We start from the raw sequence: 103,333 nt of genomic DNA on the forward strand, positions 1-103,333 counted from the left end.
CAGCTCCATACTGACACTTCTCTCTTCACAACCGTCAAACTCAACATTATAGGACGCGATTCGATTTAATAGGAATCTTCAGAGAAAAGCTGAGATGTTTTCTTATGGCTGAGCTTCTGTAATCAGCTGGTGATCATAATTAGGCTCAATGCTCATTTAGAAACGGTATTATTAAATTCAAGAAGGATAACAGGGATCTAGGGATCACCTCTCTTTTTCAAAACATGTATGAAATTTGTCATTGAAAACTGGGACACTGAACTTCATTAACCTTATTCAACGTTCATCTTTGTCCATTTGAATATCCAACAATTGAATGAAGATCCAACCCTGTCACCACATGCCTTTGCCTTTAGGGGATATGTCATATGAAAAGAAAATCAATAAAGAGATCCTGGGCCAGATTAAACAGGTCTTGCCAAGAAACTCTCTTGTGAGGTCTTTCAATGGTTTCTTTCAAACATGAAGCAAATCAGATCTTCTGCAATAGTATTTTGCATGAGAGTATTATCAGGTCATCTTAGCAACTGCTAAATTGTGAAGGAGACATAATCCACGTCTTCCTCTGAAATCATTTCAAATTGTTGGGTGTACGGAACAAGATCAGACCTAAAGATGCTAAAAGCTAAACTGCAAACATATCTGTTGCCTCTCCAGGGCTCTCAACATGGCGGAGCCGGAGGCTTTCAGATAACTGTGTTAATGACGCTAAAAAGTGCAAACATGGAGAACCGTGCTGAAAGGCCTAACTTAATCTGAGAGGCTACTGGAGGATGGGCAGTCGGTCTGTAACTGCCATATGAGCGCAATGCAGACCTGCAGACCTGCAGTCATGCGCTAGCCAATGAGACGCGCACACAAGCACTAACATGCAATAAAAGGCAGGTGTGGTCGGGTCAAGTTATGTAAACAAGGCACGGAGAAGCTACATTACAACACACGCAGAGGGAGAGCAACTTCATTCTATACTCCACTGTCTCTTTACATAACAAATAGTTTTTTTTGCTGCGATATTAACTATCTGGTTGTGATAGAGATCCTTTAGGTTCAGGTTTACCGTCATAATTCAACGGAGAATTCCACTCTGACAAGCAGTTGAAAGCTGTCCAATGCTCCATATGGTTGTGTTTTAATAAAGTACGCCCTGAGCAGCAGTATGAGATCAATGTGTTACACCTCATAAGCAAATACAGACTGCCAGTTTCTATGTTATGTCCTCTATTGTCATTACATCATTATTAATTCATATAACGTGCTTTACTTATGCATTAGGCCAAAGCTGGAGGGCCCACCTCAAATATGTATTGATTAAAGATGTCCTATTTCATTATGAACTTGCTTTGTTAACAGTCGGTTTACGTTTTGCTTCAGTTAACACTCCAGCATGTTTGCAGTCACACTCTGCTCCAGCAATGCTTTACAGGCTCTATATGAGTGAAGGTTTAAACAGTTTATAAGACATGCTAACAATGGAAGAAAGACTGTAAACAGCTGTACTGCTGTACAGCATTCCCCCCGTAGTAGAGCAGGAATAAGATGTCCCGGGGTTTCAATGCAAGTAGAAAACATGTGCGTCAAAAATGACTACTCGCTATCATCACATAACCAAACAAAAATAGTAAGTAACTGGATTAATGGGCTCTGAGACGTAGTATTATGTCTATTCAGTTCTTTCTTTGAGGAAAATTGCAGCTGCTTTTTTCGAGATGAGAAGAAAAAAAAAAGCTGCGTTGAATTAATTTGATTTGCTGTGTTGCATTAGTTGAACCGACGTCTATAGAATGGATGGTAGATCTATCTATTGATTATATTGAACTACAGCTACTGCAGTGGTACTCAGATGTAAACGCAAATTAAAAGAAAAAGAACAATTAAGGACTAATTAGTTCACTCTCAGTTCTTCAGCACTGTCTGCTATTACTTTGTCGTTGAATAAGCATGGTTTTCTAGGTCAGCATACATTGTGTTCCATGAGAAAATTATACCCCATTGTTTTTTTAATTTTTCACATTTGTATGAGAAACTGTCCTGAATTGCACTATGGATATGATGATGAAAATCATACGAGTAGTTGAACCATGACTGCGATGATCCTGGGTCTTTAATAAGGATTTTTTTTTTCCGCTCTGGCTTGAATTTTATCTTCTCTGGAAGAGATCAATTGTAATCATCTGAAAACTCCAGGGCAATATAAATGATGGAAGGCTTCAGATGTTGTTTTCACAAGCACCAATAAATGTTCCATAACGATCATATCTGGTTATTGATAAGAGCATCAAATGATGGCAAAAAAATCCACTATCCCAAAAAATGCACAATAATTCTGCAGACCTACTGTCTGCTGCAGCTATTACTATATACATAAAACCAAGTTTTAGTTTTTTGTGACCGTAAAAAGTGCTAGTGACTGTAAAATAAGATATTAATAAAAAAAGGAAATATAATCAAAATAATCTTTTTTTCAGAGGTCTGCTACTAAATAATGTACGATTTCCGTCTGCTGTAAAACGTAATTGAGTTCAATTGATAGTAATCTCAAATAAGTCAACTTAGATTTACATTTTTCTTTTCTTTTTTTTTCGTTTTCTAATAGCTTGTTCATAAGAAGATGTCAAACAAGTCTAATTGACCCCAAACATGATTAAGGTCACGATGTAAGATAACAATATGTACATTTATCAGTATATATATATATATATATATATATATATATATATGTATATATATATATATATATATATATATATATATATAGTTGGTATATATATAGGAAATTTAGGTTGCCATTTACCAGACAAATTATTGATCCTTCAATATACTCAATGCATGTATGTCGCACTGAACTGGAAGTGAAGATAGAAACATTCATCCATTTTCCGCCACTTTTCCAGGGTCGGGTCGCGGTGGCAGCGCACCCAGCAGGCCGACCCAGGCTTCCCTCTCGCCCGCAACATTTTCCAGCTCATTCTGGGGGACCCAAAGGTGTTCCCAGGCCAGCCGGGAGATATAATCCCTCCAGCGTGTCCTGGGTCTTCCCCGGGGCCTCTTCCCAGTTGGACGTGCCTGGAAAACCTCTAATGGGAGGCGTCCAGGAGGCATCCGGATTAGATGCCCGAACCACCTCAGCTGACTCCTTTCGATACGAAGGAGTAGAGGCTCAACTCCAAGCTCCCCTCTGATGTCCGAGCTCCTTAACCTAACTCTCAGGCTGAGCCCGGCCACCCTGAGGAGGAAAATCATTTCGGCCGCTTGTATCCGCAACCTCCTTCTTTCGGTCACGACCCAGAGTTTGTGACCTTAGGTGAGGGTCGGAACGTAGAACGACCAGTGAATGGAGAGCTTCGCCTTCCGACTAAGCTCCCTCTTCACCAAGACGGACCGGTACAGCGCAGCAGTAAAACAAGATAGAAACATATCTTTTTGAATATTTTATGTAAGGTCCATGACAATGATTAAAACTCAGCTTGAAAAAGCACAACATCAAGGTTTTACACTGCTTATGTCTGATAAACAAGTTAAACTTCAAACCCTTTTTGTATTTGTTCTGTAAATTGGCCTCCTCTTCTCTGTCTTTAAGGTGTATGGTATAGTTAGAGACTTCCTCTGAGTACAAAAACAGTGCATAAATAACTTTATAATATACAGCAATATATGTAGGTCTACATAAATGCTGTGTAGGTCAAAGTAAACTGGATTTCGATTTTTTTCAGGATGAAACCTGTCATTTTCTACTCACCCTATACCAGTTATAACTCCAATAAAGATATGACTGACAGCTTCAGGTGAACCCGCCCCTTTCATCCCCGAATTTGCTGATGTTTATGGAACCATCTATTCAGACAGAGAAAGAAAAAAACATAGCATAAAACGTCGGTCAAATTTTCCTGAATACCTCATTATATTCCTTGCTCACGGTACTCCGGTGGCGTGGTGGGACTGTCGTTTGTTTACAACAAAGCGTAGTCACTGAGGAAAATAGAGGGGATAATGACTGGACCCACATTGCAATTGTTTGGCTAAAAACACCTGATTGTTATGGTCCATGAGTTAGTTTGAGAAATGTGATGTTTATTTTATACAGGATTGTGACTGTAAAAGAACGTCTCTTTAAATGTCAGATAGGAAAAGGCCGCGATGGAGCTGTGAGAGCTAAATCAGCATCCATCTAACAGTCATTCATATGTCAGCAGAGTTTTGATTTAACATGTGGGTGAGACGATAACGATACTTTTTTTTTTTTTTAAACAAATTATTATGAGAAGCGTCCATTTTACCTGGCCAAAAGGATGGAAATTAAAGTTAAATTTAAGTACAAAGATGGATGAAAAATGAATTCCAAATGTATTTCTTTCCAAAAATAATATACCAAATGATCCCATCTTTGCTAGTCACATAAGGTTTACTTTGAAGAAATGTCTGTTAACTCCTGCTGAGACATACCCAGTAAAGTGTAACTAAAAACAGTGTTATCAATCAAATATGGTCAATCTAAATATTTTGACTGTGGTCCTGCCACTCGTTTACCCTACATGGGAAACATTTGTCCTGACCCAGGAGTCAGTGTGTCAAGTTGTGCCGTTGGGTGCGTTTATCCATCTTGGTTACATGTCAACAGTAATTACCCTTCGAGGAAGGCAAAGTAAACTGCTGAGGCTTTACAGTAACGAGAGTTATTGCATGATTAAAGAGATGACTGAATGTTGCACTGTTTTATCTTACAGGATAAAGAACTTCTCAGGGAGTTAATTCCTAGTCCCTCCGGTCTTTAAACACATCATAATGATGATCCTTCAGTTCAACAGTCTCTGGATTACCGCACACCGCTCAACGCCAGGCGAAATAAAATCCTAAGCAAGCTCATAATGCTTTTACGTTCATTTTGTCAGAACCCTTCGCTCAAAAACTGTTGAAGCCTCTGGACAACTTTCTATCAAAGTGAGAAAGAAAAGAAATGCAGTATATGAAAACCTATTTTCTTGCAGTTAAATGTTTGTTTGTCTGCATATTTTTGCCACTAAATGTAAAAACCGGTAGAACCTCGAACAACTGATGTCGAAATTATTCTTGAGAGAATACTTTTCCAATAATTACTATGGATTCTGGTCATTATATGTCGTGTGTGATTCCCTTCTAGCTAAATCTTACCTAGTGGCAATCTCACGATCAATACACTTTCCCCTTGTATCTTCCGTACGTAACCTGTCACTTTTAAACGCTGTGCGACAACTTGACTTCACCTTTGATACATGCCTGCCGGGTGCAGTTCCTTTTCCGCTGACTCCCTCCGCTGAGGTTCATATGATGATCTTGTGTTGCTTTGTAATGTTTTGCATATGGCTGCAGGGCGAGGGGCCAAACTCTGAGTTGAATGATGTTTTTGTTCAACATCATCATCCCAGAAGAGAGCAAGCATGCACACGGCTGCCTCAAACAAGGTTGTCAAGATGTCCGTGGAGGCCGCACGCCAGCACACCCCACCAGGCAGCTGCTGCCTGCCAGGCACCCATCTACAAATAATCTATTGTGGGAGGAGGTGTCAGTCTGTTCTGTGCGGGCATACAGTGTTTAATTAGAGCGAAAAGTTCAAAGCTATTGAAGAAAGCTAGGTGATAACAATCATTCTGAAAGGTGCTGAGAATATAGTAGTATTTGATTTAAAGCAAATTGTGCAAATTGTGACGCTTCAGCTTCATGAGTACATCCATTACTAAGCCGGCACAAGCCCAGGGGCCCCCTGACCTCTTGGGCCTGTGCCCACAGTAAACATTTCATGATGAAAAGTCAATGAAATTACTACAAGGAGAAGAAAGCAACCACAAAGAGTTGTAAAACGACACAAAACGACCACAAAGGGATACAAAATGAGCGCAGAAAGACACACAACTAGCACAAAGAGACATGAAACAACTACCAAGAGATTCAAACTGACAGCAAAAAGGCACAGAGCACAGATATGCTAATTTTTGATGAAGAGATCCAAAATGAACTATAAAGAGATACAAAATTACACCAAAAAGACACAAAACATCCACAAAGAGACGTAAAACGATCACAATAAGATCTAAAAAATACCAGAATGAGAGACTAACTGACAACAATACGCACAAAGAACCACCAAAAATAAGCAAAACTACTACTATAAGGAGACGTAAAATGATCGACAACAAAGGGAAGAAAAATGACCACAAAGTAAGACAAAAAGATTTCTAATGATACGTCAATGTAAAAGTTGATATACTAGGAAGTACCTACATCCTCTATTATGCAATGACAGGTATATCTTCTGGTTTGACACAATACAATGGTGCGTTCAGGCAAAAAATAATGAGTTTTTGTAATTGATATTGTACTATTGCCAGATATTTGCATCGCTTCCTGCATGATGAGTGGCATGTTGCTGGGATATTACTGTAGGTCACAAGGCATCATATTTTATTATTTCACGGTGAACAACACTTCTCCTTGTATTACAGAACAGCCAATCAGATTTTGACAGGCCAGCGATCAGGTGGCATGTCAAACTCCATTAAGCATGACTGTGATGGCTACAGGGTCCATGCCATAAATTCCTAAGTGTTTTGTTTACACTTTTTGCTTTGATATTATTGGTTCATCTCAATTTTCTGTGACGAATGAAATCAGTTTGACAACTTTCATAGACAATCACTATGTAATATGCCCTCCCCTCCCTCAACCTACCAACCCAGTTGTATGGCTTAACCCTCGTTGCAAATTGCTTACAGACAGTCAAGTAAACCGCAATCAGTTTGTATAAACAGCATGAGAATATAGCTCATGCTACTGAGCCAATACAGTGTCTCACAGGCCTGGCTGCTGACACACGTTACGTAAACATTAAGGCGACAAGGCAGATCCTCAGAGGTGCCCGCTGAACCTCTGGAGCCCGAACAAGTTGCTCCTTTACATTAAAAGAAACCGGGGACAATCTGTCTTAGAGTTAAGTTGATATGATCAGATTTTATTGAACCAACGTCTTTTAGGTGGTCCGCAGCAACATATTGTGCAGCCCAAGAACATGACATGAAATGCATGCCTTATATTTTCATCATCCGTGAACCATTTCTATACTTTTATTTATTTGAAATCCCTTATTAGTCCCACAAGGGTAAATGTATGATCTGATATTGTAACCCATCCTTAGTAATTAAGGAGCAACTGGGCATTCAGTGTCTCGCTCAAGGACACTTCCACATGCAAACTATGGGAGACCAGGGATCGAACCGGCTACCTTGTGGTTTAACGGCGACCATTCTCCCCATGCGCTACAGCCGCCCAATTTTGTTAGCTTCTGCAAATACCTGCAAAGAGGTGGATTTGGTGCATTCTGGCGTCTCAATGTTTAATAAACACCCGTCTTTCAGCCAGGAGACCGCTGGTCATTCGCCATGTTAAACGATTTACTTATCACCTTACTTGTCTACTTCAGTGACAGCGCTTCTGTAACAACGGTCTTTTCCAAAACGTAACTAAGTAGTTGTGTTGCCTAAATTGGAGTTGTTTCCTGTGAAGATCTAACTTTTTATTTTTGAAAAGACTGTTTGCAGGTAACAAATGTAAACGTAAATCGACACGACGTGTTGCTGGCTTTTGCTGGAATGAGCTTGAAAAATTAGGAGAAACTTTTCCTAAGGGTATCATACAAACTGTTCTACTGTATACAAGGACGCGTTGTATATGTGAATTCATTTGTGCCTTTTCCCTCAATAATTTGTTGATGAATAATGAATTTGACAGTTTCCATAACTCCATTGGCAAGACAAGCCATACAATCTACAAGCATTCAAATTCAAATCCTAAAAAACTGTGTTGAGTAAAGCTCCTGGCTTTCGATGAAAAAAATCCCTGCAAAGCCTTAAACATTCAGCAGGTTGGAATAAACATCCAGTGTGACATCAATATATTATTGGTCAGTTTCAGGATGGGTTCTTGAAAACTGTTTCATGGGTTTCTGCTAAATCCACTTATTTTCTTTCCCTGCACGTGTATCTTCCCATCTACAGAAGACTGGCAACATGTCAGTTTCTTTGTAATGTAAACAAAGACAAACACTGGCCTGTATTTTGAAAATGAAAGAGGTCAAAGAAGGTGAGGGCAGCACATAGAGGTTAGGGCTAATCCTAACCCACATCAACAACCCCACCAAACCCAGATGGATGCTGTGCATCTTCAGGGACAGTCTACAGGAGTCGGGGAAAGACAGGGCATGCTTGAATGGTGACATGGTCACTTATCAGAACCTCAAATATAAAGGCAGAAAAAAATGTATCTTGTGAGTCTCTACAGAGGTTTAAAATGTACATAAGTGTCCTCTTGGAGTCATCTGAATGATGACAGTGATGCATTGCTTGTAGATAATCTCGACCAGAGGTTCTCAACCTTTTTTCCCTGTGGAATTTTTGTTTCAGCCAAGTACACCCTAACCAGCACAAAGCATTTTGCGTTGAAAAAACATTGTAAATACACAGCGCTGTGCCACCATCGTGTGATTTAATGTAAAACATCTACAATCCAGTGTAAGAACTTACACTTATGTCATTGAATATTTGAAATAACTATTTTTAAAGGATTTTTTTTTTGAAATAATGCAAGTTTTATATATCTCACGTACCCCCTACGGTGCATTCACGTACCCCCAGGAGAACTATTACCCCTATTTGAGAACCACTACACAGCCCCTTTGTGGTAGTCACAGCGTTAATAGTCCCGGGAAGCCACACCTCCACCACCTTGTATGTTAATTTCAGCGTGATCTGGTTCGGAGTGGAGGGAGCCGCGGAGTGCCCGGATCCGCTGCGTGCCTGCCGCTTCATGTCGATGAGGCTCTGGACTGACACAACCTGCCGCTGAGTTAATCTCGGGAGTTTTTTTTTTTTTTTTTTTTTTTTTTAAACCGTGAACGCCCTCGTGTTCGTGCAATGTCGCCGCTGAGGACGCGCAGCTGAGTGAATACTGTGGATCCCGCCGGCAGTTCCAGAGGAGGTGAAAGCACCTTGCATCCAGCCATGGGGGGTCAGATCACCAGGAACACCTTCTACGGTAAGGACATCTGCCATCACGGGTATTGATTTGTTATAACTAATTATTGCATTATTATTAGGACACGACGTAGTCGAGTTGGAAGCGTGCGTTTGCAGCCTCGAGCCTGTCTGCACGAAAAAAGTGTAGGCGTCCTGGTTGACTAAAATAAATGAGAAGTGAAGAAAAGCCAAGTGTTTCCACCTCCTGTAAGTCACGACTGGCTTTGACTAGTCACAATGTGATAACCCCTGTGCATTATGATGCTATAAAAACGTCCAAGAGATGCATGTTTCTCAATAGTGCTCTTCTGCTTCGTGAATCTGACTTTCAGAACAATTTAAAGAGGTCAGAAAGGATGAACTGAAGTTGCTTCATAACTTTTCTCATATGGTTTGCTATTTGTTTGAAAGTGATACACTCACAGGCTTCCTGAATGCCTCCATGGTGATACACTGTCACAGCTTTATGATCTTTTATCTTTCTAGTCACAACAGATCATACACTTATTATACAGGTGCATTGTTTTTATTCATACATTTTCAGATTTCAGTTAAGATAAAGTGGTATCTATCTAACTAACTAGCTCATACAAACAATGTAGTGTTTTATTTCCTTAGTTACTCATTAGTTATTTTCAAAATCAATCATAATGTCTGTTGTTTTCATTTGCTTTCTGTAAGTGGTACATGCATTCAACATGTATACCTGAACTTGTGTTCTGTAATGCAATTTAAATGTAAACAGCATTGTTGTTTTAGTAAGACCATGCATATTAATAGTTTGTTTTATATTCGGACAACTTTAAAGCGTTCACAATAGTTAGTGATTATATTAATTATAGTGTTGCAACAATAATGAATGGATTAGTTGATTTTCAGAAAATGTGTCACAAATTATTTTGATAATCATTTAATCACTTAGGTTTGTAAGCAAAGATGCATCATGTTCTCTTGTTCCAGCTTCTTAAATGTAATAATGCAGTTTTTCTGAAGTATCCTGTTCTAGAAAACATTGGCCCATCCACCAAGAGCTCAGTCAGGGCCCTAAATATGTCGTCCCTGTCATGTTGCAGGGCCTCTGTCCAGCTCACAGGCTCATGAATCATTCAGCTCACCTCATTTTGGAAACTGCAAGATTGTATTACTGAAGTTTAGATATCAGAGTGTAATGTTAGCACAGAGGTTAAACCATTTTGCAAGAAAGATGAAGTAACATTGGATTCATTATCTCAAAAACGGTGCTACACTTTTGGCTTGTGTCCCCCGGTTCATAAAATATAGCTTCAAAACAAGCAGTACTGATGATTCATTACTAAATATTACTAAAGAAAATCAATAAAATTAAACACTTCCTGGTTCCAGCTGCTAAAATGTTTGTTTTTTGGTTTTCGTTATCTGCCCGCAACTTTACAGTAGATTACAATGTAAACATTGTACATACCTGTTAGCCTGGGGGATAACAAGGGCTTTGCTTAAAGCCTCTTATGTAAAACTAAAAACAAACCTCTTTAAAGTCCATAATATCAACTAACTTCCAATTGCTTCTAACAGACTTTTGCACTAAAAAATGTTTTGGACTTATTCCCAGAGGCCTCTAACTTTGTCCACCGATTTAATACTCTTCTATCGTTTACAAAGCACAATATTTCCTGTGAAGGAAACAGCCAACTGGGGAGACTATCAGGCGGAGGTTGTTTTTTTTTTTTCTCTTTTAGAGGATAATTCATAACATGTCACCAGATGAAAAATGGACAGCATTGTAAAAGTAACAGAGCTAATACACAGTGATACAGACGGGAAGATGTTTTAAAATGTTTCAAGTTTTGTATAAGAATCATTGTACTGAAACCACACAAGCTATGACATATTTGCAAAAGCTAAAAACATATACATGCCCCTTGGCTCTGTCGGATGCTTCCTGCGAGTACTTGTGTTGTGAGCGACCACTGAGCCTCCACTGTGAACGTCACACCGCATTAGGGCCTCTGTTGGGGCTCCTTAGTGAGCCCAAGCCCGGGGATGAAACACAAAGTAAGAGGCCAGGTGACATTGGCCAGGGCCACTCTTTGTCTCTGCAATGTTTGTCCTATCCAATTAATGACAGCAAAGGACGTCAGGTGGTGTGCGATGGTGCATTAAGTAATATTATCCTTCCTTAAGTTGCTCATCTGACATTCGTCATGGCACCTCTCTTTTATCATGACAGGGCTCTGGTCACTGTTTACTCCGATGTCTCCGTCAGTTTGCATGACTTTTTAAACACACTTTAATAGCCACTGTGTCATCAGCACTTTTGGCTCTAAGCAGCTGTCATTCCCATTAAATCAAATGTACTATTTGTATTATTCAATTGATTTACTTATCCAACTTCATTCATAGTTAATAAAGTCTTCTGTGCACTCTGAATGCTGCAAACCCAAGATGCCTGGAATGTGAAATAGAAAACCGGAGAATTTGAATTCAACGCATCTGAAATGTTATCAATGTAATAAAAAAGTGATTGGTTATTGGACTCTTGGTCTGATGGTCGAGCACAAGGCCTGTGAGGTGTCGCTCTCATTTCAGACTTTACAGGAATTGCACTATCCAGTCTTGGCCCTGGTTGTTAATGGAGTACAATACAGTCCTGTTTTGTTTTCCAGAAGACATCATGTCTGACATGACATCATGGATGCAATATGGTTAAAGGATTTGTTATGACTTCATTTAAGACCACTGTTGTGCACAGAGCACAATTCAACATTGTTCCGCAGCGACAAGAGCATGCGAAGAGCTTAACAAATACACTGAACTGAGCCCAAAACACTTGGCAGAGCCTCTGTGATTGTGATGTGAAGGGAAAAACTCCTAGTTCCTAGTTTAACCTCAACAAATGAAAGGTTTTAACATACAATAGGGTTGCTTCATCAGAACTGGTCGCCAAAGTCACATGATTAGTCAGTGCCAATCCTGACAGTGTTGAATGATTTTGTCTCCAGGGTACAATATAAACCTCTTGACTCTCCAAGGTCACTCAAAGGAAAGCAAGAATAGTCGTCTTTCAACAGCGACTCATATAGTCTCCTCCTCCCACGAACAAACACAGCAGCTCCTCCACAGTCTTCCAAATTTAGGTGTGAAAATACAAACAGTTCTCAAGGACTAAGAAGTGTTAATGAGGCCTGAATTATTTATTTGGATTTAAATCTCGGCATATTGGCTGGATTTTATGGTGCCTGAATACTTTTGAATGTCATTTTAGAGAGGAGGATTTAAGTATTGTAGTACATCAAATCGCTTGATGAGCATATATGTGACCATGTCATCTGTCAACTCTGAATAATCCTGCCTTACGTAGAATGAGAACCCAATGTCTGCGAGAAACCACACCACAGTGACCTTGGTGTTGTGCTTTGAAGAGAGAACTGTAAGAAGACAAATAAGGGGAGTCCCTTCATGAAAGGGAATGAGTGGGAGATCAGGCTCATGATGACATCGAGCAAACTCTTCATTTGAAAACCCCAAAATATGTTTTGCTCTATTATGAGGTTACTGTAAGTGGGATCTGTCATCATTCTCTCATTTTCACACAGGAAAAGCTCTGCTGCACGAGTCAAATGTTCCCATTTGAGTCAGCTGTTGTGACTTCCTGACCGGGAAAACACGAGTATTGTCACAAAACCTCAATTAGAAATAGTGTTTTTCTTTTTTTTTCTTCCCATTCTGATAAGGCAGGTAGTGTTCACTTGACTCTCAGGCAAAAATACTGTGATTAATATGCACCCTTTAAAACATGAGCCACAACTGGAAATAACATGTAACATGCCTCGCTATTTTAGGAGTAGCCTTGAATATATACAGCCAGCTGAACATATACGCATTAAGAACTCCTGTAAGATCTTAAAGCTTGCTTGCTGCTACGATAAGTCAGCTGTTGGAGATAAAGTTAGAGCATCTTTCATGTTAGCTAATCATTTTGGTTTTCTTTGTCCTCCATTTCCTCCTCTCTTCTAATTGTTGTACAAATATGTTCCAGCACAATGTTATATATTATTCTGCTTATTCTTTATAAGAACAAGCAGAATAATACATACAAAACGTTCTTGGTGTTACTGCTGATGAACATTTACTGAAAAAAAAGAGTATTTAGTATGAGCGTCTCACAGCTAGATTGTTCTCCTTAATTGTGTAACCAAGGGAGTGATTATGTCCTTGAATTAATTTTTCCATCCAAAGACACTCTCGTACGTACTTTACCTTGCACATTGTTCTTCCACGCCAGTTGTAGTATATGTGTGGTTGCACTGTGCTACCTTGTGAACCTGAAAACGGAGCCCAAGTAGATTATTTGAATTATTTTTTACTTCATTGGATGTGACAGGAAAAGGTGAGCTGTGTGAGAGTAAATTACATGCGACAGCAGGTCACAACCAGATGTCCTCACAATGTTACAATATATTAAAAATAAAGCCTGCGGTGGTGCAGACTGTGTCCTCTAATATTCTAATCTAATTTCAAATGTGGGTATTTTACTGTAGATTCTGCCCCAAGAAGAATTTATTCAGTAATGCATTTTCTTCAAGTAACCATTTTTCTTTCCCCACGTAGATTCTCTGAACGGACCATTTCCCGCCACATCTCACCGATGCCATCACAAGCCCAAGCGCTGCCCGCCCATCCAGCCGTGTGGAAGTCTGTCCTCCTTCCCTCTCCTCTTCCATCCAAGCACTAAGGGCTCGCAGATCGTCATGGACATGTCCCAGAGGACTGTGAAGAGACAGGCTAGCTTCTGCAACGCCATCACCTTCAGCAACAGACCTATTGCTGTGTATGAGCAAGTTCGACTGAAGGTGAAACTATAGCCGTGTCCGAGTTACAAATAATAATGTATCTTAAGTCTGATCATGTTTTGAGAATACAAGCTGTAAACAGTGGAAAAAGGTCAAAAGGAGATCAACTGAAAGATCCCAGCATGAGTAACTACAGAATATTAAAACATAATTAAAGTCAATAAACGTCTGAGTAGGGCATTGATAGAAACTATTGGGACATATTTCAAAAAATGAAAATTTAGGAAGTTATCATAATAGAAAAATGTACTTTTACAAGACCTCAGAAAATTAAGGATAAACTGAAAAACTATATATTTAAATGTCAAGCCTTTTTTTTCCGAATTTCAACATAAAAGCTGTAATTTGTCGCATGAGATTGTTTCCTCCTCCTCGTTTTGAAGTTTCACTCATCAAAAGAAAAGAAAATGGCTCTTGAATAATTTGTGAAACATGATATGAAACAACCCCGAGGATTACAACACGACCAACATTAGTCATCCTGATGGCTTTCATCATTTCCTGTAAAAAAAACAACATTCATTTTCAAAACCATGCAGTGCACCAATTTCTTAGAACTATTATTACTGCCAAGATAGTACACACTCAACATACGTATTTTGTCATATTAGTATTTACAGTAGAGAGTAGTGACAAATTGAGACACTAATTGTGACATTGATAAGTAGGTTAAAGTCCTCTCTCCCATTCACTCCTCTCAGCGTTTTATTTTTCTCGCCTCTCTCTCTCTCTCTCTCTCTCTCTCTCTCTCTCTCTCTCTCTCTCTCTCTCTCTCTCTATCTCTCTCTCTCTCTCTCTCTCCATCCCCCGTCTTTGCTCTCCCCTGTTTTGTATTTCTCTCTTTTCTCTGCTCTTGTGTGGGCCAAAGCAGCAGCAGCTTAGAACAAGTTTCCACTTCACCTATCGGGCCATCTATGTCTCGAAAGTGAGAGAGCAGGGCAAGCATTGCCATGTGAGGAACACTGATATCTGGCACGGTAAATGCAAAGTAAATGGGCTCAAAGTAAGACAAAAATTGTTAGCATGTGATAAAAATACCAAGATAACTAGTCTTAGTTTGATTAAAATTGATTTTTAGCTCACAGCTTGGCACTATGGATGGCTATGTTGGTCTATGGGTTGTATCTCCAGATTATCTATTGGAACTATTGGATGAATTGCCATGAAATATGGTACAGCCATTGAAGTCCCCTTCAGGATAAAATGTAGAAACTTAATCTAGCGCCAGGTAAAACATTTTATTTATCTAATACTTTGGTTTTAGACCAAATATCTACAAAAATAATGACTCTCTTATCATCCTCTTTTCGTTTAGTGCTTATGAGCTTATATCAGATGCTAATTTGACCAATCAGCTCACAGTAGTGCGGGGCCAAAAGTCTCCCTCAAAGAGCCTCTAGCACGGCTGTCTTTTTACCTTATAGTTCACACAAAAAAGATAATAGAAAATGTAAAGATTCATCTTGAATTGATCACTTTCATGAATTAAAAACATGTCTTCTCCAGATCACTAAAAAGCAGTGCTGCTGGAGCGGTGCTCTGCGTCTTGGTTTTACATCCAAAGACCCATCGAGGATCAACCCAGACACTTTGCCGAAGTACGCCTGCCCCGACCTGGTTTCCCAGAGCGGCTTCTGGGCAAAAGCCCTACCGGAGGAGCTCTCCAACGAGGGAAACGTCATCTCCTTCTGGGTGGACAAGAAGGGCCGGGTGTTTTACCGCATTAATGACTTCAGCCCGATGCTGTTCTTCAGCGGGGTTCATGTCTCTGGACCGCTGTGGGCTCTCATAGACATCTACGGCCTCACCAGGGGGGTCCAGCTGCTGGGTGAGTCATGCATACAAAACTAGGTCCTTTCCAGGAAATGATTACTCCGTTAAAATTCTGACCCTCTAAATTACAATTCATCCAATATTTATATATCTATATCTGCAAAAACTAATTGACATTCCCGGCAGCCTCAGCGGTACTTTGTGTTTGGTATTTAGCTCAAAGCACGGGACAGACCTCACAGAGTCTTGTTACTATAATGCCTCGCTACTCGAAACCTTTCTGCAGCTGATGTTTTTTTCAGTGTGAGTGGTTAAAAGGTGATGTTACATACAGCTGCTCCACTTTTCTCACTCTCACCAAATAGCTCAGTGGAAAAAGATGGTGAAAGATTAGGTCGATTGTATAGTTACCACGGTCGTTAGTATCAAAGAAATTTCCCTCGAGGGGGAATTTCAAAATGTCTGAAGTCCTTTCTAACAAGTTCTACGTGCTGTTTAAAGGGTCATTACATCAAAGAAATTAAGAGCAAACAGGTCCTCCACAATTATTAACAGCAGTTTTTCACCGCACTGAATTATCTCAAGTATGTTTGGATTGTACACTGAGATGCATTTATGGAACACATCATGCATCAAAAACAGCTGTCTCTATTTTGGAAAACAAAACAAAACTATGCAAAAGAGATAAATAGGGATCCTTGTGGACGCCTCAGTACTTATTTATAACCATTTCCAAGAATTGTGTGGCCTCTCTCCAAAGAATAGAGGCTGTCACATTATTAATAAAAATAGAGGAGGCTCCCATATTGTGTAGATAGTGCCATTTAACCTAATTTCTCCCTGTGTGGTTGACAGCGAGAAGCATGCTATCTGGTGTTGGGCTGTTTGGTATCCAGCGCTAGAGTGCCACTATCTGGGGTTCACTGGCCTTGCGGTGTTGATCAGCACACAGCTCTTGTTGAAGAACAAGAGGAGTGAGTTGGTCATCCCCAGAGGATGCACAAAGAGGAGGGATGATGTCAGGTAATGACATGTCTGGGGTGATTTTTCCAAACAGTCAAACCAGAGGAACGCCCTTTGCATCCAAGTCAGAATTCAACTTCAAACACCCTTAACAAAGATTCCCAATTAAATAGTATAGTAAAACAAGAGACTGTTTCTATTTTACAATTAAAATGGAAAGATCCCTTAATGTTTAGTCATAGGTCATGTAATCCGTGCCTGTGAATGAGGCTGGGAGCCCTAAATCCCACTGTTTCTACTCTGGTTTTCCCACATCGATCACCTTTATCCCCACATTGATGGCTTAAACCCAAAAGCCTCGGCCCTCAGTCAGCTAAAGGATCACTTGGCTATCGGCTTTCCTCTATAGCCCGAGAGCTTCACTCTTGGAGAGCATGGTATATCTCAAAGGCCCAGTATTGTCTCGGCAGTTGGCTGAAGTTCAGCAAACACTTAGTCTCTGAAATATGGGCGGACACATCAAAGTCTGGTGTTGTGAACTGGCACATTTGCATATTTTCCTTCAACTGAAGGGTGCATTTAGTTTCCTAATGATGCTTACACTTGGGTCCGATATTAAGGCTGCACCAGCTTGATAGATTGAACCAAATTGCACCTGTTGTGGGCTTTTTATCACACAATCTGTCCAGGTGGGAGTTACAGATCTGCTGCAGTTGTTTTCTTTTACAGGAGACAAATGGAGCGTGGGGCTGTGAATGAGCTCTGTGGACCGGAGAGAATGGCTTGGTGAGGTGACCTTGATTTGGCTTTCGAGATAAATGTGCAAGACAGTGAAAATATGAGAGAAAGTCAGTTGAGATAGACTTGTTGACATAAGTGCTATAGATTGGTGTGTCAGCGGAAAAACATGTTTTTAGAGCTTACGGTTTTATTAAAGGGGAACTCCACGAATTGGACACATGCGGATCAGATTACTTGTCACAAAGAGTAGCAGTCACTCTTTTGAGACAGTTGTATAATGTCTTCTGTGGCTTTAAAGGTGTACTCCATCAATTTTCGGATTGCAGCGAGGGCTGACACCTTCTGGTCGGTTGGTCGACAGGTTGGACCTTTGTGTGTGTGTGTGTGTGTCTGTGTCTGTGTGTGTGTGTGTGTCTATATTGAAGGGTTTCTAGTTTTGCTGCTATTCTACAACAAAGAAAACGGTTTGAAACGAGCCGTATACCTATCGTCTACCTACTCTTGTACTGCAGTGCTCCCGAGGTGAGCTTGTCCCTGTCTCAGCTTTCAGTTCTGACAGTTGTGCTTCTATAATGCATAAAGTTGGTGGTTTGAGGGCTGAACTTGGGTGGTTGCATATTTGTGCTGTATTAGCTCTCTCTGTTCAGGTGGCTGCAGCTATTAAAAACCCTGACCTGATATCACTAGTTGATAGGCTTTGAGTGCAAACATATTGGCAATACATTTGATCCAATGAATAGCCTGGTCTGCTTTGAGTATGTTGTTATAATTTAAGTATAAAACACTTAAACTAATCGATTAATATTGATAAGTTGAAGAGACTACAGCCCTAATAGCAGCTCTTTAACATTGTTAGACTCGATCGCTGGATATCTTTGTTTCCGCATTTTTCTTCACTGTCAAAAACTGGCCCCTACATTAATCCCACAATGCGATTTGAAAGAGATTAAGATGTGTTATGCTAGCTGGAGCTAATGTAGGCTCATGCCGCTAGCTTCAAGCATAGAAGAGGAGCGGCCTACGGCGGTCTGGTAACTTCACTTCCCTCGAACTCAACACCCCGAGATGTTTTCATCTTCAAACTGAGAATGACTTAACCGACGTCACTTTAGGCGATGTATTAGATTTCATGCATGCATACAGTGGAATCCCCCATGAGCTCTCAACAGACTTCATGTGTAAAATTGGGAGTTCCCCTTTAATGTCTGAGAAAATTACCTTGATGATGTCATGAGGGTTATTTGGACCTGAGTTTGAGATTTCATATTCTGCAGTTACAAACTGAGATGTGGGGTTTCAAAGATAGGAACATTTACCATGAAGGGAAGATGGTATTAAGTTGAATTGTGAGATTTGTAGGATTTAAAGTGCCGGACTGTGACCAAAAAAGTCAGGATATCACAATATCTGCTGCTCAGAGTTCAACCTTTCTGTTGTTAATCTGTCTTTTGTGAGACCCCCAACATTAGGAGAGTCCTTCTTTGAGTTTATGTTTAGAAAATATAGATATAAGTAGTGATAACAAATCTCCATTAAACCATTGTTTCACTGAGCTGAACCATTCTTGTGATGTGACCTCATTCAGCAGCGGACACAACCATCAGCTCAGACCAATCAGCCTTCCCTCTCTCTTATTTTAGGGCCTGCGCACTGAGGATAACCTTATCTGATCACATCCTTCATGTGAATAGCTTCCTCATCTTAAATAATCCATTGATTAATTATGAAAGTGCTCACATTGTCAGCACACATTACCGTATGTGTCACACTTTTTCCACGAACCGCCACCTGAGCATAAACGTCTACTGAAGCCAGTGTTGCAGGCACAATGCGTCATTGCTTTTATGATGAAATATTTTACTGGTTTGATTATTTTTCTTCAACTAATTATTTTTATGATCCTTCCTGGGGGGAATATTTCTATGAAATTCAATCTGAACGCATGATAAAGATAAACTATTTGTTGATTTTTTTTTTTCCTATGGAAGTGATCCATTTTAGCACAAGTACAGTCAGAAGTTTATTGTTTTGATCCCGTGGATGATTTCCATCAAACACCGCTTGTGTCTGTGTGATCTTTTACATCTTTACACACTCTATTAAGGAATTTATCGCAGCTGCTAACCATCGTTGCCTTTTCTGTTCTCTCTGTACAGCCTGCTGCCGAACAGCTTTCCTGCCATCAGGTCTTATTCTGATGTTTAAGGATCTTTTTAAGAGCGGTGTTGTTTCCTCTCTGAGCTTTTATCAAGGGAGTGCAGTTCAGTAGCTAGCCACCCATGCAAGGAGTCAAAGGTGATCCTGAGATCAGTGAGACAGCTTGAAAGCTGAGATGGTGTTGCGTAAGAGAGGAAGCTAAATGAATCTGCTGAAATCAAACTGAGCCTCAGGGGTTGTGCAGACCAACAATGCTGCCCATGCAATTTAAGAAAGATCTGTTACATCACCACACTTGTCCTACTCACGCAGCTATCAATAAAGACTGAAGTGCCTTGCTTGGGTTGTGTACAGAACGGCCTGTGCTATGCTGAGACACATTAGGGCTTGGAGGGAAGGAGAAAGGATTTCCTCAAGTGTATAATATGTCACAAGCAACATAACTGTTATCAATGGACAATTAAGTATTAAGTAAGTATCTAATTACTATATATATATATATTTCTCCAAGCTGTATTAAAAAAAAACTGGCTTTAGATACAACTTTCTGAAGAAAACAAAAGACACACACAAGTTTTATTTTTGGTCAACTTTTCAAGTTTGTTGGAAAAGCTCCAGAAATCAGGTCACAAATAACTTGCATGTGTTTTCACTTTCATGTCCCTAAAGTGAGACACATATGGGATTGCTATACGTTTCTGATGTCAAAGTAACAGTGCTTTACACATACCTCAACAGAATGTGTTTGTTTATGGGACGACTCCGGAGGGACCACGGCATCCATCGTTTTGTACAGGTATGATGGATTCCTTCCAAGTTAGATAGGCAGAGCGAGTCAAAAGCATCCTCTGATGGATGCAAGATGCTCTACTGGGGGTTTGTTTACTAGAGGTAGATGAGTCACTTAATCACTGACAGATTGGTAGTGATCCGTGAGGCCGGCGTCAGCTAACATCATCTGCAACCTGTCTCCCTAGTCATTAGAGAAGAATCCAAAATGGCTGCCAGACTGTCAAGAAGCTGCATGTATCTCAGGTGATTAAGAGGGGGGTGTTGACATCAATCATGTCTGCACATGACATTGCAATGCATTAAGCCTGTAGAGCATCATGGTGGGGAAAGTCTAGTGCTGTATGCTTGTCATGCTCACTAACATCCTAAGAGACATCACTAACGTTTACGCCTCTTGGGACAAAGGGAGCAGTGTTGACGTTTTTGAACGCAGTTTGCATAGATGTAGACTTTGAGTCGTGTTCGTGGCGTGCCTCTAATGGGAGTGGAATTCTGTCTTTATCGATAAAAATACAATGGATGTCCATAAAAGTTTGCACAGCCACTCATGGTCTTCAGAGAATAAAACTGTACGAGTTTGTGGATCTCTGACTTTTAATTAGGTTAGGTTGAATCTTTTACTTAGGTTGAATTTTTTACTTTGCTTGTGAAATATCTCCACTGGAAACATTCATAGTTCCTAGAGTTTGGCTTTGCTGATCCTTAGACTTTTTCTATACTGCCACCATGTCATTTTGTGTAAAATGTCTCTAATATGAATGCCGTTTTTCTGTTCCTGTAAACACTATCTGCACCTTTAAAGCAGTAACCAAAACAAAATCTGCTATTTTATTCAAAAAAATATCATTGTTTGTCTGTCAAACAACTGATCGGTTAATCAATGTATTGTTTTTGATCTAACCAGCATGCTAGAGTTGTCATTTTGAGCACAACCTCTTAAAGCCAGCACGGCTGACGTCTTGTTTCAAATTCATTTCACAGTTTTGTCTAAAACCAAAGATTGCTGCACGCTTGAGTCATATCTGTTTTGTCAACAGATTAAGATCTTTAAATGCTGAAAAGCTCCGTGCTGCACAAACATGTTGGTTTGTTTGAACCTGAGTGTGCAGTACTTTCCTTCCTTTGTGTCTATTTTTGTCCGTGTTCTGTCGGTGTGCCTAACGCTCACTCACTACAGATCTCACTTATTGTTTCACTTGTCAACGCAGATTATGTGGAGTTTCACAGGTTTTGATTTGTGGATGAAATGGTTTTAAATATAGTGGGGTCAGGTAAGTGCAACCTGACACAAGCGGCCAGAAATACTGAGGACTGAGTGAAAAACAAAATGAGGGCTATAAAACATAAAATAGGAGTAAAACTCAGAATGCAGTGGTAAAATCTTTAATCACATGTATTACTCCACAGGCCTTCATGAGAGAGCAGAGCTAAACTCATCTGTTAATTTTGATTGATGAAGACACACGATAAGCCTGAAGGGGTTGATTACTCTCAAGTACTGCAAATGGATCTTGTACCAATATGTTCAATTTCTGGTTGGTTGCTTACTGGAAACTCCTCCAAAAGCAATATTCTGGAAAATCTGTCAATTATCAGTTTCCTGCCAAAGGCACATAGCAGACATACGGGAGAAAAGCAAAGAGAGATGTCAAATGTCCATGTTATAAACATTTAGTAATTGTCTTGAGTTGAGCTGAATTATTTTGGCAGTATTAGACTCAAAGCATGAATCATGCTACAGCCTGTCACTCTTTTTTTCCTCTCTCTGATCACACAAATAAATCAAATGAAAAGTGATCCTTTTTTCAAGGGATGAAACATTTAAACCTGATTATCATGATATTAAGCTTTTTCAAGGCGATGGACCCTGTCCCAAGTTCTCCTCTTTTGGAAGTTGCTGAAGCCTGCAACTTATCTTCAGGTCAAGCGAACCAGTTCAGCCCATGTTGATACCTTTTGGGGGAAAAATTCATGAGGCTAGAAATGATTGAGGGTAAGGCCCTGGTAACCTTGTTCAATTCTAAACAGGTACCCTCTTAGCTTTCCCACCATGTTTGATGCTGAATCTGTAACTTTGCTCCTCGGCATTCAGCCAATCACAAGTCCGTCGCTTCCCAGGGGCAGCAAAGCATAGCCTTACGTGCTAAATCTAACAATGTGTGTATGTACTACCTATTACTTTAACATACATTTTCTTCTACATTGCAGTATTTTAACTGTGACGTTTTCAAGTGTGTAATTGCTTGCAGTAGTTTTATCCTGATTGGCATCTGCAGCTGCACACTTGGCACTATATCCTGATGATAGAAATACATACTCATAGTGTATGAGTCACCTTTTCTTGTATACTGTACTAACTGCCAAAACAATGTACAACCAGGATTAGAGTGTAGTATTTATACATGGGTTGAATTGGGACGCAGATAATCTAGATAACCTAAATTCCAGGGCAAAGGCACTTTAGCGTAGACCCTTGTTTATTACATATATTTATAGACGAGCATGCTATAATACAAAGCTGTAACATGTTTAAGTATATTAACAATGCAACGTTAAACACATTCTGGAGGCAGGACTTCAGGTTGGGAGCTAAACAAGGCTTGTACAGTACGGCAAAGAAAATTGAAGAGAAGAAGATCTTAAATACAAAAGTTAGAACGGATGATAGCAGTTCACCTTGCCCAAGATAATAAGCCAGCAAGAGAAACATGTTGGATGAAGGCAACCATGGTAACGGTGCCTTTGAGGCTGGCGTGAGTCAAGAGCAGACAAAAGAAAGAGCCAAGAAATGATTTAAATAATAAATATGATATTCACAGACTGAGTGAAACATTAAAAGGGAATTTTCTTTCTTTTTTTTGCATTTTGTTTAGCATGAGGGATAAAAGAAATACTAAAGCCAGCTTACTTACAGTTTCTGGAGCAAAATCTTACCCCTTACGCAGTGATTATATTCACTTTAAGTACAACGCACTTTGCTTTTGGTTTTAATGTTATAACTAAATCACAAACTCACCATGCACCTTAACCTCCTTACAAATTGTGTAATTGTTTTTGGGGATTTCCCTGCTAGAGGTTAAGTCATTCTGTCAAGACAGTTGGTTACAATGAAATGAGAGGCCCGGTATAAACTAAAATGTTCTTTGACCTAACATCTGCCAGCATGTGCACCTGCGGGATTCAGGTCTCTATTTATGTGAACTCTGTTTCAAGTGATCTCAGCGCTTGGAATTTATTTGATTTGTTGAACCAAAATAAATGCTGCTGGACAGTCTATTGTGCCTCAGCTGGGATTTAATCAACCCAGATGGAATCGAACAGATTTGCGGAGAAATCAAAATAGAAATCGTAATGGAGCCTGTCAGGTTTTGATCCTGGGAGCCGAGTTGTAGAGAGGGAAGCCTTCTGAGAGGAAACTAATCACTTTCAGATGAACAGAGTTTGGTCCCAGAGAAGACGTTAATGTGTACTTTTGTATTCTGTGTATTTATTGTGCAAATGCGTCTGTGCAGTTTTCATAGAGGGCGTTTCGACCAAAACAATGACATGAATTTATAATCAAAGAAATGTATTTGAGATCAGATTGAAGCAACAAAGTCATCTTCTCAACACTCAAGACATTTGGTTAAAAAAAAAAAAAGGGATTCAAAGCAGTGCTGTGTGTGAAAGTGCTTGGTGTTGTATGCATGCGCTGTATATACACTTTAGTTAAGCTTGGCTGGAAACACTGTGCCCTTGTGACATCCCTGAAGTGCTGAGCGTCGTTTTCACTGCAGTCATTCGTCACCTTTCTTTCCACGATCACGAAGCCGAAGACTCCACATGATCTCTCAAAAACGCCACATATGTGGCTCCTATTGCAGATGGCATCTGAGCTGCTTAAACTGTTGGGCGTCTCCCTGTATCAATATTGCCCCCCCCTACTCACCCTCCGCTTCACACTCATATACTTGTTCCATTATCTTGAGTGGGATACCTCTCCTTAAAAGCTCATCAATGCAGATTTCCCCCTGAAGCTTGTTCTCTTTTTTCCCCCTCTGATAAGCCCTTCCTTCTCCTTTTTGGGACAGATTCCCCCCACACACCTTTTTCTCACAGCCTCCTCTCTCATGACAGATGACTTCACTCCCTCATTCGAGACAGAGCCCTGGATAGCCCTTCTCTGCATGCATACTTAGGGCAAATCCCCAAACGCACATAAGCACACAATTGCTGCAGCTGACCTTGTATAGAGGTTGCAGCTTCACTAAAGCCGCCCAAAGCTTCTTAATCCTGTTCCATCGGGCCAAGGAATCAACTGAACCCTTCCTCATCTATTCACTTCCATGCCATTGTCTAACCGGGAGCCGTTCAAGACTAAAACAAGGGTAACACAAAAACATAATTGAATGATTTTGATCAAAGACTGCAATGTACTGTAATACATGTAGGCCTGGCTCTAAAATGCATTTCCATGGAGCAAGGCTATTTGTGTTAGCAATGTAGCATCTTTTCAACTGCATTACGTTGTAATTCTGGCACGTTTTCCCAGTGACTCAGGATGCCATTTTTTTCAATGATACCCGAGACGTCTTCCTTTGCCAACATGTTCACTTTCCCTGGATGTTCACGTAACTGGATGTTCCGGATTACGTTAATAATTTGACGGTTACAACTTGTTTTATTAGGTAAACTTAAAACAGGGAGAGGGATTTGCTGCAGGTGTATGTTTTGGTGAGGGTGTGTACTAACTTCCACAGAGTAAAGAAACTCTCTATTGTGCTCGAGCAAGTTTTTCTCACAGCTGCAATGCATTATAAAAAGCCCCAAAAACAAGAGGGAACCATTGACCCTGCAGTACAATGGTAGTCTGGTATGTCTTCCTCTATTTAATCAGAGCTTTCCTCCTGAGATTGAGTAACTGGCGCTGTTCAAAGACCACTTCATTTTACTTGGACAATTCAGCCATGCACTTAATCACATCTGTATAGTTTCTCTGCCTGAAAAAGTGATTCAAACTTAGCCTCGGTATTCAAAAGTTTCAAGGACTTAAACTTAAAAATGTTAATATAATCACCATTATGTTCATTGCATGCTATTGTAAAACCATTGAAGCATTGCCAAATCTTAAAAGTTGAGCTAAGCTGCAGTTCATTTTCTGCAAGTGCCCCCATGCTTAATTTTCTAACATAATTCAGAGGATAAAAGACAAGACTGCACCTGTCTGTGTGTGAGCGACATTATAATGAGTAAGCCGTTTGAGAGGAAGACTTGGCTCAAGAGAAAAAATAAAGTAGGTTTACACCTTCAAAAGGATGAGAAGATTGTTTGCTGTTTGAATATCTCAAGTCATTAGTTCCCAACCAGTTTTTTTGTTAATCTTATTTCCACAGCACCAAATGAACCCAAGTTCACATTCACCAATGGTGATCCAAATTAGAGGCGAACCAGTGGAAACCGCTTCCGTGGATCAAAAAGCTTGGGACAGAATCATTTCTGTCCAAATGCTGTTTAAAAAATATCCTGATCGTAATCGAGTAGTCTGTTCATTTTGGCTTTTAACTACTCAGTGTGCACGTTAAAATGATAACAGGGGGAAAAAAAGGAATTAGTCTCCTTAAAGCTTTTGACAAACTGCCTAAAATGAGCCAATGAGATGCAGGAGCAACGTTTCGGTGTTCCTCAGGCAACCATGTGTCGTCTACGTCAATACAGAGTTAGAGTTGCAGACAGAGTATGTGTTAGAACTACGTTTGAAACCACAGGACTGTATTTTAAATCTAAGTCAGTAGAATTACGTAGATGGCAAAGTTGTTTGTTTTATTACTTTACATTTCTGCAATAAATATGCAAGTGTACATTTCATGATAATCTTCATGAGAAATGAAGACAAAGTAAGACAAGATAGGAGGTTTACACTGTATTTATCACCTGACTGGGACACAAGTATACATGTATAATAGGCCTAATTTTACAGTTTAGAATAACATATTCTTCTCTCATATGAAAAGGCCTGTGTATATATTAATCTTAGAAATAAAACCGTACAGGCGTACAGGTCTGACGGCAATATGCCTCTGGGGTCCACGCGAACGTCTGGGATTTGGGTGTGGCCAGCGAATATCCGTGCAAAGACTTCCTTCTGTGTCGACTCATTGTTTACATTCTGATTTGCAACTCGAGATGCGATACTGGGGTCGAAGTTTCGAGATGACGTGAACAACCGGATTCTTTTACAAGTACCCAGGTTACAAGCAAATTTCAAGCCGATAAAATCTAACACACACAAAAGCCAGTCGGTTCCCAGGATGCATTTCGGCCAATGCTTTCCGCCTCCTTTGCTTTTTACCTGCCTTCAACCAACGCCTGCTTGAACGTAACTAGTAAATACTACTCTGACTACAAAATATTGTCACGTTGCACAGATTCTGAATTTTTGTGTACGTGTACATGTTGTATTTTATTGTGTTGACTTTCTGGTAAAAAATAAAACACATAAAATGATCTCAGATTCTCTTGCAGGTACCACTGCTGGGTATCACTGAATGATATAGAAAGTTTTGAACATGACTGTATTTGTTATGAAAGCAGTTCTTTACCCCTTGTCACGCGACCATGAATGTCTGTTTACTCACATAAAAACATTCATGATATAACAGAAGATAAACACAGCATATTGTGTGCTTCAGCTGTGCAATCTCGCTGTGTGTCGCAAAGCTTTTTCATATTTGTCAGCTATTTTATGTGTTAAATTCTTTCCCAGACTCCCTTTCGACCAAAGCAAGGAAGAGATCATACATATTTATGTGGCTCACGTCTTTATCGTTCATCTGTCTTCTTTTATCTTTTGTAAATCTTGTTTTTCCACAATAGGTCGAAACTTCCTTGTACAGTAACTTTGCTATTCTCCTCACGGCTTGTTTTGACTGCTGCGCCGCTCCAACTGTGAACCGCAGGAAGCCGCAATAGCAGGAATAGAAATTATCTCTTGTAGCCCAAAGTCGGCTAACTTTGCCTTGAAGACGATAAGGCGGCTAATAATAAGAGCCTCATGCTTGGTTGTGGACACTCTTGACTGAGGAAGTAATTAAGTTCAAGCGGTTTATCAGTGGCTGGCCGGAGATGTGCTGTCTTTGTGTGATAAAGAGGAGCTGGTGAGGTATGCCCCTTCTCTCAAGTGTCCTCCCCACCCTATTTTTCAACCTCTCCTCCTCTGTCGCCATCTCCCACTGCGTCCACTTACCATAGGGGAAGCCCAAAGCAGATCGAGGCTAAGAGCCACACAACTCAGCCACCGTGTCAGTCATCCCTTCGGCCTGTCCCTCCCCACTCTCCTCAAATGTCCAATCAGGCTAATTTTAACCTGTGTTGGAGGGCCGTGTTAAATATGGCAGCATGTCCTCAAGCGTGCCGCGCCGCAGATCCCTTCGTACCGACTGTGTGCACGTACAGACTTTTTCTGTTTTGCCACGATGTTCCCGTGTGGGTTCGATTTTACGGCGAGCAGAATTAGCAAAGGAAGAGCTATTTGTGAGAGAGACATAAACAGTTTTTTAGAAAATGCCGTTCTTCTTTTTAAGATCGGGGAAAAAAATATGCTTTTAGCCTCCAGACACAGAACTTAAAATGTTAACTGTGTATGGAGGTAGAATACAGTCACTGAGGCCGTTTGTTATGTAAACAGCTCGGACTCGTGGCAGCTCATTTCAGCGATTTCCCACCCACTGAACACTATTCATACACTTTTAGTCCTTGACAAAGAGTGATGGTAAACTAGCTTCATTATAGAGTTTTTAATATCCGACATGTGGATTAAATTGCTGGTATAATGTTTGCATTTTCACAACCTTTCAGCGTTCAATTGTGTGAAAAATGTGAAACGAGAAATAATAAATCAGATAAGTAAGAAAATGTGGTTTATTATTACAAGACTCCGAGCTAAAGACCGAGTGGGAGGCTCAAACACAGCTTTATTGTCTTTCAGTGGCTTCATGTGCATCTCTCATCCTGCAACGTTACATAAAGCTGTTACGTCTCTTTTACTGTGATGTAGCCACTAGCCGGCAGCTACAGTATGCTCCCACTTAAAGCCCTGATGTGTTTCTAAGTATGTAAACGTTGACATATTTGTTGACATTGCTGCGCCTTAGTACGGAGAACGCATTAGCATGAGGAGCCGGAGGGCACCATTTCATGACTAAGACAGGTATGATGGACGGACAGCAAACAGACAGTTATATACATCAGAATATGCAAAATACTTAGTGGGTACTTAGATTCAATTTGGATCTGTGAACACTTGGAAATACAGTAAATGGAGATTTGTGTGACTGTATTAGCCACAGACATGGTGTTGGTTCAGATACATTAGATGATACAAAAAACCCTTCAAACAAGCAAGTATAAAACGTGCGTGTGTGTGTGTGTGTGTGTGTGTGTGTGTGTGTGTGTGTTCTCCCCCCACAGACAGCGAGATGGTGACCCTGGACTGCCTGCGTCCTCGTTCTTTCGCTGCCGCCCACCGGGCCTCCATTCAGCGGAGCGGCGATGACCCTCGCCTCTCCATCAGCCTGTGTGACCTGAGCCTGCAGCAACAGGAGACGCAACTGGAGGAAGATGACGAGGAAGAGGAGCGGCTACAGCGCTTAAGCTCCGCCTCCTGCCACGTGCCCCAAAACTCTCAGAACTCGCAGCAATGCTCGCTGCTGCCCAGCCATTTGGACACCGATCTGCACTTCCACTCGGTGCACGGCGTCCACGTCACCGTGCTGGATAAGCACACGGTGGCGCGGCTGGATCACCGCGGAGACGAGAGGACGCTGGTGTTCACCAGCCGGCCGATGCGCTGCTCAGAGACGGTGTTCGTGAAGGTGAAGGCAGGCGTCACGCGGCCCGGGTCGCTCTCCTACGGCGTGACGTCATGTGACCCGGCCACCCTGAGGCCCAGCGACCTCCCGTCCAACCCAGAGTCCCTGGTCGACCGCAAGGAATTCTGGGCCGTGTGTCGGGTGGCGGTGCCGCTCCACAGCGGAGACATCTTGGGCTTCGTGGTGAACGCAGAAGGGGAGGTCATGATGAGCCATAACGGCGTCAGCGCAGGGATGCAGCTGTGTGTCGATAACTCCAGACCACTCTGGATGTTCTACGGTCTGCACGGCACCTTCACACAACTCAGGATTTTAGGTAGTTACATTTTTTTTTGACTTTCATGCATTTAAGTGCCTTTCTTATTCCTATTCAGAGTAATGTGCGATGTCCCCCAAGTGTTTGGACTGTGGAAGAAAACCCACAACACAAAAAGGGAAATCGAAAAACTTCAGATTTTAGCCTTTTTGGTAAAAAAAAAAAAAAAAGAAAGAGAAAGTTTAATTTTTTCATTAGTTTTAGCAATAGCTTGACTTTTAAATCAAGTCACGGTTGAAGGAATTCAAGCATGTTCCATAGGTCTTATCACAATTTCCATTTCAAAGTTATTACTGTCTGAGATCCTTCAATGACCTTTGGAGGCTAAATTCCCGCTCGGGCAAGTCGTGAAATAGTTTCCCCCTCCTTAGCTGTCTGGGCTGGTCCCTTGCGTTTTTATCAAATCATATCTCCTAGGGATTTACATTCTACCCCCCACAGTTTGAATATGAACGTTAACTTTGTATCCTCAATTGAAGTTGAGTTTCTTTGAGGGCTGTTTGATTCCAGCAGATTTTACACAATGATTTACCTGAAGTCAATCATCCCTAGACTGCATGCACCGTTTAGGACAGTTTCACTCACAATGAGCACAATGGTGGTTTTATTTTCCTCTTGAAAAGAATTTCTGGGTTTATTTCATTTTGAAATGAAATGAAACCATACAGGTTATGAACCCCGCGTCAACTCAAGGCGTGTTTTTGATGACATGAGAAACTCTTGTTGTGAGTCAAAGGTTTATTTGCCGCCACAGGGAAGATTTTATAGGATTTTATTGGTTATTTCTGCACGTTCTGTATGTTTTGGGAACGTTCACCTAGTTTTGAAAATGCTAAACGTCTCAGATATCGCAAGTTTATTTTCCAGGACATTTAACACACATCTTCAGTGAAAAGTTAAATTAGCTCCTCCACATTTTGTCCAAATCCAGTTTGAGTTTGAAATATTTAGTATGTCTCACTCGTTTAAGAGTTCTGCACTTAAAGGATTTTAAATTCTCCATTTTTCATAAGATGGAGCTCCAGCATGTAATGGATTTAGTATAATTACTGTGAAATTCTGCAGAGTGCTTTTGATTTGTGTGTAGTCGCCACAGATGAAGATAATTCCTCTTAATTCTTTGAAAGCAAGGTTCCACCATCCCAGTATTGTTGTCTAGCTAAGTTAATTCTGTTCTCGCAGTTTAGCCAGGTTTTTTTCTTTGCAGTCAATGTATTACAACAGGCAACATTTTCTGAGAAAACGTTAAAAACACCTTGGTTTGTTAGAATTAGTTTAAATTGTCTCTCGTGATTCTTTTCTGGATTCCAGTTTGTCCTCTCTTTCATGTAGTCAGTCAGACCGGGGCTGAGGATGTTATTTCTGTCTTGCGTGGGCTCCCAGCAGCCAGCATTATGCATCAGTATGGGGTCCGTGATAGCTCCTTATGATGCCCTCCATATGCATTATTAAAATGTAATTGCAAAGAGGACTGAGATGCTGGGGTTTTCCACCCACAGTTCTTTCCCTGAACACCGGTCCGCCAATCATATCTCCCTTTTTTTGTCCCTGTGCATCCCCCCCCCCACCCCCTGCTGGTGCACGCCGCCCGTTCTTCGAGTCATTACCCACTCCAGCTGTGGGGAGTGCATTAGTGACGTCTCTGCTCACCCACTCGCCGAAGCCGCATGCCACGAGTTACCATGGTAACATCTAGCCAGCGAGGCGAGTGACAGTTTGTCATGGCTGGGTGTTGTCGAGCCTGCGAAGTGGAACAGATGGGAGTCTGTTGCTCTCACGTGGTCACTTTGTCCGTGTTATCTCTGTAATTTCCTGTGAGATATTTGGAATCAATAATGACCTTTCAGTGGCTGTACAATCTTATTGCTGCTCTAATCAATATTTCATTTTATATGAACAATTGATCAAATTTGAAATGGGTCCCGTTGAGTGACGGACCTTCAGAGAATTATCACACGATTCTGAATCTCCCTTCAACTCCCTCCCATCAACTTCTTTTTGTCCACTTCCATCGCTCTATTTCATTGCTCAGAAAGCCGATTTTGGGAAAAGAAAAAGCTCCAAAACATAACAACACAAAGCATTTATTCTAGCTGCTTCAGAGACATTTCCTAGAGCATTAGCTCGGTGGACACAAACTCAACTGCTTGATCAGATGCCAGCCACGATCACAACTAAAAACCCATCCAATACAACTAAAACTATCCCAAATCCAGATATAAAGCATCGTATAGCTGCATCATGATGGTGACATCATGGTAACTAGGTCCTCCGCTATCCCCAACGAAGATTGAATAGAACTCATGTCAATCCAAAATTTCAAACAATAAACGAGTAGATCATATGAGTCAGTAGAAAAAACAAAGTCAACCTGCTGTGTTTTGACCATAAATGACAGCTTGTTTGTTAATATTGTTTTCACAATATGTTCAAAACCCTGTCAAAGGTTTTAGCCCAACAACATTTTTCGCCACCCAACTTCCTCAAAAATTGCTACATTGGGCGTAAACCATCCCGATCTGGCAACACTGCCTGCAGTTGCTGAATGTGTTAATGAGCAACTGTTTGTTAACAAGTTTGCCATGTCGGCTTCGAAAGTTATGATAGTGTTGTGTTTACGAGCGTGTTTCTGCTGCCCCCATGTGACCACAAAAAAACTGTTATTGCAGGTTTAAAAGCTGACTATCAGATTGCTTATTTGATAAGCAAGTGTTGAAAGCCACCACTTGCTCAACCACAAATAAATCTCCTGTACTGCCTGCATAACTAAAGAGGTCCACATACTCATTCTGGTCACACAGCCAGCAGTAAATTCATAACACAAGAGAAGATGAAAGATACGCTTGATGAAAGGGTGCATGAGTAGACATAAAGGTTATCTATTGTGCCTTATTAGAGTTGACCAAGACATTTGTTAACAGCTGAGCTGCCACATGGATCACGATATGTAGGTAATGTGTGTGTGTGTGTGTGTGTGTGTGTGTGTGTGTGTGTGTGTGTGTGTGTGTGTGTGTATAAATGCTACAGAATGCATACACGTCGCTTTATCCACTCTACAATATAATAATATAAATAAATAGATGACTCTCACAAAAGCCCATCTCAGCAAAGTGGTACAAACACGTTGATCTCAGCACTAAACTAAATAGCACACTAATTATGGAGAGGTTTTAGTATGGATTACCAGAGGTCCTGTATTCATGCACATTTTGCTAAGTCTGTTGGTTTTTTAAGCAGCATGTTGTTTGTTGCATGACTAAAAAGCTACTATGGTTTGTTTACGTAGGCTAAAACTGAGACTGCAGTGGTTGTAGTGGTCCAAGAAAAAAGCATGAGTTCAGAGCACATAGCTAGGGTTATGCAACAGAGTGCATGCAACAACAGACCACATAAATGTGTCCTTTTCTTATTTTAAATAGAACAGTATTTCTTTATTTCAGCAATTTCTCACCATCTGCGGTTCTTTTTATAGTCCTTTCTCCACTCAACACTGTCATTGTAGGAACGTTTGGACAAGCAAATTGAGGTGTGTGATAGGATGTAAACTACCAATATTAGATCATTTGACACGTGGGAGGACATTGGTGCCAAGTGAGCGGGAGGCCCGACAGGGTAGCAATATTTCTGCGATGGTCAGTTGAAGGACAATGTCTAAACAACAATGGTGTGCGCCTGCCAGGCATACTGGATCAGAATTTGTCTGCCAATTTGAGAACTGATGCCAGAGCCGGTGGGTATGGGGGAGCGGATGGGGACGGATCACACGGGACAGACAACAGATCGTCTGTGAAAGCATTTTGTACCCTACCCAGAGGGATCATGGGCTCATGGGGGTAGGGGAGGGGTGTGTGTGTGTGTGTGTGGGAGGGGAGGTTGGGGGGGGGGGTGCTTGGCGTCTGTGACGACACCACACCAACTCATGGGCTCTTGACTCACTAACACACACCCACACACAGACGCTGTGGCCTCACAAGTCATCTGCTTGGTAATTGAAGAGATGTATTGTATGTGTGAGTGTGAGATAGAGCGACAGACGGTATCAGAGCTGCAACACGAAACTCACTCACCTCCATTTGCTAATTATCAGCTCTGAATAACTCCTCAGAGTGTGAAAGATGGAAATATTTGTTTCCTAGTTATGAAAGCATTGCATTTGCCTCCTTTAAACTCTTACTTTCATGCTAAATGTTGCTAAATCTTTGTTGTGACCCAGATGTCTCTTGCCTCTGTACCTTCAGGCTCGTCGCCACACCCGAACATACGAGGCGTGTCGGTCCCCAGCTCCCCGTCCTGTACACCCAACAACCCCACAATGCTTGGCAGCGGCGACTCTGAACCCAACCTCAATACGCCATTGAACATCAACCTCAATTCAAGCCTCAACTCCAGCTACTACACAGTCTTTTCCTCCTCCACAGGTTTGTCCAAGTGTTCCAGTTTAGTCCTCTCTCTAGTTGTCTACGTCATTATTCCCCCCATGGGCATTTCAGTCCAGATGTTTATGTTTTTTTTTTCTTTGTTTATGAAATTGATTAAAATGCAGACATGCAGGAGAACAATAAAACAGATGTGACAGTAAAAAAAACAAAAAACAGCAGTGATCCCACACATCCCTCCTGTTCTAAGCTGAAGATAGCGCCACAGGAAAACTCTTCATTAGCTTCATTAGCCGAGAAAACAGTAGGAATGGTATTAACAACTTAAATAAAAAAGGTGCACTGGATATATGTGTCACATGTAAGCGTTACAGTTATCTGCCTGAGCTACTTGGAAGCCTTACTCCATTTTTTTTTTAAAGATCTCTCTTTCCCACATACTCACATACACATCTCTAATGTTTTCCCCTCTCATCATCCAAGGTACAACACCAAACTCTCCATTCTCCAGCCACCCGGAGTCCCCGACCTTCCCATCCTACTCAGGCTCGTGGAGCGACGAATGCACCATTTGCTACGAAAATGTGGTGGACACAGTCCTCTACGCCTGTGGACACATGTGTCTCTGCTACACCTGCGGCCTCAAACTTAAAAAGATGGCCAACGCATGCTGCCCCATCTGCAGAAGGACAATCAAAGACATCATCAAGACCTACCGGAGCACGTAGGCTTGTGTGAAGACAGTGTGTCACGTCGTCAGGTTCAGCTCAAGGTTTTCAAAGCCATGTCAGACTTTGTAAAGACGGATGCAGCACAAGTGAAATCCCCGCTTGTTTGCGTGTGCATTCTTGCTCAGGTACTCTCCAACAGGACTTAAAACGCAATTATTAAAACATTATTTTGTTATTGGCTAATGCACAACCTTGGAAAACTCACAGTTCCTGCCCATGGCATCTCACAGTAGGGACCCAGCAATGGGGTTCATCACAACATGTGATCAACAGAAACAAAATATGTGCAGGTACTGCGGGCATGATAAGACCGTGACCTGCTATTGTCTAGTGACTCAGTGATTTGAGCATCTGTTGAAGGGAAAGTAATCTGAAAAGGCATCTGCCCTACATCCCGCACAGCAACCCTTCATTCTGCTGGTGATAGCATCGCTGCTAGCTAGTTTTTATAAGAAATAACATTTTAAGAACTGCAGAAGAAACAAGGAGAATAAATATGTGGTTTCGCCAGCTGCTCCTCCACAGCCTGTGCTGTGCGTTGGGTCAAAAACTGTTATTGTAGAGTAAGAATCAATTCTGTGAGATAAGATATATTTGACATTTCCTGAATGCTTCCAGAGGCCGGTGAGGAATAGGTAAAAAAAATAATAATACTTGCAATACGTCTAAAATAAGCCATCTTTTAAAATACTCCACCCGCAATGAAACACAATGCAATGTCTAAACTTAAAGGGTAAAGAATAAATAAATCCTTTTTTTTTTTTGTGCTGGATATCTCTCTACCCGCGGAAATTCAGGCAGGGTTGGATTGTGCAAAAGGTAAAAAAAAGTGTGAGTGTTGTCATATAGAAGGTCACGATCGAGGTGAATGAGGATGTAAATCAGTGAAGAGGGAGTGAGGGAGGATGTTGTATGTTTGGGACGAAGACAGGGGAGGAAGGGGCACTTTTTGGTGGTGTGTCTGCACATTGTTTCAGTGCAGAGAAAATGTTTGCTCACCCCATACATCAGAGGTTTGTATGAAAGCCTGTGAAATGTGGGACTTGCATGAGTTGCATGTCCCGCTTCTTGGCGGCCTCAGTGAGTCGGGTGGATGCTGTGATTGGACAAAAGTCATTCAAATAAACATCGGTGGGCAGAAGTATTTTTAAAATGCTGAACGAGCACATCGGGATGACGAATCAACCCCTTCATCGTCGCAAGAAACCCATGAAATCCCACTTTAAGTCACAGATGGCTGTGCTTACTTCAGGTTGCACACTTCTCCTTCATGTACATACAAATGAAACATGAATATTTGCTTTCAGTGGATTTCAGCACACTGTGTCTTCAAGTGGAAAAAGAAAATCACTTGAGTGCAGTCAGTGGCAAGGATGTAGCTTGTTATTGTGGGACATTGTGAGATGTTCATTTGCATATCAGTTTCTGAGTGCTGCTCCTCATCGGTAAAAGCAAACTCCAAGGACATTTTCACTCGACTAATCTCATGCATTATGTGCTGCTTTGAATTGTTAGGAAATACAAGCTATTTTCAGGTGTTATTTTGGCCTGGCTGAAACATTACTCAGTAATTTGTTAATAAGTAAGTGCTGATTTGTTTTTGTTTTTCAAGGTGTTGAAGCTTGTCATTTTGACGCTGTGGTGGAACATTAGCAGTTATGTTGTACAATATTTGAGTCACGGTTAAGTTTTCGTGTGTGCCTTTAAAAAGAGGAGTCCGGACACCCTTTTTGGTCCGTTAGGCTCCTCGCTGTGAAATCCAGGAGGTTCACATTTATCTTATAGTCATTCTTTGATGGTCGTAATATCTCTGATGTGAGCAGGTTTAACCACACAACCTACAAATACAAACATTTTAGTGTGCTTAATATCAGTGTGTGAATTTATTCACTGCTAAAGATGAAATGTTTGAATATCGCCTTGTCCCTCTGTCACTGCATTGCATAATACTGGAATTTGTTGTGCTTGAGAGATGCTCAGCCATTTACATTTCTACCTGTTTTTGTTTTTCTTCCTGACCAAATATGACCTAACAGAAATGAAACATTTCTGATAGAACGATGTTATAAATGAGTATAATATTAACTGTACATGATCATTTGTATTTATTTTGTCAATACTACTATAAATGATTATCACAGTTTGTTTATTAAGTAGGGCTATAGTTTCCAAAAAGTAAGAATAGTGTTTACTTTATTGTTGCATAGGTAAAGATTATAGATTATTATAGACCATCTGAAATTCTCTGTGGATCTGATTTTAATTTATCGCAATAGTTTGACATTTTGGGGAATACGCTTATTCACTTTCTCGAAGTTAGATGAGGATATAATTACTGTACTCAACTGTACAAAATATTTCCAAATGATGCTACTTTATACTCCACAGGAGAACTATTGTTACTTTAACTTTTTGCTGATTGTACCAGTAAGAATTGTTGAAATATTCTATGTAATGACATAATTTTCATGAGAGTTTTCGGTACTTTTCGGATTTTTCAGTATTAGCATAGGCTACAACCTTTACTGAAAACGCTGTTAGTCCTGTCAGGACGTCTGCCGTTGGCTCTGTTAGCACTGAAAGCACCATTTGCTGCGAGCCGCCTGCTCATTGAAAAAGCTCCCGAACTTATGTATCACTCATTTAAAGAAAAACTGAAAACTGGGAAACAGCTCGCCAGATTCTGTCCAACAGGAAAAGATCTGCCAACCAGCACCTCCAAAGATCACGACGCGTAACCTTTAGAGTTTTTAAACAGTTCTAAACATGGGATTTAGTGCACGTTAGATGTGCTTGAAGGCAGATTTTGCCATCTTTGAAACGGGGGTTTAAATCATCTCGGTATGTTATTAAATTGATTCTTTGGACAATGACGATACAATTTTGATTTGATACGATTCCGGGACTTGCGATCGATAAGAGACCATATCATTCAGCCATTTAACACAATCAGTGACATTTATATTAACTCACAAAAATCAACTAAAATATGATGTGATAATGTTATCACTGGGCTCTGAAGGAAGCAGGTGCACTCAAACAGAAATTTTTGACAGATGTACCATGAGAATTTCAAAATAAAGGGCATCTTGACAACATTGATGTTTTTCCTTTGCATTGATGATATTGGATCACTGAATCCATATATTGATGGAGATGTATCTTTGCACCACTACTCTGGACAGAGCCAGGCTAGAAAGAATCAGTCTTTAGGTTCAGCTAACTGGATTCGAGCTGTGGCGACTTGCCGTACAAGTATAAGAGTCTTATGAATAATGTTATCGAATTCTTCAACAGAAAACGAAAAAGTGTATTTTCCAAGATGTCAAACGCTTCCTTAAATGCTATATAGGCAACTGAATGATGCTATTAAAGGGAATACAATGTGTAAAGGTGGCATTGGTTACCAATTAGTTGGTAAACAATATTCATCGTTAGGCTAGTTTGTCCTACTTGTGCATATTTATAATTATATCTTGAATTTGTGTTGTAGTGAAGCAGACATACGTAGTTCTTCAAATGTGACCAAATCTTTGCTGTCCAAACAAAACAAAACCAGCAAGTGCAAGTGGACAATGTGCATTTTGGAAAGAAAATCTGCTCATAACTTTGGTTTCCTTGGCTTGGAATTTATATTAGTTGTTAAAAAACATTCTTATGGTGGTTTCATTTTGTTCAGTTTATAAATAAAGTTTAAGTCTGAACTGCTGGCTTTATTTCCTTTTTATATTTTGAGCTCATACAACTGTTTGTACAAGAAAAAGCCCGTCGTCTACTTCGGTTCATGTGTTTGACTCAAGTTGCAATAAAAAGTTAAATCTGACCATTTCCATTTCACAGCTATTCCTTATTATGTTTTATGCACAACAGGAAAGAAGTCAATCTGGCACAAAAGATCGTGAATGAGAGAGCATAAGTGCCATTATATTTTCCCAAAGCGTGCAACAAACAAATGGTGGAGGTGATGTCTCATGCAAGAAAATCCAAAGTAAACCAAAGTTAGAGAAGAAAAGGGTGGCTATCTTTAACAAAACCACTCGCCACAGTCGTGTACCTGACTAACACCCCGCCATATACTATATGAATAACAAAGGCAAGCGCTTTTAGTAAACAGCGATAACTCACAGAGAAACTGTTTAGAGTCGTGGTATGTAGACCTGGCCAGAGTGAACATCATCTGTTATTTACGACCCTGCAGGCTTGGCTCTAATGCAGCACTGTTTTATGCTGCACTCCAATATGCACAAATACAACCCATGATGTCTGGACATGAAACAGGCAGCAGTGGCTGCCGTTCATGGCCAAGTGTTCTCAAAGGTGCGAGGGTAATAGGCAGCCAGGATCTGTGACAGTGACATGAATACAGTATATCTTATTCGTGACTGTGTACACACAGACTTTCCACTCAGACCTCTCAGTGAACCTGGCTGTCGGCCTTCTGAAGGCTTAAGGGCTTGGCAGACTTGTTTGAGCCGCGTTGTGGTATCTCTTCTCGACAGCTGTTTGGTCAAACACACATGCCGTCTATTAAGGTATCAAATTTGTATTCCAAAAAAGCGCGAGGGTATCGATTTTGAATTCTAACGAGACATCAGACAGTCAGAGTTTGAGTTAGTTCCTCTGTTGTAGTTAAGGCTTTAAGCTTTTGCTGTTCAGCGTGATGTAAAATCTTTTTCCTCTGTGAGATTTGCAGTGTCGAGGGACAGACTGTGGAGGAGTGCAATTATATTTAAAAATACAACTTTGTTCATGGTGCAAAAGGGATCTCAACCCTACATCATCTAATTAGTGTTGATGAAGACAGAGTTGAAGGTTACTGTGCTGCTTGGCTCAATCTGTAATAGGAAGCTGAGTGCTGCTGCCCTCCAGAGGCCAGAAGCAGAGAAATCCACAAAGACAAAACCATCGGGAAGTGGTTGAGGTTTTTTTTTAAAGCAGTCAACATATTTATTTTGTATCTTTAAGGTGTTGTAAAATCAAAATGTACAAAAACCTTCAGACTTTTTGAACCCTGAGAGACTTATCTTTATTTGCATTGCATGAGCAAACAATGCAATCTAACTGATTTGGTGACTATTGCTCGCTCGCTTCACATTCAGTTAGGACACGGTAGCTGTAAGTGTAATAAGACACAGTCTCATTCTCAAGAGAAACATGAGGAAACTTGGTGGCCACTTGGCCCTGACTTTGTATTCATATATTCAAACTTTTTTTCCTCAATAATAATATCGATTTGCCAAAATTCTTTTGACTCAAAGTCTCCTTACTGTAGTGTTTTCCCCTGAGCTCTAAATCACTTCTTAAGCCTTCCTCTATTTGCTCAGCTGTCAGACTACTATTTCTGAGAATGAACTTCAACACTTAATACATTACATTCTGAGTTTTTAACCACATGTGACACATCACCTCCACATTTTAAGTTTTAAACCTCTTGAGGGGTCTCTTACTTGCAACATTTTGAATTTCCTTTTTGTTCTTTTGAATGCCTGTGATTTATTATTTGCAATAAACACGCTACACATGAGTACAAGTAAATAAATAAGGACTCACAGCCAGCAGACAAACATGGTATAAAGATGATCAACGGGGATCCATAGCTTAGTTCCAAGCTAGTGAGTGTCGTATGAGATCCCAATAGAGGAAACAGCCAGCAGGATGGACATAATTCACATTAAATTCCTTTAGGCTGTAAATCTTATTATATTTCAGGCACCACATCTAATACATCAAAAATGTGCAGTGTGTGACAGTGGGAAACGGCATCGGTGTTTGGATCTGGTGTTTCTCTGATTATAACTCAAGGGGACAATATTATGGGCTACAACGCCACGCTGTTAACTTAAACTTTTGCTTTGTCAGTTGATTCAGGAAGCCCAGTGAACACAGAATGAAATACATCTAAACCAAAGTCATATGTGCAGGTTCTCCTGAAGCAGAAGCTGCAAGAATACAATCAAAACAAATTGCACCACTATGCGGCTCACTGTTATGGGAAAGAAATGGAAGACACGTCAGGCAACCAAGTGTGACCTAATGTATGTGCATAACAGCATCCGGCTGGTCAAACACTTCATCTTTGTTGCATATGCAGATTGAGTTTATTCAGAATACAAGCACATTCAATATATATTTTCCTTATCCCAATGAAAGCTTTTAATGTGACACAACTGAGAAACTGGATTATGGCCTGTGATGTGTTTTTATGATATATGATTTATTATACTCGCCGTTAACTTGCAATTAATACAGCAGATGATTACTCATATGACCACACAAAACACCACATGTAGGGCAATAAAGTCAAATTAAATTGCTTTTTTTAATTGTTTTTGGTCTGCTACAGCAGAGACCTTCAGATTTGTTCTGTAAATCACTTGTCCTCTGTTCTCTGAGAAGAAAATAATAGAAGCCAATAGGGGAACATGTATATTTTTGGTTTCATGACGGCTACAATAAAGCCACAAACTTGGAACAAAAACTAACATTAGCTTTCCTGATATAGTGTACTTCTTGTATAACAAATGAGGACAATCAATTTGTTCTGCACTTGTTCTAATCTAAGGGAAATGAGCTGCTAACATCGGTTCATAGGCCAAATAGTGAATTAGCTGCTCTGCTGCAGCACTTTCAATAGTCAACTTACCTAGGTCTGTTGGGTCTGGACTGTTATATGTTGGATCGGTCCTCGCTCTTTAATATTGTTCACAACCCACAGTCAGCTCCATGACATGTAGGCCTCAGAGGTTTCGGTCTAACGCCTGCTCACTGACAGACTGCCAGCTGCTGTCAATCAAACCCAGACACGCCCCTCCAGAAGAGGGCTTTTCTGATATTTCCACAAAGACCTTTTTAAATGATCAGCAATACATGTACATAGTACACACTGACTTCATTTGTAAATCCAAAAAACTGAGAACTAAATGTGACTTTGGCTGAAAAAGATACTTTTTGCCCCTTTTTTCCCCCTGAGATACAATCTGTTATAATATATGACTCAAAACTAACAGAAATAATTAGAATACTATACTATATATTATTTTAAGGGTGTTTTCATTTTTGATAATGGTCAAGAGGTAAGAGAAAGTAAGGGAGAATATTTCACATTTGATCCCCAGCTTGGACTTGAACTAGAGAGATTGTGATTACATAGTCAATTATACCACCGGGGAAAGTTAATTGAATTTAATTAACTGTGTAGATCTATTATAATGTGTATGGATGTGCATATGCTTTAATGTGATATCTACACATCAGGGATAAAATATCCAGCAGTTGCCACTAGTGGTACAAAAGCAACCCTAACATTATTAACTCAACAACATGAAAAGATAATTTAACAATGTCCCTCTTTATCAATATTGTTAAGGGTTGAGGGTGGTGGTAATGGAGGGGTACTTGAGCTCATGTGACAGCGCTGTGGAAGTACATGTCGGAAAAGGTTGTGAAACACTGTAATAGAGGACCAAACCAGATGTGTGGGCATACAATAACTATGATGGATGAATATATATATATATATATATATATATATATATATATATATATATATATTTATACATAAATATATAAAAGTCATAAAGATTGTTTAAAAGTGCATTTATTAAATTCATTCTTTTGGCACTTTAGTTATCATCACTGGTCACACAGTTAACCTAAAACAAAAGTGAGCATCTGCTGCAGCTGAAGAGTAATGTCAAATTTACTGCCCAGCAGAAATTCAAACTGTTTTCATTATTAATAGAGCAGTTCTTAGAAATGTTTAAGCGGTTGTGAAATTGATTTTTATCAGTAAATATCATACAATAACAATAAAATAAGTAATAATATGATTTTTAAGTAATGAATAAATAATTTTTTCACTGACGTTAAGTTTTAATTTCGGACAATTAGCCCCTGAAATGAAACCCAAAAATATTTTGAAGGGAAGATTGCAAGCGACTGTTTTTACATTTAAGTGTAGGAAAAAACTGTGATGATCAGAGATGCTCACAAATTGTTTCGTTCAGTATTACACAATTAAATGGATAAAATGTATCACGTAACGGTGACGTACAGGATAAAGAGATATTTTAAAAAAAACATGCAAACAGACAGCACCATGGTGAGACTAACACAAAGCAGCTTTGGCAACAATTGAGATTTTCTTTATGAAAAGGAAGAGAAAAAAGTTTAACTTCAACAGCTCAAGGCATTGTCGGTATAATGAATCATTTCAAACATGCAGCAAGCTTTAAATGCTTAAAAGGTTTTAAAAAAAAATTAAAAAAACGTCATTATAAACTTACAGAGAAAAGTTCAAGGACACACAATTAGATCTTAGTTCAAGTTAAAGGTAACATCTGAAGAATATCATTAAAGCATTCTTCCTCTCTCTGGTGTTCTCTTTGGCTGCGTCACTAAGTCTCATTATATTGCTTGTAATGCGACGTCTCAGGCACTTTTTCATGTACACTCACTTTACCAGATGTCTCACTTCATTTCAAAGTCACAATTTGATCTGCCTGCTTGCTTTGGCAAAGGTACCGGATAAGATTTCAATCCTTACTTAATGTCTTTGGGTTAGCCTTTTTTACAAAATAAATCTGTTGACGTAGTCTTTTCACGCATGTTCAGAGTTCTACCAGCTCCACACGTGAGTGCTATTGCTTTTTCTCAAGGTAATTTGAGGGAACCCATCCTTTCCTTGGTCTGCCACTATCCAGAATCTTGCAGTACCACCATCCATTGGGGTTTCTGTCTAGGACCTCCAGACTCGTCCCCTCAGGAAATCCCATGGTCTCCTCGTCACCATGATAATCTGCTATAGAGACATACACCTCTCTGAGGTTATTATGGATGATGTGGGGCTTAGGTTTGACAGTGGATACAGGGAGGGCATTCCTCTGAGAGCTGAGGCCGAGGGACTCCGAACTACCGGTACCAGATCTGTTCCTGTTGGGTAGTCCTAAGTTGTTTGGGGGCAGGCTGCGTGGCACAGTGCCGAAGGAGGCGTTGCGGCGCACTGTGGGGCTGGCACGAGGGTGGTCCGTTGAGTTGAGGGACTCGTTTCTCCTTAAAGAGCCAACCGGGCTGGGGCCGTCCCTGATCGGGGCTGAGATAAAGACAGACTGAGGTCTCACAACCTGCTGCTGTTTGGTGCTATTCTGCTTTCGTGAACCAAACAAGCCGAGGGGTTTGGAGAGGCCACCTGGAGGCTTGGATGGGATGGGTGGGGTGACCTTCTTTAGGTTTTGGTTGATGTTGTTCAATGCCTGCACCCTTTGTTCATTCTTCTCCAGGCTGTTGGACTTGCTGAGGCTACCAGGTTTAGTCGGGGTGCCATCAGATTCAGACCCTGCCAAGTCATCTTGTTGCCTGACGGGCTCCAGGAAATAAGTCGGAGCCCAACCCTCTGTGTCTCCCCAGCGGATAAACCACCAGCCACTCTCCTGCTTCTCCAGCACTTCCACCTCCACACCAGCGGGGAAGCTCAGCTCAGACTCTTGGACCTTCTCATAGGGATCTGTGGTTCGATACAGGCTGCTGCCTTCCAGGTCAGAGTCTCCCCGGCTGCCTTTAGAATAGATGGAAGAGAGATCCGACGTGCTCTGAGAAGAGAAGGAGTCTTCTGAGGAGATGACTGAAGCCGTCTCTGAGTCCTCACCTTTAGTTTTAGTGCCATTCTTCAGCTGTCCTGTTGGCCGCAACTGTCTTCTCAAAGTGCTGATGTCCATCTTCTCTGCACTGGATGCCTTGGCTAGTTGTGGTTTAGGCCTCACCACTGGCTTTGGTTTAGTGCAAGATTTGATGGAACAGGATGCCTTGCTTTCCTCTTGGTCTTTCTTACTTCTGGACATATCTGGAGTGGACTCAGTGGAGGCAGATTTAGGACTGGATGCCTCCTCACCTTTGGTTGAAAACTGGCCCCCATTCAAGTCCATCTTGAGCTTGTTACCTGCAGGTCTCCACCCACCTGATATCAGGTTTGCGGTCTTGCCAGTTTCTGACAAGACACTTGTCTTGGAGGAATTTGAGTCCCTGCTGCACTGTCGCTCTGGCGTCTCCCTGAAGGGCCGGAAGCCGTCATTCTCATAGATACACTCTCCCTCTGCATCAGCCTCTCCTTCGGCCTCGTGGCCATCTTCAAATGACTCACACATTTTGAAGGAGGCACTGTTGAGCGATGAAGCCGGAGAAGGCTTGGAGAACTGGTGTGATCCCTTCTCAAAGGAAGCATCCTCATTTTTAACATCCACCAAGGAACCTTCTCCCCTCAGAAACTCAAACTCAGACTCCATGTCCAGATCACCAATGGCAGGAACATCATATTCTGGCTCTTCATACACAGGCCTTCCAGCAGACACAGGGGACTCTGGAGCTTCAGACCCGGGGCTGCTGGGAGGTGCAATCTCCACTGAATCTTGTTTTTTGACTGGGGGAGCTGGAGGTGGAATTTTTGGGCGGCACAGAGTGCTGGTTCTACGATTCAGGTTGGGCTTTTTACGTTTGTCAATGTAGGAGCAGGGAGCCCAGCCCTCCTTCTCTCCTATGTGGACATACCACCAGCCACCAGAGTTCTTCTCAATGACCTACAGTTTGAAAAAAATATTTTAGTCTTTGTATGATTGCATTTTTAAACTTGGAGAAGGCAGAGCCGTTATTGAGCAAAGATCAATATATTGACATAGCAAGACATGTGGTTGGTACCCACATTTAAACATGTTCTTGTTGCTGAATTTGAAAAAAAAAATGCTTACCTCTGCTTTCTGTCCTCCATTAAAAGTGATACCATCAGATATACAGGACTGGAAATCTGCAATGGTATAATACTCAGCTTCCACTGTTGGGGGCTCTGGTGGGGAGGGCAACTGAAATCCCTTTGCACAAAAGAAATTGGCACTGTAAGACATACTGTCAGTGGTGGAAGGTAACTCAAGGGTACTCAAGTTGAGTCCAGTTTTAAAATACATGTTCATTATTTGAGTATTTCCACTTCATGTGCTTATTGATTGTAAGCATGTTGTATTTTTTTTATCCACTCCATTTATCATCTACATTTTCAGACTAAGATTTTATATTAAAGATGTAGATTCTAGATTCAGAGACATGTTCAGATTCAGACTAGTCTCTAGCCTTCTTGACTTGTGGCCCCTTACAAACAAAAACAACCGTGTCGGCTCTTAAAATAATTTTTTTTTTTTTACAATCAACACTTGAAATGATGCAGGCACTTGAAAATGACACAGTAAGTCGGCTTTAGATGTCTGTAATTATGAACTGTTAGCCTTTTCCCCAAAGACAGATCCGATCAGATTCATTTTTTCCAAATAACATTTCATAGATTAAATACGTTTTTGTTTGTTTTTTTCTAACCTATTAATCATCTTCCGACCCCACAGATTGAACTAGTGAAAGGGGGCTAGACCGCTAGGTTGGAAACTACAGGATTAAAATACCAAATGTTGTACAAAATGTAGACATTATAGACATTGATGCTATAATAGCAAACTAGCTCTATCTTGACCAAATACATCAGTAAAATCCTTTGTAGACATTGATGCTATAATAACAATGTAATCATGTCATGACTGAATTTCACAGGACTACTTTTACTGTCAGCACTTTTCTTTCTCAAAACACTTCTCATTAAATAGGATTCTGAATGTAGAATATTGAGTTGTAATTCAATACTTTTTACATTCATGTATTGGTACTTGGTACGCATACGGTATATCAAAATCTTGCACATGACCATTATTCGGAGAAATAGATGGCTTTATAGTGGGTTTTTTTACGGCTTTATAAACTGTTTGAGTTGGATGACTGCTTCTTTTTTTTTATAACATTTCTTTATTTGTTTTTATAATCAACAATTGGAATGATGCAGGCACGCAGGCAGTCTCATACCTCTTGACTTAAGATTTCATTAAACATGTCTTACCAGGGTTGCATCTCTTCGAGGAGGAGGTTTTTGCCTGAGAACCGGTGAACCTGTGAAACAATCACATAGAAAAAAAATGAAAATGATTGTTTGATTGCATTTAAAAATAGACATTAATAAAGAATGACATTGAAAAAAAGTTTCAAATTGAGTAATTAGAAACATACTGTGACATTCACAGTGACGTGACTAACCAATTTCCACCCGCTGAGGGGCGATGCGAGCTACTGCTGGTGAGGATGGCTCCACTTTACTTTTTCCATCCTGTGGACTATTCACGGGGCTGGAGTCCGCACATGGGATTGGCAGGCTGATCTCCTTCTTGGCCACTTGGGGGCTCTCTGGGACTCCTTCAATCTGTAAATCTTTCTCACTTAAGGCTTTCTTGTTCAGCAGGTTACTGATCTCCATGATGTTTCCGATGATCTCCACAGGTCCCGTCACCGTCTTTTTGCGAGGTGAGAGATCATCCTTCATCTTCTTCAGGTACGAGGCCGGAGCCCAGCCCTCTTTATCTTGATACCTGGAAAGTAATTTAGAGGAGAGAATTATCTTTAAAAAACAACAACAACCTATGATCGACATAAAAATGCTTAAAGCAAGTGAGCAGAGGCTTACCTAATAAACCACCAGCCTTCCAAGTTCTTCTGAATCACCTCCACAGTTACTCCTTTCTCAAAAGCAATCTCATCTTTGCCCTGACTGGCGTAGGGCTGCACTGTTACGTACTTCTCTTCTGCCAAAGCAAGAACGGAAAATTACAACTAAACTAAGATGTTAAGAGCTAAAAAAAACAAAATATTCATTGTAAAAGAAAAGTGTATATTCTATAAATCTTTTATATAGACTTTATATAATATTATGCTCAAACTGCAGTCATGCAATATAAGGGAACGATAGACTATCTTGTGATTCATTGGCACCAATGTGCAATGTGATACTGAAAGAGGGGTGTATCTTTTTCTATATTCCACACTGAAACTGTTCTGCTTTTTGGCAATTGGTTCAGCTGCCAGATGTGCAAGTACATGTGCTGTGTGTTTTAATGTTCTTTGGCACACACGATTTGTTGAGATTGTTTTTTATGAAACAGACAACTTTATAATGCAGCAAATATCTACATAACATAACATAACTGATTATTGTATTTATAAAACATATTTTCCATCAAAATACCAACTGAGGTCAAATCAATCGTAACCCCTAAAACATATACGTCCACCTTATCCTGCCCCCATTGCCTATAATTTCAAAAAACATCCAAAAAATGAACTAGTAGTCGTGCATATTTCTCAAAACATCATCAAATGTACTGCGTCATAGTCACAACCATCTTAACATAACTAGCTGGTATGTATGAAGGTAATGGCCCCATGATACTACATATCGTTGGCCTTGTGACAGCAAGCATCTCAAAACTGAGCACATAATAGAGAGCAGACGTTTCATGCTAATTTACGCATTCCCATGAGGCCAAGGGGCAAAGAAAAGACATAGTTTCCTGTCATTACAGCAACTCCTTTGTATATACAGACAGCACTGGGAGAAGAGGTGTGTTTAAAAAGGAGAAGGGCATGAAAAAATACGCCCTATAAACTATCCTCCCAGTTGGTAAACAGGAAGCAACCTTTTGGTGACAAAATATTCCATTTTCCTTTTCCTACACCCATTTCCTAAGTTGTGTAGGAGCTGAATGGGTGTTGGATTGTAAATCCCTGTACTTGCAAAAACTAGAGTGGGCACAACGGGTAAAGATATTTCTGTACGCTTTATTTTCCTTTTGCCTGGTTCTTCCGGCCTCTTTGTGTCGGGGCTGGTGAACCATTTTCCTCTCACCAACCTCCTTCAAACAACATCCAGCAGAGCAATTAAGGGAAACTCTGAATCAGATGTTATGTTAACCACAACATGCATCGCCTGCATCAGTATTATAAATTATTCTTGTGGAGTCAGCAAAATATCTCTTTTAAAAAAAACAACTAAAAAAAACAAAGCAGGATTTCAGTCTTAGGGTGGAAACAACTCTCTCAGCTCCAGAGAGCAGCATCCACTGCCAAGTTACATTTGAGCTGAACTCAATAGCTTATCCTCACTCCACTGTCAACAATCCAAATGTATCTCCACTGGGGAAAAAAGCACCTTGACCATGATAAGAAGAACATGTGCAAGTTTGTAATTGACAAAGTCTTGCTAAAGAAGTGAGAGATTAACAAGGGCCTTTGTTTATTTTTCAATTTTGGTTGCTATCTGCACTGCAGCACAATAAATATGTTTTTACTACACTTTTTTAGAACATGCATTCATTAAAAATATATATCTTTCACTTATTTGCTCATAAAAAAGCGATATATGGCTCTGAAATGCAACATAAGGCATTCCAAAGTCTATTACGCAACTACTTTCAGATGAGTGGGTAGTATTTTTCTGCGATTCTGGTTTTGGCACATAGTGTTTAATTATAACAAAAGTGCTTGCATGGAGTCATTTTGTACCAACATTTGAGCTTAACATCAATAATTGGTGCATATAAAGTTGATGATTTCACCTTTGCTTTCCAAGCTCATTTCATATTAGCTACAGTTAGTGGTTAGTTTAGTGGTGGATTGTGGCTCATGATAAATGCATTTGTTGGAAGACGACACAACGTGAAAGACTGAACAAATATGTGCATGAAGAGAGGGAGGAGATGGCCCGTGGGATAAGAGACAATAAGTAAGACAATAACAAAGGAAGAGAGGGAGGTGTTGCAGCATCTGTCTCAAATCACCTCGGCTCTGCTGCCGGCTGATGACACCCCCCAACGTCCATCTCCGGTCCAGCCTCTTCAGATGAGCTTTATGCCGCTTAGTAACTGACAGACACACATGGTGACCAGACGACAACAGACAAACAAGGAAAACATGAAGAGCAAGCACAAATGTTACACAAACACACAAATGACATGGATCCCACCAGGAGACCCATTATTAGCTACATGGAGGACATAAAAATAACGCCACAAAACAAAACATGGTAGACATGGAGTGGATGGATGGAGGTTACAGAGGAAGTGTTAAACCCAAGACATCTTCTCTGTGGATTGTAATTAGGATGTTGTTAGAATGTTTCTCCCGGTGTGTGTTAGAGCATCTGGGACACACATTGTGGCTCCAAGAATGTCAACCAATTAATGGAGCAGCTGCTTGGAGCCGGATGCTTCAGAAGGTTTTAATTTCCCTTTAAAGTGAAAATGGGAATGATTTCTGTCATATGCCAAAATGATAGAAGATGCAACTCCTGTAAATGATCTTATATAGGAAATTGAAAATACTTTTCGTCACTTAAAGGGGTTAAATTCAAAATTAAGAGCATTAGTATGGCAGCAAACAACTATATGGAAGAAGCTGATGTCACGCTCCCTCTGTGTTGTAATCACAGCTTCTTTGTGATTTGTTTATGGAACCAGACCGGCCGCGCATTCATGTTAGTGCTCTATATTAGCAATTTAGCACCTTTACATTATTTTATTGATGGTAGGAGATGTTAATTTGATTATGACAAATTAACACCTGAAACATTATGTTAATTGAACCTCAAAGGTTTTGGGGAAATATTCTCTTTCTAAAGGACATAAGATTTACACCACTTCCACGAATCAATAAGTATTTTGTTGTTGTTGTAATTCATACAAAAAAGGCATTTAAAAATTACAATTTAAGATTTCATGGTGGATATGTACCAGACCATATTGCATCGGAGCAGTTACAAGGCAACCAGCAGAGACTCCAAGAACTCAGTCAGTTCAGTCAAACTATTTACATATCACATGTTAGATAGTGAGCTTTAAAGGGGATGCTAGGTGAATTGTTTAGCCTTTGAACAGAGCTACACTAAGCTAGCTGTTTTCCGAGCATTCATTCTTCATGCTAGGCTAAGGTACCCCGCCGCTGGCATTAGTTCCATATTTATCATATTATGGTATCAATCTCCTCATTTAACTCTCTGCCAGGAAGAAAAAAAAATATTGTTTCCCAGAATGTCAACCTATTCCTTTAGGCAATACACTTATTTTTGTGTACAATTTGACCAAAACAAGGAGGAGGACATGGATTCACTTCCATCGGTGCATAAACTCTCATCTCATGCTGTCTGAACTTTCAACATGTTTTTTTTTTAGCTTTGCAAAAGACCCGTCATGAATTCCAATAGCATTTTCTTTTGCTTTTAAAAGCTTTTTTTCTGTGAAACTGCAGTGGCACAGACTGCTGAAGACCACAGGAGTGACAAAGAGATGCTTTATGAGTTTCATGCCATTCCCATGACTGACTAGACACATAAACACTAATTACACTGACACATTGTCCTTCCCGAAACCCCTGGCAGCAAACTCCAGTTACCGTATCTCTGACAGGCAGATAGAAGTGTTGGTTGTTGACGTTTGCATTGCATTTGTGTCTGTATGTGGTCATATATTTGTGCTATACGTATGTTGAAATCTTTTGTTGATGAATCTGTATTTGAAATGGAGAGAAAAATACATTTAAAAGTATTGTGAAACAGTGACAATTTAATATTATGTATTCTCCCCCACACTCCATCCTTGAGTCATAATAAATACAGTATATACAACACTAAGGGGATCCAGGGTCCTATTGTTCCAGAGTACTGCAATTGTAGAGAGAAATATATTTTGGCCAGAGTGCTGGAAAATCTTGGTGTTTGTTTGAAAGTGCAATTTGCAACTAAATTATTTCCGTGCCTCCAATTTGTGGGGTTCTCTCTAATGTAAGGCTGCATAAGTCTTTACAAGCAAGCTGCAGTTGCTGCACTACCTCTCAGGACTATCAACGTCTGAGTATGTGACATTTATTGAGCTCTATTGCTCTGAGATTAAAATGTTCTTTCTACTAATATTGAAAAGGCTTGAAGAAGGAAACAATAGCTTGATAACCATATCTGACAGGGCAATCTAGACGATTGCACAATTGGACATTGTCCTCACTTATGTGCATTAAAGTCTAGCAAACCAAACTCTACATAGATGCGTTTCTTGTCAATTTCTTTGGATTCCTCTCGGATTCCAGTAAGCTCCCGAAACATAACATCAACATTTACTGTACTGTAAGTTATCTGCCATCCACAAGGATAAGCAGACACTGCATGAAATAGCATAGCTTATCTATTGAGCTTGTTTAACTTAAAATAACCATAATTTAAAAAGCATGAGCTGTGAAAAATGCTTATGTTTTTTTCCTTCCTGCGGATAGAAACACAAGCTTCTTTCATGAGCTCGCTCCACGGAGGTCATATCGCATATTATTGCACTGAATCCATTCTGTACAGTACATCTCTTCAGTGGTTGCGGGTCAAGTCTCTCCTGGAACTCCTCCTTGCTGTTTACCAAGACCTGAATCTACACTCTGTTCAGTTGTGCTTATGATGGCAGGCAGACAGAGGGAGGTGTTCCCACCAGTCCTGCGTCAGCCGTTAGCGTAGGCCGGCTGTGGTGAAGTAGGGGTGAATTTGCTCCATTTTGTCACAGATAATAGGAGGATTGAGGGCAGAGGTGGAGTGTGTGTGTGGAGGGGAGGGGTGTATATAACAGTGTGTGAGGTTGTGTTTGTATGTGTGGTCAGGAAGTGGCAGGAGCCATTGCAGTGACTTACCTTCCCCAGCTTTCGAGGCGCCCAGCTCCAAGTCATCCCGTGTGCCACTGTGGGTGTTGAGATAGGTAGCAGGGACCCAACCCTGCTCCTCTGCAGTGCTGACAAACCACCAACCTGTGAAAACAGACACAGGCTGAAAATCACCAGGACAATGCAGAGTGTACCAAAGCACAGTGTGCACTGTAGGTTATGCAATCCACTGTACGTCATACAGAGCATAACACGATAAGATTTGTTGACATTTTTTACAGATGAATCTGGCCCCGTGATAGGGCCCACCCTCACCTTGCGATAAAAAAAGGAAAACAGAAATTCTCCACAAAGACGGATGAAAGTGAACACAGATGACACACTGGCTTATATCTCCCGTCAAAATCACTAGTATCACTTGCATCTTTGTTGAGCCATTGAGCCCTGATTTGACAAAATCTATAACTATGACAAATGCCAAGAACATCAGAGGGAACACCACCTGGCTGCAGCTCGACAAGGTCTTAGTCAACTTGGGTTTCATCAGGATCCGTCATGATTTCAGTGGGCAGGTCCTTGCTGAAGTGCTGTTTCTAGCCAAAATATCCATTTGCAATGTCGCAGTTAATTTGACTTGGTTCCTCTTAGTATGACGGCATTGCTCTGACAACTTTTTTTTTGGACAAATGCCAAAGCTGGAAAGATGTACATACATAGTACACTTCAATAATCTGATCCAAATAAAGTGAGTGGGGTAAAGAGACCCATTGTGTGCAATGAGGTGTGCTTTATAGGACCATGTGGCAAATGCAAAGCACAAATGTACACTAATCAGAACATTTTAACTTGTGCTAAATCAGTTCCACAAAAAGTCACCCCACATATGTGGTTGACAAAGCTGGCACAAAAACTGTCCTGTGGGGTATGCCGCACATATGCTATTTGTTGTGGTAACGGGAATACAATATGGCTGACAGCTGTCTGGACAAGCCATAAAGAGGATAGGGGTGTTCCATCACACTTTCACAGCTGGTCCAAACATCCAGTGTACATTTTCCTACAGAAATGGTGAGTAATGAGGTAATTTAGTTGGACGCAAAAAGAAGCTGAACGTAGTATGACACACTGGAACAGAAAGAAGACAAATTACCTATTTAATGATATGGCAAAGGATAAGGCAGTAATATATATATATATATATATATATATATATATATATATATATATATATATAAACAGTAACAAGCGATTCCTATATATTAGGATGTAATGATTCATCTGAATTGAGTGAAATATATTGTTTTGCAGTCATGAATTAAAATGAGATAAGTTGTAATTAAAGGCTGCTACAATTTCATTAGAAGAGGTTAATACTGGTGTTTGAGCGACAGAAAAGAACACAGTATTTTATTACGGTATGTTAGATTTGTTTTATGTGGAGAAATGATTTTGTAGTCAGATAGACTTTAAAAAATTTCAAAGAGAAAACGTTTCTTTCACACCTGCTGGATCATGGCATCTTATCTCTTAGCAAAAACAAAAGAAGAGTGGAGATGCAAACCAGGACAAAACTGAACAATTTCTCAGCCTGCTGTTATAGATAGACATTGAGGCTGTTACTACAATTTATTGATTTCTGAAAGAATTATGATTTGGTTTTAGGTTCCTTTCTCAGGCAGTGTTACACTGTGTGGTTTCAGAAAAAAACAACTGATAATTGTGTAATCTTGGCAATCTTAAAATTCTGATGACTAACATGACTGAATTTGTTCACCAAATGTGTCTGGAAACTATAATCATTAGATATGGAGATCCAGCTGAGAGATCAAATTATGTTCTCAGTGGAGGAAATAATAAAGAAAATCATGGCAGGCTTTTTTTGCAGCTACACATGCAATCTCTGTGAGTCATATGCTGAATGATTTATTCAATTGATGAACTTGCTCAGTGAAACGACAGTGATGCATAGCGTTAGGGTGGGTCCACAGAGGAGGATGCTGTTAGTGCCTGGCTCTGAGCAACATGCTGGCTGTGGCTCAGGTACGTAACAAGCCATGCAATGCACTCAGTCTTTGCACCAAAGCTGTGGCTTGAACAAAACCTCATGCCAATAAATCAGACGAAAACAAAATGGTGTCCACAATATTGAGGACTGAAAATACAGACTTTTTTCCACCCACAGTGGGACAACAAAAGCTTTGTAAAGCATTAATTAGACTGATAAATGAGTTAATTATACCAACATTTTACTGGCTGTATATCTCAATGAGTCAGTGAAAACTTCTAAATAAATCGGATGAGTTGTGTTTTAATGACCAGCAAAGGGCAACATCAACTACATTAATGGCACATTAAATTAAGCTGTCCATTATAAATAAAGGTCAGCTTGGCAGGAGTAAAAAGACCTCCATCAGCTCAATAAATAAAAAACATACAGTTGCAATTTGACATTTTCACACCGACATGCCGAGTCGGAAGAAATGTCATTCTCACCTCAGCATACCGACACTTGTAAAAATGTAAGCAAATATATTAATAAGTTGTGGGAATGTAGTTAAATAAAGAGCACTTTGCTGTAAGTCTGAAAATACGTAGGCTGCAAAGACACACTGCCACTTAAAAAGGCCTAAGTAAATATATGCTGTTATTGATGGCTATAGCTGCCTTGCCTGTATTTCTCAGCCATCCTCCCATATGGCAGGTGCTTAGGCTGAGTTCACTGAACCTCAAGAGAAGCAATAAAAAATCTTTTAAAACACACACACACACATTACGCAAGTGGCGATTTCCTGGCCATTGCAGGTTTATGTCAGACAGGTTGCAATTATAAAAAATGAAGTAAGAAAACACTTCTAAAAGAGAAACCTGCATCATGTCTTTCATCACATGCATTTATTCACAGAGCAACTGCAACTGAATCCTGCACATAACCAGCTCCATACATCGATGTATACTGGCAACATAAAATCTAAACTTTGAAACCATAACCTCATGCAATCTATAGAACATGTTTAGGGCTTCAGATTTCAAAACCCATCTATATTTGACTAAGTAATCATTTGTACATTCTTTATGATGACACAACACTTAAACTGAGGAAATTATTCAAAAAAAACAACACTGTTTTTTGGGTCACTTGTTGTCAAAACAGTCATTTTTCTGTAAGTTCAAAGTTTAAATACTGTGAGGTGAATGAATGCAGTTGTGGATTTGGCTGCTGGAAGGCGAAGTGGTAGATAATGAAAATAAGATTAGGAGAAGAACATGTTCTCACTTCCTTGTTTCCGGATGGCGGGGATTATATGTACAGATGTCAGAGGGGAAAAGCTGAAAGAAGAATACCGTACGTTTGAAAATAGGTGTGTGAGTGTGTGTTTGGACGAGTACAAAGAGAAAGCGATTAGTCTATATCACAACCTGCTTTTCGCCATATCTGCCTACTTTGCTATCCACGTTAGGGAAAGTTTAAAATCTTGGAAAGCTGCTGCAGAGTTTAACCACAAAGGAAAAAAAGAACACAGCCAAATACCGACTGGCAATGCACTTTGCTAAACACTGTTCAACATTAAGATTATAGCTGCTTAGTCAACATCCTAAGACAATCCCAAAGCTTTTTCTGACATGTTTGAACATAGTTTAGTTTCGTAAACTTCACGGTTCTGGGCTTAGACAATAGCTAAATCCACAAAGATGTCATATAACACCAATTCACCGTAGCATCATGACCACAGACATAAAACTTAAATGTCACAGCCTCCAAAAGGAAGAAAATCAAAACGGTTTGTCTTGAAAACATTGTTGAATTATGACATCATAAAAAGTGGATGTCGTAAACAGAGGTGAAGGCAAGATGTAACCAAGTTCATGCCTCCGCAGCCTGCTGTGAGTTGCACAACTCTGGTCGTATCAAGTTAAGAGCCTGCTCGATTCCAATACTTCTGTTTAAAAAAAAGAACATTTTGATGCAGCATAATTTAGATCCAAATTTGATGCAAAATGTTTACGTTTTTGGTGAAAATGCTCATTAGTAAGCACCAACTCATCTGGACCTTTGTTGGTGAGCTAGCAACTGGTCCTAGCAAGACAATAGTCCCTTAAAATAGCAAATGGAGCGGATTAAAAGATTCAAACTAACATGTTAACTTGTAAGCTTTAGAGGTGCTTATAGGTGCATCTTGTGACTGTTGGACAGAGCCAGGCTAGCTGTTTCCTACTGTTTCCAGGCTTTGTGCTAAGCTAAGCTAACCAACGGCTGGTCGTAGCTTCATATTGAAGAGTGGTATAAACCTTCTCACCTGACGCTGCACCAGAAAGTGAACAGGGAAACTTACAAAAATCTCATACTATATAGAATAAAATACTGAGCGATATTACTGTGGCAAGAAAGGAATACTTTTATGGAGTTGTCCTCATAGTCTAACTTAACTTAACTTGATATTCTACCCCTGTAAGTGCCGATATAGTGGACAGACATACTAAGAGTGAGCAACATGTCTCTCATACAGTATCAGCCATCTGCAAACTCTATCAGCTTTTGGACCCCGGCTTCATTTTTACTGTAATCAACAACAGACTCTCAGTTGCAACAAGACACTGGATTTATCACATTTGGGGGTTTTCCAAAGGTGAATGGATGATCTATGAACCAAAACCGCAATCTACGTATACAATAAATCACCTAAGTAATGGCATACATAACATAGTGTGACATTGCAATGCTCTTTAATGTCTTACTCATCCCTGCAAATAAATCATTGAGACAAATAGATGTCAATAGAACTGTGCTGAGGTGTTTTGGGGAGAAATTCTGTTACTCTGTAATATTCACAAAGAATATCTACACATCTAGCATGAATATGAGAACCAAAGAATCAGCAGCACAAGGAGGCTTTTTTTTTCCACGACCTGAAACGATGAGGAATGCAGTGGCTCAGCAATCCTGCAGATATCTGACACCACTGTTGAGAAGAAGGAAACCCTGTTCATTTCCAGCTTCTGTGTTCATTAACAGTGGATTCAGTATCAAAGCACAAGGGGGAAGGTATCCAGCCCAATATACAAACATTTCCAGTTTTCATAAAACACTGGGTTTCAATTACCTGGGTGGCTGTGGTACGAGGCGGGGGAGCCAAAAATGGCACAACACAACTTTCAAGAGCTGATGTTGACCTAAGGAACAACCTTCTCTCCCTCCCAGACTCTGAAAGGATCCCCTCATGGTCTGAACTAAGCTATGGCCTCCAGCTTGTGTGCTCTGTAGGCTCCACTGATTTGGAGACACAGCCGTCCTTGAGGGTCGGACAGACCACCCCTTAAAATACTGGTATAAGTCGATGGTCAATTGCTGAGTGAAAGACAGAGGCACCAAAGTCCGATTTCTGTACTCTATATTTGTGCTCTTAAATACTGTTATCACTCCTGTTTTTCATCTCTGCCGGAATTGCTTTTTGAAAAGATGCAGGAATATAAAGTAGCAGAAGCCTATTTCAAAATACAGTTACAAACCTCCCATTTGAGTTTCCATATCTAAAAATACAGGATAAGGTTGATTTCTTGAGACGACCATTAGTGCTTCCTATGGTAAGCTGAAAGAATGCGGTAGATGGGGATTACTATGAGTGGATAATGTGTCTTCCGTCTGTTGCTGCAAATTCTGCTTAAAAAAGACATTTTACACTTGGCAAAGTTGTCTGTATCATGTCTTTGGTGGTTCGCTGACAAGAATTATAGTCTTTTTCCTCTTTTATACAAGGAAACATGTTCTTGCTGAAACTGCACATACCAAACCTGGAAACTGAGGGTTTGAGCACAAGCAGTGCTAGAATCTCAACACTGACCTTGCCTTCAATCTTCCTGAGTATCAGAGACATAAAATGTGGAACCACCAGTATGTATGCAATTTAGTTCAATTTCAAACGTGCAGCTGTCATTGATACATGCAGCTGTCACCCTTGCAGGAACCATTGATGCAAAAATCTGCAAAATAAGTTCAGTTGTCTCATTAACTACCTGAAAAATATGGCAATGCACCTTTTGGTGATGGTAATATTGAGATACAGAGGAAAGTCAGCTAGTTAATCGAGTGAATTATATTATGTGCAGCTGAATATGTGGACCGAGGAACAGGTCTCAGATAAAACAATGAATACTGCGGACTTTAAGGATATACTAAGTTAACATCTTCACCAAGGTCATGTCTTCCTTGTTTGTTTTTGTCTGCTGCTCAAACAAGAGTCAACCGCTTTGCTAGATGCTCTATGAGGCTGCACTTAGTTACAGTGGTACTTTCAGCTCGCTGCTAGCATAGATAAAAATAATAAAAAATAAGTAAAATAATTTGCTTATTAATCCAGTAGGTATGTGTGTACCTGTGTTGCTGTTTGCTTTTTTTTTGCATTGACAGACGCAATGCCTTGAAAATGTGCATAGATAACTTTATATATTACAGGAATAGTCCTTTTCAGTAGTTCTGTGCTCTCGGAGTATACTCAAAACATCTGCCTCTCTGAATGTGGAGATCTCGCTGAACTGTGCTCTGAGATCATTTTGCTTTTAACCTGAACGCAGAGAGCTGAGACATTTACTGTAATGGGTACTTTTTTTTCCATGTAAAGGTAGAGAAGACATCCTGCACATCTATCATTCCACGCTGAGGACCAGACCTGCATAATCTGCCAGGATTTGATTCCAGCAGTCTCTTTGGGCTTTCAGCCAGAAAGTCAATCATCACCTGCAGGAAGCCGCCATTACCTTCCAGCTACTCTACGGCTGACATTTGTCAAACTTAAAATCATTAGGGTTTGTGAAGACAAAAGGGCAATTTCATACAGATACAATTACTGTGAAAATTCAGGCTCTTCCTGAAACTTCACTCACGCCGCCCTGCTTAAGTAATCTGGGTGGAGCAGTAGAGATATTATACATACTGTACTGGCGGAGCCTGAGGCACTGTCGGATGTGTGCTGGCCACTCAAAAACAGACATGTATTCCTGGAGTTGATTTGGCAGATTGTAATTCATAGAGGCTGATCTAGACTTGGAATGGCGACAAGTTAAACCCTGAGTGGTCCACAGAAAGAGATTTGACTGGGCACAATATGCCTAACGCTGCACTTGAGGTGTAGGCAAACAAGCTGGAAATTATTATTTTTGTCCTCCATACTCCCTGATGGAGCAAAGTTCAAACCCCTGAATACAGAGCACTTGAACTGACCAACAACGCTGCTAGCTTAGCTTTGGTTAACATCTCTCCAATATAGTGTAAACTGAGGAGGCATCCTGGAGGATCCATTAAGCCATTATAATGAACCAACTTCTCTGAACCACTAACTTTGGCAGGAAATGGCTTTTTCCATTTTCTCCCCGAGTTTCTCATTGCACTACTCTCTCCTCCGGAGCCAGCATCTCCCACTGGCAAACTCTCATAAAACAACCAAATAAAATAGCTGCAGAGGGATTAAGGACAGAATAAAAAAAATATTTTTTTACAATATTGAATTGTAACTTCTGTAACATTTGCTGCTTGAGATTAAGCCATATTTTTCCTGAAAAATTGAATGGTACTACTGAACATCAAGCAAACATTGGCCTACTCTGTTGATCATCCGCATATTGCACTAAGTTTAAACCCAACAATGAAAAAACAATACAAAGTACTGAATCAACTGAAACAAAGGCCAAGACACAAACTGTATCGTCAAGACACTGCAATGGAAAACATTGCCTTGGCTCTGAACAGCAGGCTGGAAAAGTAGAGAAAGCTGAGCTCTCTTAGAGGTCTGACCTAGATTCAGAGCCCTGTCAAAAGCATATATTATCTAATCCAAGGTAAGGAAAAGTTGATAACTGCACTGGGCAGCAGTCACAGCCAAAGTCTATGGTACAGTAGCTTTAACAGTAGGACTTCTGTAGAAGGACTGGGGTGAATGGCTAAAATAATACATCGCTGCAGTTTTCCATTTATAAAGTAGACATGTCCCAGGCCTGTTCTCTCATACCATCACACCTTTGTGTAAAAAAAAAAAAAACGTCCAAAACCAGACAGACACACAATGCTGATTACTTGGCAATATGGCAGTTATTGTCTACTCACCGGATCAAAAGACTGCAGGGGGAACACAAGCCAGTTTAAATGTTATTGGCTTTAAAGGAAAACATGTAACTATAGCTGAAGTCTAAAAACCTGTTATCATTACAAATGTAATCGACACCTTTTAGTGCCTGTAATGCAGCATATACTACTTAGCTGTGTAATACACAGATCAAGCTGTCAGAAACTATTACAGGGTTTTGTATTTATCCTGAAAGGAAATGGATGCTAAATCAAATGAGGTCTGAAATCTTCTTAGCACACACCTGGTCTTGTTAGTATTGGCAAAAAGGATATGGAGTGATGTCACCCTGCCAAATGGAGCAGATTTAGGCAAGGTCCAGTGCAGGAGGTGTTGAGATTTCAGTTAAATGCTAGCTGTGCTGTTGGAAACAGTCTAGCGAGTTGCAGGGGTTGGGGGCTCTATTTACTTCAGATCTCTGTGAAAGTGTCCGTCAGTGTGTAATAAAACTGTCAAATAGCCTTAGGGGGTGTTTTAAGGAGTCTGGAGTCTACTGTTTTGCATTTGAGAAACTCTGTGAAAAAAACAACTACAGATGAATGAATGGGCTTAAGTAAGAGTGGCAACATAATATAGTCTTAGACCCGGCCTAGAGGATGAAACAAAGCAATAATAACATGGGAACTAAGCTACGGTAATAACACGGAAGCCTGGAAATCATAACCATTGGAGTACATGAGTTTCACATTCTGCATGGATCATCAACACACACATCAAGCATTGTAGCTTTGCACAGTGGTTAGGTGAAATACAAAAGTGAAGCAGTCTCTACTTAACAGCACAGGACTATGCAGTTCAACTTCATGGGGGAAAGCTCTCATATAAGGCCCCCTGATAAAAGGACTTCAAGGTGTTGGAGGATCCGCCTCATTGTGGCTCCCCATTGGGTTGAAATCCTACTGGAGCAGTGAGTGAAAATAAATACATGAACCCGAAGGCAGAACATGTGATACTTCAAAGCAATCTCGCTCTACAGACCCTCTTCCTTGAGGCCAGTGTGGCATGGCGTTTCACTCACACCCGTCATGAAACCCAAGTCCAATTGCTTTCCTGGTCACCGTTTCCTCCGTCCCCATCCGCCCGCTGAAGCACACATGAGTCCTATTACTGTTTTACTGTCTCAGCACACTGAATTACTCAACATTAAAGCTGAACGTCAGACCCTGTTACTGGCCCTATCCCTCTCTGATCACTCTTGTGCTTCATATGGCAAATTTTCCTTTAAAATAAAAGCTATTAATCCACCCAAATTAAATGCAAGTTCCGCATTACAGCATTGTGCTTCACGTCATCATGCTACTAATTCATTCAATATTAAATAGTGTCAAACTGAGTCGCATTTTCTAAAACATAAGCTTTGTCCTGTTTGCAAGCTCTTTCCAGAGGTTAAACAGCTGACTAAGGACTCTCTACAGCTGGCATTTGAAAATCCAGCATGTCTTGCTGGCTTTTCATTTAAGTGAGGTGCAATAATTAATATGAGTCTGGAAGACATTCCTCTTGCTAGAGGCAACATTCTGGCCCCGAGCCTAAACCAACAGTGGGAAAAAACAGGGCTGACTGGAGGCCAAAGTGAGCCTCCAGATGGGGCTAAGTAACAGCTAGCTGTGGACAAAGGAGGTGAGAGGGTAGAGTTAGGGAAAAGGGCAGCATGTTTGAGGAACTATGGACTTTGTTCGCGTCTGAAATGCACACAACATGCATGCTGCCTTTTCCGGCTCAACATGTCTTTGTCTAGCTTTTGTTTTGATTACTCACCACTCTCGCTCTTTTCAATGACGTCGACCACCTCGCCTGCTTGAAGGCTGATTTCGGCAGGCTCTTGTTTCTCGTAACTGGCCACCACCACATACTGTTCCAGGAGCATGGGATCCGAAGCATCCAGACCTGGGGTTGATGGGAAAAAACATGCTGTCAGCCAGCTGCCAGCCATAGGTCCACGAGAACGACTGTTGGGCACTTGTTGTGCCATAGGCCACTTTGTCTGTAGAGCTCAGCCAATCACAATATTCACAGGGCTCAGTACATCTTCCTGAGAGTCTAGCCATAGAGCTGCATCCCCCTCCAGCCCAACAACGAGGGCAATGGAGATGCTGAAAGTCTAGGAGAGGGATCTCCCTCCAAAAAGTCAAGGATCAAGCAGTCAAGCGCAGAGAATCCATTCTGTGTTACTGAAGGGGCCTCATCCTGATAGTCCGACGAAGCTGGGCCGGGTCAGTAGATGCCGGTAGTCACATTAACACAGTGGAGAGAGCAGCAGCACTGCGAAAGCAGGAGTAGCTGTGGAAGTGATAGAAAAGTGAGCTAAAGCCAGCTGAGGACAGGATAGTAGAGTGGGAGAAAGAAATGGTTTCCCCTGGAAAATAAACCATCTGCTTAAAAGCCTCCTTCTCCTCAGTTGGGGTTGGAGCTGAAGGAAGAGTAGGGGGTTGTGAACGCCAATCATAAGAGTCGGCACTAGAGGCCTTAAATAGAACCAGATGAAGGGGCTGGAGCTGTGCTCCGAGGGATGGCCCTCTGACTCAATGAAACACTAGAGCTCTCACTACAGCGTGCAACTCAGCCAATGGAAATCTTCCTTTCTGTACTTCACAGAGTTAACCATATAAACACCAGCAGGGAATTTCTTCACAGTTTGTGCCTGCTTTCCTAACTTGGTCTCGTCCACGACATAACCAGAGTTTGATTAATATAACAAACTCCAGCAATAATAACCATTGCGGTCACTCTAACTAACTCTGTGAATGCCCTGGTAAAGTCAGAAACATGTGATTGTATTTGTTAACACATATAAAAGGTCTGCTCAACATTACAAACATCTACAACATGTTTTGTTCGACATCAGTAAGGCTGCATCAACGGAGCCCGCCTGACGCCTTAATCGTGAAGAATCTTTAAAACAAGCATAGCTGAATGACCTAAAGCAGATCTAACAAGAGTCAGCTGGAATCCAGACACAACCACAGCTGACATTCAGTTCACACATTAACAAGAGCTTCAGCTGACCGCTGAGTTCAAAGCTCCAGACAGAGGGAGCTACTGTCTGCACACTTTCGATTATATCTGTTTACACTAATAACGCTGCTAGATACACAATTTACTTTTATGGTGTGTTTGAACCACAGTAAAAGATCTAAAACCGCAGTAGAGATGGCGATTGCCATGTATGGTCACATGCTGCATTACTAAACTTAAAACTAAGCAATATGTGTGCTCTTGAATCACAAAATGAACACATATTTCAAGCAAAATATTTTTTTTGCCATTTGTCAAAATATGGGGAGCAAAAACTATTGTTTAGTTATGAGAATGGAAAAAAAAATAGTTCAGTGCAATAGATGGAAGGTTTGAGGCTTAGATAAGGAATGATTGAGGCGAATTGGATTAAGCTGTCATTTCTACAAAGAGCTGACCTGGCGACAATCTTTCAGACTGAAGATTCTCTCTCAGGATAATATTTTGCAGTCAAGTTGGGAACACAATTTAAATGTCAAGGCGCTCATAACTTATGAAGATGAACGCGGCACCATTAACATCTCAAATGCTGAAGCTGCCAAAAGGTTTGACACTGGATTACTGTGGTTGGGCTGTGGTTTATGTCACTTCATGTTATTTGTGCAAGATGTTTTGTCAAACCACAAAGTTGGGTGTAGAAACACTGGAAAGAACATATTACTTAAATATGGGGTATTGCCTTCTTGTTCTTCTCAGTGTAAAATGACAGCAGTTACTTTAGTTACCGCAAATATTTGTTTTGACACTATTATTGGAAACGTGTGGTTAAGTGGTTTGTTTCAATTAACACTGATCAATAAAAATGACATCTCAACAAGGACATAAGACGACTGATTCAAATGTTCTAAAAAAATTTACACTTTATTACAATTTTTATTAGTACCTGGAATTTACTGTCAGTAGTTATTGCTATGTCATTTCAGTTTCATCTAGGATGTCTGTGCTTTTTTTTTTCTCACTTTATTACATTTTTAAAAGCGTTTTTTTTTTAGATATCACACATTTTGTTTGCAGGAGTTTTGCAAATTTGACATTTTTTCTTGACCGTACAGATTTATTAAGATTAATTATTAAAAAATCCTATTTAAACCACACACATCGCCACCCTGAATATTGTCTTAAAACACACACACACACACACACACACACACACACACACAGCAACGATATAATTTCCATACAGATGGACACAGATGGACGTAAAACTCAGCAGGTCATGAACTTAAAAAAACATGACCTGTGTAAAAGTATGTGAATGGAGGTATGTACTACACACCGTTAACAACTGCAGTGAGAGAACTGTAAATCTGAGAGGTGAGGTGATTAAAGACCTTCTTTGCAAAGTAGATATATGCCTGAAAAAAACCCTAATATTTCAGCCTCATTTTGGAAATTAAATGTTTTGCAACAGCAAGAAAACAGAGCCAGAACAAAGGAACATATTTGACAAAAATGAAAGGGAGTCATGGACAGGAAAGGTTTAATTTAAAATGAACTGTGTAAAGAGAGCTATAAAATAAATAGTCTAAAATGAGCTGAATAAATGACTGTGTACAAATCAAGGGGACAATGACATGTATTAGGCCAGTAAAGTTACAATACTTTCATCAGTGGCAAATTTGGAAAAAATGATATTTAGGATTTAACTAAAAACAGTTCTTGAAAAAATTCGCATGAATACTATTGGCAAATGAGCTAGGGTACGAATAGTTCAAAGTAATAGATAAATGGTTGAAAAGTCCAGTGTGTGCGATTCCAAGTGAAAGTTATACGAACACAATTTTAGCCAAAACAACTTTTACGTTGATATTTCAATTGTACGATACAAATACTGTAAAATTGAGTTTACTATATCAACTAAACATGGAACATGATGCTGTTGAAGGGGCACTTGAGTTTAACTGATAGGGCTGTTGGGGTACATATGATAAACAGAGGTTAATAGCTAATAGTGTGTGTGTGTTTGTGTGAGCTTGTGTGTGTAGTGATACACTATGTGTGGATTCACAATGTAGATCTTGTGTATTCATGACCTCTGAAAATAAAAGTATTTTCTTCTTGGCTTCCATCAGATAGCCCTATTAGCACTCTCTGTGTTTATATCTCTCCTCAGTAAGATTTATACATGCACTTCCTGCTCCCACCCTTGCACTCCCAGACGTCCTAACTCCATCCAACCCCCACCCCAGCTCACCCATCATCAGCTCCATCCAAAGATGATGACAGTTAGGAACTTTGCAATAATTCATCACCAAGAGGAGGAAACTAGGGAGTCACGTCTACCCATTTAAACCAAGGAATTTTTCTTTGTGAGAGATTTTTCAGGATTAGGCATTTTGGTTGATAGCATATTTGGCACTGGCTTTTATGTCTTAGTGCCATATTTTGAACTCTGGGGTAATGTATTTGCAGAACTGGTTTCAGAGCAGTACAATTTGGCTAAGTGCAATGCTTTTGTTTGGCTCCTCAGCAGCAGATGTGCAGTTGGATAAGAAAAGGACACTGCACTGCTGTTCAATGTAGTACAGATGTACTCATGTCATTGAATCAGTATGTGGCCCTGGGGGAAAAGGGGCAGACCACAAACAAATAGGATAGAAACTTTCAGCAAAATCATCTGACAGCCTTTGCAAGACTTTGAAAAAACGTTGAATATCTTAATTACATTTACTTCATCTGGTCAGTATTTTAGGTCTCGAAAAAAGTGTTTATGTCATAAAAATCCAAATAAAAAAGTACTACAAAAGTTGCATTAACAATAAAGCCACTTTTAAATAAAGCCAAGGTTGTGGAACATATAAAACCTACCAGTGTGCATATATTACAGTTGGTTGTGTGTATAAAACAGGAACACACTCCACAACTCTATTATAGGTAAGAAAATCCACAGGGTACCTGTGACTTCATTATTTACCATTAAACTGGATATTGCAGATATAGATTGTTTCCAAAAAGTCTGGAATCGGAGGTAAACTGCTGATAAAGCTGTTCTCCAATCCACCAAATCATTATGTTTTCCAGGCGAAAATATGGTGCCTTTAACTCTGGACAACTAGTATGTGAAGCCAAAGCAAACATCAAAGAACAACGTAAATTATATCTTTGACTGGCCCTCAACAAAATTAAAGAATACTTATATAAACAAACATGTCTGATCTTATTTATTGCAGAACATTTTTCTGGCTTCAACATGGTGTTTTGAGCAAAAAGCTTAAGTGCTGCCTCCAGGGTGGGAGTCCACTGTGACAAATGGTCACTTATCAGAAACAGAGAGGCCTGTATTGGATCTGCTCGCTGCTGGCGGGGGAGGAGCTTCGACCCAGCAGAGTTAAGTTGTAACTTCACAGGGGAAAACACATCTTTACGCTGATGTTACAGCTGTGTCCATAACATTAACATCCATATCTATATTCATTTTAATTATATTTAAAAAGGTGTCAGATTTCTATTTAAATCTGGTTCAACCCACAAAATAATGATTTGGGCTACTGTGAGAAACATTGTACAAGACTGGGGGCTGTTCTGCTGAAATAGTGTTCAGTGTGTACGGTTGTTGAAGTGATTTGGAAGTGCTCATTCGCCTTAATGATTTCCTTATCCATCTGCAAATGCAAACAAACACACAGTCCTCTTGACCCAACCCACCATATAACTTGAGAACATATTAACCCCTTTGCTCCCAACAAGCATGCATACAGCCAAATGCTGTATCTACACCCCCACACCTCCACACACACACACACACACACACACACACACACACACACACACACACACACACACACACACACACACAGACCCCCAGAGACCCACAGCTCAAATAAAGACAGCAAGTCTGCACACATAAACATGCTCCTTCACTCCTTCAGTCCGTGCGCAACACTGAAATGGTTTCCACTTGCCACGTGAACCTCCTCTCTTCTCCAGCAGCTTTTCACATGCACTGAACCCCCTGGACACTCAGCTTCTTTTTCCCTCCACTTTTTAGACTTAGAACCGTCTTCTGCTCATCTCACTTTCTTTTTGAATAAGATTATCATTGATGATTTAAAGATGACCTGAATCTCCTGAATTTCAACACCCCTTTAAATAAGCAGCAGTCAATCCTAAAATTGGAGTTGATTTGATTCAGATTGTTTTCTTTTACCTATGAAACCTTTCCCCTGCTCTTTCTCCCCTGTGTGTGAATACATTATTATGTATTTCATCACCATGGTATCTTGTCGAAAGATGTTTCCTTTAGGGTTTGTTTATGGCAGCATGTCTTTTCATCAGTCCCAGTTATCTGACAGTGATTAATACAGACGAAACCCCGATATCGGCAGTCGATCCTGACAACTCCATTATGTGTTGCCAGCTGATAGTATGTCTTTCTTTGAAACTTTTGTAGATAACGGCTTGGCTACACTGCTGAGTCAATAATGCAAACTGCTTCAACCTCACACTGTGGGAAGTCACAGTTTGAAGACAATAAATTAGATATGGGCCAGAATCTTACTGAAAACATATGAGAGCTGAAATCCCTTAGTATACACATATTTTCCCTTTTTAATTCCTTTTTTTCCCCCCCACTTATCTCCATCAATGATCAGTCCTAGAACAAAGAAAAATCACAGATGAATAAAGAAAAACAATTATGCTTTTGCCAATATCATCATGACTACAAAGCAGATAGTGAGTACTGGGAGTGTGTCAATCGAAGACATTCATCTGATTTCTTCTGCTTGCCAGTTAAACAGAGTTCTTAGTCAAGCCTCGACCACTTGCAGTTTTGTGGTAAAAGGCTACATTCTCCTGTTTAGTTGCAGGGGCTCAGTAAACTCTTATGGAGACCTGCACCATGTAATTATGGAAACCATAAGCTGCAGCTGCAGCACAAATTCACCACAGATTCACTGCACTTTATCTTCTGTCCTGCTGTAAAGGAGAGAGATCAATCTTCCAGCTGCGTTAACCACTAATGTCCAGCAAGGGGACTATCGTGAAGGTTTAGAGATCAAGTATGGAGGCTGTACACTACATGCTCCATGTTGACTGTGAATAGTAAATCATCATGAGCACCAGATATTAAGTGTATTATTATTGTTTCCATTGGTCGACTTGATCCCGTTGAATGATTTAATGTAAGCATGAATGCATTTACATCTTAGAAACTAAATGGGGAATCACATATTTACGATCAGACAGAATAAAACAGCTGCAACTGTGAACGCAAACGTCAGGCATTATATGACAAACCTTGCAGGCAGCAGATATGAATTATAACTGGAAACCAATCTAATATCTTGCACAGAGTGAATGTAGGTTACTTGACACACACACAGCTGAAATAAGACAATTTTTCCATTTCGCTATGTCGCAGGAATTCTGTGTTGCGTAAAGCCGCAATACCATGGAACATATAATGAAATTAGGTTGGGGTCTTATTTCGTTTGGTGGCAACTCCGGCTTGGTTTTTCCTCAGAGTGCATCGCCCACAGAAAAATGTACTTACAGGTCATTTACAGAGACTTTCATTGCCCAGCTATGTCATAAATAACTGCGGCAGATTGCAGGAAGGATGGCCACAGCAACATTGCATCTGATTGCATGGCTAGTGTGTAATTTAGTAAATCATGTGGGTATTCCGAGACTGCAAGCATGCAAGTGCACGTGCACATAAATACACAACACTCGCACAGCTGTTCACTAAACGCCTCTCATGCCTTTCCTGCTGCCTCCTACGCCTGTATCCCCCTGCTCAGCTGAGTCACTCGGCCTTTAAGTCTTCCTTGCTCTCTCTCACATACAAACATGAAGCCAACAGCCAACCCTGGCAGAGCAAACTTAGATGCACAAACAGGTGGTTTCTCCCACCAAAAATGGTCTTCTTAACCGGTTCGTTTTTAAGTGTGCCAAAATGCCATTACTCGGACCTCATAGTGAGGTCTTGAAAATATTTTCAATTGACCGCCATGTGTGATGATGAAACTTTTCATTTGAGAAGCTGGAGCCAAATATATGTTGATAACTGATTAGTTTTCTGTTGATCAGCGTCGATTAATCAAGTAATTGCGGCAGCTCCTTTCCAAACATTGTTCTTCCTTGTCAAAACCAGGTGACAAAACCTGGTACATCAATGCAACGTGACATATTTGGGTGAGTTATGCTAGCAGTGGCCAATGTAGCGTCAATGTGCTAGCCTCAAGCAGAGATGAGGAGCAGACTACTGATGTCCCACATATAATCATTCATTTTCAAATCACAAAATCATTCAAGTAACCAGTAAATACAATGAATAACACACAATACAAGCGGATGGAGCATTGAATAACCATAACACAGATTCTTCTGGCCAAGCAAAGTACAATGATTTCAGATTCTTACCTGATTTACGTTTGCCGGAGCCTCCGCAGTCTCTGGAAAGGAAGCAACACCAGAGGAGCATAGTGAGTATGAGTGTGTGTGTGTGTGTGCGTGTGTGCAAGAGAGGTCAGAGCATGAATATGACTTGATCAATCTAGTGACTGGTTAGAGTGGAATCTCTGCCTGGGACCATCTGAATGTGGTTGGCACACAAGTACCAGCCAAACCCTTGTTGAGAATGCACGCAGAACTTGACCCACTACCAGAGGGAGGGAGACAGGGCGGGATACGACATACAGTGTGGGTGTGTGGGGATGACTACAGTAAGTGTGTCAAGGACTGTAACAAAACAAATCAGAGTATACTTTGCATGTATATGCATTTGTTGAAATGGCAGAAGATGGCCTATATGAAGGCCATGCAGCTGCCTATATTCAACAGAGCAGCTTTTATTTACTTGACAGTATCATATCCCGTTGATGAGTCCCATTCATGTTTAGATGTGAACGCGCCTTTCTGTTCCAAAGCCTGGACTGTCACAAAACACTGAAAGGATGAGCACTAGTGTCAATGAACCCTCTCAGTGCTTTCACACTCTTTAGAGTCACAGAGCATCAACTTGTAACCGACTCTGACTGTGTGAGCGTTTACTGCACACGCCTGTGTGGTCCTCTTTTTGGTTCCGTTTATTGTCATTCAGACTGGGACAGGTTATTTGCATAACTGTGAACCCGTTACTGCTGTTGGATCTATTCAGCCAGAGAAAATATTGACTATAATATTTTAGTTTGACAGAAATTAGCAATTGAAAGTAACAAAAAAAAACAAGCAATGAATACAAAGAACAGATGATGAATTTGAATCCCTTCATTAAAGTGTTGTGAGTTTAATTTGAATCTGCATGCTTTTTTTCCTCTAATGCACTTACACGAGTGATGATACTTTGCATAATTACCTAATCCTGTTCGATACGAATTTGTTATACAATGGAAATGCATAAACATTTCAAAACGGGCCAACATTTCAGAATCTAGGTTTCAGCGTGGTTCGTAGCCTGTTGGCTGACTGCACGTCCTCGTTTAGTTAATTGAGCTACAGAGAGAGCACACTGAGGAGAAGCTGAGGTTTGACGCAGATGGGAACAGACACCTGGCTCTCTGAAGAGGCCAGCAGCAGGACTGGAGCCATGGTCAGTTATGGATATGAGTAAATGTTTGGATAAGCCTTGTCCAACATTCGCCAGGTTACAGCTTGTTAATTAACTCTCTGTGTTGCATTGGTTCCAGTTTACTAGAACAAGTTGAATTGTAACTGTATTGTAATTTCTGATATATTCCTCAAGCTGTTTGTTATTGAGGAGAATAATAACAAATGAAAAGGATCATATTTGTTCAAAGCCAAGCAACACTTCTTGTGTGAAATAAACCATGTTTTTTTCACCAATAACTGTATTCCTCTGTTACTTAAGATAAAGTCATTTTTGGCACAAGGCTTCGATGCTTCCAGATGTGTGAACAAGTTATGAGATATTTCCAATCACACATATAATGGCTTACAGCTCAGTTCAGCGTCATTATTTGCTCAATTTGAAATAAAACAACAATAAAAATGTGATTATGACACTTTAAAAAATGTTTATATTCGATCTTAAAGTAATGTTCATACAGTGGAAATGAATTTCATAACCTCTATATATTAAATATGCATGCCGAGCCAACATAAATAGGTTTGTAGTTTATTGAAAAAAGATCATAGTTTAAGGAGATGACGCCCATAGTATCACAAACAACACATACACACACACACACACACACACACATCACACATCACACACACATCACACTGTGAGTAGTTCACTGATTCTTTTCAGAATGAAAACGCAAGCTGAGTGATTTCTATGTGAAAACTTTGGGATAAATTATAGTAGTATGTCGTAGGTTTTGGGAATGGCCCCAAATACTGTTCACATGAAGTTCACATTAATTGTAATGCATGTTAAACATATTTATAGTATATCATGAAGTGTTTGTTTGGTCAAAATCTGGTAGGGAGATGAAACTGAGGGAAGCACTATGCTTTAGAGGGTTGGGGAGAAACGATGGGGATAAAGTGGATGCTTGACCTGCCCTGCTAGCTTGTGACCCTTAGCACAGAGCTGGAATAATATTCTTCCCAGGAGGAGACTGAGCCCACTATTTTGGCTCTGCGCACTTTCTTTCTATCACCAGCAAAATGTAATAAATGAAGGGAAGGTAAGGAGACCAAAAATATGTCTCAATACTTTTACAGGCTTAACCTTTAGCTCACCAATAGTCACAGGAGTTAGAGATAGTCTTCACAGTTGTGGTTTCATTACATACACACCCATGCCAGGAGATGCATGGGCTGAACACGTCATTAAAAGTCAGAGCCCACGAGAGCCCATTCTAAGCTTGAGTTGAGAATAACCATCTGTTTGCACATAACTGTAGCTCACTCTTTGTAGGTGGGCCTATTAGAAATGGAATGTGTGAGACATCAGTCCATTGCTAACATGTCTCAGCCAAGTCAAAAGACTGCCTGCTTCATGTATACATTACACAGACAGTTGACCCAAGATTAACCTCTGTAGGAGTGACCTCCAGCTTTGGGGAAAATAGGTCAATGTCATAGAACAGAAAATCATTATGATTATGACAAGAGGTCTGATTTGCACACAAAAATGGTTTAGTATGTGTTTTTTGTGCGTATATAAGACATGTAGTTATGTAGCTCCTCACAAAAGAACCCACAGAATCTCCTTGCAGAGTAAACATGTGCATGCAGGTTTAACTCCCCAGTAAAGCTTGATCATGATTTTAGTTAGTATGCTCAGGAAGGACAGTCCAGGAAGTACTGATATTTTATGGGGGGCTTAGGAAAGGTATATTTCCTTCTTTGAGTCAAGATCTTCAGTTCACAAAGTAACAAATGAGGCCTCCCATCAACATGTCAGCAAAACATAAACAGATGAATAAATGGTGTGTTTTAACCTGAGATTTTATTGTACGAAAAGTAAAATGGTATATAAAATGGAGATGATGAATATATTAACAGATATTATTCATAAATATGCTTTTGTCCTTGACCTGGTTGCTGGCCTCAGATCAGCAGATGGTCTCCAGACGCTACGCTGTGGCTGCACAATGTAAATAGTTAGGACGGATCAAATGCAGAGGACAAATTTACCTATGGGGACTGTTATCTTTTACCACTCTAAAAATATAGTACAAAGCCACAGCTACCAAGTCACATTGCAGTAAAATATATTCATCAGCGAACAAGCAACACATGGGCTGTGATTGACGGCATATATTATCTCAACAAAAACATCTAAACAAGGTAAAAATCACCTTAGCTTATTGCAAAAAACTGGATAATTGTCAAACCAGCATGAAAAAATGACTGTTGACTTCAAATGTATTTGATAATACTGTAATTTAATCTAGCTACTCACCTTTAAAAAAGGATATCTAAAATCTTTGCATGTGCTCTTCTTCACAGTAAATTATGGTGCCAATGTGAACACCGGGATGTGAGAGGATTTGTAAGAAATGAATGGAAGACGTGTTGCTATTATCCAAATTTAATTTGAATATTATTCTTAATTCGTCAACAAGTTTAATAAAAAATTCACTTTTCTTAAAAAATATTCAATTTAGTATTTAAGCATTTCAGTTGTAGACAATCATTTGTGTGAAACATATTCAGTTGAATGCTTTTGATACTGATGTTTGATGATACTAACGTAGACATTTTAACAACTCCACAATCAGTACAGTGGCATACACAGTATCTTTGGTATAAAGTTCACAAAGCAACACACTATTTATTGATTTATCAATGTAAATCAAAAAAGGCCAATCAAACATTAAAAATAGTGCAAAACATTTTCTTTTCCAATTACTATGAACAACTACTCAGCCATTTATCAGCACAAACACACACAACCTCAGCCTCATATCAGCAGTGTGATAATGTCATTCATCAAAAGTTGAGAGGAACAGCTGACAATGTTGCCGGCTTATTACACGGCTCCCTCTTGTGATGGAGGTGATGACATCCATTTTTTAATAAATTATTTCATTAAATCCGTGCTGTGCCATCTTTTGACCACTAGATGGCAGTAGCAGACGAGGGCTTGACTAACAACATTGCCTCGCTGCTTCTGCAAATAGTGGCAGAAATACCAGTCAAAAGTACCTGAATCGTGTTTTATAATGGACAAAATATTACCAGTGTGATTTGCCTCATTATTAAATCACAGTAATTGTCAGAGAGACGTATTGGTTGACTTTTTTTTTACAGCCTGTAAAATGTATCAATATCAAAGAAGAAGAAAAGCTATTTTTATTAATGCCGTTTTCTAATTATTTACAACAATATATTTTCCTTCTTTTGCAATTTTTGTTTTTGTTTTAAATGACAATAAATATGCATTGGAATAATATGGCATCACAAGATCAAATTTGTTTGTGATATTGTGCCATTTTTCTTTTTTAAATTGTCCAGATCCTCAGGAGTGAACCGAGCGCTTGGGTGGCATGGCTTTTAGACCTCAACGTCTCAATTTAAATTGAGATCCTCCGAGACTGGAGGAGGATCGTGCTTTGAAGTGGGATTAACATGAATGTGCGGTTGGGGTTAAAGGTGGTGGGCCTGGTGGTAGTGGAGAGAGCACTTAAGAGGTTACCACACTTTTACCCTTGAGTGTGTTGGGAAGTTTATAAAGAAAAAAGTTACAATTTCAGAAAAATACTATCACAGACATACTTGTTCGTAAACCAAAAGGAAAGAATAGCATTTAAATTGAAAATAATCTAGCAGCCAGTCTGCAATTACTCCCACTCTGACTTTAAAGTGAGGATGACGAATGACTAGCATGAGAGTCTTATCTGTGCAGAGACTTGAACTCAGCTGCACTCCCATGACACCACTGATCCTTACGCAGTTGTTTTAGGGATAGGGTGTCACCTCCCAGAAACCATTATTAATAAAAAAAAACCAGTGCCTTTCAACCAGCATCCATTAATCATCCCTGAGACACAGTCTCAGGATCAAGGTGTGTCAGTGCTATCCCAACTGCTGAACTACACTGTAGCCAGTGTTTACAACCCGCCAAAGGGCAATGTTTGGTATCGAACAGTTCATTTAATGAGATGAACCTAATGCTCAAGAATAACGTAAGATATTTTAAGGGTGCAGTCATAGTTACTCACTCTGTGGGAGGGTTGAGGTCCTCTGAGTTGGTCTCAAAGAACGTAAGGACCTCCTCACTTTGGGAAATGAGGGAGGGAAGCTTCATCAGAGCCTGTAGGGGGAGAAGGGAGGGAGAAAGCTACTAGTTGCAACAACAACACATCTTTAAAAGATTGCAGGTTTTGTTAAAAGTACTGGAGTTTGGTGTGAGTGGCAATGAGTAACCAGTTTATGACACTGACTCATTGTACAATCAGATGAGAAGACTAGGCGGAGATGTGAAGGGTGTGGAGGGGAAGGAAAAAGGCTCTGAGTCCAAAGGGAGGGTTTAAACAAAGTAAAATACACAGAGGTGATATTGTATAACAACCGCCTGTCTCAGCTGCATAGGCTTTCAAAATTAGATACTACAGCCCACTGCACCTGAATCAGAGAAGACACCCTTAATGGAATAATATTAAAATGAAATCTTTAAGCTTCTTGTTTTCACAGCACATGTCACTTTGTTCCTGTAAATTAAAAATGCTGCCATACTTGGCAACGCCCTTAGCCCACTTTTCTATCTCCAACCTAATGAATATACGGTGGTCAGGTAGCCATCTGCACTCACTAATACACTTTAAGTCTGCTGATTCACTCTTATTCTTTGTATTCTGTCTTACCCCTGTGTGCCCCCATGTCCCTTGTTTCCTTTTTAGGCTGCGTATTTACATTGGTGACAGGAAATGACCAGTGCAGATAGAGCCTTTGCTTTCCTGTTGATGCTGGTGGGGGGAGATAAATGTTGAGACCTGCCTCTAAAATATTGTGAAAAATGTTCAGGGTGTGTAGAGAATTGATATGGATAAAATACTCTTCCGACCAATATGTAAACCAACGATAAGTAGTAAACATCTACTGTCCGAACTGTTTACAGCAATGTGATACTAAATAGGACATTATGAGACATACAGCCTTTGTCTTACTTTGCAGTAATTATCAAGGTGCTTTAGTCTTTTGACGGCCACATCTCTGATGTGACTTCGGCGAAACAAGACTTTACCTGAGGAAAAACAGAGCACTGTCAGCTGAACATACACATTCAAGAACATACAGAAGTAAAACCACCAAAATTTAAGATTATCAAAAGTACTTTTTAGTAACACTTTATAATAACTGCACAATACTTAACTTACAAATGGTGAATCCATCATTTCTAAAGTGTGGATAAATGCCTTATGAATTATGAATTAAGTGCTTACTCATAGTTAACTAATGCTTCATAGTGTGCAGTTATTTTAAAGTGTTAACATACAAACATACAAAAAACACCACGTCATTGGAGTTCCATCCTAAATATATGTATGTGCGTGTGTGGATATGTGTATACACAGTAGATATACAGACACACATACATATATATATATATATATATATATATTGTTGTTGTAGTTGTGCATGCTATTTGATATGTGTCAGGGAATACAGTTCACCTCGTGTTGGGCTTACAGAGAGATCTTAACAGCACTGATCGGACAACAGGACGTCTTCAGTGCTCTCCTCTGCTCTGGCCCACAATTAATTTATTACATTAGACAAATCCATCTCTGCTAGACTCCGACTACCATGGAAAACCACAAATGGATTTAGCTTTGGTGGAGTATGGCAGTTAATCAAAGAAATAAGGAACAATGACATGACTTAGAAATCTCTGTCATGAAATTTAATTAAAGATTTTACTTGCATCATGTTTGTATCTTTGTCAGGTCGAAATGTTTGAGCAGCAGAAACCGTGCATATATATCAAGCACGTTTATTTTCTTTGCTATGTTTATAGGTCCAGGGTGTAGATCATCGGTGTCAAACTCAAGGTTACGTCATTATATGTGGCCTGCGACAGCTCAAAGGCATGTGATCGACTTAAAATTAAATTCTATGCCGCTTTACGGTGTACAGTGACCATAGACTACATCTCCCACAATGCATTTTGATTTTGGTTTCCTGCAAATGAATCGCATCCAACCGCAAGAAAGCAGTGTTTCCATACGCATTTTAACGAGAGACAAGTGATTAAGTTGAAGGAGATCGACAAATAATCCCAAAATTTCCAAGAAGAGAAAGATTAACGCAGAGGGAAGGCCATTTAAGAAGCTCGGAAAGCAATAACAAAACGGATAAACCGGTAAGTCTTTTGTGTTATGAGGCGGAGTCGTCGTGCCCCAGACCACACCTGTCACACATGACAAAAAAAGCTTTGAACCAAGTGAATGTAATAACGTGCGTTTGATCTTTGTCTATATTTTCTTTTCTTTTTTTTAAGTTTGATCTTTATGTAGGGTTAAGTCCGGGGTCGGCAACCTAAAAATGTTGAAAGAGCCATATTGGACCAAAACAACAAAGAACAAATCTGTCTGGAGCCGCAAAAAAATTAAAAGCCTTATATAAGCTTCATAATGAAGGCAACACATGCACTAAGTGTCTATATTAGCCTACTATCAACATGACTAAGTAGACTACAAATACACAGAGCTGCCAACTTTTCAACAAACCTTGCGGTGAGATTTTTTTCTCGTGAGGGACGAGAAATACGCGCCGCCAAACGGCTGTGTGCCGGGAGGGCGTGACTTAAAACCAACATGAGTGACAGTCACGTTCAATGCGTGACACTTGGGAGCCCGGTACCTCAGTCTCTCTGCTCCTCTCTACAGGCGGTGCCCCCAGTCGCGCGACTGTTTGTTTGGGGTAAACAGGATGTCTATGAAGCAAATAGATTTTCAGATGCGCTCCTTAGCGCCATCTATAGTCGAACCAACGCGCCGTGAGATATTGGTTGTGTGGCGTGTGAGCGTGTGAAAACATGAAAAAGCGTGTGTCACACGGCTTAACCGTGAGAATTGGTGTCTCTGAATACATGAGCATTCATGATTCAATGTTTATTTTCCCTGCAGCGCATCATGGAGCAACCCTGTCTCCTACAAATTACTTTACCCCAGAATAGCATCTTCAATTACTTTGAGGTGTATAAGTAACGTATGCGTATTACAAATACGTTGATTATACACGTATTTTAGTTTCATTGTACATTACGAATACGTTTAAAATCGTGTGTTTGTGTTATTGTTTTCTTTCTTTCCCGCTGAATTTAAGCATATTAGAATTACTAAAATCTGCGGAGGAAAAGAAAAGGGGCAGTGTGAGGCCGGTAACGGGGCCGGTCTGAGGACCGCTTGGCTGCCGCTGTGAGGCCGATAACGGGGCCGAAGGTGCCGGTAACGGCCGGCGTCGCACCGGGTCCGGTCTTCTTAAAGTCGGGTTGTTTGTGAATGCAGCCCAAAGCGGGTGATAACTCCACTGGGTGCAGTGAACTATTGCAGTGAACTCAACTTCTCATTACAAAGCTAACAGGCAGGCAATGAAAGCAAATGATTTGGTCCAAGAACTGTTGAATTCTCTGTTCTCCTTAGCTAACTTTCTCTTTGTCCCTTTGGGATCCATGGCCCATCACACATCTGCAGGTTTGATTGCGACACCGTGGCACCCTGGCACCGTGCCAAGCTGAAAGAAACGTGTGTCGCAGGCTATGACGCAAATCTTCGTTGACAGAAGTGTTGAAATTGTATATTTTTCTCCACATTTTTACAGCATTGGAAAATGTTAAGAATATTTGTCCTCCTACAGAAACCATGTTAAAACAAAACATATATTTTTTCCCCGCATCTTTTTCCATTTTCATACATTTTTTAAAAAGCTCCAGTGAGCCATTAGGGCGGCGCTAAAGAGCCACATGTGGCTCTAGAGCGGGTTAAGTAATGTGGGTTTCTGAATGGATTTATTTGCTTACTTATTTTTTATATTTATATAAATGCATGTCCAATATTTTTAAACTTAAATAAACAATAATCAAATGCAAAGATAGTTATTTAACAATATGTTAGTGAGTACTTTATACAGTGTTACAGTTACAACCGGCACTTTGAGGGCAACCATAATGCCGATTGAGTAACGTGCAAGATCCAAGATTTGGAGCATCCTAATTGCCTCTCAACAGCTTTCTTATTACTTTATGTGTACGGCAGTTTAGTGAATACATTTAAAATTGATGTAGGGATATTAGTGTTGTGCATGCCATGACAGGGTGTGTTTATCACCTGGCAAAAAAGGAATAATCCTCTTTTTGGGGTCCTTCTGTCCTCCCTCGATTGGGAATTGGTCGAGTATTCGCATCTGCAACAGTGGAGGAGAAAGTAATGAGTGACACAAACATGAGTTGTGCAGCTAAACAGGCCTTTTTGATACCTAAAAAAAAAGATACTTAAAAATATAAATACATTCCAATGTAAATGATATCTACCACAAGTTTATCCGACAAAGTTGAAAGGGGAGGAATCTGACATCCGAGTAGAAACAAAAAGCGGGTCTCAAAAACAGTCAAGCCTTTTGTTACGGTACATCGTACAGAGTTCAAAGAGGGGTGAAAATACATATCGACTGAAAAGCAGTTAACTGTTTTAGTTATATCTCTGGGGCAGTGGATAAGATTAGGTCACCCACAATTATCTGGAAAAAATAAATGAATCAAAAGCATGTTCCACCAAAGGAAATAAATAACACTTTGATGTAGACACTTGATAAATTAAACCATTTACAGGATCTATATATTGAGATAAATGGGGTGAAGCAGACAGAAGAAGTAAAGCTCTCATCCCCCTACTTCTGGAGGTTTGGTTGGACCACACCCATATATGATAATTGATAATGATATATTTTTTACATTTTTATTATTTTGCTGTAAAGGGGTCTATGCCGGCGCCGCTTGGTGAAAATAGATACAAAGCATGCTGCGTCAAATCTTATGATGACAGCTTACAACTACTGCCTTCTATGTGCAGCAGTTTGTAATTGTCTGAGCATGTGTCTACTCAAACTATACATACTACTGTATATGTCCATTACTGTCCCAAAGAAAGGGTGTCACACTGTGAATGGTGTACGAGGTTGTTTTGATGAATGCTGAAAGGCAAATGTGCATGTATGTGTCTGTATCACGGAGAAGAGTTTCTGGTTTCCCCTTTGAATAAATCACAAGATCTTCATCGCACGAGAGCATCCCACAGTAACAGCCAGCTCAAAATCCAGATGCAGCCCAGCCTTTGTTCGTTCTGCTTTGCTTTGTTCCAGATGTGCTCTGGTAAACAGCAAAGACAGTGAGCGTCAAGCGAAAGCACACTTAACTGGGAGGAGGAAACCAGGAGACTAATCTTGGTCTACACACCAAGCCAAAAAGAACCAGGTGAACAAACAGAACCAAGCTTAGGGAGGCAATTGGGATCCACTATGTCTGGGCCTGCAAACGTTGCTTGTAGGACTTGTTCGTGTCAGGGTGGTTTGGTTTTCTCTTCTTGTGGTTTCTCCCTTTCTTGAACCCATCTGCTGCTTTTGCAAAATCCCATAATTTTTCTCTGGGCATGGTGTTTCCCCCCTCCTCCCAAATCGCAGCAAACAAGAAATAAATTGTTTCTTTTGAAGAAGCCTTCATTATGTGCTCTGTTAAAAAAAAAAAGAAAAAAAAGACAGGATGTCTGGAATTTGTACACCCTTACTTTGAAATTGTATTATTGCCTTGGATTTGTTTTCAAAGCATGAAACTCTAATAGGACCAGACATCTTACTACGACTTGCTTGTGTGCTGGTCTGGTTAACCAGAGCTTCATACTCAGCCCTTTTCATTTGTCCTTATGGACAACTATTGTTTGTCTGACACATAAAACTGCATTCACATCAGCCTCCCAGCTGAATGGAGTCATTTCACCACGGGTGAGAGGGAGGCGATAATGACGTCACCCCCCCGAGAGACCTGCCTTGATATACTCCCCACTCGACAGGTGTGGAAGTCGTTTCTATGTCAACGGCCCGACTACTTGGAGGGAAAACAGTTCTCACATTTCAGGGACTTGAGTTGATGTTTTTAAGCTACAATAGGAAAAGGTTGCAATATTTGCAGAAACTGTCAATATATCCTCACAGATGTACTCGACCTTAACGTTCCACCGTGTCCAAAGGAGAACCACCAATCAGTGCCGAGGAGTCTCTCAAACAGATCAAACTGTCAAACTAAGCACGAGGGGATCTTGCAAATGCAATTAGGTGAAATAAAGGAAAGCAGAAGATTCAGATTTGTCAGTCTTATACACTACCGTGGCAGCCAAGTGTTCCCACTGGGAAAATGAACTATGTAGTAACAGGTGCTATGATGTAATCGTGTTTCACAATCTCTTTTTACACACTGCCTCAGCCAGTATGGTGTTAAGTCTGTGTACAAATGAGAGGTTTAACAGCTGGGCGGATCAACCTGGAGCTGAACGCCCTTAAAACGGTATGTGCAGGCATATACTTGGCCGGTAAAGCAGATTCTGACTTGATTATCAGTGCTGTGAATAAATGCCAGCGAAGGGAAGTGTAATAAATTGTCAACCATCTCTATTTTGGCATTACGACATTATGGACATGAATTATGGCACTGGGAGGAACCCAAGCAGCTTCTGCAAAATGTGAGGATAATCAAAGGAGCATCTTTGCACTCACAGGAGTGAGGGAGGAACAGACAAAGACATACTGCACTGTGCAGCAGACAAAGAAATTGGTCTGAGAGGAATCTCAGACGGGGGTAATGTGGAGGGTGGAGGAATGTTTGCGTGGGGAAACAATCTCGTTCCATCTGCATGTTGTATTTTGACATCTACTTTACAGTTGTCTGCTGCAGAAAGATTATGACAGTAATCTTGGTCAGGAACACTCAGATTTGTCAAGCATGTTGATACAACAGCTGCAGAAACAAGAACTAAGAAGTAATATAAACTCACATTTCATGCCTCTTTTAGTACTAACAAAATGTTGTGCTTCAATCTTTCAGCTGTTTATTTCTTTTACCCATAGGCTTAATTGACTATAATCCGTTTATTTATCAGGAAAGGGAAACAGTTTACACATCAAAGTGTGGGAAAAAAGTTGAATGCAACCTTTTGTGGCTCCACAAGAAGCTGTGTGACGTCCAAAAATTTGCCTCGAGTGACATCACTTCTGTCAGCTAGTTCCTTTTTATTGTTTGAAAAGGTAAAATGGTGATGTCTAGTTAGAAATAAGTGAGTTTACTGATGCTCTGTAGCACACTCCTCATCTATAGACCACATTAGTCAACATCCAAATTCAGACCAAAGTGTCAGCCGTTGAGTTGAATTATGGGTAAAGTAGTCTTTATGTTTTGAGTAGAAAGAAGAGAGCATGGAATACAGAAGACAATATCCCTCCCTCTGCTGCATTGATTTAGACACTTTAAAAACTCTTTTAAATAATCTTTAACTTCAGACAATAATCAGCTATTAGTTTGTGTTCCCTGAAGAAACTTGTAGTCTCATTAATACTAATAGTCCCTAACACAATTTCTTGGAGAAAAATAACATTGTTTAAGTTCCACCTTGTGTCAAGAATGTAGGCCAGACAAATTATAACGCAGACAGAGTTGACCCTGATTCAATTTCTCAATCCAAAAAATAATGACGACTCAGGGATTTTGGAGACGTTTCGGTCCAAAAAGAAACCAGGCCAACTTGCACACTCCACAATCCCCCAGAGGAAGGCTGTGACCCATGTGCTCTGTCTGCTGTGGTTGAAGGGTGTGGAGGAGGGGAGCCCTCACTCCCTTCTCTCCGCAATTCTGCTCACGTCAAAAAATATGCGAGTCAAAACATTTCCCTTTTAAACGAGAAACAACATTTGGTGGAACTCAAACTCAGCAATATTTGGGATTAAAACAACCGTCTTTAAAACAAGGAATCAATGTGCTTCATTGCACATGCATTATAAAGACTTTCTTTTGGGTCAGAAGAAAAGACAAAGAGAAGGATTCAGGTAAAAGGAGATCCTAATAATTTATGATAATTGCTCTCCAGAGGAACAGTTATGAGTTATGTTTAGTGCACTGCGGAGGTTTGAAACAATAGCAGAGAGTGCACTTTTGGACATCCATTCTGCCACTAAAGTGGATATCTTGTCTTTAAGAGACAAACAACAAAGCTTTGTGTTGTTGACGAGGGTTTTTTATATGACCAGCTGTACAGTGCTAGCTGATGTTGGACACAATATGAACGATTGGCCACCGCTTAAAAGGCGTTTCTTGTTCTGTGACCTTACTTGGCTTTTCTGAATTCTAAATCAATGGTTCTCTGATGAGATCATGGTCACATTCGTCAGGCCAAGAGTGTCAATTGCATTTTTTTTTTCTCTTTCAGCTTCTCGCGAACGTATAATACGCAATTGTGCTACGAAGGCAGAGAGCTGTGCAGTGCTGGGGAAAGATTGTAGGTGTCAGTTGGCAGACACACAAGCAGACACTTAGTTTATGCCTGGCGAAAAGACAAATATTTTAATAGAGGCGGTAGAAAAGAAAAGAAAGACGCCCCCCTATTAAAACCATAAGGAGACATGCAGCATCTAAATAGCTGGCTTCACTAAACTTCCATGCGAATGCATCGTCCTTTTAGTCATTAGATTCAAGCCTGCAAAACTGTTTATACCCAAACCCTTTCATAACCACAACTTACTCCTTATTTCCATCCAATGCCTTTTAGGATTGGTCCCTGCATGAGGATACAGCATCTTCCTTCTATATACAAAGTACCTGTTTGAAATTATTAGGTAATTTTTATAATCATGGAATTTTTTGAAACACCGGTTCACCCCTGCTCAATCCAACACGAATTGTAGATTGTCTGAAAATGTCAGTGTGCTTCACTCCAAACACTTCATCTTTCACCTATATGTTTATGTAAGAACAAATGAAACACGCTATCTCTATCTATTTTGTATGGACAGCTGGAGACTGTTGCTTTTCAGATTACCCTGCCCAGACAAACACACCTCAGCAGCAAGGATCTATGCACAAGACTAGTGTTTACAGAGACAGGAGAGAAACTCTGTTTACATCACACAGACCAGGGCAGAATTTTCCTGCTATTAGCAAGAGACCAGAGAACAAAGGGTTTCCTCTGCTGCCTCCAATGCAGCCAGCCCACCAGAGCCACAATGCTGGAGAGTGCAGTCTGGCAGAGAGAGTTATTAGACAAGCGCCAGAGAGTCTTTTACAACCAAAATGCTTGATGCGGTATGCATTGATTTAAGTTTACACCCCTCACACTGTTACTTGAGCTACTTACATGTAGATCTTTCGAAGAAACAAATTGTACGGAGACAATTCAGCCCTTTGTTGTTAAAACGTGAACCTGAGTCACTTTTAGGAAATGTGGAAATTTTCCTGGAGGCTACTGGATCCCTGAAAGATCCTGAGGCCTAGCTTTGCCCCATGCTGTATTCTGACTGAGGTCATGTTTTCCTGCATCTGCTGACTGGCTTCCCCCCCCCCATTTCCCTTTTTTCAAGCTGGCTTCAAGAGTATTGAATGAAACCGTTATACCGCCTACCAGCAGCTGAACAGAAAGACATGACCAAAAGGTAAAACTTACCTCACATAGTTTAACATGAAGACATAGCCAGGCCATTTTCAACAAACAATTCATCACGTTTTAGATTAATGCTGCTCATATGCTAAGTGACAGTAAACGTATTTAGTTATCAGTACGACATACCTGCAGGTCAAAGAATTTGCTGTACCTCCTGTAGATGACATGGGAAGTGGAGTCTGAGTAAGTGACGTTGATGAGGTAAACCTAGGGAGAGAAGCACAAACAAAAGAGGCCCATTAGGAGCAAGGCCACTTTGTCAAAGACACCCTGGCACCACTTAAGCTTACCTCGTCCTAATGACACAAAGTGCATTCCCTCCAGACTTATCTTCAAGAGGTCATCAAAGGGCAAATAAACTCATTAAGCATGTCTGTTTGAGTCACATATTGGAAAGACAACGGTGGTCAATGAGGGGGCGAATATATTTAAAGTATTATTTCATTGAAACATTCATTATACTTGTTCTTGAGTGCAGTTGATTGTGCTTATGAAACACAATCACAGTGATTGGTTCAAACTAGCCAGGTGCTAAATGAGAAAGATGTAACAATTTTGCTCCGTCCACACACTCTTGTCAAACGCCATGCAACTTGTTGAGGAGCCAACTGTATAACCAAGTGAACAACATTTCCACCGCATGAGTTTTGTGTACAATTTTGAGATTGTTTGACTGACTTTTGCCTGTCGCAAAACGGACTATTTGGAATATTTTGGAAAATGTAACCGTTTTGTTCCATTCATGCAACGGTTCAATTCAGAACCATGAGGTGTGAACCCGCCTTGAGTCACCTGTCTGAGGAATAAAATGATATCAGTAACTTCCAGCTCGTATATCTTCCAGTAGGAAAAACGACCAGCTGGGTTGCAACGGTATACTCGTATCACGGTATAACCTGCCATAAAGATTGACGGTTATATACTGTATACATTTGCGTATTCGATGTATTGAAAAGTACTGACATAAGTGAGTGTGTGTGAGTTAAAGGTACAAACAGGAGCAGTCGGTTGCGCTGTTGTGCAATATCCAGTATATGTTTATCACTAATAATCCAAGGACATTATTTTAATTTAATTGTTAATTTAACATTTTATGTTATGTTCTCAAGCGTCCGTAAAAGCCAAGCGAAATTGTTTTACCCTCTATCACTAACGTCAGGTCCAAAATCACCTGAACACATGCTTGCTGCAAAAAACAGGGATTGGAGCAGGGAGACACGCCTACTTTCGATAATGTCAGTGAGCAGCCTGAAGCAACACAATGAAAATTACAAAATCACTGTCGCTCGGGTGAAAATCACCTGACGTTTAAGTTCTAGGGTTAAGAGAGCATTACACTGTTACCAGAATCTTTCCTTAATTCTTCCTATATATGCCTCAACAACAAAGTACCCACTGACCTCTGCCCTTAGATTTGGAAACAGATGGCTGCACCTAATGCATTTCTATCCAAGTGCATGGCACAAAGTGTTTACAAAAGCAGCACACAATGTTACACATACGGTAGCAGAACGAGTTCTCCAGCATGACTAAACGCTATAAATTTAGGCAACAGCCTGGCTCAATGTGAGGTTGTGTGAGGTGTGAGTGGGTGAACACTGTAAGGAATGGATTGTGATGTTTGCAACCAACAATAATGAAATCATGTGCACAATGTGGTTTTAAGATCAACTGGATTAAATTTCCATTAATTATTTTTTACTTTGAATATAAAAAGTCTGCATTTAATACGCATATTTTTAACTGACGTATGGTCCTCTGTAACTATCTTTTGGGAAATGAACTTGTTTATATATTACCTTTCTAGTCTTTTGATCACTTGAAGCTATTTTAACTGACGAGATGTCAACATTCACACATAGTTGGCAGAGGCTGCCATGCAAAGTGCCACCCGCTAATTTAGATCTTGTCCAAATATTGTATTACATGTAATTAAACAAGTATTGTTTGCTTTGTCCTTTCTGGTTTCAGTGTGGTGAATGTCTGGAAGGAAGTCAACCTTAGGGACAAAGACAAAGGGTTGCTTCTTTCCTCTCTCAAACCGGATAAGCATGTTCAGTTGCTTAGCTCATCGATGATGAGATTACATTTTTTTTCTCCCTCTTCTTCCCTCAAGGGGACTTCCCAGTCAACCATCACTTCCGGCTATCCATCCCAAGGGAAAGTCTGTGCCCTATGTGTAGTGGCCTCTTGGATTCTCCCTCAGCAGCAGATGAACGATGCAAAAGATTTTTGCAGTCCCATAAACGCAGAATTTCTCAAACTGTGGGGCAAACCCTACTAAAGGGGCGCGGTGGTGTTATAGGTGGGGGAATTCAGAATTTTTTTTTATTAAAACTTTATTGAGAACTTCACATAGTACAAAAGTAAAAAAGTACACAGACATACAACTAAGTCATGAATCAATACATTGCGAAATGCCTGTACTTTCGGTTAAATGTTTACGTGACGCCGTTAAAAGGTTACACTTGCGCAAGCGCAGCTTGACGATTCTTGGCATCTTGCCATAAAGCTTTTCTGCTGTTGCCTCTTTAGATCGAAGGTCAATATTGAGCATAAATTGAGAGCCTGCAACCCCGTTTTAAAAAGACTTGGAGTGGAAAGCAGGCTCATTGCAGCCACTAATACTGATACAACATGCTTATTGTTTTCCACAACGAGCTTTTTTTTTAACGATTTTTTCCCACGGATATAACTTGATTTGCATTGTTCTGACAAAGGGATTGTACAATGTATTTATGTTTTTTATCTGATGGAGCAATCTGTTTTACTTAAAAGTGATTGCAATTATCTTTAATCTACTATTAATAAAAACAAAGATGGAGGAGTCACAAAATATTTTTATTGCAATAAAAAATCAGCATGGAACATTTTGTTAGAATTTTGGCGGTGGGGCATGAGCATTTTTCTTCCTCCAAAGTAGAGCGTGACAGAAAAGGTTTGAGAACCACTGCACCCTTGAGGCATCTTTTTCAAATTGGATTCCAAACCAGCAAGTCCAACCTGTTTTATTTACTGTTCAGGGTAGGTATGTTTGTATGACTACAAAATCAACCTTCACAGGCTGCTGACACGCAAAGGATACTCACCACGTTTACACTGATATATATTACGGTAAATATTGTTGAATGAAAGTTGTTTTAACTGTGTGCTAAGTGTTTCTGTCAATCTAAATTTGACAAAACTAAATATATTTTTCAAAATGAATGCTGTAGCTGCTGAACAACACTGATCTTGTTTTCACCTTGTGAGTCTGTTTGTGTATAACAAGCTGTTTTAACATTTAATCAAACTGCACACCTCTCTGTAATTACATTTTACTTTATTTGATATATCTACAACTGAGATTGTGCTCTTCAAAACTAATTTCAACATATCTTTAACTTAGTAGAAGTATTTTAAAATAGAATGTCTAGCCTGGAAATATATATATATATATATATATATATATATATATATATATATATATATATATATATATATATATATATATCAGATTTCTTTGATTTAATTCTTCCAATCAAGAAAAACATTTCAGGTGTCCACAGTGACATCTTAACTAATCAACATGTATTTTAAATGTAAAAATGATTGAAAATCTTGGTTTTTCTAATGTTTTCCTAAAAACAGTAAAGAGTTTAGGTTTTTTAGATAACCACATTATGTGTGTCTGTTTGATTTCACAACATGTGGGTAAATATTAGAGGTGTACGGCGATGCAGGCATCAGAATCGATAGCGCTCATAAAGTCATCATGATGTGAGAACGGATCTTTGCAATCTGGAAGAACTCTCTCCCTATAAAACTAATATTCCTAATATTGCTCCTTCATCAATGAGTAAGGGAGCTGGTATTTTTGTCCGGTGGGAGTGGCCAGCTTATCCAGTGAAAATTCACTAAACCTGCTCTGGACCAGGTTCAGAGATTTATATGTGTTGCTATGGTGATTTTTCTAAACTTGTGTCATGAGTCATCTTATCCTGAAAATGATCCAGCGAACTCAGTTGGCCAGTTACGAGGAATAGGGCCCTGATCGTCCTAAGGCATAGGTTGGCATAAAAGATAGTAGGGACAGGCTCCTAGCAATATTTTGAGGGGATATATAATTGTCCCTACTAATATTTGAGCAAATTGTACTTTCTTGAAAACATACATGCACAGAAGGAGAGGAGCAGTAATACTTGTTGACCGGCATTGAGGAATGAGCTTTCTGGTGTGATTAGCATAGCTTTACCAGCTATGCTGTAACCGATGTCCGGACAACTGGAACTATTTCCTAAAAGCAAAATCTCTCTCTACATCTGAGTGACGTGAAAACTGCTTCAAACTGACAATAATCAATAAGAATAAACTGACTGTGCAGGTGAAGTGGTCTTGTTCACTGCATGGATTTTATACTGACACTAATTACATGCAGAATTGGATTCATATTGTGATAAATAGGCCATACATAAAGACAAAGGGTGGCTTCTTTCTTCTCTTAAACCGGGTAAGCATTATCAGTTGCTTTGCTCATTGGTTCTCAAATGAAGGTACGTGTACCTCTGGGGTTAAATGAAGGCCCTTAAAGGGGGTGTTTTTTTATATATACATAAAAATTGAAAAATCCTTTAAAAAATAGTAAGTAAATAAGTGTACGTTAATAAACTGAATTGTATATATTCCATATAAAATCAGACACTGATGGCATAGCGATGTGTGTGTGTGTGTGTGTATATATATATATATATATATATATATATATATATATATATATATATATATATATATATATATATATATATATATATGTATGTTTTTAACAATACATGCGTTGTGCTGGTTAGAACATACTCGGCTTGAAGAAAATGTTCATCACTGAAAAGAGGTTGAAAACCACTGGCTTAGCCCATTGATATTGATATTTTCTTTTCTTCTCCCTCTTCTTTGCTAAAGGAGATGTCTAAGTCAACACTCACAGTCCTCTTCTTTTACAAATAAAGGTCTGTGCCTTTGTTTGCCTTCCAGTTTCTTCAAATGTGTCTCCCTACCAGCAAGCAAATCCATCCTGTTCTATGCATCTGCTAGATGCGCCTTCATAGTAGGTATGCTTTTATAACTAGAGCATCATTCTTCACAGACTGCCGACATAAAAGGGATACTCACCATACGCTGATCTATGAATATGTTCAGGTAATTATTGTTGAATGAAAGTAGTTTTAATTGTGTGCTAAGTGTTTCTGTCAATCTAAACTCTAAGCTGTGACAACAACAATGATCTTGTTTCACCTTAACATTTAATCAAACTGCACACCTCTCTGGAATTACATTTTACTGTAATTGATGTATCTAGAACTAGGATTTTACTCATCAAAACTAACTTTAAGATATCTTTAAATTAGTAGGAGTATTTTAACATGTATTGTTTGGACTGGATATATATATATATATATATATATATATATATATATATATATATATATATATATAGATGTCTGTAATTTAATTATTATAGATGTCTGTAATTTAATTATTCTTAAAAGAGAAATTTCAGGTGTCCACAGTGACATCTTAACTGGTCAAAATTGAAATATCACAATTGTTGAAAATCCTTGTTTTTTTTTTTCTTGATTAGGCAAGGATTATAAACTGAACAGTTTGTTGGAATAAAACTACTGAATCTTGGGGTGTGTAATACAATGTTCTCAGTGGAGCCACTGCGCTCAACAAGGCAACTAACGGGATTAAGCTCAAGGGGTTAGTAAATAAGTAAAAATTTGTTGGGGGGCGGGTGGACAATTGAAACATACACTTATATTCAGATGACCGGATCATTAAGAGAAATCAGTCCATTTAGGAACTTTCCTGAACATTGTGTTTGTTCAAATTGTTCAAATGTTTGTTCAAACACATTGTTCTCAACATGGTTTTAGACTTTCCATGTCTTTCAATGGCCCTGTCCAAACTACAAAGATAAATCAAGATAAATAAGCCGGAGTGTCACAAGCACTGTCAAATCAATTATTATTTGGATCGTTGTAATTGCATATTACCTCAAAACTCAATCAAACCTATATAGGCCTGGCAAAGGCAGCATGGCCTATACAGACATGCAGCAGACACATAGGGAGCAAAATGTCTGAATTTGGATTCATTTTTATACATTTTGAATTAAAATATATCAACACACAGGAGTAGCCCATGAGACATAGTTATATCTGATAATTGTTTGTTGTTAAATTAAATGAATTAGCTTTTCTTTGCATCAAACTATTATGATTTCATGTTTGTGTCCAATTGAAATGTGTTGATGGGAAACTTGTTTTTAATTTCCATTGCAGAGCATCAAGAAGCACAAAAGCCAATGCAAGATTTGTCTTGCTGTTGGGAACTTTACTTGTGGCTTTATGTCTATATACATATTTTAATGACCACAAAACCATTCATATACAAGAACTGAAAAGGGATGGCAGTCAAATCAACGCAACCACCAGAAAAAACTCCTTCGTATACTCCTGGCCAGCTTGTCAAAGAAATCTGAGTGCTCCCAACACCGCAAACTTCAGCCAATTTACTGTTAACTTTCAAAACTTTCTTTACTATAAACACTGTCGCCATTTCCCCCTGCTACTGGACATTCCTGATAAATGTGGTGGGGTTGATGAATCTGCTGATGTCTTTCTTCTGCTGGTCATTAAAAGCGCCCCTTCCAACTACGACCGCCGAGCGGTTCTGCGCAAAACATGGGCGGAAGAGAGATTATCAAATGGTGCGCAGATTCGAACGATCTTCATTGTAGGAACAATGGATGCTGGTTGGGAAGGAGAGAGATTCAGCAAACTCCTCGAAGTGGAGCATCGTGAGTACTATGACATCCTTCAATGGGACTTTAAAGATTCATTCTACAATCTCACCCTGAAGCAGGTACTCTTCCTTGAATGGATGGAAAGAAACTGTCGTCACGCTCGCTTCGTCTTTAATGGTGATGATGACGTCTTCGCCAACACAAACAACATGGTTGAATATCTCCAAAGCCTCAAAGATAATAATGGAGACAAGCACCTCTTTGTTGGCGGTCTGATGGACGGTTCACCTCTCGTTAGGGAATTCTGGAGCAGATATTTTGTTTCAGTTGAGTTGTACGAGTCAGACGTTTACCCTATCTACTGTAGTGGTGGGGGCTATATCATGTCTATGCACACAGCTTTGATCATATACAAAATGTCCAAGTCCATTAATCTCATTCCTATTGATGATGCTTTCATGGGGATGTGTCTGGAAAGAGCAGGACTACGTCCTGTTTCCCATATTGGCGTGGAGCCAGGAGGATGGTCGGTTCCCTCCAGCACAATAGATAAATATGACCCTTGCTATTTTAAAGAAAAGCTACTTGTACATAAATTCTTTTCAGCTAACATGTACTTGATGTGGAAAAAAGTAAATGACCCAAACCTGAAATGTTACACCCCAAAGAAATGGCATAAAAAGAAAGAAACTGCAGATTTTAGCTGGTAAGGAAACATTGTGGTACTTTGCCGATTGCATGTGTATTTGCCTTACACTCTGCATTCTATAATGCTAAATGTTTTTACCTGTTTATACAACTTCTCTGCTGCTGCTTTTCAGTAGCTATCTAACGCATAGTCCAATCACTTTTTTAGAACATAAATATATATATATATATATATATATATATATATATATATATATATATATATATATATATATATATATATATAAAATGTGGGAGAGTATGTTTTGTGTATGACATATCTACATAACGGTTGTCAACTTGATGGTGTGATTACAGCTGGTATTGATCTCTAATACAGTTTGACTACAAACTAAATCTCTGCTTTGTATTATTTGTCCTGAGTTCTTCTCTATGAACATAAAAAAAAATATCATGGTTTCACCGTGGAGCCTACTATCTGTGCATTCGTTTGGGTCAAAGTTAGAATACCTGTAGTTCCCTATCGTGGCCGTGTGTGTGTGTGTGTGTGTGTGTGAATTGAGGTGAGAAGAGATTTTAATTAGAATACATTCCCTCTGAGATTGCGTTGAGCTCTTGTTAAGTCAGTTTCACAAATGTAAGTATTAAAAAGTATCCTCATTATATGATGATATAGCAAATTCAAGATTCAAGATATTTTTAATGTCATGTGCACATATAACAAAGTTACTTGTACATTAAAAAGCTTATTTTATGTGGCCCGCGACAGTTTGAAAGGCTTATGATCATCTTAAAATTAAAAATCTATGCTGCTTTACAGTGGACATTGGCCAAGTCGGTGTTCAACAAAAGATAAGTAATTAAGTTTTTTAAAAAAAGATTGACAAATAATCCCAAAATATCCTAGAAGAGAAAGATTGACATAGAGGGAAAGTCATTTAAATAAGATGGTAAAGTGAATGTTTTGTGCTTAAAGGAGACAAACCGGTAAGTCTTCTGTGTTGTGAGGCAGTGTCGATGATGAAGGAACACAATTCACATCGGTGTTTTGATGCCAAACATGGAGCAAAGTACCCTGAATTTAAACAATCGAAATAAATAATGAAAAGGCAGACTGCAATTGCAGCAGAATATATTCACAAAAGGGATGCTGCTGTGAAAGCTAGCATCATTCTGGCTGAAGAAATCTCACAAGCTTCATAGCTTCCTAGCTTTGGTAAAGTATGGCAGTTCATCAAAGAAAAATAAATAAAGAACAATGATTTGATTTAGAAATCTCTGCCATAAAAAATTAGGCGTGCGTCTTCTTTGTGCCTTTGTTAGGTCGGAACGTTTGAGGAGCAGAAACCACACCCATAAACTGGTAAGTCTGCTGTGTTATGAGGAAGTGTCGTGATGAAGGATTGCGATGTGTGACAGGTGTGCTCTGACCACACCTGGCACACACGTTCATGACAAAAAAAAAAGCTTTGACGTGGGTAATGTGGTTTCCTTAATCCTCAATTAAATTCATTTGTGTTGTAATAAAAGGATTTTTTTCTGGATTAATTTATACAACCGCATTTACAATATTTTTACACTTTCAATCAAATGCGAAGACAGTTATTTCACAATAGGTTTGGGAGTAGTTTATAGTCTCACAGCCATAATACTAACGTGGCCCAGGGTAAAAAATGAGTTTCACAGTGTAAGCTGACTAAAAATAACTTTGACTGCTAGAGCCTGCATAGCTGTACACTTTAAAACCAAATTATCCTGTAAGCACAAACATGTATTTACAAATGTAATGTGCAAAAATAATGCATCATGTAAGACTGATTTTACACACAGAAACTACATACATGCAGAGATTTGAATTCATATTGTAATAAATAGGCCGTACATACAGTAAGAAGGATTTAAATAATGTGTGGGGCTGTAAGCTACAGAAGGAAGAACACACCTCACCCTCTGAGAGGGTGATTTGGAAAATTGACTTGTGTATACAGTAGCTCTCTAGTCTTTTGATCACTCAAAACTCTTTAAACTGACCGAGATGTCAATATTCACACATAGATGGCAGAGGCTGCCATGATAATTTGAATCTTATCTAAAAGGTCTGGCCAGTAGATAAGTATTGGTTGTCATGTCCTCTCCTGTTTCAGTGCTGTGAATGTTCGGAAGGAAGTCAACCTTGTGAACAAAAGGCAAAGTGTTGCTTCGTTCCCCTCCCGAACCATATAAACATTTTCAGTTGCTTAGTCTTAGCTCATCGATAATGGGATTTTATTTTCTTCGCCCTCTTCTTTTCTCAAGGAGACCCTCACAACCAGCTACCATCATAAAGAAACGTCTGTGGCTTTGTTTACCTTACCAGTTCAAATGTGTCTCCCCCAGCTACCAGCTAGTCTAACCTGTTCTATTCATCGGTTAGATACTCCTTCACAATAGGTATGTTTGTGAAACTGCACCATCATCCTTCACAGGCTGGCCGACACACAAGGGAGACTCACCATACGTTCACACTAATCTTGGAATATGTTCAGGTAAATACTGTTGAATGGAAGTTATTTAAACTGTGTGCTAAGTGTTTCTGTCAATCTAAATTTGTCGACAAAACTAAATATGTTTTCCAAAATGAATGATGTAGCTGCTAACCAGCTGTAGCAACAACGCTGATCTTGTTTGCGTTTGCTTGTGTATAACAAGCCGTTTTAACATTTAATTAAACCACAGACCTCTCTGTAATTACATTTTACTGCATTTGATGTATCTCCAACTGAGATTGTACTAGTCAAAACTAACTTTAACGTATCTTCAAATTAGTAGAAGTATTTTAACATGTAATGTTTAAACTGGAGATATATTGCAGATATCTGTAATTTTAGGTGTCCACAGGGACATTTTAACTGGTCAAAGTATGTTTTAAATGTCAAAACATTTTGATTTTCTGATGTTTTCTTAAAAAAAGTTAAAAGTTTATTTTTTTTAGAGAACCAAAGTATGTAAGAGCGTCTGTTTGATTTCACATTATGTGGGTAAACAATCGAGGTGTAACAATACACGTTTATATTAAATCGTTCGGTACGAAGCTCTCGGTTTGGCAGGCATTAAAAACTGAACAGTTGGTTGGAATAATACTATTGCATTTTGAAATTAATGTATTTTAAATTGTGTGGAAAATGTGGGTACAACGAAAATTATGACTCACTACTTTAATACAGCATGATTTGCAGTAAACCTGATGCCAGTGACACAATTATGTTTAGCAATTGGTCGTAGACCATATTTGGCATGAATCGTAATATTAGAGCAATAAACTGTGCCGGGTTGTGTCGTTCAAAAACCACACTATGCAAAAGAAAGTTTAAAGGTGTGTCTTCTGAACTACCACTAAGACACAGAGGGAAGAGGCTGACTGAAAGTAAAAAGCATTTCACAATTACAAGATGCTTCACAATAATAAAATGTGAGACTGAGAAAATTAGATATGTAAAAAATGTAATGTAAAATGTGAAAATGCAATGTAAAAAATGTTTTTATATACACCGGCTGCCTTTTCGTCTTGCATAATTAAAAAAAATCCCATCTGTGGTGTGGTGAACTACGTGCATTTGCGTTGATGTGACAAAAGAAAACGTAGTTAACGTAGATCATTTGTGATATATTTACTAATGTCAATGTTAAATTAGTATTCTGTAAACCATTCAGTTTCTTCTATAACTCAGCAGTAGTACAGGAGATTCTAAAAAGGGTTAGACGTCACACATGATCAGCAGTTTGACTCCTAATGGGAACTGTGTCCAATGTTTTTGTCAAAAAGTAATATTTTCGCCATAAGGATGGATTACTTTGCTGTCAAAATCTTAAATAAATGCCCCAGCGAGCCACACCATAGTAATGTTTCAAAGACACACTAACTCCTGTGTGGAGTGATTAACTGTAGATCTTTATACTAACACAGTAAGAGTTAACCGTCCTGTTTAGTCTGGATGAATGTGCGCTGCACAGTGTAGAATATTGTTATGATGATAGAGATGAAAGTCTGTAATCTTTAACATTAGCCATGTGAAAGAGCACAGTGTTATATTACAATTTAATTTGTGCGGATCAGTTTCCACAACTGACCGTCATCTTTACACAGTTTTTGAGTGTGTGAATGCATAGACAGGCATCAACTTAACATCAAATTAATAAATATATATAATACAAATATTTCACGGACAACAGCATTTTGTAAAGGGTTTATTGACGTGGGTGTTTTGAACAAGCTTCGACACCTACCGCTAACTTTATCATTCACTCTTATCCTCGCTAAGTGACCTTGGCGTCTCATTCAAGTCTCATGAATGGGAAGTAAAGTTGACAGCAAACGGATCTGTTGATCCGTTTAAAAAGAATGTGATAGAGAGGCTCAGCGGCACACCTAAAGCAAACATTATAGATCACATAACTAAAAACCTGTTTATCTGACACACACTAGACGCCATTGCAGAGGCAGTACGCTGTGTTTACAGCAATGTGCGAAATGTCAGATTTGCATTAAAACTCAATCAAGCAGCTTGACAGAAAGGCAGCCTGGAATATACAGACATGCAGCAGACACATTTGGAACAAGATGTCTGAATATGAATATACATTTTTGTTGTTAAGGTATTTGAATTAGCTATTCTTGATGTACAATAACCTGGATGACTGACAATCTACCAAAACCATACTATTATGATTTCATGTTTGCGTCCCGTCGTCTATCAACAATCTACATTTCTGCCTTTTAGCCATGACAATTGATTAGTCTTAAAAAAAAATAATTCATGTCTGATTGAAATGTGTTGATGGGAAACTTGTTTTTAATTTCCATTGCAGAGCATCAAGAAGCACAAAAGCCAATGCAAGATTTGTCTTGCTGTTGGGAACTTTACTTGTGTCTTTGTATCTCTATGCATATTCAAATGACCACAAAACCATTCATCTACAAGAACTGAAAAGGGATGACAGTCAAACCAACACAGCCACCAGAAAAAACTCCTTCATATACTCCTGGCCAGCTTGTCAAAGAAATCTGAGTGCTCCCAACACCGCAAACTTCAGCCAATTTACTGTTAACTTTAAAAACTTTCTTTACTATAAACACTGTCGCCATTTCCCCCTGCTACTGGACATTCCTGATAAATGTGGTGGGGTTGATGAATCTGCTGATGTCTTTCTTCTGCTGGTCATTAAAAGCGCCCCTTCCAACTACGACCGCCGAGCGGTTCTGCGCAAAACATGGGCGGAAGAGAGATTATCAAAAGGTGCGCAGATTCGAACGATCTTCATTGTAGGAACAATGGATGCTGGTTGGGAAGGAGAGAGATTCAGCAAACTCCTCGAAGTGGAGCATCGTGAGTACTATGACATCCTTCAATGGGACTTTAAAGATTCATTCTACAATCTCACCCTGAAGCAGGTACTCTTCCTTGAATGGATGGAAAGAAACTGTCGTCACGCTCGCTTCGTCTTTAACGGTGATGATGACGTCTTTGCCAACACAAACCACATAGTTGAGTATCTCCAAGGCCTCAAAGATAACAATGGAGACAAGCACCTCTTCACGGGGTTTTTGATGGAAGGTTCACCTCTTGTTAGAGAATTTTGGAGCAGATATTTTGTTTCAGTTGAGTTGTACGAGTCAGACGTTTACCCTCCCTACTGTAGTGGTGGGGGCTATATCATGTCTATGCACACAGCTTTGATCATATACAACATGTCCAAGTCCATTAATCTTGTTCCTGTTGATGATGCTTTCATGGGGATGTGTCTGGAAAGAGCAGGACTACGTCCTGTTTCCCATATGGGGGTGGAGTCAGGAGAATGGTCCGTTCCCGCCGGCAAAATAGATAAATATGACCCTTGCTATTTCAAAGAAAAGCTACTGGTACACAGATTCTTTTCAGGTAACTTGTATTTAATGTGGAAAAAAGTAAATGACCCAAAGCTGAAATGTCATGCCTCAAAAACATGGCATAACAATAAAACTGCAGGTTTCAATTGGTAAGGAAACATTGTGGTACTTTGCTTATTGCATGTGAATTTGCCTTACCCTCTGCATTGTATAATGAGAAATGGTTTTATCTGTTTATACAACTTCTCTGCTGCTGCTTTTCAATCTCTTTTTTTTTCATATGAAATGTGGGAGAGTATGTTTTGTGTATGACATATCTACATAACGGTTGTCAATTTGATGGTGTGTTATTTTGTGATTACAGCTGGTATTGATCTGTACTACAGTTTGACTACAAATTGAATCTCTGCTCTGTATTACTTATCCTGAGTTTTTCTTTATGAACATTCAAAACCGAAATCATGGTTTCACTGTGGACCCTGATTTCTGTGCTTTTGTTTGGGTTTGAGTTAGAGTACCAGTAGTTCCCTGTCTACTGTGGGGTCATAAACTTTATGTGTGTGTGCGTGTGTGCGTGTGTGTGTGTGTGTGTGTGTGTGTGTGTGTGTGTGTGTGGATTGAGGTGAGAAGAGATTTTAATACATTCCCTCTGAGACTGCGAGGAGCTGTTGTTTAGTATGTTTCACTAATATAATTTATTAAAATGTATCCTCATTATATGACAGGGTATTAAATTGTCCTCTCTATATGATAAGGTATTAACACGTATCTTCACTATGGTTGAAGCATTTGTTAGAATCCAGTCTCTGCAGCCCGGATGTCGGATGGGAAACTAGATGCAACCGGAAAAGAAAGGAAAGTTGTAACATTGAGAAAAGGCTGATGAAGACCAAGACATTGTTTTAACAGAGTAAAGTGCATGAGTGGTATTGACAATAAGGCAGAACTTACTGACGCTAGATAAAAGAACACTGTTGGGTTTTGATAAATAAGTTCAAATATGGTTAATGGGAAAATCACTAGTAATAATGTATTGAATGGCACCACAAAAAAGAGGTGGAATTGAAGTCTATAATTGCTTGTGGTTATTTACATTGAATTTAGTGTGCTGCTTTATAAACCTGCCCAGTTTACTGTATTATTTACCAAGTAAATCTACTGTTGCATTGAAGTCTACTGAGTCTACTTTGTTTCACTGACAGTTAACATATTCCAGATTATTAATATTAATGGCTTGGAGGACTTTAAGACTTTTTGTCTGAGCTGATGGTTATATCTTAAACCAGATAAAGCAGTATCAACACTGTACCAGTCTTTGAACAACAACATGGATTAGTTTTCCTGCAAAGTCTCGTGGTTACCTATCTTATAAACATGAACACATCAAACAGTCACAGGGGAAAGGTGCATAGCTAATATCACTTTGCAGGCCATACTAGTTCATTTGCTGGTCAGCTGCAACACATTAAACTTGAATGCAGTATTAAAACACATTTATAAAGCACATGTTAACCATTGGTGCATCATCTATAAGTCTTAAATAATTGGTTTGCAATATATATTACTTAATTTACAAATGGGGAATCTATCATTTAGAAAGTATGAAAACCCAATCATGAAATGCGTAATAGTCAAGCTTATTAATAAGACTAAAAAATGTATGACTATGTTTATGAATTGCATACTAATGAGTTACTAATGAGTTCATGTTGGAATAATATTTTTTAAATGATTAATTAAGTGTTTACTCATGCTTTACTACAGCTAAACAGTGCGTCGTTATTATAAAGTTTTATCAGGACATGCTCCTACCAATATTTTGAGGGGGCAGAACTGTCCATACCAATATTTAAGCAAACTGTACTTGGGAGGGAGTCGATTTGGAAAATGGATTTGTGTACATATTACTTTTCGTTTAATCACTCAAAGCTCTTGAAACTGAATAATATGTCAACATTCACACATAGATGGCAGAGGCTGCCACGCAAGGTGCCGCCTGCTAATTCAAATCCAAATATTCTGGCCATGTAAGTAAACAAGTATTGTTTGCTTTGTCCTTTCTAATTTCAGTGCGGTGAATGTCTGGAAGGAAGTCAAGCTTAGGAAAAAAAGACAAAGGGTTGCTTCTTTCCTCTCTTAAACCGGATAAGCATGTTCAGTTGCTTAGCTCATCGATAATGAGATTTAATTTTTTTTCTCCCTCTTCTTCCCTCAAGGGGACTTCCCAGTCAACCATCACTTCCGGCTATCCATCCCAAGGGAAAGTCTGTGCCCTATGTGTAGTATGTGTGTGTGCGTGTGTGTGTGTGTGTGTGTGTTGAGGTGAGAGGAGAAGAGATTCTGATTTGAATACATTCTCTCTGAGACTGCGAGAAGCTCCTGTTTAATCAGTTTCACAGTTAAATGTTACGAAAATGTATCCTCACTATATGACACAATATTGAAATGTAACCCCAGACTATATAATGAGATAATACAATGTATCCTCACCATATGATACAGAATTAAAATGTATCCTCGCCATATGAGTTATTAAAATGTATCATTAATTAATGATGAGGTATTACAATGTATCCTTACTTTATGATACAGTACTAAAATGTAAATTCGGTTTGATTCCCTGACAGGGACTGTCCAAATGATTGATTACATCAAAATAAAATATTCCATTTAATAAACAAAACTATTGACAAAAAAAAGGTTGCACATGCTCTCAGTGGCCACGCTAACTGTTTAAGTGTTGTTAGCATGCTAATGTTGACTACAACACTACAACACACACACACACACACACACACACACACACGCACGCACGCACACACACACAACCGAGGCTGACTATGACGTCGGTAATTTTGCAAGCGTTGTGTCATTAAAGCAACATCAACCAAGACATTTATAAGTTGTACTGTTGACCTGTCGATGGCAAAGCAAGATAAAAAGTCAGGCACCACATCAAACATGCCGCATCTACATTTTACTCAAACGTAATCCTCATGGTGGAAACAAAGTCATGGCGCTTTTATCCTCTGGACACCTTTGGATGTCTGTTCAACAGTTCAAAGCATGCCAGCTGTTGTTCGGACGTTTAAGTCTGGGCTTTGTGGACCCGCAGCGGACATTGTTATCCGCAGAGCTGCTAAACCTTTAAACAATTTGGAGGCCGGTGTTAAAAGTTGAAGTTGACAGCAGACGTCACGAATGCAGACAGAAAGAAGGGACGACTCACATAGTGTTTGGACGGGTTCCTCCTCTTCTGTACGTCCACAACGTTTACGTCAAGAACGTTTCGGAGCTGCATCTTGACAGACCAAAAGGGGGGATTTTGCACCAAGAAGCGTTACAAAAGAAGACGCTCGCCCATAAAAAATATGATGAGTATCACAACAAAAAAAAACCACACAAAAAACGCACACGCACACATGAAGAAATTGCCTGGCAAAGTTGGTCGGAGGATGAAACAAGACTTTGGGTGCAGCCATGCAACGATAGAGTCCGGACGGTCTCGGAGCTTCTCCACTCCTTGTGAAACATGACCACGCAACAGAACTAGTGTTCGGTCGGCCGTCCCCTCCCTCAAAAGGGGGTCGGGGCCGGGGGGCAGTCCGGGGCGGACCCGCCTCAGCTGGCTGGACACAGCTGGACACTTTGAAGAAGTCAGACCGTTTGCGAATTGTTTCTTGTTGCTCAAGTATTACAGTGTGCAAAAGCAACAACAACAAAAACTTTTGAGGGTTGGGGAAAAACATATGCTGCCTATATTTTTTTTCTTCTCCCTCCCGCCCTTTCCCTTTTACTTTCTTAGGAAATAAAATTGAATTGCTGCCTCCGAATGTTCCGCCGCTTAAGGCAAAACAAGATAAAAATGAGTTTGATTGATAGCGTTTCAGCTATGCTACATGGAAACATATAATGTGGCAAATCAAGTAGCACATGTCCACTGTGCCGTTATTTCCAATGTTACGGTAGGGTTTCAGTCAGCATATGGCAAACAACTTTGCGCCCTCCTTGTGGAGGCAGGGGCGTAAATCCACGAGAAGAATTAATAGCATTTACCTCACTTACCCACACGAGGGCGCAGAACAACACTAAACATCTCTCTCCCTTTTGAATAACGCTGGGCCTTTTTAGTTTTTATTACACCAATAATTTGCAAATATCAAGTACTCACACCGTGTTAAAGTACTTTTATTTTGTGTGAGTATTTAATGCCTTCTTTTACTTTTACTCTACAACACTACTAAGGTAAATATACGTTTTTCTCGTACATTTATTACATTTATTTCACAGTAATATTTTTTCCCTGGTTCAAATTTGACACATTCAATGATTAGTTAAAATGTATGATCATTCATTTCAAATTATGAGTTACTCGAACAGCTTCAACACTAACATGTTTCTCACAAACTCAAAAACTGAATATATTATCAGTAAAGATGAAATAGTGTGAGTTAAACATAATTGCACATGTGCAATCATAAGTTTAGTACGATATTGAATTGCTGTCTATCATCTTGTGTACACATTTAGTATCTACAGTTTGCTAAAAAAAAAAAAAAAAAAGGCCACTAGTGGGCGTCTTTCAGGCGGCAGGAGGTTGAGTGAGGAGAGAGAAGAGAAGTAGAGAGGAGAGAGGAAGAGAGACGAGGATAGGTTGCAAGGCTGGTCTAAGTTAAGAGGAAAACCCAGAACGTGTTGGACTGATTATTTGTCCTTATCATACACCCACATCGCTTACATTACCGCTATTATTACTTGTACTTTTCAGTGTGATTATGATACTTCTGGACTTTGAAATGTATATTTGTACATGTTTGTTATTGCAGAGCTACTTTTAAAGCATCTTAAAACTGCTCTCACCCTATAACGTGATGTGTTCAGTCAGTGTCTAGTTATATACCTGTAAAAACTGAAAAACACAAACTAAAAATGACTGAGTGTATTTTTTACAATAACGTTTTCATTCAACAACACAATAATATACAACAGGGGTCCTAGTATCTTAAGGCAGTATATGTATGTGTAAATTGGATTGTGTGACGATATGGCATATGACATACCCAAGTTTACTGAAAGTTAATAAAATAAAAGACCAACTAAACTGAATCATGAGTTCATGCACGATCTCAACATTTAGGTCGTAACAGCACATAATATGTCCAAGGCGACTGCTTAAGTACTGTGAATTGGCCGCACTGATCAGTTCCGCAAATCCCCATCATCTGACTCCTAGCATAATGTGGGCCGAGCCCAAACAAAACAACTTGTATTTCCTCTTCATGGCGACAGAATCTCAACTGGCATGCGTGGTAGAGCTGAGGGGCTGGCCGAGTCCGCTCAGCGCGTCCTGCCCACGGTCCTGCCGAAGAGATCCAGGAAGCAGATACAGCTAACTAACTAACGGCGTCAAGCCGACGGCCGATGACCTGCTGACAGCGGAAATATCTACAACCCGCCTCCAAAGTAAAAGTATCTATTTGGGTATCTTTCCCACTCACACACAATAAAAGGAAATAAAAACACTCACAATAAAATACAAAATGAAATAAAAACTTTTAGAATGAAATACAAAATTAAATAAAATGCTTGCATTAAAATAAAATACATACACAATAAAATAATACAAATGATTTAGAAACACTCACAATAAATTATAATAAAACACTCACAATAAAATACAAAATGAAATACAAACGCTCACAATTAAATAGAAAATGAATTAAAACACTCACAATGAAATACAATAAAACACTCATAATAAA

General features: G+C 39.8%; 2 protein-coding genes and 1 pseudogene across 3 annotated transcripts; 2 read left to right on the forward strand and 1 right to left on the reverse strand.

The window, feature by feature from the left end:
* Nucleotides 1-8,842: 8,842 nt before the first annotated feature.
* On the forward strand, nt 8,843-38,338 carry LOC137780074 (E3 ubiquitin-protein ligase NEURL1-like). Its single transcript, XM_068568408.1, has 6 exons — nt 8,843-9,057; nt 13,626-13,867; nt 15,374-15,695; nt 28,739-29,455; nt 33,694-33,873; nt 34,315-38,338. Exons 1-6 carry the CDS (start codon nt 9,024-9,026, stop codon nt 34,557-34,559), a joined length of 1,740 nt encoding a protein of 579 aa, XP_068424509.1. The 5' UTR covers nt 8,843-9,023; the 3' UTR covers nt 34,560-38,338.
* A 3,823-nt stretch (nt 38,339-42,161) lies between these two features.
* On the reverse strand, nt 42,162-100,940 carry LOC137780147 (SH3 and PX domain-containing protein 2A-like). Of its 2 annotated transcripts, XM_068568520.1 has the most exons (14): nt 100,801-100,940; nt 84,403-84,483; nt 78,913-78,988; nt 75,751-75,827; nt 74,806-74,897; nt 69,590-69,621; nt 61,967-62,095; nt 52,128-52,241; nt 49,250-49,333; nt 47,101-47,218; nt 46,677-47,005; nt 46,483-46,532; nt 45,299-45,418; nt 42,162-45,130 (listed from the first exon to the last, which is right to left on the reverse strand). In XM_068568520.1, exons 1-14 carry the CDS (start codon nt 100,870-100,872, stop codon nt 43,202-43,204), a joined length of 3,303 nt encoding a protein of 1,100 aa, XP_068424621.1. In that variant the 5' UTR covers nt 100,873-100,940; the 3' UTR covers nt 42,162-43,201. The 2 variants fall into 2 exon arrangements, with proteins under 2 accessions (XP_068424621.1, XP_068424622.1); XM_068568521.1 differs by lacking the exon at nt 49,250-49,333.
* LOC137779751 (N-acetyllactosaminide beta-1,3-N-acetylglucosaminyltransferase 3 pseudogene) lies at nt 91,060-97,724 on the forward strand (annotated as a pseudogene).
* Nucleotides 100,941-103,333: the final 2,393 nt, after the last annotated feature.

Source organism: Clinocottus analis, unplaced genomic scaffold (assembly GCF_023055335.1).
Source record: "Clinocottus analis isolate CAN_PGR_092001 unplaced genomic scaffold, fCliAna1.0.p SCAF_8, whole genome shotgun sequence".
Taxonomy (NCBI): domain Eukaryota; kingdom Metazoa; phylum Chordata; class Actinopteri; order Perciformes; family Cottidae; genus Clinocottus; species Clinocottus analis.

What these genes read in the sequence shown, in the direction of transcription:
- LOC137780074 (XM_068568408.1), top strand. Translation starts at nt 9,024, where the DNA reads ATGGGGGGTCAGATCACCAGGAACACCTTCTACG. An exon ending in CACACAACTCAGGATTTTAG is followed by an intron (nt 29,456 to 33,693) that starts GTAGTTACATTT and finishes CTGTACCTTCAG; the next exon opens with GCTCGTCGCCACACCCGAAC. An exon ending in AGTCTTTTCCTCCTCCACAG is followed by an intron (nt 33,874 to 34,314) that starts GTTTGTCCAAGT and finishes TCATCATCCAAG; the next exon opens with GTACAACACCAAACTCTCCA.
- LOC137780147 (XM_068568520.1), bottom strand. Translation starts at nt 100,872, where the DNA reads ATGCAGCTCCGAAACGTTCTTGACGTAAACGTTGTGGACGTACAGAAG. An exon ending in CGCCTCGAAAGCTGGGGAAG is followed by an intron (nt 49,334 to 52,127) that starts GTAAGTCACTGC and finishes TGTGTCTGTCAG; the next exon opens with TTACTAAGCGGCATAAAGCT. An exon ending in CAGCCGGCAGCAGAGCCGAG is followed by an intron (nt 47,219 to 49,249) that starts GTGATTTGAGAC and finishes TTGCTTTGGCAG; the next exon opens with AAGAGAAGTACGTAACAGTG.